The 142,804-nt window shown below is 39.2% G+C and overlaps 9 protein-coding genes, 6 long non-coding RNA genes and 1 pseudogene across 28 annotated transcripts; 9 read left to right on the top strand and 7 right to left on the bottom strand.

Annotated features, from left to right (window-relative positions):
- The first annotated feature begins 5,579 nt into the window (after window positions 1–5,579).
- LOC126613637 (uncharacterized) lies at window positions 5,580–5,917 on the top strand. Its single transcript, XR_007620151.1, has 2 exons — window positions 5,580–5,733; window positions 5,787–5,917. It is a non-coding gene; the product is annotated as an uncharacterized LOC126613637 (long non-coding RNA).
- Window positions 5,918–5,955: 38 nt separating this feature from the next.
- LOC126613620 (dynamin-related protein 4C-like) lies at window positions 5,956–15,715 on the top strand. Of its 4 annotated transcripts, none has more exons than XM_050281195.1 (4): window positions 5,956–6,100; window positions 6,152–6,191; window positions 6,293–7,805; window positions 14,989–15,715. In XM_050281195.1, exons 1-4 carry the CDS (start codon window positions 6,038–6,040, stop codon window positions 15,503–15,505), a joined length of 2,133 nt encoding a protein of 710 aa, XP_050137152.1. In that variant the 5' UTR covers window positions 5,956–6,037; the 3' UTR covers window positions 15,506–15,715. The 4 variants fall into 4 exon arrangements, with proteins under 4 accessions (XP_050137152.1, XP_050137151.1, XP_050137150.1 ...); XM_050281193.1 differs by having other exon boundaries at window positions 5,963–6,100; window positions 6,293–6,471; window positions 13,655–15,715; XM_050281194.1 differs by lacking the exon at window positions 14,989–15,715 and having other exon boundaries at window positions 6,293–8,502.
- A 12,720-nt stretch (window positions 15,716–28,435) lies between these two features.
- Window positions 28,436–31,011, top strand: LOC126613621 (dynamin-related protein 4C-like). The gene is made up of 2 exons (XM_050281197.1): window positions 28,436–28,685; window positions 28,783–31,011. The coding sequence occupies exons 1-2, from the start codon at window positions 28,583–28,585 to the stop codon at window positions 30,807–30,809; spliced, it is 2,130 nt and encodes a 709-aa protein (XP_050137154.1). The 5' UTR covers window positions 28,436–28,582; the 3' UTR covers window positions 30,810–31,011.
- A 3,135-nt stretch (window positions 31,012–34,146) lies between these two features.
- LOC126613627 (cation/calcium exchanger 2-like) lies at window positions 34,147–45,839 on the top strand. Its single transcript, XM_050281213.1, has 2 exons — window positions 34,147–34,361; window positions 44,655–45,839. Exons 1-2 carry the CDS (start codon window positions 34,276–34,278, stop codon window positions 45,121–45,123), a joined length of 555 nt encoding a protein of 184 aa, XP_050137170.1. The 5' UTR covers window positions 34,147–34,275; the 3' UTR covers window positions 45,124–45,839.
- A 7,044-nt stretch (window positions 45,840–52,883) lies between these two features.
- LOC126613632 (uncharacterized) lies at window positions 52,884–53,681 on the bottom strand. The gene is made up of 3 exons (XR_007620149.1): window positions 53,415–53,681; window positions 53,197–53,323; window positions 52,884–52,942 (listed from the first exon to the last, which is right to left on the bottom strand). It is a non-coding gene; the product is annotated as an uncharacterized LOC126613632 (long non-coding RNA).
- Window positions 53,682–54,559: 878 nt separating this feature from the next.
- LOC126613633 (uncharacterized) lies at window positions 54,560–55,723 on the top strand. The gene is made up of 3 exons (XR_007620150.1): window positions 54,560–55,280; window positions 55,412–55,471; window positions 55,568–55,723. It is a non-coding gene; the product is annotated as an uncharacterized LOC126613633 (long non-coding RNA).
- A 5,015-nt stretch (window positions 55,724–60,738) lies between these two features.
- Window positions 60,739–63,580, top strand: LOC126613629 (uncharacterized). Its single transcript, XR_007620146.1, has 3 exons — window positions 60,739–60,891; window positions 60,978–61,079; window positions 63,219–63,580. It is a non-coding gene; the product is annotated as an uncharacterized LOC126613629 (long non-coding RNA).
- Window positions 63,581–65,777: 2,197 nt separating this feature from the next.
- Window positions 65,778–68,330, bottom strand: LOC126613630 (uncharacterized). Its single transcript, XR_007620147.1, has 3 exons — window positions 68,178–68,330; window positions 67,990–68,091; window positions 65,778–65,851 (listed from the first exon to the last, which is right to left on the bottom strand). It is a non-coding gene; the product is annotated as an uncharacterized LOC126613630 (long non-coding RNA).
- Window positions 68,331–75,607: 7,277 nt separating this feature from the next.
- On the top strand, window positions 75,608–76,282 carry LOC126613631 (uncharacterized). Its single transcript, XR_007620148.1, has 3 exons — window positions 75,608–75,658; window positions 75,750–75,876; window positions 76,131–76,282. It is a non-coding gene; the product is annotated as an uncharacterized LOC126613631 (long non-coding RNA).
- Window positions 76,283–87,726: 11,444 nt separating this feature from the next.
- Window positions 87,727–91,266, top strand: LOC126613624 (uncharacterized). 2 transcript variants are annotated; one of them, XM_050281199.1, is made up of 2 exons: window positions 87,727–88,927; window positions 89,626–91,266. In XM_050281199.1, the coding sequence occupies exon 2, from the start codon at window positions 90,592–90,594 to the stop codon at window positions 91,264–91,266; it is 675 nt and encodes a 224-aa protein (XP_050137156.1). In that variant the 5' UTR covers window positions 87,727–88,927; window positions 89,626–90,591. The 2 variants fall into 2 exon arrangements, with proteins under 2 accessions (XP_050137156.1, XP_050137158.1); XM_050281201.1 differs by lacking the exon at window positions 87,727–88,927 and adding an exon at window positions 89,453–89,625 and having other exon boundaries at window positions 89,844–91,266.
- A 6,501-nt stretch (window positions 91,267–97,767) lies between these two features.
- LOC126613626 (uncharacterized) lies at window positions 97,768–104,352 on the bottom strand. Of its 10 annotated transcripts, none has more exons than XM_050281205.1 (12): window positions 104,247–104,352; window positions 104,052–104,151; window positions 103,898–103,960; window positions 102,899–102,988; window positions 101,147–101,263; window positions 100,947–101,007; window positions 99,997–100,055; window positions 99,707–99,792; window positions 99,521–99,590; window positions 99,033–99,155; window positions 98,773–98,887; window positions 97,768–97,868 (listed from the first exon to the last, which is right to left on the bottom strand). In XM_050281205.1, the coding sequence occupies exons 2-9, from the start codon at window positions 104,109–104,111 to the stop codon at window positions 99,527–99,529; spliced, it is 600 nt and encodes a 199-aa protein (XP_050137162.1). In that variant the 5' UTR covers window positions 104,112–104,151; window positions 104,247–104,352; the 3' UTR covers window positions 97,768–97,868; window positions 98,773–98,887; window positions 99,033–99,155; window positions 99,521–99,526. The 10 variants fall into 10 exon arrangements, with proteins under 10 accessions (XP_050137162.1, XP_050137161.1, XP_050137159.1 ...); XM_050281204.1 differs by having other exon boundaries at window positions 99,033–99,133; XM_050281202.1 differs by having other exon boundaries at window positions 99,521–99,583.
- LOC126613628 (general transcription and DNA repair factor IIH subunit TFB2-like) lies at window positions 104,346–106,153 on the bottom strand. Its single transcript, XM_050281214.1, has 5 exons — window positions 105,559–106,153; window positions 105,323–105,453; window positions 104,996–105,105; window positions 104,653–104,736; window positions 104,346–104,527 (listed from the first exon to the last, which is right to left on the bottom strand). Exons 2-5 carry the CDS (start codon window positions 105,414–105,416, stop codon window positions 104,420–104,422), a joined length of 396 nt encoding a protein of 131 aa, XP_050137171.1. The 5' UTR covers window positions 105,417–105,453; window positions 105,559–106,153; the 3' UTR covers window positions 104,346–104,419.
- Window positions 106,154–107,549: 1,396 nt separating this feature from the next.
- On the bottom strand, window positions 107,550–110,129 carry LOC126613622 (dynamin-related protein 4C-like). The gene is made up of 2 exons (XM_050281198.1): window positions 109,876–110,129; window positions 107,550–109,778 (listed from the first exon to the last, which is right to left on the bottom strand). The coding sequence occupies exons 1-2, from the start codon at window positions 109,976–109,978 to the stop codon at window positions 107,752–107,754; spliced, it is 2,130 nt and encodes a 709-aa protein (XP_050137155.1). The 5' UTR covers window positions 109,979–110,129; the 3' UTR covers window positions 107,550–107,751.
- Window positions 110,130–121,547: 11,418 nt separating this feature from the next.
- LOC126613636 (uncharacterized) lies at window positions 121,548–127,224 on the bottom strand. The gene is made up of 2 exons (XM_050281216.1): window positions 123,089–127,224; window positions 121,548–121,758 (listed from the first exon to the last, which is right to left on the bottom strand). The coding sequence occupies exons 1-2, from the start codon at window positions 127,222–127,224 to the stop codon at window positions 121,548–121,550; spliced, it is 4,347 nt and encodes a 1,448-aa protein (XP_050137173.1).
- A 3,398-nt stretch (window positions 127,225–130,622) lies between these two features.
- On the bottom strand, window positions 130,623–132,978 carry LOC126613623 (dynamin-related protein 4C-like; annotated as a pseudogene).
- A 2,932-nt stretch (window positions 132,979–135,910) lies between these two features.
- Window positions 135,911–141,589, top strand: LOC126613634 (uncharacterized). Its single transcript, XM_050281215.1, has 2 exons — window positions 135,911–140,046; window positions 141,379–141,589. The coding sequence occupies exons 1-2, from the start codon at window positions 135,911–135,913 to the stop codon at window positions 141,587–141,589; spliced, it is 4,347 nt and encodes a 1,448-aa protein (XP_050137172.1).
- The last annotated feature ends 1,215 nt before the right edge of the window (window positions 141,590–142,804 follow it).

Genomic DNA, 142,804 nt, shown 5'->3' with positions numbered 1-142,804 from the left:
TCTGGAATCGTATGCGATAAACCCCAAAACTGCCACCTTCTCTCCAGCGTACACCCACTGGAAGGCTGGAATCTCCTTATATCCCCACCTTTACGGCTGCTTCAAATCTACTCCCCAGCAATTGGAGAAAAGGGGGGGGGGTTCCGTCAGACCGTTTCACCCTTTTTCCCTTCTATGCCTTTTCCTCTAATCCACCTGCCGTGTTTCTCTCAAACCCAATTCTTTTTGGGAAAAACCCCCACCGCAAGCTTGCCCCGCCTAATTTTATTGGGCTTGCTTTAATGATCCAATTTCCCATATGATGTATTGTTTCATTCTTTGCTCCAGCCCATCAGTCACATCCCATTCGATAATTCTTTGAGTTTCTCTAATTTAAGCTTCCAATTCCCTGCTTTATTCACGAATTATGTTCTCTACAAAAATCGCACAAAAACACATCAAACTCACCAATTTACTATATAATCATGACTAAGTTATAGGTAAAAGAGTTAACAAATATATATAAAATATCACCCTAACAATATTTATCTCAATTGAAAAACTCATAATCTTACGGCCATTTTGAGATTGATGTGCTTTAAAAAAAAAGTGCTTCTGATGTGCTTTAAGAATAATTTGCTACAAAATAAAGCAGTTGAGTGTTAGATGAATTGTATTTTTAAAAGTGTTGAGTATGAAAAACGGCGTAAAAACGTTTGATAATTTATAATTGTATATAATGACAAAAATAGATGTAACAATGTTGGTGGTGACGACGACAACAGTGATAAGGGTAAGGGTTGGGATGGTGGTGGTGGTTGGGCTGCAGAGGCAACATTGGTCGTAGGGGTGGCAACAACATTGATGGTGGCAGTTGTGTTTATGGTGGTGGTGGCGGCGGCGGCGGTGGTGTGGTGGTAATGATGGCAAAGGTAGCGGTGGTGTGTATGGTTGTAGTGGTGGTGGCGCAATTGTAGTGTGGTGGTGGTGGCAACAATGGTGGTGATCATGGCAATGGTAGTGTAAGAGGTTAGGGTTTATAGTGGTGGTCACTTTGTTCTCCAATGATAAAATGTGCCTACAAGAATAAATAATGTTATTTTCTAAAATTATTGAGCATATTACAGGAATTAAAAATATTCATTGAAAGCTCAATTCTGCTTTTTATTAAAAACAGTTTTACTTACATGCTGCTTTTAAAAGTTGCTGTCTGGAGGACATGCATTACTTTTAATATAAGCAAAATAATTTATTTTTACCAAACACATTCTTACTGCTTAACTTTAAAGTGAAGCAACTTTTGATGAAAAAAATAAGGGTAAAAGACTGTTTACTACTCTAATGTTTCGTGGTTTTCAACATTTAGTACATCAAGTTTTTTTCGTCTCAGAGTCATACCTAAAGTGTAAATTTTGGGACAGTCTCATACATCCGTTAGTCAAACTGTTAAGTTTTTCGTTAACTGTGATGTGGCGCACTGACTGGGCGCCACGTGTCATCCACGTTTTTTTTTTCTTTTTTTTTTCTTTCTTTTCTTTTCTTCTTCTTCCTTCTTCTTCTTCTTCCTCCGACTGCAACTTTCTTTTTTTTTTTTTGCTTCTTCCTTTTGCTTCTTCCTTCCTTCCTCCTTCCTTTCCCTTTCTTCCCCTTCTTCATTCTTCTTCCTTCTTCTTCCTCCGAAATCTGGGGAATGTTTTTTTTTTTTTTTCTTTCTTTCTTTCTTCTTCTTCTTCTTCTTCTTCCTCAAAAAAAAAAAAAACACTTTCATCTTCCCCCAAATTCGGAGGAAGAAGAAGAAGAAGGAGAAGAAGGGGAAGGAAGAAGGAGAAGAAGGAGGAAGAAAAAAAAAATTGAATCTGGGCAGATTCGGAGGAAGAAGAAGAAGAAGAAGAAGAAGAAGAAGAAGGAAGGAGGAAAGAGAAAGAAGAAGAAGAAGAAGAGGAAGAAAAGATAAAAGTGTTTTTTTTTTTTTTTTTTGAGGAAGAAGAAGAAGAAGAAGGAGGAAGAAGAAGAAAGAAAGAAAAAAAAAACAAACTTCCCCAGATTTCGGAGGAAGAAGAAGAAGGAGAAGGAAGAAGAAGGAAGAAGGGGAAGGAAGAAGGAGGAAGAAGAAGAAAGAAAAAAAAAAAACATTCCCCAGATTTCGGAGGAAGAAGAAGGAAGAAGAAGGAAGAAGGGGAAGAAAGGGAAAGGAAGGAGGAAGGAAGGAAGAAGGAAAAGGAAGAAGCAAAAAAAAAAAAAGAAAGTTGCAGTCGGAGGAAGAAGAAAAGAAAAGAAAGAAAAAAGAAAAAGAAAAAAAAAACGTGGATGACACGTGGCGCCCAGTCAGTGCGCCACGTCACAGTTAACGAAAAACTTAACAGTTTGACTAACGGATGTATGAGACTGTCCCAAAATTTACACTTTAGGTATGACTCTGAGACGAAAAAAACATGATGTACTAAATGTTGAAAACCACGAAACATGAGGGTAGTAAACAGTCTTTTACCCAAAAAATAAAATACCAAACGGGGGTTTAATCTTGATAAGTGAGCATTTAGAAAACATTTTTGGTGAAATTATTACGTGAGGAGAATGTGGATAAATTCTTGAAGATAAATGCTAATGAGACTCAAAATTGAGACTCTCTATGGACTCTTTGTCAGCTCATATATTTGGCACAATACTTTATAATGCAGGTAATGCTATGGAGACTAAATTTGTAGACAAAATTTGAAAACTAAATGACTTGTTACCAATAGAAAATGAGCACGTTTATCAACGCTTAAATAATAATATAATCACCAACTTTCATGTCATTTAGTATACAAATTTTGTCTATAAATGTAGCCTTCCTAGCATTTGTGTTATAATGTTGGCACGTGAATGAATTGACATTAAATTAGCTATGAGGTGGCAGAGAGTCATTAGAAAGTCCTACTTTTGAAAGTCACCTTAGCATTCCTCATCCTTCAATAAAGGAAGTCATGTCACGTCCTCCCACGGGTATCAAGCGAAGGTCTTTTTTCATCTTACTAAAATTCATGCTTAGTAGTGTCATGGATTTTCACACACCATTTTTAGTTTTCCACGTACCTCTCTTTATTTATGGCCACCAGATTAAATAAATCAAATGGAATCAACATCTAAAATTAAACATGGGTGTGTAAAAGCTAAAAAATATGTGTGAAATCACTTCACAAAAATATTTGTAAAGTTGGTCATTTATTAAACAAATTGTATTATCCATCTAATAAATTCAAAATTTTAGTGTGGTAAACTGGTGATGTGAAATGATCTCTTCTTGAGACAAGCGAGTGACGTGATACAGACTAGTGAACCCAAAAGTTTCTAAAAAAATTCCCTAGGGCGTGCAACACACAATTGGCTTAATTACAGATTGTTCTTTTTATAAGCCTAAGGGGTCTATGTAACATAGTGTGAGAATTCAATAATCGCAAATAGAAATTAGAGAGAAAAGAAATAGGTTTTCCAATTTAGAGAATTGAAAAACAAAACACCATACCAAATCCCTTTATGGCAACACCTACCTGATGGATAAAGTTCTAGCAAATTGTCGTTTTTTTGCTTCACTAGCCAGAGATTTATTTGTGTAGACACTAGTTGAGGGCTAACACTTGGGAGCTTTAACAACATTGAATTTGTCCACCTATGAAATCTAAAGGTGAGAATCCTAAAACTTACACTAAGTTTATACATGTGTTTTTAATTTTATTATACCTGAACAAAACCAATACATAAATTAATTTAATATGATTAAACACAATCTAACATTTTGCTAACATGCATGTTAAAATGATTATTTATGCTTACGTCACCTGCCACACTTCTACACATATGTACTAAGGTAGTTCACAATCCAACATTATGGTCCATCAGTCAAACTACAACAAAAAAGTGTATGTAGACTTTTAATTTTAAATCTCGATTGAAAGAAATAATGTTTATGCGTGTTTTGATACAAACGAGTGACGTAGCACGCATACGACATCCAAGAGATTCTCAAAAAATATCATCCAGAAACAACTTATCAAGAAATAAAGAAAGCAAAATATAAAGAACATCGGCAAGGAAGAAAATGATTGATGTCAAAGCTATGAGTGTGAATGCTAAATCTTTATACTATAATGGGTTTTCTTTCCGCTTAGATGCCCCATGGGGACTGCTTTTTCTTTGATGGTGGGGGCCCAATGACACCATCATTCGACATCTGTCCAACCATGTCAACATCCATGATCTATGGCCTGACAATGGTAAAAGTGAAACAAAATCTCCCACAATGTGCAAACTCATAAAGGAATCTTCAAAGGCTCTTTCTCTTCCACATTTCTCCACAAAAAAACAGCAATCCTTAAGCTGTTGGATGTGTTGTTATTGTTGACTGAGAGTCAGTTAAGCTGCTTGAAGGCTAAGAATGACACATAGCAGTAGCTAAATGATGTAGTAATCAAGACTCTCATGCATGTATTGGAATCTACCAAGAGTTGGAACCATCAAATATATTTAATGGAGTTTTAGAGCAACACAACTAATTAAGTAGTCATTTAAGACCATTTTAAATATTTTGGGTAGAGCAAAAGTCCAATTCGGACTAGAGTTTCATTGTGTTGTATTCCTTATAAATATATGTACTAATTGTATTCCTTAAATGACTACTTAATTAGTTGTGTTGCTCTAAAACTCCATTAAATATATTTGATGGTTCCAACTCTTGGTAGATTCCAATACATGCATGAGAGTCTTGTACTGCATCACTATAAATAGGACATTTTACTCCACTAAGTCACAAACTCAATACAGAACATTTTGTTGGAAAATATTAGTATTTAGGTTTACTTTAATGTTTGGTTTTCTGGGCTTAGCCCGTTAGCATTAGGGTTTAGGGTTAGTTTATTATAAATAGAGTGTTTTGTTATTCATTAGAAATCAAGTCATTCACAATGTAGTCTCTTAGGGTTTTGTAGCCGTTTCGGCATTCTCGTTTGATATCAATAATATTTCTTTTACTTTGTTAGTATTGTTTGTTACGCACTCTGATATTCAACTTGGTATCAGAGCAGGTTTGATCCTTTGGGATTTAATCTGTTCTTGATTAGTGTCAATTTGTTTGTATCAGTTTTGTTTGTCAGTTTACTGGGTATTAGTTTCGTCCGTCGTCTTCCGCTCATCCGTAGTCGAAGCCGTTCTTGTCACCACCACCGCACTGCAATATGTCCAGATAACCCGCACCACCATCTCCGCTGCTACCACCTGTTCACGGTACCCGCACCGACTCCTACCAGTCGGATCTGTCACAACCCAATGAAGTCCCCTTCTGCAAGTTGACTTTGCACTAGAAGTTTTGAAGCTTGCTGCAATTGGTTTTGCAAGCCTTGTTTGCTGCAATCGGTTTCGCCCAGAAGAAAAGAGAAGAAAGAAAGAAATATGGTATATTTGGTTGAATTTTTTTGTTTGTTTGTTCGGCATCAGAATCGGCATTGGCATTAGCACTGGAATTTGTTGAATTGCATCCACCCGCTTCTTCAACGTTTGAAGAAGATGCCTGCGAGGATTGGAGTTGGTAGTATGGAAATTGCTTACTCGTTTGTTCGTTCGTTTGTTTGCTCGTTTGTTCGTTCGTTTGTTTGCTCGCTTGTTCGCTTTGTCTTGTCTTGTCCGCCTAATGGAGCTTGCATCCACATCTGCTTGTTTGCAAACTCATGTTGTATACCGCCATGAGTTTGACGGGGGGTGTTGGAAAATATTAGTATTTAGGTTTACTTTAATGTTTGGTTTTCTGGGCTTAGCCCGTTAGCATTAGGGTTTAGGGTTAGTTTATTATAAATAGAGTGTTTTGTTATTCATTAGAAATCAAGTCATTCACAATGTAGTCTCTTAGGGTTTTGTAGCCGTTTCGGCATTCTCGTTTGATATCAATAATATTTCTTTTACTTTGTTAGTATTGTTTGTTACGCACTCTGATATTCAACTCATTTTACTCCATCTTCGAATTGGTGCTGAGTTTTAAGGAGAGCGTAACTTGCCTTTTCGGGTATTAGAGTCTCTTGAGTTTGTGGAAATGCAGCGGTTGAAAGAAAGGCTCCGTTTCCTACTGGATCACGAAAGTGGTGTTTTCCCTTACCTGAAAAGGCTTCGTTTCCTACTGGATCACGAAAGTGGTGTTTTCCCTTACCTGAAAACATTCTTAGTAAAAAAATGTTATAAACTGGAGGGTAAACTGCCAGAGAACCTCAATTCTTTAGCTAATTAAGCTTGAAATTATCTCGGTTTCTCTCTAGAAATTTCACCATTATTTTCACTTGCTATAATTCAGAAACGGAAGGACCAAGGCAAATGGAATCGAGTTGCACAGATTTAAACGGTGAAGGCTCCCTCGCCATGGTTCAGGCAGAACTAGACGCAGTACCTCTCAAATGCGCACCCATTGTGTCATCCTACAACGACAAGATCCGCCCTCTTCTGGATGCGGTAGACAAGTTACGCAGCTTGATGGTGATGGATGAAGGCATTCAGCTGCCAACGATTGTGGTGGTCGGAGACCAGTCATCGGGGAAGTCCAGCGTGCTCGAATCCTTGGCCGGCATCAGCCTCCCTCGGGGCCAAGGCATCTGCACGAGAGTGCCTCTTATTATGAGGCTGGAACACCACTCGAGTCCTCAGCCTGAACTTTCCCTGGAGTACAATGGCAGAGTTGATCGTACTGATGAAGACAATATCGCCAAAGACATTGTGAAAGCTACTATTTCTATTGCGGGAGGAGGTAAGGGAATTTCGAACACGCCACTTACTTTGTTGGTGAAGAAGAATGGGGTTCCGGATCTGACTATGGTTGATCTTCCGGGAATCACAAGGGTTCCGGTCCATGGCCAACCTGAAAATATTTATGATCAGATCAAAGATATGATCATGGAGTATATTAAGCCGGAAGAAAGTATTATTCTGAATGTGTTGTCTGCTACGGTGGATTTTACTACGTGTGAGTCAATTCGGATGTCACAAAGTGTAGATAAAACTGGTGAGAGGACGCTCGCTGTGGTTACGAAAGTGGACAAGGCACCGGAAGGACTACTTGAGAAGGTCACTGGAGATGATGTAAACATTGGTCTTGGTTATGTCTGTGTAAGGAACAGGATTGGTGACGAAACTTATGAGGAGGCAGCGGCGATGGCTCATGAACTATTTCAAACCCATCCCCTGCTTTCGAAGATTGACAAGTCCATTGTCGGTATTCCAGTTTTAGCACAGAAGCTGGTCCAAATTCAAGCAAACAGCATAGCAAGAAATATACCCGATATAGTGAAGAAGATCAATGACAGGCTGAACTTCTGCATTATGGAGCTGAACAAAATGCCAAAGAGTCTTTCATCTGTTGCCGAGGCAATGACAGCCTTTATGCAAATCATTGGCTTGGCTAAGGAATCGCTTAGGAAGATTTTTTTGAGAGGAGAATTTGAGGACTATGCGGACGACAATCGCATGCACTGCACTGCTAGATTGGTTGAGATGCTCAAACAGTACTCGGATGAACTTCACATATGTGCTGAAACTGGTGCAAAGAGCAACTTCTTGATGGAGGAGATCAAGAGCTTGGAGGAGGCCAAAGGTATTTCACTTCCGAACTTCCTTCCACGCAATGCTTTCCTCATTATCTTGCAAGGAAAAGTGAATGAAATTTCGAGTATTCCGATGGCATTTGAGGAAAAAGTGTGGAGCTACATTGAAGAGGTGGTTATTTCTGTGTTGATGCATTATACGGAGAACTATCATCAGTTGCAGCTGTCAGCCAGGCGTGCCGGCCATAATCTAATGGCCAAGATGAAGGAAAGGTCAATCAAGTGGATGCTGGAGCTTGTAGAGATGGAAAAGCTAACGGATTATACATGTGATGATGATTATGTTTCCGAATGGAAGAAGTTGATGGCTAGTCAAAATCAATTCATTCATGAAGTCTTAACTGACGAGTATAAACCTTCTATCATAACTATAGAAGGCATCGGGGAAGTGGAAGTCGGTGTTCTGAGGATGTACACGCATGTGTTAGCTCAAGCTTATGACCTTAAAATGAGAATGATTGCTTATTGGAAGGTTGTTTTGAGGAAGCTTGTGGACTCCATGGCATTGCACTTGCAGCTGTCTGTTTTCAACCTTGTGAACAAAGAGATGGAGCCTGAGATTGTGAATGAGTTGATGGGACCTTACGGTGGGGGAATTGAGAGGATGTTGGAGGAGTCCCCGGCAGTGGCAGTAAAGCCTGAGAAGCTTAACAAAAGCATAAAAAAACTGAGGGATTCGAAGGAGGTGGTGGCCAAGATTATGGACAGCATTATCACTTATGGTGATTAACTAACTTGGCAATTAGCTTTCTGTTGTCTGATGTGGGTGGTTGTTTGTTAGTCAACTTTTGTTTTTAAGTTCTTTTGTTTCCCTTGTGTTCTTGTTGTGTAATAGTCCGTAGTCGTATGATTGTGGTAATCCTTGTCAAGTTTACTGTTATTAATGAAATTTAAGTGCGATTTCCTCTTACATACAGTTTAACTCCTATTTTTTGTCTCATGTTTTCTGCTTATAATACCGTTTATTAATATGACAGTGAGCTTTCATAACCAATCTGACAGACATAAAAACTTTAGGTAAAGAATGCGACACGCATTGTAAAAATCCTAATTAATAAGAAAACCATTTTCCTTAAATCTTCTTTTCGACGTCAAATTTGTAATTGCCTGAAAGTAAATATGTAAATAATGTTGCTTGTCTAAGATAATTAAACTTGTTTGCAGGTTGGATAATGTTAGGGAGACCAAATTTTTTAAATCAAATTTACAAACCAAATGATGTGCTTATTGATAATTGAATTATTACTTTAGCGTTGATTAACGTGCTTATTTTTTATTGGTAACACATTATTTTGTTTAAAACTTTGATCTCTCTAACATTACCTTTGCATGTTTATATGCTCAGTTCTATCCAAGAAAGGTTATCATTTTAATATATATATATGTGTGTGTGTGTGTGTGTGTGTGTGTGTATAGGAGGAGCTTAAGGGAAATGATCCATATTTTTCAAAAAAAAGGGACACGCTCTCCTAGGGATGGGCACTTAGAACCGAAAACCGAAACCAAAACACGAACCAAATCAAACCGCACCGAATGGTTTGGTTTTGCGGTTTTGAAACGGTTTCGGTTTTGAAACCGAACCGCAACATAGAAAACGGTTTGGTTTCGGTTTTGGCTTTTGAAAACTACACCGAAACCGAACCGCACCGTAAATATTAATAAACATTTAATTAAATGTCCATATTAGATTTCATGTTTTAATTGATCGTTTGTTAGAATCCATACACTTAGTATGGACTAAACCACACTAGGAATAGGATGACAGAGAATTGTACTCCGTTGAAAACACTCATAGACGAGTAATGCTACATTTACCATATATTTCTACTATATCTCTAATAGAGGTAAGGCTCGCCAACGCATGTGAGTCTCATCTTTATTAGTGGTACAAATTATAGTACAAATAGGTAGTAAGAGTTGGATTTTGCTCATAGACCTCTCCATAAAGTCCTTTTTTTGGTCAAAATGTTTTCATAAACACTTTTTATTTTATTATATTAAAACAATTTTAATCATTTTAAAGACACGTTCAAATATACCAACAAAAAAATTCATAAAATTTAATAAAACCCCTAAAAGGTAGTAACAAGGAATTTGAAACCCTCCATCCATGTTAAAAAGGGGCCAAAACGGATTTTGAAATTGACTTAACTCCTTACTTTTTTTTCTTTGTCAAACAATAGATTTTTTAATTAGATGTTAGATTAGGGAGCCGTCATGGTTCGAAGCCCTGTCGTAGTGTAAGGCCAATACTCCTCTCCACCACTGTGGTAGAGGGCCACTTTCTGGCATAACTCCTTACTTTAGTCCTTCAAATTTGAAATCGATAAAAGTAGTCTCTGATGCACCATCAATCATTTTGGTCATGCTGAGAAATTTTTTAGTTGTTACTATGAGTTAGAAAAATAGTATAAACTAATAGTGAAGCCACCAAAGAAATTTGTAGGTGTTGAAAAATATTTGGGATGTCCTAAATTAATTTTAGAAAACATGTGGTGCGACTAAAACGACTCAAATTTTGGCTTATAATGAATCTTGTAAAAGTTCTTAAAATCGATTGGAAAACGTGAGTTATAACTTACAGTTTTTGTGAAAAAAATTAAAAATGGCTGGTGAAATTGTTGGGGTACAACTACTCGGTCGAGTATAGGTCGGGTTCTCAAAACAGTGCTCCATATGCTATCTCCTGCCAACAAGAACTTTTGCTCTTAATAGGCCTCTCTACCCCTATATTTGATTGCATTCCTCAGTTGCAACAGTCTTATGCATAGGATCTAGAAGTGCAAAAGGTTTGGAATCTTTTAGTTCCAATACCCAACACTTCAATCAAAGGGTTCTCAATTATAAATGATGTGTTGCACTACAAGCAACAGATCTTTGTCCCACTACTCACATCCCAATGGCAACCTAAACTCTTGGATGAATTCCATGCATCTCTCTAAGATGGTCACTTGGGCTTCCTTTGAACATACAAAAGACTCTCCAAAAAAGTTTTATGGCCGGGAATTCGAAAGGAAACAAAAAAAAATTGTGGCTTAATGCATACAAAACACCCTCCTAGGTTACTGCAGCCCTTGCTCATCCCCACTGGCATATGACAGGACATCACTCTTGATTTTGTCAAAGGGCTCCCATTTTCCAACGCGTACACCGTGATCCTAGTTGTCATCAATCGCCTATCAAAGTATGGCCACTTTATCCCATTAAAGCACCCATACATAGTTGCCTTTGTAGCTGATACTTTCAGCAATGAGGTTTTCTGACTCCATGGTATGCCAAAATAGATCGTTTTGGATCGCGACCCAATTTTCTTAGTAACTTTTGGCAAGAGTTCTTTAAACTCCAAGGCAACAAACTTTGCCTAAGTTTAGGTTACCACCCTCAAACGAATAGGCAAATGAAAGTCCTTAACTGCACATTGGAACATTTTCTTCGATGTTTCTCAATAGACAAACCCACCAATTGGTCTTCTCTCATTCCCTGGGCTAGATGGTGGTATAATACAAGCTTCCAATCTTCCATCAAAATGTCTCTATATCAGGCTGTTTATGACATTGAACCACCTTTGCATGTATATGCTCGGCTTCACGACGGTACACTCAATTGATGCTGCAATACAGGATAAGGACAAATTAATCTGTCTTATGAGAACAAATTTGCAGCTTGCAGAGAACAAAATGAGACAAGTCTATGATAACAAGAGAACTGAGCGGGAATTTAATGTTGGTGACTGGGTTTACCTGAAGCTTTAACCATTCCGCTAACAATCAGTGGCTACTAGAACAACAAACAAGCTGGCACCCAAGTTCTATGGACCTTTTCAGATAACTAAGCGCATCAGTTCCGTAGCATATCAGCTTCGTTTGCCTTTAGACTCCAAAATCCACCCCGTCTTTCATGTGTCTCTCCTTAAACAAAAGATTGGTAGTATTTCTCCTCCACTGTCAGTTTTGCCTCCTATCAACTCCACTGGGGTTCTACACTGGCAACCAGAAAGAGTTTTAGACAAGGGCATATTCAAGAAAAAAAAATAAAGCTGCGACAAAATGGCTGATCAAGTGGGTTGGCCTACCCACTGAAGATGTCACCTAGGAGGAAGCTGACGACATCTTGGCCCGTTACCTCGATTTCTTGACCTAAGGTCAGGCCTATTCTCAAGGAGAGGGGGGAGTTATTAAGCCCATTTACTTGAGCCCACTACTTCTCCTCTTGCAACTTGCCTGTACTAGCCTTCTTTTTTTATGTCCAAGTAGCTAGGGTTTTTCTCTTAGGAAAACTAATGAAAAATGCTTTAAAACTTTGAATTTTAACGATAAGGACAAAATAAAGAGTAATATGAATAGTACCAGATTTGACTTTTTAGTGTAAAAATGTGGTTTTTCATTAAAGTGAACAGTACCGCGGACTTTTCGTTAAAACTCCATTTTCTCTTTTATGAGGAGCATAAATATGTAATAATGGAGAGCGTAAAGAACCTATGAAATGATGATTAAAGTTGCCTCTTTTTCCTCAAACTCTTATTTCCCCTTCCTCTTTTAAAGTCCTGCACTTTTTAGTTAAAGTTGCTATTTTCAGCAACCTAAACCGATTGGGCATACCACACCACTATTCGACATCTGTCCAACCATGTCAGCATCCATTATCTATGGTCTTACAATGGTAAAAGTGAAACAAAATCCCCCCAATGTGAAAACTCAGAAAGGAATCTTCAAAGGCTCTTTCTCTTCCACTTTTCTCCAAAAAAAAAAAAATATAATAATAATTTAACAGCAACCTTAATCCTTAAGCTTTACCAAATTCAAAAACCCTGCATCCTTCTCAATTTTTCTGGAGCACGATCATAAGGGTAGATTCAATATGAATTAAGTTCTCTACTTTTTTTTGTTAACTTTAATTTTGGTTGTTAGATTGAATTTTTCTAAGAGAAATACACTTTTGCACTAACTTTTGCATTTGAAAATTTTCATTTTAATGAATGACATAATAATGTATATTTTATATTTCTCATCGTTAATTCCTAGACAAAAGCTTTAAAATTCTTGCTTTTTTGTATAGAAAATGATACCTGTTAGTTGTTAAAGTGAAGAGGTCCAAACACAAATGTTAGGGCAAAGGCTGCTAGCACTTCCCTTTCTCCAATGGGTGCCTTTGTTTGTCTTACCAAATTACAAAAAATATTTAATTTTCTTCAACATCTCGTCTCTGTTGGGTTACAACTTACATTGGCTAGCTAGTCATCGATTATTTGAATGAATAATATATAAAGGTTGACTGAAGTCCAAGAGCATCAAGCACAAAAAATGGTTATCAGTTAACTGTCCATATTACATTTACACTGATTAGGGTTTAGAAGTTCAAAGGCTCGAAAGCGGTTTGGTTTGCTGAACGTTTGGAAGTCCAAATCACAACTCTCTCAGCATGCGGTTTTGAAAAGGCTGGTTGTCATTTACTTCGATAGGTTTTGCTGAACAATTATACATACAACTAGGAGCCTTTAAGCCTAAGGCACTTACTAAACCCAGCTTTCTCACTTCTTCCTGACTGATATCTTCGCTGACAAGTAATCTTCTTACTTTTAAGTCATGTGGCTGCCATGTCAGCTTATGAGTATGAGTCCGATTTATCAATGTAAGCAAATGATGGTACAAATATATCGGAAAAGTAGCATTTTTGTTAGATGTGTTGCTATTGTTGATTGAGAGTCAGTTAAGTTGCTTAAGGGCTAAGAATGATATATAGCAGTAGCTATAAATAGAACATTTTACTCCATTAAGTCATAAACCCAATACAGAACATTTTCCATCTTCGAATTCTCTCTCATCTCTCTACAATCTCGGTTTCCCTCTAGATTTTTCACCATTGTTTTGACTTGCTATAATTCAGAAAAGCAAGGACCAAGGAAAATGGAATCGAGTTGCACAGTTATAAACGGTGAAGGCTCCCTCGCAATGGTTCAGGCAGGACTAGACGCAGTACCCCTCAAATGCGCACCCATTGTGTCGTCCTATAACGACAAGATCCGCCCTCTTCTGGATGCGGTAGACAAGTTACGCAGCTTGAAGGTGATGGATGAAGGCATTCAGCTGCCAACGATTGTGGTGGTCGGAGACCAGTCATCCGGGAAGTCTAGCGTGCTCGAATCCTTGGCCGGCATCAGCCTACCTCGGGGCCAAGGCATCTGCACGAGAGTGCCTCTTATTATGAGGCTCGAACACCACTCGAGTCCTCAGCCTGAACTTTCCTTGGAGTACAATGGCAGAGTTGATCGTACTGATGAAGAAAATATCACCAAAGATATTGTGAAAGCTACTAATTCTATTGCGGGGGGAGGTAAGGGAATTTCGAACACGCCACTTACTTTGTTGGTGAAGAAGTATGGGGTTCCGGATCTGACTATGGTTGATCTTCCGGGAATCACAAGGGTTCCAGTCCATGGCCAACCTGAAAATATCTATGATCAGATCAAAGATATGATCATGGAGTATATTAAGCCGGAGGAAAGTATTATTCTGAATGTATTGTCTGCTACGGTGGATTTTACTACGTGTGAGTCAATCCGGATGTCACAAAGTGTAGATAAAACTGGTGAGAGGACGCTCGCTGTGGTTACGAAAGTGGACAAGGCACCGGAAGGACTACTTGAGAAGGTCACTGGAGATGATGTAAACATTGGTCTTGGTTATGTCTGTGTAAGGAACAGGATTGGTGACGAAACTGATGAGGAGGCAGCGGTGATGGCTCATGAACTATTTCAAACCCATCCTCTGCTTTCGAAGATTGACAAGTCCATTGTCGGCATTCCAGTTTTAGCACAGAAGCTGGTCCAAATTCAAGCAAACAGCATAGCAAGAAATATACCTGAGATAGTGAAGAAGATCAATGACAGGCTGAACTTCTGCATTATGGAGCTGAACAAAATGCCAAAGAGTCTTTCATCGGTTGCTGAGGCCATGACGGCTTTTATGCAAATCACTGGCTTGGCTAAGGAATCGCTTAGGAAGATTCTTTTGAGAGGAGAATTTCAGGAGTACGCGGAAGACAATCGCATGCACTGCACTGCTAGATTGGTTGAGATGCTCAACCAGTACTCGGATGAACTTCACAGATGTGCTGAAACTGATGCAAAGAGCAACTTCTTGATGGAGGAGATCAGGATCTTGGAGGAGGCCAAAGGTATTTCACTTCCGAACTTCCTTCCACGCAATGCTTTCCTCATTATCTTGCAGGCAAAAGTGAATGAAATTTCGAGTATTCCGATTGCATTTGAGGAAAAAGTGTGGAACTACATTGAAGAGGTGGTTATTTCTGTGTTGATGCATTATACGGATAACTATCATCAGCTGCAGCTGTCAGCAAGGCGTGCCGGCCATAGTCTAATGGCCAAGATGAAGGAGAGGTCAATCAAGTGGATGCTGGAGCTTGTAGAGATGGAAAAGCTGACAGATTATACATGTGATGGTGATTATGTTTCCGAATGGAACAAGCTGATGGCTAGTCAAAACGAATTCATTCATGGAGTCTTAACTGATGAGAAGAAGCCTTCTATCATAGATATAGAAGGCATCGGGGAAGTGGAAGTCGGTGTTCTGAGGAAGTACCCGCATGTGTTAGCTCAAGCTTATGACCTTAAAATGAGAATGATTGCTTATTGGAAGGTTGTTTTGAGGAGGCTTGTGGACTGCATGGCATTGCACTTGCAGCTGTCTGTTTTCAACCTTGTGAACAAAGAGATGGAAGCTGAGATTGTGAATGAGTTGTTGGGACCTTACGGTGGGGGAATTGAGAGGATGTTGGAGGAGTCCCCGGCAGTGGCAGTAAAGCGTGAGAAGCTTAACAAAAGCATAAAAAAACTGAGGGATTCTAAGGAGGTAGTGGCCAAGATTATGGACAGCATTGTCACTTATGGGGATTAACTAACTTGCCAATTAGTTTTGAGGGTACTAAAAAATGGTCTAAATAAAAGTATGCAGTCTGTTTTCTTATGTCGTTGGTTATTTGTTTGTGAACTTTTGTTTCAAGTTTTTTCGTTTCCTTTGTGTTCTTGTTATGTGGTAATTTTATGGTTCTGGTAATCCTTGTCAAGTTTAATGTTTTCGATGAAATTTAACTGCAAATTTATCCTACCAGCAGTCAACTACGATATTTTGTTTTCTGTTTTGTGCTTTCATTACTTTTCATTTAATTTGACAGTGAGCCGTCGTGATCTAACAGATAAAAACTTACTTAGATAAAGAATTCAACGCGCATTATAGAAACCCTAACTGATAAGAAAACCACCTTCCTTAAATTTTCTAATTTTCGACATCAAAGTTGTAATAACATGAAAGTGAATATGGAAATACTATTACTTTCCTAAGATAAATAAACTTGTTTGCCGGTTTATATATCTTCTCAGTTCTATCCAGGAAATGTAATCATCTTAAAAAAAACATGTGTGTGTGTGTGTCTTCTCCTTTGTATCCCTTTTTATCTTGCAATTCTGGGTAGAAATTAATTAAACAACCAAAAACCCATCTTCTTTACAGATAAAGAAAGCCAAGATCCTTAGAAGAAACCTTGCTAGATTACAACAGTAAACTTGTATCTCAAGAAGTAAAGTATCCCTTTACTCATATTAAATCTCTCTTGTTTTCGCTTGTATAACAGTAAAAGTGGAAGTTAAAAGAGCACGACAAACAAATTGAAGCTTTTGAGTTTCTTTCCTTTTGAGTTTCTAAAACACCCGTTATACAGCAGTGGTCTTTGTCTAGTGTTGCTTTGTTTCTTGTTTGGGCCTTTAAATTTAGAAAGGAAACAAAAGTAATGCCATCAAATTATTTAATTATTGATGAGGTGGAGCTTGGTTTCGGGATCGGAACATAATACATAAAGATTATAGATGAGGTGGAGCTTGGTGAAAATGATAAACCAACAAAAAAATATATGGGTGTTAAAACCCAAGAAAATCATTTGCTTTGGTTCAATTTCATGTGTCACATTTCCGTTCTTCTTTCGCGTCATCTTATGACAAATTATTTAAAATCGTTTTGGTCAAATACATAATATATTTACCTCAATTGAAAAACCCATAATCTTAAGGCCATTTTGAGATTGATGTGTTTTTTTAAAAACCTGCTTCTGATGTGCTTTAAGAATAATCTGGTACAAAATAAAGCTGTTTAGTGTTTGATGAACTATATTTTTAGAAGTGTTGTGAGTATAAAAAACAGTGTAAAAGCGTTTGATAATTTATAATTGTATATAATGACAAAAATAGACGTAACAATATTGGTGATGACGACGACAATGGTGATAAGGGCAAGGGTTGTGATGGTGTGGTGCTGGTGGTGGTGGTGCCAATAAAGGGGTGTGGTGGTTGGGCTGCAGAGGCAACATCGGTGGTAGGGGTGGCAATAACAGTGATGATGGCAGTTATGGTAGCAGTGGTGGCGGTTGTGTTTATGGTGGGGGTGATGGCATGGTGGTAACAATGGCAATGGTAGTGGTGGTGGTGGCAACAATGGTGGTGATTATGGCGGTGGTCACTTTTGTCATGCCCCGATCCCGACATACGTCCAAGATCGACACGTGATATCAGCACATCTTAGTTTATTCATCATGTCTCGTCTCCGAGACAAGACAAAAAATAATATGATTTAACCACGCAGTCATTTTCTTTTATTTCATGGTTGCATTTAACCTTTGCGTTAGACTGCCTATGTACCCAAAGACGGGATCAAGTCATTCGTAGTTCACCATTCACTACACTCTGAGTTTATCACAGTACGTTTAAGCATAAAAGCAGAGCATTCCTCAATCAATTATTAGAACTTGAAAAGCATGAAATTACCAGGTTCAGGGCTACAAAATAAACCCACATGACATTCAAGATTTCCATTCCATCGATCATATAAATCACTATGTTTTCAACATGATACTTCAATTCACAACATGTATCATATCAAAGAACCAATGAAGCACAATATTATTCTCAATCCACATTAATCAACTAATCTAATCATAGTAACACCAACCATAACCAATGTCATTCCACAATCATGTAAATTAATCAATTTCATGAATCAAGGATGCATAATAATAACATTTAACTACGTTAATCAATTAATGAGGTAACATATCATTTCATGAATTAATTTAAAGAACCCTACATAATTCCTTACTTGATTTATAAGTAATAACATGGTAAATCTAATTTATATTCATAAGGTCTACTGTGAGTAATCCCCATTCACTCGAATCTAGGGTTCGAGACTAATTATGTGGAAATAAGCAAGAGTAAGGATTTCGAACCACTCAACGAAATTCGACTAAAATATGGCTCCTATCGAAATGTACCAAGTACAACTAATCCTCATCACCCCTAAAATGTGTATGGTCTCCCATTGCGAATATACCAAGCAGAATCATAAGCATAATCCAACTGTGCAGGCAATGATCACCCATCACGGATATATCAAGTATAATCACTCATAGATTGCGTATGGTCCCCTATTGCAGATATACCAAGTAGAACCATAGGCATGTATCCGATAGTATGATCCTTTATTGCGGATTAACCAAGTGGGACCGCCCATAGTATGGTCCCTTAATGCAGATTAACCAAGCATGACCAACTATGGAAATAGAGAAATGGAATAGGCAGTGACCCCCTAATATGGATTAACCAAGCAGGGTCACCCCCATGATGCATATGGTCCCCTAATGCAGATTAACCAAGTAGGATCGTCCATAGTATGGTCCCCTAATGCGGATTAAACAAGTAAGACCAACTATGGAAATAAAGAAATGGCCTAGGCAGTGACTCCCTAATGCGGATTAACCAAGCAGGGTCACCCCTATGATGCGTATGGTCCCTTAATGTGTATTAACCAAACCGGACCATACCCCTGCATCACATGGCGTGGTCCCCTAATGCAGATTAACCAAGCAGGACCACCCACGTACCACATTATTACATGATGCATTCTTATCACCACACAACCTACTTACTCGTATATCTCAACCTCTATGATTTACAACGTAATCACCTGCACTATCAATTCCTCATGGCCACTAACTAACATGTCACATAAGCATACAAGTTCTACCGGGATACTTCTAATAGGTTTCTAGGCTCACATTGTCATAAAAATTATCATTCGTATCATTCGTATTATCAAGAAGTTAATTACACACACATATATATATCACCATAAAGCATCCCATACACGTATACCGAGGTATATATTACCTGTGATAGCTCACCAACCCATATAGGCCCACTAAGCCCTACTTAGTATCTAGTAATACTAATTTTATTATTTAAGATCAATTCGTAACATATTGACCAAAAGTCAACTCTCTGTCAACGGTGGGGTCCACAACCCTATATAATTCGATCTAGAACATCTGCCCATGGATCTCCGATGCATAACTTCCCAAGACTCTCAATAATCTCCTAGAACAATATCCTAAAATTTCAGAACAATCCGACTGTCAGATCTCCGCCAATCGCTAAAATTAAATGGTGGCCAATGTTTGATTTTACAAACTTAGAAATTCAATTCGGAAAGATCCGTACATCAGATTCCTGTTCGCTAAGTTACTAATGTCTCAAATATTACGTACTATAACGCACTAAAGTTTGGTGTCGATCCAACAGTTTGATCGTCAATTCATATAATGATCAAGTGGCAGCCTCTATCAAAACTATGTTCGAACGACGGGATTTCATCAATTACAAGTCACATATGGAATCGGGGTATTGAATTTAGCCAAGAAAGGTCAAGTGGTTCTTCGGGCCATGTGTCGCCTCGACTCACCAAAAAATTCACCTAACTCTAAAAATTACCAAATTTTACAGAATTGTAGACCACAACAAGGGAAACAACTTTCATACCTAGGCCAAAGTCCAATTTGACCGAGAAACGCCTGAAAACACCCTCGATCCATCGGAACCCTAGAAATGGGTGTTCCTCGATTTGTCGAATTCGCAGCTCTGCAACCCCCAAACTCATTTAGGCTATGTTCTTGGACTCAAAAGACGCCTAAGGGTGGCAGTGGTTGACGAAAAACCTTTTAGAAATGACGAAATTGACACCGTGCACCCACAAAGCCCTCGACGCAATTTTTTGTGAAATCCAGGCCAAAAACTCACGTATTTTTTGTGGAAATGAGAGAATGGAGGTCGGGGTGGAGTGTGCAAGTGACGGCTAAGTGGAATTCGTCGGAAAAACCGATGAAATTGACGAAATCACAAGTCGATGCAAAAATCCGGTATTGGGTGGTTTTTCTCTCCCTCATTTCCCCTCCTTGCTCTCTTTTCTGATTGGCTAGGTCCCCATCCATTCTCTCATTTCTCTCTCTTCTAATTGGTCTATCTCTCTCCCGCTGCCATCTGGCAGATTCTAGTTTTTTTTTCTTTTTGACTAATTATGAAAAACTAAAATTTGTAACTAAATAATTAAAATTCTAATATTAACAAAAATATAGTTAAATAAAATCAAATAGATATGAAATACGTAAATTAAATAATGAAATTTTGGGAACGAGATTTCACAACTTTATTCTTCAATGATAAAATGTGCCTACAAGAATAAATAATGTTATTTTTTAAAATTATTTAGCGTATTATAGGAATTAAAAATATTCATTAAAGGCTCAACTCTGCTTTGTATTAAAGCATTTGTATCTACAAGATGCTTTTAAAAGCTACTATCTAGAGGTCATTCATTACATTTAATATAAGCAAAATAATTTATTTTTACCAAACACACTTTTACTACTTAACTTTAAAGTGAAGCAACTTTTGATGAAAAAAAAATACTAAACAGGGGCTTAATTTTGATAAGTGAGCATTCAGAAACCATTTTTGGTGAAATTATTAAGTAGGGAGAATGTGGATAAATTCTTGAAGAGAAATGCTAATGATACTCTCTCAAAATTGAGGGAGTATCATTAGCATTCAGAAACCATTTTTGGTGAAATTATTAAGTAGGGAGAATGTGGATAAATTCTTGAAGAGAAATGCTAATGATACTCTCTCAAAATTGAGACTCTTTGTCACCTCATATATTTGGCACAATGTTTTATAATACAAGTACCGCTATGGAGACTAAATTTGTAGACAAAATTTACAAACTAAATGACGTGTCACCAATAGAAAATGAGCACGTTTATTAACGCTTAAGTAATAATCTAATAATCAACTTCCATGTCATTTAGTTTACAAATTTAGTCTACAAATTTAGTCTTCCTAGCATTAGTCTTATAATGCTGGCACATGAATGAATTGACGTTAAACTAACTATGAGGTGGCAAAGAGTTCTTGGAGAGTCCTACTCTTGATAGTCACCTTAGCATTCCTCATCCTTGAATAAAGGCAATCATGTCATGTCCTCCCACTTGTATCAGGCGTAAGGTTTTTTTTCATCGAACTAAAATTCATGCTCAGCAGTGTCATGGATTTTCACACACCATTTTTAGTTCCTCACATACCTCTCTTTATTTATGGCCATCAGATTGAATAAATCAAACAGAATCAACATCCAAAATTAAACATGGGTGTGTAAAAAGCTAAAAAATATGTGTGAAATCACTTCACAAAAATATTTGTAAAGTTGGTCATTTATTAAACAAAATGTATTATCCATCTAATAAATTCAAAATTGTAGCATGGTAAACTGGTGACGTGAAAGAATCTCTTTTTTAGACGAGCAAGTGGCGTGATACAGACTAGTGAACCCAAAAGTTTCTCAAAAATTTCCCTAGGGCGTGCAACACACATTTGTGGTTTATTATACCTGAAGATAATCAATACATAAATTAATTTAATATGATTAAACGGAATCCAACATTCCATTAACATGCATGTTAAAATGATTATTTATGTTTACGTCACCCGCCACACTTCTGCACATATGTACTAAGGTAGTTCACAATCCAAAATTCTGGTCCATCAGTCAAACAACACCAAGACGGTGTTACATTGCTTTAATGATAAAGTGTTGCCTTTGAGTACTCTCATGGCCACCCGTACACTTGATGCATGATAGGATTTTTAGTACCTATGTAAAGAGGTTATAATCACACAATATACTTGCAAGAGAATAAGGTAGTTGTAGTATAAACGGTTCAAGCAAGATCGTTTCCACAAGGATTATTTAAAACAATTTATGCAAAACCAAAATCTTAGTTAATTATCTAAAAACAAGGATTCGAAAATTTTGATTTTGAATTTAAATATAATAAAAACGAATTTAATAAAATTAATTTAGGAAAAACATGACACACCTCGACCTGAATCGAGGCATGTTGGTCGTCACGTGAGGGTGATGTAGCCATGTGCGCAATGCGGAAGTGATAGTGATATGAAATGTGGGTAATTAAAAACTAAAACTAACTAAGTTACACTAGAGTAGTATGTAAGTGTGTGAAAGTGTTTAAAGTGGGAAATACAATACTCAGAGCATAAGTAACCTAAGTGCAGTCTAGTAAGTTAAGTATTAATTATACAGAACATGAAAGAAAGTTCCTACATTATTGCAAGGCTGTCAGAACCGTCGTAGAGTCCTCATGAGCCACCAACAAAAACTTCTAGCTAGAACCTAGAGGGCACAAAACAGAAATTGTGAGTGGGCAAAAGCAAAGTTTTGAAAACACATTTCTCTTTTTAAACATAATAACCCCTCACCGTAAAACCCGTATAATTTCCTAGAAAATAATAATACATACATATATAGAAATCATACTCGAGATCGGTGAAAACCGAGTATATGCCATGTCAAGTATCTTAGTAATAAAATATATAAGCCAGGTGATGTGAAACAATGTAAAGTGATATGGCAGCCGGAGTCACCTAACGTGACCTGTATGGCTAAACCTATAGCTCATCTACCAATTCCTGCACACGATTCAGAACCACCTAATGTGGTATGTACGACAGGCTGGGTGTGAATAAGTACGTTCAAGTGCTACGATCACGTGAAGGCTGTGCGAAATATCGCAAGGCACCTACGAGTCGGAACCACCTAATGTGGTCTGTACAACAGGCTGGCACCTGCATTAGATCCAAGGTGAGCGTGTGGTAAGGGAGGCGAACAATCACGTGAACGCTAGGCCCTGGCCTCGAGTGGAGCACTAATACCGAGGTGCAAGATAATGAGCACTAAATATATCTAAACATAACCATACACGTTGCCATCTCTATCATCAATATGTACTCACCTAAAGCTTACCTGGGCGTCCGCAGTGTCATGCAACATTATGCATATCTATACTAATGCATATACTAAAATGTGATGCAATTGACATGGCATTTAAAAAACGTGAATCCATTTTAAAAAGTTTCTAAGAAAAAGTAAAGCATATATACGTATATATAGAAAACCAAAAGCCCACTCACTGGTATGTAGCAGGGTCGTAGCCCCTAAGTCCTACCTGGCTACACTCGTCCTCCGAAAACGTCTCACCCATATGTGAAACAACTGATTAAATGTTAATTTGAAAGTACATAACCAAAACCGTGTAATAATTTCTCATGCGTTGCTCAATTTGAGTGTTTGAATATACCATCGTGGGCTACTTAACACCACGAACATCCCCATATTTTTAGAACAATTTTCTGATGTCCCACGCGCAGGCACGTGTTTGATACAACTACGGAAACCCTAACAGCGTTAGGGAATATTTCGTTAAAATCCTAGAATATTCCGTTAAAGTTACCTGACGCCGTTAGAATATTCCGTTAAAGTTCACGGAATATTCTCTGTCTTCAACGGTGATTTTCGACGGAATCCGTTGTCCTCCGCCGCCGTCTGAACTCGCCGGAAACTGGGAAATTTTAAAATATTCATATCTTCTTCAAAACTCAACCAAAATTCTTAAAGTTTATATGGAATTGAAGCTCTCAACAAGGAGAACAAGTCCTTACCTATTTAGGAACCTAAAACCTTCGAGAAATGGACAGAAAATAGCTCGACACAACCAGCCAAAACTGCAACTCCGTGATCTCGAGGATTCTGACGTTCAAACCAGTCCAAAACTAGCCTAGGATCCTTATAGAGTTGATTAAGACCCTATTTAAGCCTCAAAATCTCATGAAATGTCCATAATCACATTAGAGTAATAGAGTACCTCGCCGAAGCTCTGGGTTCTCAGAGTTTCGCTCATGAGATCACTGGAAAGGTGATGGTGGTGTTCAAATACTTGATCCGTGAAGTTTTTGGTGGATTTGTGAATGGTGTTCGTACGGTGTACAGACGAATGAGAGAGTTCGAGAAGATAAAGGAGATGAGATGAGGTTGTGTGTGTGCGTGCGTCTGATTGGTCACCAAGGAGAGAAATGAGAGATTTTTAGTGTGTGTGTGTGTGTGTGTGTGTGTGCGCGCACACACACCTCCGGATTGGGCAAGAAGAGATAATGGGTTTTAGGGTCCAAAAAGAAATAAAGCTAACCCAAACAATTAATTGGGTCCAAGATTGTAGGAAGTAATATGATTGGTGGGTTAGGTATAAATCCAAACTTATTCATTTACACCTATTCGTTTGTAACATTTTCGTTACGAATCCGATTCAACCCTAATTCGCGTCGATGCGCTCGTGGCGTCGTGTATGATTTAATTATGACAGCGAGAAAAATAATTTAAAACTATCTATGTACATCCACGTCACTAAGCCTCGAGGGCATTTCCGTCATTTTACACACTCGGGGATTAAAATACATACAAATTCGGGACGGGTCGTCACAAAACTACTAGTAACCAATTAAGAAGAAATCAGATAAAAAAGAAAAGGTTTTAAGAAATAAATTTAGAAAAGCACTAAGATTCAGCCATCCCCTGAACAATCCTATGTAGATTTACTAATTACTTACGAATTACCCATGCAACTTTGAAGGTTAGGTTTTCCTAATGTATATTCTACTCGTGGTATTCAAGCTAGAATGTATATCAAACATGCAATCTGTCTGTGGTATTCAGATCAAATATAAACATGCATGACTCATTACGCTTTGTTAAAACCCCTTGAAAAAACCATGCAACCCCTAAGACATGGTATTTGCTCTAGGTGAAATTACAACTATCAATCACAAGAAGCAATACTCAATTCCCTGGTGGTATTCCGACCGAATTGCATCCAATTACTTATCTAATCATCCTAATGGTCATGAATCATTAAGACACAAAGACAGTTTAAAGTACAGTGATTGATAATTCAAAGTATGCATAATATCATAAGCAATTAAATTAACTACATATTCATGCTAAGGCTCAAGGCATCACCCGAACAAACGGAAATTAGTTACCAACAACCATAAAACAAAAGGAATTTTATTGAAATAGAAAAATGATATAAAACACCTTGAAATACAAATCGTCATAGCCTAGCTAAGTTCTCCAAATTGATGCCTTCCCCTCCTAATAGCTAAATAGGCTTATTTGTACTACGACAAAATAAAATCCTACTTAGAAAAGGTCTTCTAAAAACTAGGAAACATAATAGAATAAGATGACTAGGAAATAAAAGATTTCCTATTTGAACTGAAATTCGGACTTCTTAGAAAATCAAACTTTTGACTAATCAAATCAACTCCGATTTGGTCCCAAAAGGTTTTTTTTAAAAGTTTGAGACGTCCTTTACAAATCTTCAGATTGAATCTTCCTTAAAATATGCCATCTTAACCTTCAAAATACCCAAAACGTCCAGAAACGTCAATCTAGAAAAACTGCGCGCTGGGCATTCTTATCATGGCCACGGTCAAATGGCTTGGTAGAAAAATCTAGAATTTTGACATAATCATCTTGAAAGACTCACGAACATCCTTCAGTTGGAATTGCTCCAAAATTTGTCTGTTTGATCACTTTATGCTCAAGAGGAATTCAAATATTCTACATTAAAAATATAAACCAAAGTATCAAAACTTCACCAAAATAACCAAAAAATTGTAACTAAGATTAGGGTAAAATATATAGTACAATATGGACTCATCAATTCACAACGAGACTTATAATATCCAAAGATAGATGATGAAGAGGTTTTAGAACCCAAGGTTCCATACTTAAGTGCAATTGGTGCTTTGTTGTACTTATCTCAGTGTACAAGACCTAACATTTCCTACATTATGAATCACTTAGCACGACACAATCATGTGCCAACACGCAGACATTGAAAGGTGTTAAAGAAATTCTATGTTATCTTAATGGTACTGTTGACCTGGGCTTGTTCCATCCCTACTCAACTTCGAGTGCAACCATCCCACACCACCACCCCCCCCCCCCACCCCAGTTCTCGAGTTCCATTTGTTGGTTATGTTGATGATGGGTACTTATTCAATCTGCACACGGCAAGATCCCAAATGGGTGTTGTTGGTGGAACCACAATTTCTTGGAGGTCTGCTAAGCATGCTTTAGTTACTACGTCTTCGAATTATGTCAAGGATACTTGCCCTCTATAAGGCTGCTCGTGAGTGTACATAGTTGAGAGTCGTTGTCGAGCATATTCAAAGCACTTGTGGATTTTCTTCCGTCATTGATGTCCAACAATGATCTTTGAGGATAATTTCGCATGTAGACCATATTCATAAATGATACATCTTAGATTTCTTTGATTTCTTGAACACATATTAACCGTTAAATTTTGTAATTTATGTTATAAGTTGATGTACTCTAGAATTTTCGCTTGTAAAAAATTAAGACGAGTTACCACTAGACCAATAGTTGACAACATTTGGATTTAATAAATATTGATAGACTCAGGGCATGAGTTCTTTGAGTTTTGATCGTTATATTATCGCTTTGTTGCCAATAATTTGGTTCAGTTCTACAATTGAAATTTGAATTTTGATCGTTAGTATATGCATTGAAACATAAATTTTATAATAGAGGTGGATAGGATGAAATTAGATTTTTTTTTTCTCATTAGCATTTGATGTCTACAAACGCTAATTACTCATAGGCTTATCAGCTAGAGAGGTTATACTTTAGTAAATTACATTGTAAACCATTTAATACAAGTAGGTTTCATAATATAAGTAAATTCCACTTTTTTTTTTTAAGATGTGGTACAATATGTCCTAAATTGTAGTCTCAATTGTTTTGGTCCTGTTATCTTTCCCATGTTCTCTTTTTTCTTGCAAAACAATGTAATATTTAATGGTGTCATAATCTTAGTCTCCAAGTAACAATGATTTATATAAAATTCATTTATTGTCATGTGGCGTTCTAGTTCAGTTATATGTGCTTATAAATGTTTAAAAAAACAGCTTAAAATGTAGAGTAATTCTTGAATTTGTACCACGTAACTCATCCGCATAAAACTTAACACATAAAATGAGAATTCCTTAATTCAAGTTCACCCAAAAAGTGTCTGTAGACTTTTAATTTTAAATATCAATTGAAAGAAATAATGTTTATATATATTTTGACACAAACGAGTGATGTAGCACGCATACGACACCCAAGAGATTCTCAGAAAATGTCATCTACAAACAACTTATCAAGAAAGAAAGTAAAATATAAAGAACATCGGCAAGGAGGGGAAAAGGATTGATGTCAAAGCTATGAGTGTGATGCAAAATCTTTATACTATCGTGGGTTCTCTTTCCGCTCGGATGCCCATGGGGACTACTTTTTCTTTGACACAGTGGAGACCCCAAGGACACCATCATTTGACACCTATCCAACCATGTCAGCATCCATGATCTATGGTCTTACAATGGTAAAAGTGAAACAAAATTCCACAATGTGAAGGAATTGGATCCGCTCCAGACCTTAGTTTCTGGAGCATGTGCATCAACCAATTTGGGCCACACAAATTGAATCTAACGGCCTCCTTTAATTTATTTTCCTGACCCACCACACACAATGAACGACTTTGATTTCTTTTGCACACAAATTAGCAACCCAAATCGATTGATGGACATGCTCCGGACACTAAAATTGGGAGCATATCCAATTCCTAATGTGAAAACTCAAAAAGGAATCTTCAAAGGCTCTTTCTGTTTCATTTTTCTCCACACAAAAAATACCAAATTCAAAAACCCTCCATTCTTTTCAATTTCTCTGGAGCACGATCATAAAGGTAGATTCGATTCGATAAGAATTAAGTTCTCTATTTTTTTTTGTTAACTTTAATTTTGGTTGTTAGATTCAATTTCTCATCGTTAATTCCTAGACAAAATTCTTGCTTTTTTTTTTTTTTGTATAGAAAATAATGTGTTATTTGTTAAACTGAAAAGGTCCAAATACAAATATTAGTGCAAAGGCTGCTAGCACTTCTCTTTCTCTAATGGGTGCCTTAGTTTTCTTACCATAGTACAAAAAATATATAATTTTCTTCAACATCTCGTCTCTGTTGGGTTACAACTTACATTGGCTAGCTTGTGATCGATTATTTGAATGAATAATATATAAAGGTTGATTGAAGTCCAAGAGCATCAAGCACAAAAAATGGTCATCAGTTAACTGTCCATATTACATTTACACTGATTAGGGTTCAAAGGCTCGCATGAGGTGTGGTTTGCTAAACGTTTGGAAGTCCAAATCACAACTCTCTCAGCATGCGGTTTTGAAACGGCTGGTTGTCATTTACTTCGATAGGTTATGCTGAACAAGTATACGTACTACCAGAAGCCTTTAAGCCTAAGGCACTTACTAAAACCAGCTTTCTCACTTCTTCCTGACTGATATCTTCTCTGACAAGTAATCTTCTTACTTTAAGTGATGTGGCTGCCATGTCAGCTTATGAGTATGAGTGCTATTTATCAGTGTAAGCAAATGATGGTACAAATAAAGTAGCATTTTTATTAGATGTGTTGTTATTGTTGATTGAGAGTCAGTTAAGTTGCTTAAAGGCTAAGAATGATATATAGCAGTAGCTATAAATAGAACAGTTTACTCCATTAAGTCATAAACTCAATACAGAACATTTTACTCCATCTTCGAATTGGTGCTGAGTTTTATGGAGAGCGTAACTTGCCTTTTGGGGTATTAGAGTCTCTTGAGTTTGTGGAAATGCAGCATTGGAAGGAAAGGCTTCGTTTCCTACAGGGTCACGAAAGTGGTGTTTTCCCTTACCTGAAATCATTCTTAGTAAAAAAAGGTTCTCAACTGGAGGGTAAGCTGCCAGAGAACCTCAATTCTTTAGCTAAGCTTGAAATTATCTCGGTTTCTCTCTAGATTTTTCACCATTATTTTGACTTGCTATAATTCAGAAACGGAAGGACCAAGGCAAATGGAATCGAGTTGCACAGATTTAAACGGTGAAGGCTCCCTCGCCATGGTTCAGGCAGGACTAGACGCAGTACCTCTCAAATGCGCACCCATTGTGTCGTCCTACAACGACAAGATCCGCCCTCTTCTGGATGCGGTAGACAAGTTACGCAGCTTGATGGTGATGGATGAAGGCATTCAGCTGCCAACGATTGTGGTGGTCGGAGACCAGTCATCGGGGAAGTCCAGCGTGCTCGAATCCTTGGCCGGCATCAGCCTCCCTCGGGGCCAAGGCATCTGCACGAGAGTGCCTCTTATTATGAGGCTGGAACACCACTCGAGTCCTCAGCCTGAACTTTCCTTGGAGTACAATGGCAGAGTTGATCGTACTGATGAAGACAATATCGCCAAAGATATTGTGAAAGCTACTAATTCTATTGCGGGAGGAGGTAAGGGAATTTCGAACACGCCACTTACTTTGTTGGTGAAGAAGAATGGGGTTCCGGATCTGACTATGGTTGATCTTCCGGGAATCACAAGGGTTCCGGTCCATGGCCAACCTGAAAATATTTATGAGCAGATCAAAGATATGATCATGGAGTATATTAAGCCGGAAGAAAGTATTATTCTGAATGTATTGTCTGCTACGGTGGATTTTACTACGTGTGAGTCAATTCGGATGTCACAAAGTGTAGATAAAACTGGTGAGAGGACGCTCGCTGTGGTTACGAAAGTGGACAAGGCACCGGAAGGACTACTTGAGAAGGTCACCGGAGATGATGTAAACATTGGTCTTGGTTATGTCTGTGTAAGGAACAGGATTGGTGACGAAACTTATGAGGAGGCAGCGGCGATGGCTCATGAACTATTTCAAACCCATCCCCTGCTTTCGAAGATTGACAAGTCCATTGTCGGTATTCCAGTTTTAGCACAGAAGCTGGTCCAAATTCAAGAAAACAGCATAGCAAGAAATATACCCGATATAGTGAAGAAGATCAATGACAGGCTGAACTTCTGCATTGTGGAACTGAATAAAATGCCAAAGAGTCTTTCATCTCTTGCCGAGGCCATGACGGCCTTTATGCAAATCATTGGCTTGGCTAAGGAATCGCTTAGGAAGATTCTTTTGAGAGGAGAATTTGACGAGTACGCAGAAGACAGCATGCACTGCACTGCTAGATTGGTTGAGATGCTCAACCTGTACTCTGATGAACTTCACAGATGTGCTGAAACTGATGCAAAGAGCAACTTCTTGATGAAGGAGATCAAGATCTTGGAGGAGGCCAAAGGTATTTCACTTCCAAATTTTCTTCCACGCAATGCTTTCCTCAGTATCTTGCAGGGAAAAGTGGATGAAATTTCGAGTATTCCGATAGCATTTGTGGAAAAAGTGTGGAGCTACATTGAAGAGGTGGTTATTTCTGTGTTGATGCATTATACGGAGAACTATCATCAGCTGCAGCTGTCAGCAAGGCGTGCCGGCCATAATCTAATGGCCAAGATGAAGGAAAGGTCAATCAAGTGGATGCTGGAGCTTGTAGAGATGGAAAAGCTGACAGATTATACATGTGATGGTGATTATGTTTCCGAATGGAACAAGTTGATGGCTAATCAAAATGAATTCATTCATGGAGTCTTAGCTGATGAGAAGAAACCTTCTATCATAGATATAGAAGGCATCGGGGAAGTGGAAGTCGGTGTTCTGAGGATGTACCCGCTTGTGTTAGGTCAAGCTTATGACCTTAAAATGAGAATGATTGCCTATTGGAAGGTTGTTTTGAGGAGGCTTGTGGACTCCATGGCATTGCACTTGCAGCTGTCTGTCTTTAAGCTTGTGAACAAAGAGTTGGAAGCTGAGATTGTGAATGAGTTGATGGGACCATACGGCGGGGGAATCGAGAGGATGCTGGAGGAGTCGCCGGCAGTGGCAGTAAAGCGTGAGAAGCTTAACAAAAGCATAAAAAAGCTGAGGGATTCTAAGGAGGTGGTGGCCAAGATTATGGACAGCATTACCACTTATGGTGATTAACTATCTTGCCAATTAGCTTTGAGGGTACTACAAAAGTGGTCTAAAATAAAAGTATGCAGTCTGTTGTCTAATGTGGGTGTTTGTTTGTTTCTCAACTTTAGTTTTTATGTTCTTTTGTTTCCCTTGTGTTCTTGTTATGTGGTAGTCGTAGGATTGTGGTAATCCATGTCAAGTTTAATGTTAACTTCGACTTTTTGCCTCATGTTTTCTGCTTTTATTACCATTCATTTAATTTAACAGTGAGTTTTCATGACTAATCTGACAAGCATATAAACTTATTTAGGTAAAGAATGCGACACTCATTGTAAAAATCCTAACTAATAAGAAAACTATCTTCCCTAAATCTTCATTTATTTGTACAGCAGTTGTTTTTGTCTAGTGTTGCTTTGTTTCTTGTTTGGTCCTAGCATCAAATTGAAAAAGGAAACAAAGGCAGACAACGTTGTTGATGAAATGGTCAAGTGGGGGAGAAGAATGTGGATTGAATAAAAGCAATTATGTCACATCCTCCTACACTCCTACTTGTACGAGGATTGTAATTAAAATTCAGGCTCAGTAGCGTCATGGATTTTTTTTAGATTTTTACTCAATTATTTTTATTTATGACTATTAGATTGAATAAATTATACATAATTAGTGGTCAGAATCAAACATGAATGTGTAAAAAGTAAAAAAAAAACAAGTGTGTGAATGTTACTTTCCAAAAATATTTGTAAAGTTGGTCATGTATTAAACACATTGTGTATACATTTAATAAACGCAAAACTGAGCGCAGTGACGTTTAAGGTTATATAGTCAACCCCACTTATTAGAATAAGACTTTGTTGTTGTTGTTATTATCCATTCAATAAGTTCATGATTGTAGCGTAATAAACTGGTGATGCGATATAACCTCTATTCTCAGAGGAACGAGTGACTTAAGAGAGACTAATCCAAAAATATCTAAAGAATGTGATCTACAAACAAATAATGTAGATATGTAAAGCACTGATTGCAGTATTGAATTGTGCTGGACAGGGGTGGGAAATTTTGCTATAAATCAATTTACCGACCGAACCATACCGGTCAGTTCATAATGCTATAGTATAATTTTTGCATTTTTTTCATAATCTGTTGGCATTATTGTGACATCTCACATCGCCCAGGGAAGTGATCCTTAAATGTATATTCTCATCCCTACCTAGCACGAGGCCTTTTGGGAGCTCACTGGCTTTGAGTTCCGTAGGAACTCCAAAGTTAAGCGAGAAGGGGGCTAGAGCACTCCCATGATGGGTGACCCACTGGTAAGTTGCTCGTGAGTTCCCAGAAACAAAACCGTAAGGGTGTGGCCGAGACCTAAAGCGGACATTATCGTGCTACGATGGTAGAGCGGGCCCGGAAAGTGGTCCGCCCCGGCACGGGATGTGACAATTATACCAAACCGACAATTAATGGTATGGCTTTGGTATTGGATTTTGTATATTGGCGGAATGCCATACCTACCAATATATATATATATTCTACTTAGATGTTTTAGGTATTTTTTACATGCTTGACATGTGAAGAACTGGAAAATTGTAAGTATTGATATATTTTTTCTAATACTAATTATAGCACTTCAATCCAATGTTTATTGATATTTTTAATTTATTATTCAATATTACTTCTTATTCTAGCTAATCATATTTTTTTTATGTAACATTTGAACTGAAATAGTTAATGGTTCTACATTTCAAGCAGGAACATCAATTCTAAGTGCCTCAAAGAATTGATTCATGAAAGATTTCACATGCATTGATTGCTGCTACTTCAATGAATATGCATTATCAAAACAAGAAGTTATTTGTTTTGGGATTATAATAAGGAGATCTTATAACCATAACCATACTTTTGAGTTTTAAGTTTTTTGTTTATGCATTAGTTGCTACAATTGAATTTATAAAATTATATTAGTTAGACTTTTGAGTTTGTGAAACTTATAACTATTTGGATTATGTTTGCTGACATTGTTGTTGGCTTGAGTTTTGTTTTGATTTTCATTTTAATTTGTTAGGTCATGAATATGTTGGCTTATCATCAATTGAAAAATTGCAGCAACTTCTTTTTTTCTTTATGGGTTTGTTGTTTACGGGTCAATGCATGGTCTTCAATTGTTGTTTTTGTAGCTTATTTGCAAATCATTGGTTTTTCCATTTGTCAACCGAACTAACCAATAATTTCGGTTGAACTGATTTTTAGCAACTGCAAAAAGACGGTTGGCTAGCGGTAACTAATTTTCGGTAATTATATATATACGGCCGGCAAGTGGCACAAGAAATTGGCACGGTTTGCCAACCAAACCCAGCCCTAGTGCTGGAATCTATTCTCAGCTTTTTGTATTTTTGCTATCGCTTAAACCTTTTGTGACAAATATATGCCACAACTTATAAAAAATAAAAAAAAAGGTCAAATATTGAAGAAAGATAGAAAAATATGAATGAGAATTTATATTCATTTATCGTAAATCGTGCGACCAAACTCACTGACAGCCAACGTCCACCAAATTCCCACGAGGAGCATTTTTACTCACCATAAACTATGGTGTATGCTCACCATAAACTATGGTGTATCATTTGACACATGTCCTTTTAACTAACTATGATTAACTTTAATATTAAATGTTCCTTTTCTAATTTTGAAAAAAAATTAACTATGATTAAGTGAAATGACACATGTCAAATGATAAGATATATGGTGAGCATACACCATAGTTCATAATGATGAGCAAAAATGCATCCAATTCCCACGTGTAGTTTTTTCCACTTGAATGCCGTGTGAACTTTTTTTTCATGGACAGTAATGACCCCCAACTACACCATCATTTGACACGTGTCCTCAATCTTGTCAGCATCCATGATCTATGGCCTTACATTGGCTAAAGTGACAATATTCCTACAATGTGGAAACACAGAAGGGAAGCTCTGTGTCTTCCACTTCTCTCAATAAGAAAAGCGGCAAGCAACCTTAATCCTTAAGCTTTACCGAACTCCAAAACCCTCCATCCATTTCAATTTCTACCCTAATTTTTGGATTTTCATGATCTTCTCCAATTGCTCTGGAGCACGATCATAAAGGTAGATTCAATTTCAAATCAATTTCTGTACTTTTTTTATATTTTAAATTGGATTGAATTTCTCTAATGGGTACCTTAGTTTTCTTACCGAAGTACAAAAATTAGGTCATTTTCTTGAACATCTCGTTTCTGTTAGTGGGATGCGCTTTCTTGGTTGTACATTCCCATGCTTCAGACTTTTTGTTTCTAAGCACTTCTGGGGTTTCCAGATTTTCTGATTCACTAGATTGCAAGGGTTTTCTTAGTTTAGATGACTACAAAGCAAAGTGCTTTTACCTTAAATCCAACAACTCATGTGTCTCCCAAGGCTATATAAACTACCTTAACATTTTCTACTGCAATTTTGGAACTTTTTCTCAATTGGGTTATTGCTGTATGTTTCTTTGGCTTCTGGTTTTGTTCTATGTGTTGGGGAACACAGCTTCTGAGTACTTATGTTCTTCACTTGATAGTTTATCTAGGTTGTTAAAATTGTCCACCACATTTGCTGGGGTAACTCTGCTTTCTCTTGGCAATGGAGCCCCTAATGTAGATTCGGCTGTTTTGATTGATTTACGAAGAATTTCTTTTAGCATGGTCTAATATTATTCATTTAAAACGTGCAAGTCATGCGTAGCACGTTGTGATTCAAAGAGCGCGTGCATGAAAGCTAGCATATATATATATATATATATAGGAATCTCTTCCCAAGAGGGATCCCCATTTTTCAAAAAAAAAAGAGGATCCCCTCTTAACCGTTAGAGTTGGCTTTAATAAAATTCTGTGATTAAGATTTTGTGGCCTGTGATTTCATCTCAACCACAGAATTTCATTCAAGTCAAATCTAACGGTGAAGAAGGTATTCCCATTTTTTTTGAAAAATTAGAATCCCTTTTGAGAAGGGGCCTCTATATATATATATATATATATGTATGTATATATATATATATGTATGTATATATATATATGTATGTATATATGTTCTCCTTTGTATCCCTTTTATCTTACTTTTGTACGGCAGTTGTTTTTAGTCTAACATGAGCCTAGCATCAAATTGAAAAATGAAACAAAAGCATTTAGACAGCATTGTTGATGAAATGGTCAAGTGGGGGAGAATGTGGATTGAAAAATTGTATTATCCGTCTAATAAATTTGGCGTAAAACTGAGTCCAGTGACATTTTAAATTTAGCTAACTCCACTTATTGAAATGAGACTTTGTTGTTGTTATCTATTCAATAAATTTATGATTGTAGCATGATAAACTAGTGATGCAAGAAAATTTCTTTTTAAGATAAACGAGTGACTTGACAAAGACTAATGAACCCAAAAATTTCTCAAAGAATGTGATCTACAAACAAATAATGAAGAAAGTGAAAATGTAAAGCGCATTGCCCAAGGAGGGACAGACCGATTTTGAAGCTTTGATTGTGACGCAAGTCTTTTTCTTTGCTTTCACAGCTCAGATACTAAACTCACCCTGATAGCCGACGTCCACCAAATTCCCACACGTGTAGTTGTTTCCGCTTGAATACCGTGGTAACTGCTTTTACTCGAGAAATTTTCCCTTGGACGGTTGTGGGCCCCAACGGCACCATTTTTCGACACGTGTCCTCAACTTGTCAGCATCATGATCTATGGCCTTACATTGCATGAAGTGACAGTATTCCTACAATGTGGAAACTCAGAAGGAAAGCTTTAAATGCTCTGTCTCTTCCACTTCTCTCCCCAAGAAAAGCAGCAACCTTAATCCTCCAGCTTTACCAAATTAAAAAAACCCTCCATCCATTTCAATTTCTACCCCTTTATATTTTTGTAATTTTCCTCAATTTCTACCCTACATTTTTGGATTTTCATTATCTTCTCCAATTGTTCTGGAGCACAATCATAAAGGTAAATTCAATTTCAATCAATTTCTCTACTTTAAAAAAAATTAGATTAGATTGAATTTCTCTAATGGGTACCTTAGTTTTCTTACCAAAGTACAAAAACTACATAATTTTTTCTGATAGTGGGATGTGTGGATGCAAATTTCTTCCTCCTCGATCTTGGACGATTTTGCACCTACAAAACAATTAACACCTTAGGTTAAGGCCAAGAGCCTCACGCGCCCACGATGAATGGGGGGGCTTTGGCCGAAGAACCTCCGATGCCAAAGTTAGAATTTAGAGAGAAAGAGTGTTTAGAGAATTTTGGGATTTTTGCCAAAGTGTTGGAATTAGTGTTTGGTAGAAATGGGTGAATATTTATAGGACTAAGTTGGTCCATTTTTCCAAAGAAATGGCTGGCCACTTTGTCCATGTTTTTGGTGAATTTGTGGTTTAATTAGCCACTTTATTGGCTAATAAAATATGATAGAAATAAATGGGGGGTTATCAAATTGAATGATTAGCTTTATTTGGGTAATAAGATGGAGAAAGTCAAAAAGGTAAGGAACAAAAGGGAAGAAATGTGGCCGGCTACTAGGTGGGAATTTTAGGTTTAATTAGCCAATTAATTGGCTAATTAAATATGAAAGGAAATATTTTAGTATTTATGGTATTGATTGGCTAATAAAAGGGGAGAAATGATGGGAAAAAGTAGAAAAAATGTAATGGACTAGGTTTTGAATGGGATAGCCGGCCCTATAGTATTTTTTAGGTTTGAGTGGATGTTTCAAATTGATAATTAAGGGATTGATTGGGTAATTAATCCCTTAATTAATCAATTTTTTAGGAAACATGAAAGGATTATATTATTTAGCTAATTGATTAGCTAAATAATGGAATATAAAACATATAAAATAAATTAGGTTTTGGGAATTACATTATAGAAAGGATTTGATGAAATAGGCTTTAAATCGTTACCTATTTTGAGCACTTTTAACTTGGTTGAAAGATAATTTCCTACTGCTTGCGCGTAGGAATCCCGGTATGCCTCGATGGTATTTTTGTCCTCTTTTGTCCAAAAGTCCACGTGTCGCCTAGTGAATATTTTTGGCTCCACAAATGCCCCCACACCTGTTGGGCTGCTCGCAGAAAAGGGCAGCAGGTGTAGAGATCTTCTTGCTTTAGGAAACTTAAGAATGCTTCCTATTTTGATGTTGATTCTCTCTTTAATAGGAAATTAGATCCTTCTAGGAAAGGGAAATAAATTTCTCTCAAAGCCTATTTAAGTCCACCTTAAGTGGGTTATTAAATCAACTTTGGAGAGTGATTTATTCTACCCTACAAGAGAGAGATAGCTTAGAGGATATTTGTTCCCCCTCCTCTAGCAATCTTCTACATCTTGCCCGTGCAAAGGACCGTCTTTCGTTGCTTTCTTCGTCTTCTTCGTGCCGCACCGATGTAAGAAAAAATTAATTTTTCTTGCCTTATTCTTGGATAGTGCTATTGCGGGGCAGCCGTCGGGGTGGTGCGGCACATCGGCTGGCAGGGGCCAGGAGTTGGCTCGGCATGGGCCGAGGAGATGTCGTGGCAGGGACCACTGCTTGGGCAGCTTGGCTTGGCTTGAGCCAAAAGGCAGCCTGTGCAACTAGGGTCGCGGATTGTGGCGCTGGGGCGCAGTGCTAGGCGAGCCGCATGGCTCATGTCCTTTGGGCTCTTTGACCTGACTCGGGCCAGGCTGGCGATTGAGAGAAATAAAGAGATTGCGGGTCTAACGGGCTGCTGGAATGTTGGGCATGCAGGCCTCCTGCCTGCTGGAATACTGGGTTGAGTTCCCCTGCTGAGTACCATGAATGTTGTTGGCTGCTTAGTCCTCTTTGCTGAAAGAAATGTGGGCTGCTCCGGAAAGAGGAGGTAAAGAGGATCAAGGCGGATGCATTGGCTCGTCTGATCGCTGTCGTGGAACTTATTATGAATGAAGATGGAAAGAAGAGATCTTCCTCGCCTGCTCATGAGATGCCAGTTAAGAAAAAACTGAAGACTTCTTCTGCTGCTCATAAGGGTCCGCTTGCTACCGAGAGGTATGTGATTGACATGACTTCTTCCAATGGGAAGAAATGTAAGGCTGCTAGATCTGAGCATGTGGCGTCTTCCATGTTGAGAATGGCTAGTACAATTGTGGATAAGATTACTCAGCGTAAAGGTTTTATCATGCCCTCAGTGCCGAAGTCTGTACCAGGACGTTCTTTGGGAGCCAAGTCCGGTTCACCTTTGTAGAGACTTGCTATTATGAAGAGTGGTAAGGTGGACTCTGCTGCTAAAGTGGTGCCAAAGCCTGCTCCCTTTGCTGCTGAGATTGATTCGCCTCAGATTCAAGATCTTAAGCTTGCAATTTCTGATCTTCGTTTCGCTACTTATGCTAAGAAGAGAGTGGATGAGCTGTAGCGCGTCCGTGTTAGTCTGCTTAAGAAGAATGAGCAGCTGAAGGGTGAGAAGGATGGGCTTGAGGTTTTAAGACCTTCTCTATTTCTCCGGAAGACTTGTTTGCTTTTACTTTTAAGGCTTCCATTGGTGAAGTAGTTGGAGAAGTTAGTGCCCAGACTAGGGCAACCGGGGGTGAAGCGCCGGATGATGCCGCTGCTAAGAGCGTTACGGCTGTTGAAGGTGTGGCGACCGAGTAGTCGTGGGATGTCCAAGCTGCTGTAGTGTAGTATTTTAGGTAGCCTTTAGGATTTTCTTTGTTTTTCCTTGTAGCTCTTGTTTTGCTTGAACTCATTCGGCCTTTGCTAGTTGTTTATAAACATGTTTTCCTTCGTTTTTCTTCATCTTCACTTCTTTTGTTCATGCCCTAACCTTTAGACTTGATAGACCAGTGGCAGGCATGCTACTTTTTTATAAGCAGACAAACTTGCGTAGCCTATGCAGCCGTAGGTGTTGGTGTAGAACTTTGCAAAGTTGTTAGCCATAGGGTTGGCAGCCGGATGCCTTACTTACAGAAGCAGACAAGTCCGCGTAACCACTAGGCTGTTAACCTTGACTTTCTTCAATTCCGTAGGTTGCGTATCAAGTATCACAACACTTTAGGACTTGGTGTAGGTTGTTCCGCGCTTGGCAGAGGTGAAGCTTATCGACTACGTAACATGTCGGCAGTGGATAAAACTTCGTATATGCGCGCTAGCTTGTTTAACCTTTCACAAGAATGTGCAGTTGTATAAGTCTAGTGCGGCTTCACTGCTCGAAGGGCAAGCCGTAGGCAGTCTTCCGGAATCCGTAGGCTACCTTAGTGCACTCGGTAGCAGCTTTAGGATTCCAGGGCAGCCGTCCATCGGATGTACTGCGTAATGTGCCCTCTCCGTCTCTAGCTTGTTTAACCTTTCACAAGAATGTGCAGTTGTATAAGTCTAGTGCGGCTTCACTGCTCGAAGGGCAAGCCGTAGGCAGTCTTCCGGAATCCGTAGGCTACCTTAGTGCACTCGGTAGCAGCTTTAAGATTCCAGGGCAGCCGTCCATCGGATGTACTGCGTAATGTGCCCTCTCCGTCTCTAGGGCCCGGTTCCCCACGGATTAGGCCAAGAGACCCAAAATCCTTCAGTTAGCTAAGCCTTGAAAAAGACCATTGCGGCTACTTCTAGGAATCCCGGCGCAAGCCATCGTGCATCTAGTTATACTAGGGCAGCCAGGCTCATCCACGTCTGGATATTCGGAGTGTAAAGTTTATCCTCCCGTCTTGGAGAGCTGACCCATATGGGTGTCGGAGAATTGGTTTACCCTCTCGCACTGGAGAGCATGGTTGGTCCCTCGGGGGGCGCAATTCCTGCGATGAGTCCCTAAGAAGGGCGCAGTCTTCTTTTGAAGTGTAGGAGTGATTAGTTGTTGTAAGCATGCAGCCAAGCCAAGTTGTGATTACTTCTAAATTCCTCATTGAAAAATGAGTGAAACGAACGAGAACTTTAGCTGTAAGGTAGGAACTGCATAACAACTAGATAGTCCTCAGCTTATGAGGTGGTGCCCGTCGAGCTTATTGAGTCTTCGGGTTTTGATGTAGCGGGAGGTCACACATGGTACTTCTTCATATTGTAGGCCATCCATTTCTTTTCAATCTTTTTGCCGCTTCATGGTGGTGAGGGTGTAATTACTCTTGCCCCCTACTCTGCTGATCTTGTACGGACCTTCCCAGATAGGATCCATCTTTTTGGAGCCTTCTCTGCCGGCAGTGATGAAGGCTTTTCTGCGTCGTCGACATGCAAATGCCAGAAGTCTCCATCGGGTGGAATAGGCGCAGCTAGAGTGTGCTCGGCTATTTCTGAGGCATCGTTGGGCCGCTCTGTTGCGCCACCTAGGCTCGGCGTGAAGACGCAGTAGGGAGCTGTGGAGATGGGGCTATGTCATACGCAACAGGAGATGCTCAACTGCCGGTATTGGGCCACTCTAGAGTTGAATCATTGAGCAAGGGTCGGCTAGGGCCGTGTGATGCGCAGCAAGAAATGGTACTCAACTGCCGGTACATGTTACTCCTATGTAGAATCTTTTAGGGTGACGAGGACAAAACTTGCTTTCAAGTATGTCCTTCCAGTGTTGCGTTCGTCAGAAAACTTTACATCCGCCAGGGTCTACGCCTTTATCGTCGCGCGTCTGGATTGGGCAGAATAGTATGTCATTAGGATGATTGCATGCGTTTGAAAGTAAAACTTATGCTTATGGGTTGCAACAACTATCGCCAAAGTTAGCTTTTGAATTTTTAATAACATCGAGGCGAGCTTTTGAACTGTAGAATACAGGTAACTTTGGAATACAGGTAGTCGGGCCCCCATCTCTTCTCGCATGATGGTAGAGCTTATTGCTACTTTAGATACCGTCAAACATGTGAATAAGTCCTCCGCTGCTTCTAGGGAGGTGATGTCGGGTACTTCTTCAAGTCCTTGAATGTGCATTGGCGAGCCTCATCCCAAAGTGCATACTTCTCTGCCAAAGCAAAAGAGTCTGCCAGAGTTAGATCTTCTTTCATGATCAATTTTCTGAATAGCGGGTGGTCTGCTGGAAGTCCTTTTTGGAAGGCTGCTCTAGCTATCGAGTCGTTGCATCCGACTATTTTTGCCTTCTCTACTTTGAACCTCCTCACATAGTCGCGAAGTGACTCCTTTGGGTTCTTCTTGACGTTGAACAAATGATCAGATTTCTTTTTGATCGAGCGATAGGATGAATATTCTTTGGTGAAAACCAAAGAAAGTTCGTAGAAATTCCGGATGGATTGTGGCGGCAGGGTGTAGAACCAATCTTGCGCCTCGCCTTGTAGAGTGGTGGCGAATATCTTGCACATAAGCTCATCGTTGTTTCGATAAAGGATCATTACGCTTCGGTAGCGCTTTAAGTGTCTCTCCGGGTCTTCATCCCCTTTGAAAGATGTGAAATGTGGCATGCTGAACTCTCGTGGAGGCTCTGCCTGCTCGATCTCGTCCGTGAAGGGTGACCTGCTTATGTTGGTCATGTTCCGTCGTAATGCCTCGTCGGTGACCTCGTTGCGTTGGAAATCATGCAATCGTTTGGTCAAGAGTCTCTCTACTTCTTCCTGAATTTGCCTTTGTTGGGGTAGCGGAGCTCTCGGCTGCCCCCAGCCATGACTTACTGGTCAAGGCTGCTCTTCCATGTGTTTAGCTCGTTTACGCCGCAGATGCAGTGCATGTGGTGCGTTCCTAGCAGGCGAGCGAGTTCTTCGCAGGCTGCTGGTTAAACTTGAGCTGGATTGAGTGACTGCTTCTCTCCGTCCGTCGTGCTGCCTACTCTGATGTGAGGTGGAAGACGCTCCTTGTGGGCTTAGCTACGAATAGACACTTTGCCCGGAAGGTTGCTCATGTTGACTATCGGAGTATGACCCCAACCGTGAATGTATGCTCATCCGTGAGCCTGGTCGAGAGTGCATGCTCCCTCGCGCTCTAAAATGGGAATGTACACTGCCCAAAAGTTCGGCTCGTGGCTGGTCGAGTGGCTGCTTACCGGGACGCTGCTGGAAATGTTCGTCTGCCCTTGTCCTACTTCGGGATACCTCGTCCGGGGCACGTTGGATCCCGATACGTTGCAAAAGTTGATTCACCAAGGTTTTCTGTTGTGCAAGGGCGCTCGTCAACTCTATGACTTGTCGAGACAAGTGTTGTTCGCCATTTGGATTGGAAGAGCTTGGAAGGAATGCGCCTCCTTGGGCAGTGGAAAGGTGGTAGACTCCGGGCGCGAGATTTGAGTTCGGAAATGTCAAATCCGCGAAAAAATGTGGTGAGAATGCCCCCGGCTCGATGGTAGGTCCGGATGGTTGAGATAGTCTTGGGTCGACTTGGGCTGTTTGGAAAGCCACGGGAGCAGGCTGGGCCGTGAGAGTGGGCTGCTCGAAAGAAGCAGGCTGGACCACGGGAGTGGGTTGCTCGTCGGGAGCAGGCTGGGTCACGAGAGCAGGCTGCTTGGCAGGAGCAGGCTGGGCCACGGGAGTGGGCTGCTTGGCAGGAGCAGGCTGGGCCACCGGAATGGGCTGCTCGACGAAAGCAGGCTGGGCCACGGGAGTGGGTTGCTCGTCGGGAGCAGGCTGGGTCACGAGAGCAGGCTGCTTGGCAGGAGCAGGTTGGGCCACATGAGTGGGCTGCTTGGCAGGAGCAGGCTGGGCCACCGGAGTGGGCTGCTCGACGAAAGCAGGCTGGGCCACGGGAGTGGGCTGCTCGTCGGGAGCAGGCTGGGTCATGAGAGTAGGCTGCTCGGTAGGAGCAGGTTGGGCCGTGAGAGTGGGTTGCTTGACGGGAGCAGGCTGGATCACAGGAGCAGGCTGCTCAATGCGCGGTGCATATGAATGCGAGGCTTGAGCTTGGGTCCACGTAAACTTGGATGGCACGGCTTGGAACATGGTCTTGGTACCGTGAGCCTTGGATGGCACGGCTCGGGCCGTGGTGAAGGCTGCATGGACCTCGCCACGAGTGGCTACCGATGTAGCCACCGCGGTGGTTCCCATGGTGGCCGTGGTGAAGGCACCATGGACCTCGCCACGAGTGGCTACCGAAGTAGCCACCGCGGTGGTTCCCATGGTGGTCGTGGTGAAGGCACCATGGACCTCGCCGCGGGTGGCTACCGAGGTAGCCACCACGGTGGTTCCCATGGTGGAAACTCGTGGTGGTGGTGCCGCTCCCCTTATTGTCGCATTTTGCCTCACGGATCTCCGGGCCGTGGTGAAGGCTCCATGGACCTCGCCACGAGTGGCTACCGAAGTAGCCACCGCGGTGGTTCCCATGGTGGCCGTGGTGAAGGCACCATGGACCTCGCCGCGGGTGGCTACCGAGGTAGCCACCACGGTGGTTCCCATGGTGGAAGCTCGTGATGATGATGCCGCTCTCCTTATTGTCGCATTTAGCCTCACGGATCTCCGCAATCCCATTTCTTGAACATTAGAATTTTCACTTATGGAATTTTCTAAATTTCTAGCCATTATATTTTGCTTATACGTTTTATCAAAGAACCTTTGCAAATAAAAAATTCTAATAATAAGAACGTATGAAAAATATTCAAATGGACTAGAAAATTAAGAAAAAAACCTTTTTTGTGCGAGAGTCTTCTACGAGTATGGATTTCAACTCTCAATGAAAGCACCAATTTGTGGATGCAAATTTCTTCCTCCTCGATCTTGGACGATTTTGCACCTACAAAACAATTAACACCTTAGGTTAAGGCCAAGAGCCTCACGCGCCCACGATGAATGGGGGGGCTTTGGCCGAAGAACCTCCGATGTCAAAGTTAGAATTTAGAGAGAAAGAGTGTTTAGAGAATTTTGGGATTTTTGCCAAAGTGTTGGAATTAGTGTTTGGTAGAAATGGGTGAATATTTATAGGACTAAGTTGGTCCATTTTTCCAAAGAAATGGCCGGCCACTTTGTCCATGTTTTTGGTGAATTTGTGGTTTAATTAGCCACTTTATTGGCTAATAAAATATGATAGAAATAAATGGGGGGTTATCAAATTGAATGATTAGCTTTATTTGGGTAATAAGATGGAGAAAGTCAAAAAGGTAAGGAACAAAAGGGAAGAAATGTGGCCGGCTACTAGGTCGGAATTTTAGGTTTAATTAGCCAATTAATTGGCTAATTAAATATGAAAGGAAATATTTTAGTATTTATGGTATTGATTGGCTAATAAAAGGGGAGAAATGATGGGAAAAAGTAGAAAAAAGGTAATGGACTAGGTTTTGAATGGGATAGCCGGCCCTATAGTATTTTTTAGGTTTGAGTGGATGTTTCAAATTGATAATTAAGGGATTGATTGGGTAATTAATCCCTTAATTAATCAATTTTTTAGGAAACATGAAAGGATTATATTATTTAGCTAATTGATTAGCTAAATAATGGAATATAAAACATATAAAATAAATTAGGTTTTGGGAATTACATTATAGAAAGGATTTGATGAAATAGGCTTTAAATCGTTACCTATTTTGAGCACTTTTAACTTCGTTGAAAGATAATTTCCTACTGCTTGCGCGTAGGAATCCCGGTATGCCTCGAGGATATTTTTGTCCTCTTTTGTCCAAAAGTCCACGTGTCGCCTAGTGAATATTTTTGGCTCCACAGGATGCGCTTTCTTGGTTGTACATTCCTATGCTCCAGATTTTCTGGTTCTAAGCACTTCTGGGGTTTCCAGAATTTCTGGTTCACTAGATTGCAAGGGTTTTCTTAGTTTAGATGACTACAAAGCAAAGTGCTTTTACCTTAAATCCAACAACCCATGTGTCTCCCAAGGCTATATAAACTATCTAAACATTTTCTACTGCAATTTTGGAACTTTTCCTCAATTGGGTTATTGATGTATGTTTCTTTGGCTTCTGGTTTTGTTCTATGTGTTGGGGAACACAGCTTCTGAGTACTTCTGTTCTTCACTTGATAGTTTATCTAGGTTGTTAAAATTGTCCCCCACAATTGCTGGGGTAACTCTGCTTTCTCTTGGCAATGGAGCCCCTGATGTGTTTTCCAGTCTTGTTTCGTTTATGGGTGGCGGGACTGGCGAAATTGGTCTTAATACAGTTCTGGGGGGTGCTTCCTTTGTGTCTTGTGCTGTGGTTGGAATCTTAAGCATTTCAATGAGCAAAAGGCGCATTCGAGTTCACAAAGCGGACTTTGTGAGAGATATTTGCTTCTACCTTTTGGTCATTGTATGTTTGGGTGTTATCTTGATTCACAAGGAAATAGATGTGTGGGCTGCAATGGCTCTCTCTTCACTCTATATTGCTTATGTGATTGTGGTTTACGTCTCACACACACATTGGAAGAAAAGCGTTGAATTGAGCTGTAATTCGAGCAATGAGAGTGACTTGACTGTGCCAATTCTTATCAGCATTGAAGAGGAAGATCTCAGTGCTGCATAGGAATGAGCTGCACAAGGCAGTTCTGAAGTAGTAGAAGTCAAGAAATGCTGCTCCAATCTTAGATCATCGGCTTTTTTTCGCACGCTGATTTTCATACTTGAGCTGCCGCTTTATCTGCCTAGGAGATTGACTATTCCTGTTGTTTGTGAAGAAAGATGGTGTAAGCCATATGCAGTTGCTTCAGTGACACTAGCACCAGTGCTTTTGTCAACACTTTGGAACCATCAATTTGGAAATGTTGGCTTCAAGACAAAGCTTGCAATCTATATTATCGGTTTGATTTTTGGAATCACTTTTGGGATTGTTGCTTTTTTCTGTCCGCGGGGTTGCGGAGCTTGTTTGTCCGCGTTGCAGGGCTTGTTTGTCCGCGTTGCAGAGCTTGCCTGTCTGTTCGCGTTGAGGAGCCTGCCTGTATGCCCGCCTAACAGAGCCAGTCCGCAACTGCTTGTTTGCAAACTCATGTCGTATACCGCCATGAGTTTGACGGAAGGTGTTGGAAAACATTAATATTTAAGTTTACTTTAATGTTTGGTTTTCTGGGTTTAGCCCATTAGCATTAAGGTTTTGGTTTATTACCTTTTAGAGTTAGGACTAGTTTATTATAAATAGCATGTTTTTTATTCAATCGTGAATAAGTTAGTCACAATGTAGCTTCTTAGTGTTATGTAGTCGTTTCAGTGTTCTTGTTTATTTAATAATATTTTTATTATTGTGTAGTCTTGTTCATTGTGCACTATGATATTCAACTAATTCATCATACCAGCAATCAACTCCGATAATTTGTTTTCTGTTTTCTACTTTCATTACCTTTCATTTAATTTGACAGTGAACCTTCGTGACTAATCTGACAAATAAAAACTTAGGTATTAGGTAAAGAATCTGACAAGAATTGTAGAAACCCTAATTGATAAGAGACAAAAAAACATATATATATATATATATATACACACATATACATATGTCACTTCTCCTTTGTATCCCTTTTTATCTTGCAATTCTGGTAGAAAATAATTAAACAACCAAAACCCCAACTTTTTTACAGATAAAGAAAGCCAAGATCCTTAGAAGAAACCTTGCTAAATTATAACAATAAACTTGTATCTCAAGAAGTAAAGTATCCCTTTACTCATATTAAATCTCTCTCGTTTTCGCTTGTATAACAGTAAAAGAGGAAGTTAAAATTGGTGACACATCATTTAATTTAAAATTTTTAGTCTCCCAAGCATTATTCCAAACAAATGGATTCTCAAAACAAATTGAAGCTTTTGAGTTTCTAAAACACCCATTAAACGGTAATTGTCTTTGTCTTGTGTTGCTTTGTTTCTTGTTTGGGCCTTCAAAAGGAAACAAAAGTAATGCATGATGCATCAAATTATTCAAGTATTGATGAGGCGGAGCTTGGTTTCTGGATCAGAACATAATACATTTCTTTAAGTATTGATGAGGTGAAGCTTGGTGAAAATGATAAACCAACAAAAAATATAGGGTAAATTACATTTTACCTTCTCAAGTTTAAGGTCGATTTCAATTCCTTACAAAATCTTTAAAACATTTCAATTTCATACATTTATTTATCATTTTATTTTAATTTCATACCTCCGTTAGAAAATCTGTTAAGTAAACCATTAAGTGATGACGTGGCAAATATGGTGTCCCCATTTGTGCTGACATGGCTGCCACATTTGTACCACATGTAAAAAAAACTTAATAAAATATTTAAAATATTAAAATAGTTATATAAAGAAAGGTTAAAAACAAAAAACGAAAAGAAAAAAAACATATCCCCTTCTTCCCCGGAATCCCCACCCGTGCCCACCCCTCCCACCCTTCATCACCCACCCCTTTCCCCATCCCCCACCCTTTCTCTCACCCCGAACACTATTTCTCTCGCACCACTATCTTCCCCAACTATCTCATTCTCTCTCGACATTCTCCCTCACTCGAAGAAAACCTCGATCGATCGGGTCGATAAAGACCACCACCATCTCTGACGAATTTCAGACCACCAACACCGCCATTAAAGTTTCTTTCCCTTTGCCATTAAAGTCTCTTTCCCTTTGAACTCATCTATGACGTCAGTTTGGAGAAAAATGAACCACAAACGTCGATTCGACAAGCTCCGACACGGAGCTACTTTGCCGACGAGTTTTACTGGTGTACTGGGGGAAGAGCTCGGCAGGAAGGCTCTCGTCGGAGATGGAGGCGCAGTGGGGAGGTAAGTGGTTGTTGGTGATGTGGGATGGAGGAAGGGGTGGCCCGGGTGGGTGCTGGGGGTTGGGAGGGTGGGCATGGGTGGGGATTCGGGGGAAGAAGGGGGATCTGTGTTTTTTTTTTTTTATAACTTTTTTTAAATAATTATTTTTAAAAAAAATTATTCAGTTTTTAGCTACATGGCACAAATGTGGCAGCCACATCAACACAAATGGGGACCTTATATTTGCCACGTCATCACTTAACGGTTTACTTAACATATTTTCTAACGGATGTATGAAATTGAAATAAAATGATAAGTAAAGGTATGAAATTGAAATGTTTTAAAAATGTTGTAAGGAATGAAAATCAACCTCAAATCTCTTTGCTTTGGTTTTATTTCATGTGTTGCATTTCTGCTCTTTTTTCGCCTCATCTTATTACAAATTATTTAAAATCGTTTTGGTCAAATACATAATATATTTGCCTCAATTAAAAAAACTCATAATATTACGGCCATTTTGAGATTGATGTGCTTTTTAAAAAACTGCTTCTGATGTGCTTTAAGAATAATTTGCTACAAAATAAAGCAGTTGAGTGCTTGATGAACTGTATTTTTAAAAGTGTTGTGAATATGAAAAATAGTGTAAAAGCGTTTGATATTTTATAATTGTATATAATGACAAAAATAGACATAACAATGTTGGTGGTGACGATGACAATAATGATAAGGGCAAGGGGTTGTGATGGTAGGGTTGTGGTGATGGTCGTGGTCGTGGTCATGGTGCCAATAAAGAGGTGTGGTGGTTGGGCTACAGAGGCAACATTGGTGGTAGGGGTGGTGATAACAACGATGGTGGTGGTTGTGGTAGCAGTGGTAGCGGTTGTATTTATGGTGGTGGTGGTGGCGGTAGTGGCATGGTGGTAACAATAGCAATGGTAGTGGTGGTGCGTATGGTTGTGGTGGTCGTGGCGCAATTGTAGTGTGGTGGTGGTAATAGTGGTGGTGATCATGGCAATGGTAGTGTAAGAGGTTAGGGTTTATAGTGGTGGTCGTGGTGCAATTGTAGTGTGGTGGTCATGGCAACAATGGTGGTGATCATGGCAATGGTAATGTAAGAGGTTAGGGTTTATAGTGGTGGTCACTTTGTTCTCCAATGATAAAATGTGCCTACAAGAATAAATAATGTTATTTTTTAAAAGAAAAAATTATTGAGCGTATTACAAGAAGTAAAAATATTCATTAAAGGCTCAACTCAGCTTTTTATTAAAGCAGTTTTACCTGCATGCTGCTTTTAAAAGCTGTTGTCTGGAGGCCATGCATTACTTTTAATATAAGCAAAATAATTTATTTTTACCAAACACATTTTTATTGCTTAACTTTAAAGTGAAGCAACTTTTGATGAAAAAAAACAATACCAAATAGAGGCTTAATCCTGATAAGCGAGCATTTAGAAAACATTTTTGGTGAAATTATTAAGTGGGGAGAATGAGGTTAAATTCTTGAAGAGAAATACTAATGAGACTCTCTATGAACTCTCAGTCACCTCATATGTTTACCACAATACCTTATAATGCGGGTAATGCTAGATAGACTAAATTTGTGGAAAAAAATTTCAAACTAAATGGCGTGTCACCAATATGAAATGAGCACATTTATCAACGCTTAAGTAATAATCTACTCATCTGCTTCCATGTCATTTAGTTTATAAATTTTGTCTACAAATGTAGTCTTCCTAACATTAGTCTTATAATGCTGGCACATGAATGAATTGACGTTAAACTAGCTATGAGGTGACAGAGATTCCTACTTTTGAGAGTCACCTTAGCATTCATCATCCTTGAATAAAGGCACTCATGTCACGTCCTCCCACTTGTGTCAGGCGTAAGGTCTTTTTTCATCTAACTAAAATTCATGCTCAGTAGTGTCATGGATTTTCACGCACCATTTTTAGTTTCTCACATACCTCTCTTTATTTATGGCCACCAGAATGAATAAATCAAACGGAATCAACATCCAAAATTAAACATGGGTCTGTAAAAAAGCTAAAAAAATGTGTGAAATCACTTCACAAAAATATTTGTAAAGTTGGTCATTTATTAAACAAATTGTATTATTCATCTAATAAATTCAAAATTGTAGTGTGGTAAATTTGTGACATGAAAGAATCTCTTCTTGAGACGAGCGAGTGACGTGATACAGACTAGTGAACCCCAAAGTTTCTCAAAAATTTTCCCAAGGCGTGCGACACACATTTGTGGTAGAGAATTAATCTGTAATCCTATTGGCTTAATTAGAAATTGTTCTCTTTTTAAGCCTAAGGGCTCTATGTAACATAGTGTGAGAATTCACAAAGCGGAAATAGAAATTAGAGAGAAAAGAATTAGGTTTTCCAATTTAAAGAATTGAAAAACAAAACACCATACCAAATCCCCTTGTTGCAACACCTACCTAATGGATAAAGTTCTAGCAGATTGTCGTCTTCTTGCTTCACTAGTTGGAGATATATTCGTGTAGATACTGGTAGAGGGGTAACACTTTGGAGCCTTAACAATATTGAATGCATCCGCCTATGAAATCTAAAGGTTAGAATTCTAAAACTCAGAAGTTTATACATGTGTTCTTAATTTTATTATACCTGAACATAACCAATACATAAATTAAACGGAATCCAACATTCCGCTAACATGCATGTTAAAATGATTATGTACGCTTACGCCACCCGCCACACTTCTACAAATATGTACTAAGATAGTTCACAATCCAACATTCTTGTCCATTAGTCAAACTACACCAAGATGGTGTTACATTGCTTTAATGATAAAGCATTACCTTTGAGTACACTCATGGTCATCCGTACGCTTGATGCACAACGAGACCTATACCATCCAAAGATAGATGATGAAGAGGTTTAAGAACCCGAGGTTCCATACTTAATTGCAATTGGTACTTTGCTGTACTTATCTCAGTGTAGAAGACCTAACATCTCCTGCATTATAAATCTCAATCATGTGCCAACACGCAAACATTGAAAGGTGTTACATAAATTCTATGTTATCTTAATGGTACTGTGAGACTTGGACTTGTCATATCCCTACTCAAATTCGAGTGCAACCGTCCCTTTCTCACCCCCTCCACCCAGTTCTCGAGTTTCCTTTGTTGGTTATGTTGATGCTGGGTACTTATTTGATCCCCGCATGGCAATATCCTAAACGGGTATTGTTGGTGAAACCACAATTTCTTGGAGGCCTACTAAGCAGACTTTAGTTACTACTGGAAAGCATGACCCGTGCGTTGCTGCGGGAAGTGTGACCTGCGCGTTGTTGCGGGATCGAAAATTTTATGACATTATGATTAAAACATATAAAAGATAATGCATCCAATGATTGTGAACCTAATAATCATGTAAATGTCATCAAACCGAAGTAAACTTTCATTTAACTAAGTTCTAAGCACTTTAGTTAAATCTCAAGTTTTAAAGAGTAGTTCAATTTGACTAAAATTATACAGAGTGAGGGAGAAAGACAGAACAAATAGTTGCAAAAATGTATACATTGACACTAATCCTGCAAGTCAAATATGAAAAATGTTAAGAATGTAGAAGCTTAAATTATCCCTAGCATCAGTAAATTAACAATGAAGAAACAAAATTCATATAAGTTTATATTGATTGTCGCTTGACAATTCAGCATGGGAAAAAATGCAAGAAAAAAATATTGTTAAATATCAAGTGAATAAGTGAATAACAGTGACCATTACATATAGTATAACATGAATATGCATGTGCATAGTAAATACTACGCAAGAATATGCATAGGCAAACAGTAACTATCAATTAATCATTTTAATTAACACTTAAAAAAAGTTGTTTAAGTATAAAAAGATCTAATACAAAGAATAGAACACTTAATATTATATATATATATAATCCATATACTATACAGACACAGTGATTATGAAAATATATATCATTTGACAATACAAAATCAAGCAATGTCTAAAGATGACAAACAGATCCCAAATAGTGTTTTTGACCAAAAAAATAAAGATCCTAAATAGTGTTTATTACAGAAAGCAGAAATGTTAGATCATATGCATTGAAACAATTAATAAATTTTCAATGAGCAATACTAAGTAGTTATTACTTAAGATCATTAAGTAATGATTGCTCACCTTTTCATCAACCAGTATACAGTGCAGAACTGTATATTTATCAGTTGTCATCAGAACAGGCAGACTTTAATTTTTACTGCCCTTTTATACGGTTATCAGTTCTGATCCAGGTAAACTAAAAAAACCAATTATAATTAAAGATTTATCAGTTATAGGCTAAATCAAACAATGACTGTATCTCAAGAAGTGAAAGATAATTAGTTGTGCCTAGTTTTATCTCAACACTTCATATTACATCCAATTTAACTATTACAACAATATAGTGACACACTTAACATAAAAATCTGTAAACCATATAACAATAGTAAATCAAGTAATTTGCAAAAATTAGAAATGTATCATAAAAAGTAAATATCTTATATAATACATGTTAAAATGATTAACAAATTCTTAGTCAATTGCGTGACATCCCACATCGTCCAGAGGAGTGATCCTTAAATGTATATTCTCATCCCTACCTAGCACGAGGCCTTTTGGGAGCTCACTGGCTTCGGGTTCTGTAGAAACTTCGAAGTTAAGCGAGAAGGGGGCTAGAGCACTCACATGATGGGTGACCCATTGGGAAGTTGCTCGTGAGTTCCCAGAAACAAAACCGTGAAGGTGTGGTTGGGGCCCAAAGCGGACAATATCGTGCTACGATGGTGGAGCGGGCCCAGGTTGTGGTGGGGGCCCGAGCCGGGATGTGACAATTGGTAGCAGAGCCTATCCCTGGCCGGAAGTGTGCCGACGAGGACATCGGGTCCCTAAAGGGGGTGGATTGTGACATCCCACATCGCCCAGGTGAGTGATCCTTAAATGTATATTCTCATTCCTACCTAGCACGAGGCCTTTTAGGAGCTCACTGGCTTCAGATTCCGTAGGAACTCCGAAGTTAAGCGAGAAAGGGGCTAGAGCACTCCCATGATGGGTGATCCATTGGGAAGTTGATCGTGAGTTCCCAGAAACAAAACCGTGAAGGCATGGTTGGGGCCCAAAGCGGACAATATCGTGCTACGGTGGTAGAGCGGGCCCAGGTTGTGGTGGGGGCCCTGGCCGGGAACCACGCCCTCACGGTTTTGTTTCTGGGAACTCACGAACAACTTCCCAGTGGGTCACCCATCATGGGAGTGCTCTAGCCCCCTTCTCGCTTAACTTCGGAGTTCCGATGGAACCCGAAGCCAGTGAGCTCCCAAAAAGCCTCGTGCTAGGTAGAGATGGGAATATACATATAAGTATGTGGGATCTTACACAAAATCTCCAAAGTAAGCATACAATCAAATAGATACCTCTCTATTTTTCATCTCTCTCCCTGTTATTTAGTATTGTGATAAGGTTATGATAAGCAATTATTTTTTTTCAAAATTTAATAATAATAAACATCACAATATAAGTTTAACATGAGAGAAAAAATCGATGTCTACCTTTGATATGTTGATCCTACCATTCCCTTGCATACTTTATCCTTTTTAAGTCCACCTCTTGGGAAAAAAAATAAAGACAAAATTGTAACACTATTTAAACAAAAAGAGATTTCTCAATCAGAGAAAGCTTCAATCTCAATTAATTTATTTTGTCATCAATGCAATATTGGAACTTGCATTTGGTTAAAAAAGGAATGTAAATTGATCAAGCAAAAGAAACTAAAAATAGAATCTATACCGATTGGTTTAAAAGCATTAATTAGTATGACAATGAAAAATTCATACTGAAATCTCACCTTGTGACATTACCTTATATGTGTTCATTTCCTATTTTTCATCAAACCATTCTCATTCTCTAGTTGTTGAGTTTAATTTTTCTTTCGACTCACTATGTAGATAGGCTCAACCTCCTTTTATTTTTCCTACAATTTTTTCACTGAAATACAAACCTGTGTAAGTGTTTGAAAACCTGTATTGGTTATGGATATTAACAAACTGATAGAGAACTTGTTACATAATATACATACCTGCAGCATTAGAACAGATGAGAAATAGTGGGTATCATCAATAGTACTTGTCATCAACATCAACTTATCATCCAAAGCGACATTTAATTTCTTTTATTCTTCATCATCTATGATATATATGAATAATAGATCTCAAAAGAAGGAAAAAAAACAAACAAAATATGATCGACATTGCTTTATAATTTCGTATCAATATGGCATGAAAACTTGGTTGATTCATTTGTGAACTAAATTAAAAACAAACTTAAACGTTAATTTAGTGATGAGAGGTTGATTATTCGATGATAAACTACATATGCACGCCGCTGTCTATTTAAGGTGAGCAATTTCAAGATTTTATACCTCAAGCTTCTGGAATAATATATATAAAAGCGGTAAAAAACGATGGCCACTGCTTCCTCAAAATAAAAAAACCAAATCATATACCCACACCAAAAATCCATATACAACACAACCTCAAAATCAATTATCACCAATTTTTTTTATAGAAAATAGATCCGCAAACTAAACACAACAACAACAACAACAACAAAGCCTTTTCCCACTAAGTGGGGTCGGCTATATGAATCCTAGAACGCCATTGCGCTCAGTTTTGTGTCATGTTCTCCGTTAGATCCAAGTACTCAAGTCTTTTCTTAGGGTCTCTTCCAAAGTTTTCCTAGGTCTTCCTCTACCCCTTCGGCCCTGAACCTCTGTCCCGTAGTCACATTTTCGAACCGGAGCGTCAGTAGGCCTTCTTTGCACATGTCCAAACCACCGGAACCGATTTTCTCTCATATTTCCTTCAATTTCGACTACTCCTACTTTACCTCGGATATCCTCATTCCCAATCTTATCCTTTCTCGTGTGCCCACACATCCCACGAAGCATCCTCATCTCCGCTACACCCATTTTGTGTATGTGTTGATGCTTCACCGCCCAATATTTTGTGCCATACAACATCGCTGCCCTTATTGTCGTCCTATAAAATTTTCCCTTGAGCTTCAGTGGCCTACGACGGTCACACAACACGCCGGATGCACTCTTACACTTCATCCATCCAGTTTGTAATCTATGGTTGAGATCTCCATCTAATTCTCCGTTCTCTTGCAAGATAGAACCTAGGTAGCGAAAACGGTCGCTTTTTGTGATCTTCGCTAGATTGCTCCGGTCATTAGTGTGGATAAGTATATAAATGGATAGAGATAGGAAAGCAAACACAAGATGTACGTGGTTCACCCAGATTGGCTACGTCCACGGAATAGAGAAGTTCTCATTAATTGTGAAGGGTTTACACAAGTACATAGGTTCAAGCTCTCCTTTAGTGAGTACAAGTGAATGATTTAGTACAAATGACATTAGGAAATATTGTGGGAGAATGATCTCGTAATCACGAAACTTCTAAGTACCGGAGTCTGGTATCGTCTTGACTTGCCTTATCTGTCTCATAGGTAGATGTGACATCTTCTCTGGAAGTACTCTTCCTCCATCCAGGGGTGGTATCTTTAACTGGTGGAGATGCACAAGGTAATGTATCAATTTCACTTGAAGCTTACTTGTAGTTTCAGGCTTGGTCAAGCACGATACAAACCATGTAGTAGGAGTCCCCCAAGTCGCCGGGCTAGGGGATCTGCTGAAAGAGGTGACAGACAAGGTAAGCAATCAGAGCTCCGGCTGATTGTTCACATTCTCCCTATCTTGCAGGCAGCATGAAGGATAAAGAGAAGAAAAATGAGAAGAGATGATATGGGATACTTTTGCTTTTGAAGAAGTAACTTTCCACAGGCTTATTCTTGAACTGGGCTTGAGGGTTTTCTGGTTTCCTCCAGAGTATAAGGCCGACTGAAGAATTTGAGGGTCAAAACAAGTCCATCAAATCTAGAGTACGTTCGACCCTGCTGATATGGGATACTTTTGCTTTTGACAGAGTAATGGATGTATCGGCACGTGTGCTGTTACGCTTGTCTCCACATGCTTCTTTGTATCCTTCTCACTTGGCCTATCTGTTCCTTAGGCAGATGCGGTATCTTCCCTGGAAGCATAAGATGTTGAAGATGAGTACTCGAGAGCAATGCCAGGTAAGTACTCAGGTAAGGGGTTCTAGGCAATCAGTTCCTGGTTGGAAGCTTGATTCCAAGTGCTGACTGATTGCTCTCTTTCTCCTTATCTTGCAGGTAAGAACAAGGCCAAAGGAAAAGACAGGGAAAAAGCATGATATGGGATACTCTTGCTTTTAACCCTGATGATATGAGATATTCTTGCTCTAGTATAGCTTGTTTGCAGAGGTATTATCGGGGGGAAAGAAAGCTGAATATTTCGAAAGGCTTCGTTGGGAGTGCCCTCTCATATAAGAGGAAGGGTTGAGCATTTTTGCAGGTCTGCCTGTCCGTTGGGGATGGAGGTCGACATATATAGGAGTCTCACTAACATCAAGTAATAATGCTATTCCTTTACCCTGCTTGGTCATAGCACGGTAGTGGGAGCTGCCAGCTTCACATGTTTTAACTTTGTCGGAGCACTTTGAAAAAGTGGTCTGTGGTATCTGGAAAGCTGATGTTGCGTGTGAAGATTACAGACAAGCTTTATCCAAGGAGATCCAGCTCTTGAAGTTGGGAAAGTGGTGCCTCTTCGGTTTTCGAACAAGCAATCCTGTCAGGGATCTGGCTCTCGAGATTCGGGGAACGATGCCTCTTCGATTTTTGAGAAAGCAATCCTGTTGGGGGTCTGGCTCTCGAGATTCGGAGAGCGGTGTCTCTTCGATTTTTTGAGAAAGTAATCATGTTGGGAGTCTGGCTCTCGAGATTCGGAGGGCGGTGCCTCTTCGATTTTGGAGCAAGCAATCTTGTTGGGAGTGTTTTCTCGAATGTGAGTAAAGGTTGGGCATGTTTGCTAGTCTACATTGCCATGAAGCACAGAGATTGACACACAGGGACTTTCCAATTATCCAGCAGTGGTACTGTTCCTTTACCCTCTCTTCGATTTTTGAGAAAGTAATCATGTTGGGAGTCTGGCTCTCGAGATTCGGAGGGCGGTGCCTCTTCGATTTTGGAGCAAGCAATCTTGTTGTGAGTGTTTTCTCGAATGTGAGTAAAGGTTGGGCATGTTTGCTAGTCTACCTTGCCACGAAGCACATAGGTTAACACACAGGGACTTTCCAATTATCCAGCAGTGTTACTGTTTATTTACCCTCTCTTCGATTTTTTAGAAAGTAATCATGTTGGGAGTCTGGCTCTCAAGATTCGGAAGGCGGTGCCTCTTCGATTTTGGAGCAAGCAATCTTGTTGGGAGTGTTTTCTCGAATGTGAGTAAAGGTTGGGCATGTTTGCTAGTCTACCTTGCCACGAAGTACAGAGGTTGACACACCGGGACCTTCCAATTATCCAGCAGTGGTACTGTTCCTTTACCCTTATGGGTAATAATATGGTAGCTAGACCTTCAAAATTTATGTGTCTAAACTTTGTTAGTGTTGTTTCTTTGCTATTCTTTTACCCTTCTTGGTCAGAGCGATGTAGTGAGAGCTGCAAGCTTCACGTGTCTCAACTTTGTCAGATAACTTTGGCAAAGTTATCTGTGGTACCCATGAGCTACTGTTGCGTGTGGGAAGTGGGTGATTGAACAGTACGATTCATGTGTTTTCTACTTCACCAGAAATCTTCGACAGAATGCCCATAATTTCCGCAAAGATGAGTGTGCGTGTGGCAGGTGCTGACAAGGCTGGAAAAGTATGTGCCTCTTCGATTTCTGAAATCGGCCCTCGTGGTTTCTGAGCAGCCCAGCTTTTGAGAAAGCAAGCCTCTTCGATTTCTGAGATCGGCCTTCGTGGTCTTTGAGCAGCCCAGCTTTTGAGAAAGCAAACGCCTCTTCGATTTCTGAGATCGACCCTCGTGGTCTCTGAGCAGCCCAGCTTTTGAGAAAGCAAACGCCTCTTCGATTTCTGAGCAGACGCCTCTTCGATTTCTGAAGCTTCGTCGAGTGCGGATTTTTATAGGGGCTGGCATTAAGTTCCAAAGCACACTTGAATCTCCACCAGTAGAAGCTTCATTCTTGCACTTCTAAGATCTTGATTTGTCCGACCTCTTCTCTCTTCAACACCTTTGAAAATGTCTGGCCCCTCCGACCTTCGTTTTGACTTGAACCTTGTTGAAGAGACAGCCCCACTTTCTCCAGACAACATATGGCGCCCATCATTCGTCTCCCCTATTGGTTCTCTTACCGTTAGGGATTCCGTGATGAAGAATGATATGACCGCTGCGGTAGTGGCCAGGAACCTTCTCACTCCCAAAGATAACAGACTACTTTCCAAACGGTCTGATGAGTTGGCTGTTAAGGATTCTCTGGCTCTCAGTGTTCAGTGTGCAGGTTCTGTGTCTAATATGGCCCAACGCCTATTTGCTCGAACCCGCCAAGTTGAATCATTGGCGGCTGAAGTGATGAGTCTCAAACAGGAGATTAGAGGGCTCAAGCATGAGAATAAACAGTTGCACCGGCTCGCACATGACTATGCTACAAACATGAAGAGAAAGCTTGACCAGATGAAGGAATCTGATGGTCAGGTTTTACTTGATCATCAGAGATTTGTGGGTTTGTTCCAAAGGCATTTATTGCCTTCGTCTTCTGGGGTTGTACCGCGTAATGAAGCTCTAAATGATCAACCTCTGATGCCTCCTCCTTCTAGGGTTCTGTCCAGTACTGAGGCTCCGAATGATCCCCGTCCGGTGCCTTCTCTTTCTGGGGCTCTACCGACTGCTGAGACTTCTCCTAAACAACCTTTGTGAAGGCTCCCTCTTGTTTGTTTATTTTGACTCATGTATATGTACATATTTGTAACTTATCAGGGATATCAATAAATAAGTTTTCCTTCATTTCAACGTATTGTGCTAAATACACCAAAGCCTTCTTCGCTAAGTTCTTTGAATTTTCTTTTGTTGAAGTTTGTATGTTGAAGCTTTGTGAGTGGAGCATGTAGGTTGAGGTAGTGTTCCCTTAATTTCCCGAGTGAGGAAAACTTCTCGGTTGGAGACTTGGAAAATCCAAGTCACTGAGTGGGATCGGCTATATGAATCTTAGAACGCCATTGTGTTCTGTCCTGTGTCATGTCCTCCGTTAGATCCAAGTACTCTAAGTCTTTTCTTAGGGTCTCTTCCAAAGTTTTCCTAGGTCTTCCTCTACCCCTTCGGCCCTGAACCTCTGTCCCATAGTCGCATCTTCTAATCGGAGCGTCAGTAGGCCTTCTTTGCACATGTCCAAACCATCGTAACCGATTTTCTCTCATCTTTCCTTCAATTTCGGCTACTCCTACTTTACCCCGGATATCATCATTCCTAATCGTATCCTTTCTCGTATGCCCACACATCCAACGAAGCATCATCATCTCCACTACACCCATTTTGTGTACGTGTTGATGCTTCACCGCCCAATAATTAATCATCACACCAAAAACAAAACAGGACCAAAAAAACAATTAAAATTCTATTGGAAAAAGATTTAAGAACAAAAACAAAAATTATATACCTCACCCAGAAAGGGCTTGCAAGCTTGTACAATAAACCTTTAAAATTCGAAGGCCAACGTTTCTTGAAACAAAAAAATGAAATCAGATCAAACATCCGCACACAAAGTACGAAAAAAATTAAGAAAACGCTCAAAATGGAAGACATTTCCAGCAGCTTCACAAAGCAGGGTGGATATAGATGGAAGACCAAACCTCACAATGACCGACACGTGGGTTGAGAAACAGCCGCTTAAACTCTGAGGAACTGAAATAAGGAAGATAGCACCCAGCAAAGGGCATAATTGACTTTTCAATGCATAAATGTGCAAACAAAAAGGGAACTAAGCTGAAACGGAAATGGTGCGTTTGGTACGTTGGATAGGACAGAACGGAGTGGGGTGGACGTGTTCCGTCCCATGTTTAGTGCCCTAAATTATGTGGAACACGCTGTCCCACGGAACGAAAATGGGTTAAATTTTGGTGCCACCTCCCCTCTCCCCCGGGAACGGGTTGTTCCATCCCGTGGAACACAAAAATCATAAAATTTTAAGGCAAAAATACCCCTTAGCTTTTTCAATATTTACACCATCTATATCATACGACAAACCCTAACTATCATTTCTCTTCTCTCTGTCGCTGTGAACTTATTCATCCTCCTGCATCTCCCCTTCGCAACCTTCCTCCTCATCCTTTTCCATGTAGCTTCTCTGTGAACTTTCAGCTCTGCATCTCCGTTCCAGGTTCAATCTGATAGTGATTGTGTAGTCTCTCGATCTCTCTTTCTTTGTATTTTGTAGTACTTTCTCTCTTGGTTTGGTGTTTGCTGTTGCTTGAAGTGGCATTATTATTCTTTTCTGATTTGCTTGCTTCGATTTCATTAACACCCAGTTCCTAATTCTGCTGAATTTCTTTGTATTTTTTAGTGCTTCGATTTCTTTGTATTCTTTTCTGATTTGCTTTTTTTTTTATTTCTTTGTATTTTGTAGTGCTTCGATCTACCCAATACTGCATCTGAAACCAAAGATCCGCCTCTGTTTATCTCATTCCACTCCTCCTATTGAGCAGTACTACATTCAAAGGTATCTCTCTATCTGGTTTTCTAGTGTTCAAGTTTCATTTTTTATGTGCAAAAATCTATAAATCTGATGTCTTTGGGTTCTGTTGGATTGGATTGGGTTACATGTTTAGGATTTTCCTCTGTTGGATTGGATTCTATGTTGGAAGAATCAAGTAATTTGAGGGTTTTTCTTAGGGACGAGTAACTTGTTTGCCTCGAATATTTTTTGTTCTTTCTTTACATTAATATTTCTGCAAAGTTCTACATCTTGCAACATATTTTATTTGATTGTATTCACCGTACCTATTACTTATCATCGTGAGTTTTGTTATAGTTGATCAGTATGTCTAGTGAAGAACAACATTCTTTGGTTGTTCAGTTAGTGGAAGGAGCATGTTTGAATTGTTTTAATGACCTTAGATGCGTTTTTATAACAAAGGTTAAAGAGAGACCAATGTTGTACCGTGTATGTGTGATGTGGCCCCAAGTTGATAGTTATTCTACCACTGGCTTTTAGAAATAAATGAAGTTTTTTTATAGCAAGGAAAGATATTATCTTCCTATCTTGAAATTTCTTCTCCCACAGATTGATCGGACGAATACGTAGGATTTTTGTATTTAACCTCAAACTGTTGATAATAATGGCCTGGCCCTGTCTTGAGTGGGGGATAATAAGCTAAATTGTTACAGCCCACCCTCCTTCTTTTTATAAAATATTGTTTTGGGCCTTAAATGGTAAGCCCAAGGGGCCCACCCTGATTATGTCCTCCATTTCCCACATCACCTATCCCTATCATCTCTCTTTCTCTCTGTATTCCCTCAGTCTTTCTCGAAACTAAATCTCTCATCTCTCTCCCGTATCCCTCGCATCCCTCCCGTGAACACGCACGCGCGCACGAAGGAAAAACAACACAGGAAACCTCCGGCGAATCTTCTTTTTTTCCGGCTAGGTAAGCCTCCGATCGTTCTCACTCAGGGTTAAATTGTGTTTGATTGAGAAATTGGAAGTGACTTTCATGATTTTTCTGAGGTTTAGGTCGAGATCGACACACGGGGTGAGCACACCCATTTCTCCGACGAACCTGTGAGCGCCGTGGACTTTTCTGAGCAAATCCGGTCAATTCAATTCGATTTGAAGGTACCAAAGTACTCCCCTCTTCTTGTACTCCATTTTGGTAGCTAGATTGGAGCACTAGACCTCCGTTTGTAGTCAGCCAGAGCTGTAGCAGCTTCGGTGTTCCTCTGGTTTTTCCCCCGGCGCACCCAGGCCTTCGGACCGACCCAAACCCCCTCAGGCCTTAGGCCCGTTGCAAACCCAGCCCATTTTCTTTTATTTATATTTTAATTATTTTGCTTGTTAATTCACAAGGCCTTTGGGCCATTTTATTTTGGGCATTAGGCCCATTGCTAGCAGACCCAGTTCCCTAGCTCGTTACATTTTTTTATTTTAGTTGGGGCCTTCGGCCCGTTCAATTCGAAACCCAAAAGCCCTTAGGGCCTTGGCAGCTAAAACCCAAACCCTAGGCTTAAAGCCTTGGGCCGAGAAGACCAGGGCCTTTGGCCCGTGTAACCCAAACCCAGGGAACCCTTTTGGGTTCCTTCAATTAGGGCCTCTGGCCCGTGACCCAAAAACCCAAACCCTATACCCAGATCCAAATCCAATCCAAAACTCGGTTGACCCGACCCGTTGACTTTGACCCGTTGATCGTTTGACTTTTCTGAGTTGACTTTTTGGATTTCGTTCAGGACCCCTCGTAGGCTAATTTCGACGTCTTAGATCCGTTTTTTTAAGTCTGTTTTCCTAAATTAAATCATCTGAATAGAGTTTGACTGTGCTGAACCCTTTATGTGCTTAAGTGCATATATTGTGGCACTGTTTCTTCGCTAGCAGCGCGGCTTTCGACGGCGAAGTACTGTGAGTGACCCCTTTCTAAAAATGCATGTTTTATTAGTAGAAATGCATACATGAGAAGCATGAGTTTATGAGAATGTTTATGAGATGTATGTGCAATGGTTCTATATTACCTAGTGGTCCCAATTTCCGCTACGGGATGAGAGATAGATTCCGGTCCATCCCAAGCGACGGAGGAGTTGGCATAGGGCCTGGAGTGTGTTTCCTCTGGCTATTTAGCACATGGACAGGGAGCTGGCATAGGGCCTGAAGCGATATTTTCCTCTGACTGTATGCTCAGGGACGGGGAGATGGCATAGGGCCAGGAGGGATATAAGTGAACATTTGACACTAGTGATTATTATATGCAAATCATGAATTGAGATATTGTACGACGAGTTATGAATTGAGACATTGCATGGCGAGTTATGAATTGAAATATTGCACGACATTCTAGGTTTCGATAAACCTATGTTTATCATGATATATATGAGTTTTCATAAAACCTGCGGGATAGTATGTTGATAATTGTTTCTTATATGTATATCAAATTGGTCCACTCACCTTTGTTTTGCGCCCCCTTTAGGGCTTAGATTCGAGGCATACAATCCCGGCGTTAAGACACTTCTGCATTGGCATCTTTGAGTCCTCTCACTGTAGGATCCACTCCTTTTGTTATTCAATTTATATTCTTTCTTTTGTAATCTATATTAGACGTATGCTCTGGACAGGGTTTGTTGTATCTTGTTTTGTTTTATGTTGGCAGTTGAATATTATTTTAATGTAATTATGTTTCTGCTGCTTTACGTTTAATTGCTATGGTTTGAGCTATATTATTCATGCTTGTGAGCATTTTATGGGTTTTTACTTTAATCGAATGGCTTACGTCACCCCTCGGGTGTCGGCCAACACGTGACCATCTCGATGTCTACAGGACATCGGGATCGGGGCGTGTCATAAATGATCGTTAATAGTATGGCTCACTATTTATTGCAGTACTGCTGGTATGTTTTAATAATGTAGTCACCTATTTATGTAAGGTCTTATAGTGTATTGAGTTCAGACTGCCATATTTGATGCTTGAATATTCTTAACTTCAGCATATGCAAAACTTAGAAGTCATTGTTAAAGCTGGTACATTCTTGTTGTTCGGACTGCCATCTTTTAATAATGTAGACTGAACTGCATTTGGGTCATATAGCATTACTCGAATCCTCATATGGTATCACTCAGATTTTCAGTGCATGACAAAGTTGATGCTCCACTTTAAGAATTGCAATTAGGATATGAAGCTCCACTTTGTTTTAACATTTAATCATATGCTTGTAATTGAATCCCACGTATGTTGATGCTCCATTCATTCATGTGTTTTTTTTTCATGTGAAGGTATAGATGAATATGAGACTAAATTCTTTGTATCGAGTTCAGGCCATGGGTCTCCCATATGATAAGTGCTGAAAATTTCAATAAAGTTAGTGAAAAATACTGATATGTTGAGTATTTGGTGTACCCTGGATGACTCTCACAAGACAGATTTCATTAAAATATTTATGGATGACATCTGAGCATTAGGGGGTTTAGTATGATATGAACTATATCAACTTCTGGGGTTTAGTAAGACATTATCTTTCTTTTCTTTTTTCTTTAAGTCAAGATGAATGTTTAATTTGGGATTTCATGTTTAAGCTCTGGATATTTCATGTTTATTGCTTTAGCAAGATAATATCATTAAACTTCTATATTTTTCATCCTTGCATGACAACCATTGCCATAGACATCCAATTGACTCACATCTCAACTTATAATATACATATTGTTTGACACAATTTGCATTTCAATGTGATGATGAAGAGATGAAAGCAGATTGTGTCAAAGATTCCAACATAGCCATTGCATCAACAGTTGTTCTACCACACCAACCTTTTCATATGTAATTCATCACATATACATATTGTGGCTACACTGCCATGTTCCAAAGTGCCAAGCCAATGGCATGCTCTCACCATATTATTTTTGTAAATCACATAAAATTAATTGACGTATTATCCCACTAAATTAATTATATGAGCAACATAAAGTACAAATACATGTCTTGTTTTCTGTTATACACGGTATGAAATATGAACACATCCAAGTATAGTGTACAAAATATATCATAGATAAGCAGCAGCAAGAAGGTGAAAAAATAATGAAATTGTTCCGTCCCATCCCAAGCCTAAATATTGTACCAAACAACAGACGAAACAGGGGTAAGTTAGTCATTTTATTCTTTTGGTTCCGTTCCGTCTTGCGCTTACCAAACCCACAACGGAACAACTTTCCCGTTCTGTCCTGTACATACCAAATATAACATGGAACCACTGTTCCGTCCCGTCTCATCCCGTCTTGTTCCCTTTCGTCCCGTCTGCGTACCAAACGGTACTAAAATGAACCAATATAGGAGGCAGATTTTCTACCCTCCCAATTTCAGTGCTCTCCCGTGCCCTCCTGTTTGTGTGGTCACGGTTAAGTCAGATCAACATTATATATTACTATTCTTTTTTGTCTTATTATCTCTATTAAAAAATAATATAAAATGTTGAAATGATTTAACCGTGACCACACAAAACAGGAGGACACCGAAATTAAGAAGGCAGAGAATGTGCCTCCACCAATATAAACCCCAAAAAGTAAACAACATGATCACCAACACGTGGCACAACCAATTCTCACCTTCTCCCTGCAACAGGCGACATGGCAAGAATGCAGGGAAGCAGGGGAAGTCAGGAGAGAAAAAGGGGACAAATATCTCAATTTTTAATAATTGTTTTGTCCATGTAATCTTTTTTTTTTTGGGCAAATAATTTTTTTTATATGTGTTGTTAGGGGTGGGTTCGGTTTTTTGCCAAAACCGAAACCGAACCGAAATTTTGGTTCAGTTTTTTTTTTTTTCGGTTCGGTTTTTTTTCGGTTTGGTTTTTTCGGGTACAGTTTCGGTTTTTTTCACATCATGGTTGGGTTTTAAAAAAAAAACAAAGTATACACAGGGTTAATCTTTGTTTGGTTCTTGAGAAATTGGGTTTAAAAAGTAATGATATTTTAAATTCTCTTTTTCTCAGTATTATTTATTTAATTATTTGTTTTGGATATTTTTTTTCACATCAAGCAAACAAACAAAGTATACATAGGGTTAATCCTTGTTTGGTTTCTTAAAAAATATCAAGGAAAGTCCTAAAACTTTTGAGCAAAATAGATCACTCAAACATTACATGATTATTAATAAAGGGCAAACAAAGCAGTAAAACCCAAATCACAAACAACCATCAAATCCAATAGTATGTTTAGTTTTCTAAGAGAATGCAGTGAAAGTTTCAGTCTTTTACAAAGTCAAGCAACAAAAAATAAAATTTAAAATGTTTAACTCTCTCTCTCCCCCTCAATTTTTACTCAGCAGAGATATGAAAGTAAATGGACTGGAGTGCAAAGAGAGAGAAGTTGTACAAGTAAATTTGATTACCCTATGATTATTACTCCAAATCACTCATAATTTCAGTTCAAACAATAAAAAGACAAACAAAGAAGAACATGATTGATCAAGAGACAAATGGAAGGCAACTGGTTTAGTGATGAAACAAACAAACCATAAATAATTAGAAGTAAAATTGGAGTGTGAGAAAAATGAGAAAAGGGTAGTAAGTATTTGGTAACACATTGGGCTTACAACTTGGGTTTAAAAAATAATATCCAAAACAAATAAAATTGGGTTTAAAAATATTACAAATTGGGTTTAAAAAACAATACCCAAAACAAATAATTAAATAAATAAAATTTAAAAAAACATTAATTTAATTAATTCGGTTCGGTTCGGTTTTTTCAATTCGGTTCGGTTTTTTTGTTCGGTTCGATTTCGGTTCGGTTTGATTTTCGGTTTTTTTCGATTTTCGGTTTTTTGAACCCACCCCTAATTTTCAGCACTTATCATATGGGAGACCCATGGCCTGAACTCGATACAAAGAATTTAGTCTCATATTCATCTATACCTTCACATGAAAAAAAAACACATGAATGAATGGAGCATCAACATACGTGGGATTCAATTACAAGCATATGATTAAATGTTAAAACAAAGTGGAGCTTCATATCCTAATTGCAATTCTTAAAGTGGAGCATCAACTTTGTCATGCACTGAAAATCTGAGTGATACCATATGAGGATTCGAGTAATGCTATATGACCCAAATGCAGTTCAGTCTACATTATTAAAAGATGGCAGTCCGAACAACAAGAATGTACCAGCTTTAACAATGACTTCTAAGTTTTGCATATGCTGAAGTTAAGAATATTCAAGCATCAAATATGGCAGTCTGAACTCAATACACTATAAGACCTTACATAAATAGGTGACTACATTATTAAAACATACCAGCAGTACTGCAATAAATAGTGAGCCATACTATTAACGATCATTTATGACACGCCCCGATCCCGATGTCCTGTAGACATCGAGATGGTCACGTGTTGGCCGACACCCGAGGGGTGACGTAAGCCATTCGATTAAAGTAAAAACCCATAAAATGCTCACAAGCATGAATAATATAGCTCAAACCATAGCAATTAAACGTAAAGCAGCAGAAACATAATTACATTAAAATAATATTCAACTGCCAACATAAAACAAAACAAGATACAACAAACCCTGTCCAGAGCATACGTCTAATATAGATTACAAAAGAAAGAATATAAATTGAATAACAAAAGGAGTGGATCCTACAGTGAGAGGACTCAAAGATGCCAATGCAGAAGTGTCTTAACGCCGGGATTGTATGCCTCGAATCTAAGCCCTAAAGGGGGCGCAAAACAAAGGTGAGTGGACCAATTTGATATACATATAAGAAACAATTATCAACATACTATCCCGCAGGTTTTATGAAAACTCATATATATCATGATAAACATAGGTTTATCGAAACCTAGAATGTCGTGCAATATTTCAATTCATAACTCGCCATGCAATGTCTCAATTCATAACTCGTCGTACAATATCTCAATTCATGATTTGCATATAATAATCACTAGTGTCAAATGTTCACTTATATCCCTCCTGGCCCTATGCCATCTCCCCGTCCCTGAGCATACAGTCAGAGGAAAATATCGCTTCAGGCCCTATGCCAGCTCCCTGTCCATGTGCTAAATAGCCAGAGGAAACACACTCCAGGCCCTATGCCAACTCCTCCGTCGCTTGGGATGGACCGGAATCTATCTCTCATCCCGTAGCGGAAATTGGGACCACTAGGTAATATAGAACCATTGCACATACATCTCATAAACATTCTCATAAACTCATGCTTCTCATGTATGCATTTCTACTAATAAAACATGCATTTTTAGAAAGGGGTCACTCACGGTACTTCGCCGTCGAAAGCCGCGCTGCTAGCGAAGAAACAGTGCCACAATATATGCACTTAAGCACATAAAGGGTTCAACACAGTCAAACTCTATTCAGATGATTTAATTTAGGAAAACAGACTTAAAAAAACGGATCTAAGACGTCGAAATTAACCTACGAGGGGTCCTGAACGAAATCCAAAAAGTCAACTCAGAAAAGTCAACGATCAACGGGTCAAAGTCAACGGGTCGGGTCAACCGAGTTTTGGATTAGATTTGGATCTGGGTATAGGGTTTGGGTTTTTGGGTCACGGGCCAGAGGCCCTAATTGAAGGAACCCAAAAGGGTTCCCTGGGTTTGGGTTACACGGGCCAAAGGCCCTGGTCTTCTCGGCCCAAGGCTTTAAGCCTAGGGTTTGGGTTTTAGCTGCCAAGGCCCTAAGGGCTTTTGGGTTTCGAATTGAACGGGCCGAAGGCCCCAACTAAAATAAAAAAATGTAACGAGCTAGGGAACTGGGTCTGCTAGCAATGGGCCTAATGCCCAAAATAAAATGGCCCAAAGGCCTTGTGAATTAACAAGCAAAATAATTAAAATATAAATAAAAGAAAATGGGCTGGGTTTGCAACGGGCCTAAGGCCTGAGGGGGTTTGGGTCGGTCCGAAGGCCTGGGTGCGCCGGGGGAAAAACCAGAGGAACACCGAAGCTGCTACAGCTCTGGCTGACTACAAACGGAGGTCTAGTGCTCCAATCTAGCTACCAAAATGGAGTACAAGAAGAGGGGAGTACTTTGGTACCTTCAAATCGAATTGAATTGACCGGATTTGCTCAGAAAAGTCCACGGCGCTCACAGGTTCGTCGGAGAAATGGGTGTGCTCACCCCGTGTGTCGATCTCGACCTAAACCTCAGAAAAATCATGAAAGTCACTTCCAATTTCTCAATCAAACACAATTTAACCCTGAGTGAGAACGATCGGAGGCTTACCTAGCCGGAAAAAAAGAAGATTCGCCGGAGGTTTCCTGTGTTGTTTTTCCTTCGTGCGCGCGTGCGTGTTCACGGGAGGGATGCGAGGGATACGGGAGAGAGATGAGAGATTTAGTTTCGAGAAAGACTGAGGGAATACAGAGAGAAAGAGAGATGATAGGGATAGGTGATGTGGGAAATGGAGGACATAATCAGGGTGGGCCCCTTGGGCTTACCATTTAAGGCCCAAAACAATATTTTATAAAAAGAAGGAGGGTGGGCTGTAACAATTTAGCTTATTATCCCCCACTCAAGACAGGGCCAGGCCATTATTATCAACAGTTTGAGGTTAAATACAAAAATCCTACGTATTCGTCCGATCAATCTGTGGGAGAAGAAATTTCAAGATAGGAAGATAATATCTTTCCTTGCTATAAAAAAACTTCATTTATTTCTAAAAGCCAGTGGTAGAATAACTATCAACTTGGGGCCACATCACACATACACGGTACAACATTGGTCTCTCTTTAACCTTTGTTATAAAAACGCATCTAAGGTCATTAAAACAATTCAAACATGCTCCTTCCACTAACTGAACAACCAAAGAATGCTGTTCTTCACTAGACATACTGATCAACTATAACAAAACTCACGATGATAAGTAATAGGTACGGTGAATACAATCAAATAAAATATGTTGCAAGATGTAGAACTTTGCAGAAATATTAATGTAAAGAAAGAACAAAAAATATTCGAGGCAAACAAGTTACTCGTCCCTAAGAAAAACCCTCAAATTACTTGATTCTTCCAACATAGAATCCAATCCAACAGAGGAAAATCCTAAACATGTAACCCAATCCAATCCAACAGAACCCAAAGACATCAGATTTATAGATTTTTGCACATAAAAAATGAAACTTGAACACTAGAAAACCAGATAGAGAGATACCTTTGAATGTAGTACTGCTCAATAGGAGGAGTGGAATGAGATAAACAGAGGCGGATCTTTGGTTTCAGATGCAGTATTGGGTAGATCGAAGCACTACAAAATACAAAGAAATAAAAAAAAAAGCAAATCAGAAAAGAATACAAAGAAATCGAAGCACTAAAAAATACAAAGAAATTCAGCAGAATTAGGAACTGGGTGTTAATGAAATCGAAGCAAGCAAATCAGAAAAGAATAATAATGCCACTTCAAGCAACAGCAAACACCAAACCAAGAGAGAAAGTACTACAAAATACAAAGAAAGAGAGATCGAGAGACTACACAATCACTATCAGATTGAACCTGGAACGGAGATGCAGAGCTGAAAGTTCACAGAGAAGCTACATGGAAAAGGATGAGGAGGAAGGTTGCGAAGGGGAGATGCAGGAGGATGAATAAGTTCACAGCGACAGAGAGAAGAGAAATGATAGTTAGGGTTTGTCGTATGATATAGATGGTGTAAATATTGAAAAAGCTAAGGGGTATTTTTGCCTTAAAATTTTATGATTTTTGTGTTCCACGGGATGGAACAACCCGTTCCCGGGGGAGAGGGGAGGTGGCACCAAAATTTAACCCATTTTCGTTCCGTGGGACAGCGTGTTCCACATAATTTAGGGCACTAAACATGGGACGGAACACGTCCACCCCACTCCGTTCTGTCCCATCCAACGTACCAAACGCACCATTTCCGTTTCAGCTTAGTTCCCTTTTTGTTTGCACATTTGTGCATTGAAAAGTCGATTATGCCCTTTGCTGGGTGCTATCTTCCTTATTTCAGTTCCTCAGAGTTTAAGCGGCTGTTTCTCAACCCACGTGTCGGTCATCGTGAGGTTTGGTCTTCCATCTATATCCACCCTGCTTTGTGAAGCTGCTGGAAATGTCTTCCATTTTTAGCGTTTTCTTAATTTTCTTCGTACTTTGTGTGCGGATGTTTGATCTGATTTCATTTTTTTGTTTCAAGAAACGTTGGCCTTCAAATTTTAAAGGTTTATTGTACAAGCTTGCAAGCCCTTTCTGGGTGAGGTATATAATTTTTGTTTTTGTTCTTAAATCTTTTTCCAATAGAATTTTAATTGTTTTTTTGGTCCTGTTTTGTTTTTGGTGTGATGATTAATTATTGGGCGGTGAAGCATCAACACGTACACAAAATGGGTGTAGCGGAGATGAGGATGCTTCGTTGGATGTGTGGGCACACGAGAAAGGATAAGATTAGGAATGAGGATATCCGAGGTAAAGTAGGAATAGCCGAAATTGAAGGAAAGATGAGAGAAAATCGGTTACGATGGTTTGGACATGTGCAAAGAAGGCCTACTGACGCTCCGATTAGAAGATGCGACTATGGGACAGAGGTTCAGGGCCGAAGGGGTAGAGGAAGACCTAGGAAAACTTTGGAAGAGACCCTAAGAAAAGACTTAGAGTACTTGGATCTAACGGAGGACATGACACAGGACAGAACACAATGGCGTTCTAAGATTCATATAGCCGATCCCACTCAGTGACTTGGATTTTCCAAGTCTCCAACCGAAAAGTTTTCCTCACTCGGGAAATTAAGGGAACACTACCTCAACCTACATGCTCCATTCACAAAGCTTCAACATACAAATTTCAACAAAAGAAAATTCAAAGAACTTAGCGAAGAAGGCTTTGGTGTATTTAACACAATACGTTGAAATGAAGGAAAACTTATTTATTGATATCCCTGATAAGTTACAAATATGTACATATACATGAGTCAAAATAAACAAACAAGAGGGAGCCTTCACAAAGGTTGTTTAGGAGAAGTCTCAGCAGTCGGTAGAGCCCCAGAAAGAGAAGGCACCGGACGGGGATCATTCGGAGCCTCAGTACTGGACAGAACCCTAGAAGGAGGAGGCATCAGAGGTTGATCATTTGGAGCTTCATTACGCGGTACAACCCCAGAAGACGAAGGCAATAAATGCCTTTGGAACAAACCCACAAATCTCTGATGATCAAGTAAAACCTGACCATCAGATTCCTTCATCTGGTTAAGCTTCCTCTTCATGTTTGTAGCATAGTCATGTGCGAGCCGGTGCAACTGTTTATTCTCATGCTTGAGCCCTCTAATCTCCTGTTTGAGACTCATCACTTCAGCCGCCAATGATTCAACTTGGCGGGTTCGAGCAAATAGGCGTTGGGCCATATTAGACACAGAACCTGCACACTGAACACTGAGAGCCAGAGAATCTTTAACAGCCAACTCATCAGACCGTTTGGAAAGTAGTCTGTTATCTTTGGGAGTGAGAAGGTTCCTGGCCACTACCGCAGCGGTCATATCATTCTTCATCACGGAATCCCCAACGGTAAGAGAACCAGTAGGGGAGACGAATGATGAGCGCCATATGTTGTCTGGAGAAGGCGGGGCTGTCTCTTCAACAAGGTTCAAGTCAAAACGACGGTCGGAGGGGCCAGACATTTTCAAAGGTGTTGAAGAGAGAAGAGGTCGGACAAATCAAGATCTTAGAAGTGCAAGAATGAAGCTTCTACTGGTGGAGATTCAAGTGTGCTTTGGAACTTAATGCCAGCCCCTATAAAAATCTGCACTCGACGAAGCTTCAGAAATCGAAGAGGCGCCTGCTCAGAAATCGAAGAGGCGTTTGCTTTCTCAAAAGCTGGGCTGCTTAGATACCACGAGGGTCGATCTCAGAAATCGAAGAGGCGTTTGCTTTCTCAAAAGCTGGGCTGCTCAAAGACCACGAAGGCCGATCTCAGAAATCGAAGAGGCTTGCTTTCTCAAAAGCTGGGCTGCTCAGAGACCACGAGGGCCGATTTCAGAAATGGAAGAGGCACATACTTTTCCAGCCTTGTCAGCACCTGCCACACGCACACTCAGCTTTGCGGAAATTATGGGCATTCTGTCGAAGATTTCTGGTGAAGTAGAAAGCACATGAATCGTACTGTTCAATCACCCACTTCCCACACGCAACAGTAGCTCATGGGTACCACAGATAACTTTGCCAAAGTTATCTGACAAAGTTGAGACACGTGAAGCTTGCAGCTCTCACTACATCGCTCTGACCAAGAAGGGTAAAAGAATAGCAAAGAAACAACACTAACAAAGTTTAGACACATAAATTTTGAAGGTCTAGCTACCATATTATTACCCACAAGGGTAAAGGAACAGTACCACTGCTGGATAATTGGAAGGTCCCGGTGTGTCAACCTCTGTACTTCGTGGCAAGGTAGACTAGCAAACATGCTCAACCTTTACTCACATTCGAGAAAACACTCCCAACAAGATTGCTTGCTCCAAAATCGAAGAGGCACCGCCTTCCGAATCTTGAGAGCCAGACTCCCAACATGATTACTTTTTAAAAAATAGAAGAGAGGGTAAAGGAACAGTAACACTGCTGGATAATTGGAAAGTCCCTGTGTGTCAACCTATGTGCTTCGTGGCAAGGTAGACTAGCAAACATGCCCAACCTTTACTCACATTCGAGAAAACACTCACAACAAGATTGCTTGCTCCAAAATCGAAGAGGCACCGCCCTTCGAATCTCGAGAGCCAGACTCCCAACATGATTACTTTCTCAAAAATCGAAGAGAGGGTAAAGGAACAGTACCACTGCTGGATAATTGGAAAGTCCCTGTGTGTCAACCTCTGTGCTTCGTGGCAATGTAGACTAGCAAACATGCCCAACCTTTACTCACATTCGAGAAAACACTCCCAACAAGATTGCTTGCTCCAAAATCGAAGAGGCACCGCCCTCCGAATCTCGAGAGCCAGACTCCCAACATGATTACTTTCTCAAAAATCGAAGAGACACCGCTCTCCGAATCTCGAGAGCCAGACCCCCAACATGATTTCTTTCTCAAAAATCGAAGAGGCATCGTTCCCCGAATCTCGAGAGCCAGATCCCTGCCAGGATTGCTTGTTCGAAAATCGAAGAGGCACCACTATCCCAACTTCAAGAGCTGGATCTCCTTGGATAAAGCTTGTCTGTAATCTTCACACGCAACATCAGCTTTCCAGATACCACATACCACTTTTTCAAAGTGCTCCGACAAAGTTAAAACATGTGAAGCTGGCAGCTCCCACTACCGTGCTATGACCAAGCAGGGTAAAGGAATAACATTATTACTTGATGTTAGTGAGACTCCTATATATGTCGACCTCCATCCCCAACGGACAGGCAGACCTGCAAAAATGCTCAACCCTTGCTCTTATCTGAAAGGGCACTCCCAACGAAGCCTTTCGAAATATTCAGCTTTCTTTCCCCCAATAATACCTTTGCAAACAAGCTATACTAGAGCAAGAATATCTCATATCATCAGGGTTAAAAGCAAGAGTATCCTATATCATGCTTTTTCCCTGTCTTTTCCTTTGGCCTTGTTCTTACCTGTAAGACAAGGAGAAAGAGAGCAATCAGTCAGCACTTGGAATCAAGCTTCCAACCAGAAACTGACTGCCTAGAACCCCTTACCTGAGTACTTACCTGACATTGCTCTCGAGTACTCATCTTCAACATCTTATGCTTCCAGGGAAGATACCGCATCTGCCTAAGGAACAGATAGGCCAAGTGAGAATGATACAAAGAAGCATGTGGAGACAAGCGTAACAGCACACGTGCCGATACATCCACTACTCTGTCAAAAGCAAAAGTATCCCATATCAGCAGGGTCGAACGTACTCTAGATTTGATGGACTTGTTTTGACCCTCAAATTCTTCAGTCGGCCTTATACTCTGGAGGAAACCAGAAAACCCTCAAGCCCAGTTCAAGAATAAGCCTGTGGAAAGTTACTTCTTCAAAAGCAAAAGTATCCCATATCATATCTTCTCATTTTTCTTCTCTTTATCCTTCATGCTGCCTGCAAGATAGGGAGAATGTGAACAATCAGCCGGAGCTCTGATTGCTTACCTTGTCTGTCACCTCTTTCAGCAGATCCCCTAGCCCGGCGACTTGGGGGACTCCTACTACATGGTTTGTATCGTGCTTGACCAAGCCTGAAACTACAAGTAAGCTTCAAGTGAAATTGATACATTACCTTGTGCATCTCCACCAGTTAAAGATACCACCCCTGGATGGAGGAAGAGTACTTCCAGAGAAGATGTCACATCTACCTATGAGACAGATAAGGCAAGTCAAGACGATACCACACTCCGGTACTTAGAAGTTTCGTGATTACGAGATCATTCTCCCACAATATTTCCTAATGTCATTTGTACTAAATCATTCACTTGTACTCACTAAAGGAGAGCTTGAACCTATGTACTTGTGTAAACCCTTCACAATTAATGAGAACTCCTCTATTCCGTGGACGTAGCCAATCTGGGTGAACCACGTACATCTTGTGTTTGCTTTCCTATCTCTATCCATTTATATACTTATCCACACTAATGACCGGAGCAATCTAGCGAAGATCACAAAAAGCGACCGTTTTCGCTACCTAGGATCTATCTTGCAAGAGAACGGAGAATTAGATGGAGATCTCAACCATAGATTACAAGCTGGATGGATGAAGTGTAAGAGTGCATCCGGCGTGTTGTGTGACCGTCGTAGGCCACTGAAGTTCAAGGGAAAATTTTATAGGACGACAATAAGGCCAGCGATGTTGTATGGCATAAAATGTTGGGCGATGAAGCATCAACACATACACAAAATGGGTGTAGCGGAGATGAGGATGCTTCGTGGGATGTGTGGGCACACGAGAAAGGATAAGATTGAGAATGAGGATATCCGAGGTAAAGTAGGAGTAGTCGAAATTGAAGGAAATATGAGAGAAAATCGGTTCCGGTGGTTTGGACATGTGCAAAGAAGGCCTACTGACGCTCCGGTTCGAAAATGTGACTACGGGACAGAGGTTCAGGGCCGAAGGGGTAGAGGAAGACCTAGGAAAACTTTGGAAGAGACCCTAAGAAAAGACTTGAGTACTTGGATCTAACGGAGGACATGACACAAAACCGAGCGCAATGACGTTCTAGGATTCATATAGCCGACCCCACTTAGTGGGAAAAGGCTTTGTTGTTGTTGTTGTTGTTGTGTTTAGTTTGCGGATCTATTTTCTATAAAAAAAAATTGGTGATAATTGATTTTGAGGTTGTGTTGTATATGGATTTTTAGTGTGGGTATATGATTTGGTTTTTTTATTTTGAGGAAGCAGTGGCCATCGTTTTTTGCCGCTTTTATATATATTATTCCAGAAGCTTGAGGTATAAAATCTTGAAATTGCTCACCTTAAATAGACAGCGGCGTGCATATGTAGTTTATCATCGAATAATCAACCTCTCATCACTAAATTAACGTTTAAGTTTGTTTTTAATTTAGTTCACAAATGAATCAACCAAGTTTTCATGCCATATTGATACGAAATTATAAAGAAATGTCGATCATATTTTGTTTGTTTTTTTTCCTTCTTTTGAGATCTATTATTCATATATATATCATAGATGATGAAGAATAAAAGAAATTAAATGCCGCTTTGGATGATAAGTTGATGTTGATGACAAGTACTATTGATGATGATACCCACTATTTCTCATCTGTTCTAATGCTGCAGGTATGTATATTATGTAACAAGTTCTCTATCAGTTTGTTAATATCCATAACCAATACAGGTTTTCAAACACTTACACAGGTTTGTATTTCAGTGAAAAAATTGTAGGAAAAACAAAAGGAGGTTGAGCCTATCTACATAGTGAGTCGAAAGAAAAATTAAACTCAACAACTAGAGAATGAGAATGGTTTGATGAAAAATAGGAAATGAACACATATAAGGTAATGTCACAAGGTGAGATTTCAGTATGAATTTTTCATTGTCATACTAATTAATGCTTTTAAACCAATCGGTATAGATTCTATTTTTAGTTTCTTTTGCTTGATCAATTTACATTCCTTTTTTAACCAAATGCAAGTTCCAATATTGCATTGATGACAAAATAAATTAATTGAGATTGAAGCTTTCTCTGATTGAGAAATCTCTTTTTGTTTAAATAGTGTTACAATTTTGTCTTTATTTTTTTTCCCAAGAGGTGGACTTAAAAAGGATAAAGTATGCAAGGGAATGGTAGGATCAACATATCAAAGGTAGACATCGATTTTTTCTCTCATGTTAAACTTATATTGTGATGTTTATTATTATTAAATTTTGAAAAAAAATAATTGCTTATCATAACCTTATCACAATACTAAATAACAGGGAGAGAGATGAAAAATAGAGAGGTATCTATTTGATTGTATGCTTACTTTGGAGATTTTGTGTAAGATCCCACATACTTATATGTATATTCTCATCTCTACCTAGCACGAGGCCTTTTGGGAGCTCACTGGCTTCGGGTTCCATCGGAACTCCGAAGTTAAGCGAGAAGAGGGCTAGAGCACTCCCATGATGGGTGACCCACTGGGAAGTTGTTCGTGAGTTCCCAGAAACAAAACCGTGAGGGCGTGGTTCCCGGCCAGGGCCCCCACCACAACTTGGGCCCGCTCTACCACCGTAGCACGATATTGTCCGCTTTGGGCCCCAACCATGCCTTCAAGGTTTTGTTTCTGGGAACTCACGATCAACTTCCCAATAGATCACCCATCATGGGAGTGCTCTAGCCCATTTCTCGCTTAACTTCGGAGTTCCTACGGAATCTGAAGCCAGTGAGCTCCTAAAAGGCCTCGTGCTAGGTAGGAATGAGAATATACATTTAAGGATCACTCACCTGGGCGATGTGGGATGTCACAATCCACCCCCTTTAGGGGCCCGATGTCCTCGTCGGCACACTTCCGGCCAGGGATAGGCTCTGCTACCAATTGTCACATCCCGGCTCGGGCCCCCACCACAACCTGGGCCCGCTCCACCATCGTAGCACGATATTGTCCGCTTTTGGCCCCAACCACACCTTCACGGTTTTGTTTCTGGGAACTCACGAGCAACTTCCCAGTGGGTCACCCATCATGTGAGTGCTCTAGCCCCCTTCTCGCTTAACTTCAAAGTTTCTACAGAACCCGAAACCAGTGAGCTCCCAAAAAGCCTCATGCTAGGTAGGGATGAGAATATACATTTAAGGATCACTCCTCTGGACGATGTGGGATGTCATGCAATTGACTAAGAATTTGTTAATCATTTTAACATGTATTATATAAGATATTTACTTTTTATGATACATTTCTAATTTTTGCAAATTACTTGATTTACTATTGTTATATGCTTTACAGATTTTTATGTTAAGTGTGTCACTATATTGTTGTAATAGTTAAATTGGATGTAATATGAAGTGTTGAGATAAAACTAGGCACAACTAATTATCTTTCACTTCTTGAGATACAGTCATTGTTTGATTTAGCCTATAACTGATAAATCTTTAATTATAATTGGGTTTTTTAGTTTACCTGGATCAGAACTGATAACCGTATAAAAGGGCAGTAAAAATTAAAGTCTGCCTGTTCTGATGACAACTGATAAATATACAGTTCTGCACTGTATACTGGTTGATGAAAAGGTGAGCAATCATTACTTAATGATCTTAAGTAATAACTACTTAGTATTGCTCATTGAAAATTTATTAATTGTTTCAATGCATATGATCTAACATTTCTGCTTTCTGTAATAAACACTATTTAGGATCTTTATTTTTTTGGTCAAAAACACTATTTGGGATCTGTTTGTCATCTTTAGACATTGCTTGATTTTGTATTGTCAAATGATATATATTTTCATAATCACTGTGTCTGTATAGTATATGGATTATATATATATAATATTAAGTGTTCTATTCTTTGTATTAGATCTTTTTATACTTAAACAACTTTTTTAAGTGTTAATTAAAATGATTAATTGATAGTTACTGTTTGCCTATGCATATTCTTGCGTAGTATTTACTATGCACATGCATATTCATGTTATACTATATGTAATGGTCACTGTTATTCACTTATTCACTTGATATTTAACAATATTTTTTTCTTGCATTTTTTCCCATGCTGAATTGTCAAGCGACAATCAATATAAACTTATATGAATTTTGTTTCTTCATTGTTAATTTACTGATGCTAGGGATAATTTAAGCTTCTACATTCTTAACATTTTTCATATTTGACTTGCAGGATTAGTGTCAATGTACACATTTTTGCAACTATTTGTTCTGTCTTTCTCCCTCACTCTGTATAATTTTAGTCAAATTGAACTACTCTTTAAAACTTGAGATTTAACTAAAGTGCTTAGAACTTAGTTAAATGAAAGTTTACTTCGGTTTGATGACATTTACATGATTATTAGGTTCACAATCATTGGATGCATTATCTTTTATATGTTTTAATCATAATGTCATAAAATTTTCGATCCCGCAACAACGCGCAGGTCACACTTCCCGCAGCAACGCACGGGTCATGCTTTCCAGTAGTAACTAAAGTCTGCTTAGTAGGCCTCCAAGAAATTGTGGTTTCACCAACAATACCCGTTTAGGATATTGCCATGCGGGGATCAAATAAGTACCCAGCATCAACATAACCAACAAAGGAAACTCGAGAACTGGGTGGAGGGGGTGAGGAAGGGACGGTTGCACTCGAATTTGAGTAGGGATATGACAAGTCCAAGTCTCACAGTACCATTAAGATAACATAGAATTTATGTAACACCTTTCAATGTCTGCGTGTTGGCACATGATTGAGATTTATAATGCAGGAGATGTTAGGTCTTCTACACTGAGATAAGTACAGCAAAGTACCAATTGCAATTAAGTATGGAACCTCGGGTTCTTAAACCTCTTCATCATCTATCTTTGGATGGTATAGGTCTCGTTGTGCATCAAGCGTACGGATGACCATGAGTGTACTCAAAGGTAATGCTTTATCATTAAAGCAATGTAACACCATCTTGGTGTAGTTTGACTAATGGACAAGAATGTTGGATTGTGAACTATCTTAGTACATATTTGTAGAAGTGTGGCGGGTGGCGTAAGCGTACATAATCATTTTAACATGCATGTTAGCGGAATGTTGGATTCCGTTTAATTTATGTATTGGTTATGTTCAGGTATAATAAAATTAAGAACACATGTATAAACTTCTGAGTTTTAGAATTCTAACCTTTAGATTTCATAGGCGGATGCATTCAATATTGTTAAGGCTCCAAAGTGTTACCCCTCTACCAGTATCTACACGAATATATCTCCAACTAGTGAAGCAAGAAGACGACAATCTGCTAGAACTTTATCCATTAGGTAGGTGTTGCAACAAGGGGATTTGGTATGGTGTTTTGTTTTTCAATTCTTTAAATTGGAAAACCTAATTCTTTTCTCTCTAATTTCTATTTCCGCTTTGTGAATTCTCACACTATGTTACATAGAGCCCTTAGGCTTAAAAAGAGAACAATTTCTAATTAAGCCAATAGGATTACAGATTAATTCTCTACCACAAATGTGTGTCGCACGCCTTGGGGAAAATTTTGAGAAACTTTGGGGTTCACTAGTCTGTATCACGTCACTCGTTCGTCTCAAGAAGAGATTCTTTCACGTCACCAATTTACCACATGGGTTGTTGGATTTAAGGTAAAATCACTTTGCTTTGTAGTCATCTAAACTAAGAAAACCCTTGCAATCTAGTGAACCAGAAATTCTGGAAACCCCAGAAGTGCTTAGAACCAGAAAATCTGGAGCATAGGAATGTACAACCAAGAAAGCGCATCCCACTATCAGAAACGAGATGTTCAGGAAAATTATGTAGTTTTTGTACTTTGGTAAGAAAACTAAGGTACCCATTAGAGAAATTCAATCTAATCTAATTTTTTTTAAAGTAGAGAAATTGATTGAAATTGAATTTACCTTTATGATTGTGCTCCAGAGCAATTGGAGAAGATAATGAAAATCCAAAAATGTAGGGTAGAAATTGAGGAAAATTACAAAAATATAAAGGGGTAGAAATTGAAATGGATGGAGGGTTTTTTTAATTTGGTAAAGCTGGAGGATTAAGGTTGCTGCTTTTCTTGGGGAGAGAAGTGGAAGAGACAGAGCATTTAAAGCTTTCCTTCTGAGTTTCCACATTGTAGGAATACTGTCACTTCATGCAATGTAAGGCCATAGATCATGATGCTGACAAGTTGAGGACACGTGTCGAAAGATGGTGCCGTTGGGGCCCACAACCGTCCCAGGGAAAATTTCTCGAGTAAAAGCAGTTACCACGGTATTCAAGCGGAAACAACTACACGTGTGGGAATTTGGTGGACGTCGGCTATCAGGGTGAGTTTAGTATCTGAGCTGTGAAAGCAAAGAAAAAGACTTGCGTCACAATCAAAGCTTCAAAATCGGTCTGTCCCTCCTTGGGCAATGCGCTTTACATTTTTCTTACTTTCTTCATTATTTGTTTGTAGATCACATTCTTTGAGAAATTTTTGGGTTCATTAGTCTTTGTCAAGTCACTCGTTTATCTTAAAAAGAAATTTTCTTGCATCACTAGTTTATCATGCTACAATCATAAATTTATTGAATAGATAACAACAACAAAGTCTCATTTCAATAAGTGGAGTTAGCTAAATTTAAAATGTCACTGGACTCAGTTTTACGCCAAGTTTATTAGACGGATAATACAATTTTTCAATCCACATTCTCCCCCACTTGACCATTTCATCAACAATGTTGTCTAAATGCTTTTGTTTCATTTTTCAATTTGATGCTAGGCCCATGTTAGACTAAAAACAACTGCCGTACAAAAGTAAGATAAAAGGGATACAAAGGAGAACATATATACATATATATATATATATATAGAAGCCCCTTCTCAAGAGGGATTCTAATTTTTCAAAAAAAATGGGAATACCTTCTTCACCATTAGATTTGACTTGAATGGAATTCTGTGGTTGAGATTAAATCACAGGCCACAAAATCTTAATCACAGAATTTTATTAAAGCCAACTCTAACGGTTAAGAGGGGATCCTCTTTTTTTTTTTGAAAAATAGGGATCCCTCTTGGGAAGAGATTCCTATATATATATATATATGCTAGCTTTCATGCACGCGCTCTTTGAACCACAACGTGCTACGCATGACTTACACGTTTTAAATGAATAATATTAGATCATGCTAAAAGAAATTCTTCGTAAATCAATCAAAACAGCCGAATCTACATTAGGGGCTCGGCTCCATTGCCAAGAGAAAGCAGAGTTACCCCAGCAAATGTGGTGGACAATTTTAACAACCTAGATAAACTATCAAGTGAAGAACATAAGTACTCAGAAGCTGTGTTCCCCAACACATAGAACAAAACCAGAAGCCAAAGAAACATACAGCAATAACCCAATTGAGAAAAAGTTCCAAAATTGCAGTAGAAAATGTTAAGGTAGTTTATATAGCCTTGGGAGACACATGAGTTGTTGGATTTAAGGTAAAAGCACTTTGCTTTGTAGTCATCTAAACTAAGAAAACCCTTGCAATCTAGTGAATCAGAAAATCTGGAAACCCCAGAAGTGCTTAGAAACAAAAAGTCTGAAGCATGGGAATGTACAACCAAGAAAGCGCATCCCACTAACAGAAACGAGATGTTCAAGAAAATGACCTAATTTTTGTACTTCGGTAAGAAAACTAAGGTACCCATTAGAGAAATTCAATCCAATTTAAAATATATAAAAAGTACAGAAATTGATATGAAATTGAATCTACCTTTATGATCGTGCTCCAGAGCAATTGGAGAAGATCATGAAAATCCAAAAATTAGGGTAGAAATTGAAATGGATGGAGGGTTTTGGAGTTCGGTAAAGCTTAAGGATTAAGGTTGCTTGCCGCTTTTCTTATTGAGAGAAGTGGAAGACACAGAACTTCCCTTCTGTGTTTCCACATTGTAGGAATATTGTCACTTTAGCCAATGTAAGGCCATAGATCATGGATGCTGACAAGATTGAGGACACGTGTCAAATGATGGTGTAGTTGGGGGTCATTACTGTCCATGAAAAAAAAGTTCACACGGCATTCAAGTGGAAAAAACTACACGTGGGAATTGGATGCATTTTTGCTCATCATTATGAACTATGGTGTATGCTCACCATATATCTTATCATTTGACATGTGTCATTTCACTTAATCATAGTTAATTTTTTTTCAAAATTAGAAAAGGAACATTTAATATTAAAGTTAATCATAGTTAGTTAAAAGGACACGTGTCAAATGATACACCATAGTTTATGGTGAGCATACACCATAGTTTATGGTGAGTAAAAATGCTCCTCGTGGGAATTTGGTGGACGTTGGCTATCAGTGAGTTTGGTCGCACGATTTACGATAAATGAATAAAAAAGGTCAAAAAGGTCGTACCCAGTGCACAAGGCTCCCGCTTTACGCAGGGTCTGGGAGAGGTGAATGTCGGCTAGCCTTACCCCCATTTATGAAGAGGCTGCTCCCAAGTCTCGAACCCGAGACCTACCGCTCATGGGCGAAGGCACTTGCCATCGCACCAAGTACGATAAATGAATATAATTAGAAAATTCTTGAACTCTTCACAAAGAGGATTCTCATTCATATTTTTCTATCTTTCTTCAATATTTGACCTTTTTTTTATTTTTTATAAGTTGTGGCATATATTTGTCACAAAAGGTTTAAGCGATAGCAAAAATACAAAAAGCTGAGAATAGATTCCAGCACTAGGGCTGGGTTTGGTTGGCAAACCGTGCCAATTTCTTGTGCCATTTGCCGGCCGTATATATATAATTACCGAAAATTAGTTACCGCTAGCCAACCGTCTTTTTGCAGTTGCTAAAAATCAGTTCAACCGAAATTATTGGTTAGTTCGGTTGACAAATGGCACAACCAATGGTTTGCAAATAAGCTACAAAAACAACAATTGAAGACCATGCATTGACCCGTAAACAACAAACCCAAAAAGAAAAAAAGAAGTTGCTGCAATTTTTCAATTGATGATAAGCCAACATATTCATGACCTAACAAATTAAAATGAAAATCAAAACAAAACTCAAGCCAACAACAATGTCAGCAAACATAATCCAAATAGTTATAAGTTTCACAAACTCAAAAGTCTAACTAATATAATTTTATAAATTCAATTGTAGCAACTAATGCATAAACAAAAAACTTGAAACTCAAAAGTATGGTTATGGTTATAAGATCTCCTTATTATAATCCCAAAACAAATAACTTCTTGTTTTGATAATGCATATTCATTGAAGTAGCAGCAATCAATGCATGTGAAATCTTTCATGAATCAATTCTTTGAGGCACTTAGAATTGATGTTCCTGCTTGAAATGTAGAACCATTAACTATTTCAGTTCAAATGTTACATAAAAAAATATGATTAGCTAGAATAAGAAGTAATATTGAATAATAAATTAAAAATATCAATAAACATTGGATTGAAGTGCTATAATTAGAATTAGAAAAAATATATCAATACTTACAATTTTCCAGTTCTTCACATGTCAAGCATGTAAAAAATACCTAAAACATCTAAATAGAATATATATATATATATATATATATATATTGGTAGGTATGGCATTCCGCCAATATACAAAATCCAATTCCAAAGCCATACCATTAATTGTCGGTTTGGTATAATTGTCACATCCCGGGCCGGGGCGGACCACTTTTCGGGCCCGCTCTACCATCGTAGCACGATAATGTCCGCTTTAGGTCTCGGCCACACCCTTACGGTTTTGTTTCTGGGAACTCACGAGCAACTTACCAGTGGGTCACCCATCATGGGAGTGCTCTAGCCCCCTTCTCGCTTAACTTTGGAGTTCCTACGGAACTCAAAGCCAGTGAGCTCCCAAAAGGCCTCGTGCTAGGTAGGGATGAGAATATACATTTAAGGATCACTTCCCTGGGCGATGTGGGATGTCACAATAATGCCAACAGATTATGAAAAAAATGCAAAAATTATACTATAGCATTATGAACTGACCGGTATGGTTCGGTCGGTAAATTGATTTATAGCAAAATTTCCCACCCTTGTCCAGCACAATTCAATACTGCAATCAGTGCTTTACATATCTACATTATTTGTTTGTAGATCACATTCTTTAGATATTTTTGGATTAGTCTCTGTTAAGTCACTCGTTCCTCTGAGAATAGAGGTTACTAGCAAAAATGCTCGCGCGTTGCTGCGGGACTTGAATGCACCAGCCTTAACCACATGAATGAGACATTTAACCTAAAAAAATAAATTCAACATAATCATAAACGAATAAAAGAGATAGATGAGTAAAAGGTGTCGGTAAGATGAGCAATTCGGGTTTTATATACATTCAACTGAGCTGTTTACAAAAGAAACAGTTGCAAAAAATGCTCTGTTTCTTGAGAAACATAAGCAACATGCATTTAACACTTATATTGCCCTTCAAGTTAAGATAGCAAAATATACGTCCAGCAGGCCAGACACGTGTTTTAACAGCTAAACAAAAAAGCAAAAAATGTGTGCTGTTCTTGTTTCAACAACTAATCTTTCAAGCACTAATGTAAGGATTAATGTATAATATCTGAGATCCTATTTGTTTTTTATTGACTGATGCTTCAACATCATCCACCTAATTCATATCACACATCCATAGATACCTGAGAACGCTTATTCTCACCACCATTGCGTTGTTATTTTAGTATGTTTTTTCACTAAGAAGAAAAGGAAAGAGCATCACGAAAAACACTAACAATTTCAACTCTAAAACGTCACCTTATTCCTATAACCCACCTCAATCAACAACAAAAGAAGAAAAATAATTGATCCCTCCAAGCTTTTCATCTTTTATATCAACAAACACTAAAACTGGGCAGCTTGGTATATCAACAGAAGGTTTACCATCCAGATCATGTTTAAGCAATTCATCAGGTATATACATCTACTTCAAAACACGTTTGGACCTACAATTTGATCCGCAGTATTCTTATTGCATGTAAAACTAATTTTGGGGAACCAAATCTTAGCAAACCAAACAAAACAAAACCCCAAATCAATTAAAAAAAAAATTAGGCCAAAAGAACCCACACCTAACAAAACCCCAGATTCGCTCAAAAAGAGATTTATCTTATTTTAGCTAAATGAATTCCAACTGGCCACAAACCAAAGCCTTGACCAAAATGAATTGCACTTAAGTGTCAACCAAATTTGCAAACATTTAAAAGTTCTTCGATTTTCACACACCAAAAAAACATATCAAATTAAAAAACCAATGCAATGTTAGTGAAATAAACTCGCACGGTATTTTAAGCTGTAAAACAATCACCTTGCAAATGAATAGGCATATCTGATTCTTCCAAATCCTTTCACCTCGATCCTAGAATTCGTCCCTCGTGTCATCACAAAAACATGTAGAAAATCCGGGAAAATCAAATGCTATAAACACCAAATTCCAAATTTGCAGTCAAAACCAAATTCCAAACGATGATTGTATGCATATCTGAGCCATAAGGGAACCAAATTTAAAAAATTATTTGGAGATGAAAAGCCTAATGTAAACCCTAATAAAGTTTATAAATTTTATAATAATCCTCCGATGTGGGACAACATGAAGACCCTATTGTCGAGTTGTGTTTGTATTCCGTTCCAAGGACTGTGTAACTAACAAATCAGGGCTCAAAAATTCAGATTTATCTTTCAGAGGAAGAGAGAGAGTGTTACAGTGACAATGGCAGTGAGAGCTAAGAAATAGGAATCCATGACTCTTCCCATGGAAATTGTTCTGGATTGTTGCTCTTGAATAAAAAACTCTCTGCTTTGCTTGTAGCTGCTGAGTTATCAAAAGTGGAAAGGAAGCCCTTCGAAAATTCAATACAACAGGAAAAATTTATTTGCTGCAGTTTAGCACCGTCAGATTCCAAGTAAATCATACTATTTTAAAAATTCTCAATTTTAACACTGTAATGTGGATTTGGCAAAGTAATTCTGCGCAAAAATAATATTTCGAGGATTCATAAGAATGCGGGATTGAAAGAAGAGTGCAGTGTCTTGAAATAAAAGTAACTGCAAAGGAAATTAACAGTTTGCATCCTTGAATCGAACTAAAAACATAGTAATGCCATTAAATCTCTCCTCTTAGAATTACATATCATTGTTTATATGGTTTGCTGTAAATAGTAGAATTCAACTAATACTTTCAATAAGAACAACTGAAGGCATCTAAATGGTAATATTGTTAATTACCAGTTAATTTCTATTAACTAAAAACACTACACAGATCAACATTAAATAAAAAGCAATTTATTTGGAAGCTAAATTTTCCACTTACAACTGATGTCAGTGTCCAATTTGCCATTGCAAAACCTTCCAGTAGGCTGATGGTTCACAAAGTTCCTTCCATAAGGAGGGTAATCAAGCTTTCAGTGTCTGCCAACCACCGCCTTACATCCAAAGCCCCCATCTGCAGCAACCTACAACAACAACAACAACAACAAAGCCTTTTCCCACTAAGTGGGGTCGGCTATATGAATCCTAGAACGCCATTGCGCTCGGTTTTGTGTCATGTCCTCCGTTAGATCCCAGTACTCTAAGTCTTTTCTTAGAGTCTCTTCCAAAGTTTTCCTAGGTCTTCCTCTACCCCTTCGGCCCTGAACCTCTGTCCCGTAGTCACATCTTCGAACCGGAGCGTCATTCGGCCTTCTTTGCACATGTCCAAATCACCGGAGCCGATTTTCTCTCATCTTTCCTACAATTTCGGCTACTCCTACTTTACCTCGGATATCCTCATTCCCAATCTTATCCTTTCTCGTGTGCCCACACATCCCACGAAGCATCCTCATCTCCGCTACACCCATTTTGTGTACGTGTTGATGCTTCACCGCCCAACATTCTGTGCCATACAACATCGCTGGCCTTATTGCCGTCCTATAAAATTTTCCCTTGAGCTTCAGTGGCCTACGACGGTCACACAACACGCCGGATGCATTCTTACACTTCATCCATCCAGCTCGTATTCTATGGTTGAGATCTCCATCTAATTCTCCGTTCTCTTGCAAGATAGATCCTAGGTAGCGAAAACGGTCGCTTTTTGTGATCTTCGCTAGATTGCTCCGGTCATTAGCGTGGATAAGTATATAAATGGATAGAGATAGGAAAGCAAACACAAGATGTACGTGGTTCACCCAGATTGGCTACGTCCACGGAATAGAAGAGTTCTCATTAATTGTGAAGGGTTTACACAAGTACATAGGTTCAAGCTCTCCTTTAGTGAGTACAAGTGAATGATTTAGTACAAATGACATTAGGAAATATTGTGGGAGAATGATCTCGTAATCATGAAACTTCTAAGTATCGGAGTGTGGTGTCGTCTTGACTTGCCTTATCTGTCTCATAGGTAGATGTGGCATCTTCTCTGGAAGTACTCTTCCTCCATCCAGGGGTGGTATCTTTAACTGGTGGAGATGCACAAGGTAATGTATCAATTTCACTTGAAGCTTACTTGTAGTTTCAGGCTTGGTCAAGCGCGATACAAACCATGTAGTAGGAGTCCCCCAAGTCGCCGAGCTAGGGGGTCTGCTGAAAGAGGTGACAGACAAGGTAAGCAATCAGAGCTCCGACTGATTGTTCACCTTCTCCCCATCTTGCAGCAGCATGAAGGATAAAGAGAAGAAAAATGAGAAGAGATGATATGAGATACTTTTGCTTTTGAAGAAGTAACTTTCCACAGGCTTATTCTTGAACTGAGCTGGAGGGTTTTCTGGTTTCCTCCAGAGTATAAGGCCGACTGAAGAATTTGAGGGTCAAAACAAGTCCATCAAATCTAGAGTACGTTCCACCCTGCTGATATGGGATACTTTTGCTTTTGACAGAGTAATGGATGTATCGGCACGTGTGCTGTTACGCTTGTCTCCACATGCTTCCTTGTATCCTTCGCACTTGCCCTATCTGTTCCTCAAGCAGATGCGGAATCTTCCCTGGAAATATAAGATGTTGAAGATGAGTACTCGAGAGCAATGCTAGGTAAGTAATCAGGTAAGGGGTTCCAGGCAGTCAGTTCCTGGCTGGAAGCTTGATTCCAAGTGCTGACTGATTGCTCTCTTTCTCCTTGTCTTGCAGGTAAAAACAAGGCCAAAGGAAAAGACAGGGAAAAAGCATGATATGGGATACTCTTGCTTTTAACCCTGATGATATGAGATATTCTTGCTCTAGTATAGCTTGTTTGCAGAGGTATTATCGGGGGGAAGGAAAGCTGAATATTTCGAAAGGCTTCGTTGGGAGTGCCCTCTCAGATATGATGAAGGGTTGAGCATTTTTGCAGGTCTGCCTGTCTGTTGGGGATGGAGGTCGACATATATAGGAGTCTCCCTAAGAAGTAGTAATGCTATTCCTTTACCCTGCTTGGTCATAGCACGGTAGTGGGAGCTGCCAGTTTCACATGTTTTAACTCTGTCAGAGCACTTTGAAAAAGTGGTCTGTGCTATCTGGCTCTCGAGATTCGGAGAACGATGCCTTTTCGATTTTTGAGAAAGCAATCATGCTGGGGGTCTGGCTCTCGAGATTCGGAGAGCAGTGTCTCTTCGATTTTTGAGAAAGTAATCATGTTGGGAGTTTGGCTCTCGAGATTCGGAGGGCGGTGCCTCTTCGATTTTGGAGCAAGCAATCTGTTGGGAGTGTTGTCTCGAATGTGAGTAAAGGTTGGGCATGTTTGCTAGTCTACCTTGCCACGAAGCACAAAGGTTGACACACAGGGACTTTCCAATTATCCAGCAATGGTACTGTTCCTTTACCCTCTCTTCGATTTTGAGAAAGTAGTCATGTTGGGAGTCTGGCTCTCGAGATTCGGAGGACGGTGTCTCTTCGATTTTGGAGCAAGCAATCTTGTTGGGAGTGTTTTCTCGAATGTGAGTAAAGGTTGGGCATGTTTGCTAGTCTACCTTGCCACGAAGCACATAGGTTGACAAACAGGGACTTTCCAATTATCCAGCAGTGGTACTGTTCCTTTACCCTTGTGGGTAATAATATGGTAGCTAGACCTTCAAAATTTATGTGTCTAAACTTTGTTAGTGCTGTTTCTTTGCTATTCTTTTACCTTTCTTGGTCAGAGCGATGTAGTGGGAGTTGCAAGCTTCACGTGCTCAACTTTGGCAGAGAACTTTGGCAAAGTTATCTGTGGTACCCATGAGCTATTGTTGCGTGTGGGAAGTGGGTGATTGAACAGTAAGATTCATGTGCTTTCTACTTCACCAGAAGTCTTCGACAGAATGCCCATAATTTCTGCAAAGCTGAGTGTGCGTGTGACAGGTGCTGACAAGGCTAGAAAAGTAGGTGCCTCTTCGATTTCTGAGATCGGCCCTCGTGGTCTCTAAGCAGCCCAGCTTTTGAGAAAAGCGAGCGCCTCTTCGATTGATTCGGAGAACGATGCCTCATCGATTTTTGAGAAAGCAATCATGCTGGGGGTCTGGCTCTCGAAGATTCGGGGAGCAGTGTCTCTTCGATTTTTGAGAAAGTAATCATGTTGGGAGTCTGGCTCTCGAGATTCGGAGGGCGGTGCCTCTTCGATTTTGGAGCAAGCAATCTTGTTGGGAGTATTTTCTCGAATGTGAGTAAAGGTTGGGCATGTTTGCTAGTCTACCTTGCCACGAAGCACAGAGGTTGACACACAGGGACTTTCCAATTATCCAGCAATGGTACTGTTCCTTTACCCTCTCTTCGATTTTTAAGAAAGAAGTCATGTTGGGAGTCTGGCTCTCGAGATTCGGAGGACGGTGCCTCTTCGATTTTGGAGCAAGCAATCTTATTGGGAGTGTTTTCTCGAATGTGAGTAAAGGTTGGGCATGTTTGCTAGTCTACCTTGCCACGAAGCACATAGGTTGACACACAGGGACTTTCCAATTATCCAGCAGTGGTACTATTCCTTTACCCTTGTGGGTAATAATATGGTAGCTAGACCTTCAAAATTTATGGGTCTAAACTTTGTTAGTGCTGTTTCTTTGCTATTCTTTTACCCTTCTTGGTCAGAGCGATGTAGTGGAAGCTGCAAGCTTCACGTGCTCAACTTTGGCAGAGAACTTTGGCAAAGTTATCTGTGGTACCCATGAGCTATTGTTGCGTGTGGGAAGTGGGTGATTGAACAGTAAGATTCATGTGTTTTCTACTTCCCCAGAAGTCTTCGACAGAATGCCCATAATTTCCGCAAAGCTGAGTGTGCGTGTGACAGGTGCTGACAAGGCTGGAAAAGTAGGTGCCTCTTCGATTTCTGAGATTGGCCCTCGTGGTCTCTGGGGAGCCCAGCTTTTGAGAAAGCGAGCGCCTCTTCGATTTCTGAGATCAGCCTTCGAGGTCTTTGAGCAGCCCAACTTTTGAGAAAGCAAACGCCTCTTCGATTTCTGAGATCAACCCTCGTGATCTCTAAGCAGCCCAGCTTTTGAGAAAGCAAACGCCTCTTCGATTTCTGAGCAGGCGCCTCTTCGATTTCTGAAGCTCCGTCGAGTGCAGATTTTTATAGGGGCTGGCATTAAGTTCCAAAGCACACTTGAATCTCCACCAGTAGAAGCTTCATTCTTGCACTTCTAAGATCTTGATTTGTCCGACCTCTTCTCTCTTCAACACCTTTGAAAATGTCTGGCCCCTCCGACCGTCGTTTTGACTTGAACCTTGTTGAAGAGGCAGCCCCGCCTTCTCCAGACAACATATGGCGCCCATCCTTCGTCTCCCCTACTGGTCCTCTTACCGTTGGGGATTCCGTGATGAAGAATGATATGACCGCTGCGGTGGTGGCCAGGAACCTTCTCACTCCCAAAGATAACAGACTACTTTCCAAACGGTCTGATGAGTTAGCTGTTAAGGATTCGCTGGCTCTCAGTGTTCAATGTGCAGGTTCTGTGTCTAATATGGCCCAACGCCTATTTGCTCGAACCCGCCAAGTTGAATCATTGGCGGCTGAAGTGATGAGTCTCAAACAGGAGATTAGAGGGCTCAAGCATGAGAATAAACAGTTGCACCGGCTCGCACATGACTATGCTACAAACATGAAGAGGAAGCTTGACCAGATGAAGGAAACTGATGGTCAGGTTTTACTTGATCATCAGAGATTTGTGGGTTTGTTCCAAAGGCATTTATTGCCTTCGTCTTCTGGGGCTGTACCGCGTAATGAAGCTCCAAATGATCAACCTCTGATGCCTCCTCCTTCTAGGGTTCTGTCCAATACTGAGGCTCCAAATGATCCCCCTCCGGTGCCTTCTCTTTCTGGGGCTCTACGGACTGCTGAGACTTCTCCTAAGCAACCTTTGTGAAGGCTCCCTCTTGTGTGTTTATTTTGACTCATGTATATGTACATATTTGTAGCTTATCGGGGATATCAATAAATAAGCTTTCCTTCATTTCAACGTATTGTGTTAAATACACCAAAGCCTTCTTCGCTAAGTTCTTTGAATTTTCTTTTGTTGAAGCTTGTATGTTGAAGCTTTCTGAGTGGAGCATGTAGGTTGGGGTAGTGTTCCCTTAATTTTCCGAGTGAGGAAAACTTCTCGGTTGGAGACTTGGAAAATCCAAGTCACTGAGTGGGATCGGCTATATGAATCTTAGAACGCCATTGTGCTCGATCCTGTGTCATGTCCTTCGTTAGATCCAAGTACTCTAAGTCTTTTCTTAGAGTCTCTTCCAAAGTTTTCCTAGGTCTTCCTCTACCCCTTCGGCCTTGAACCTCTGTCCCATAGTCGCATCTTCTAATCGGAGCGTCAGTAGGCATTCTTTGCACATGTCCAAACCACCGTAACCGATTTTCTCTCATCTTTCCTTCAATTTCGGCTACTCCTACTTTACCCCGGATATCCTCATTCCTAATCTTATCCTTTCTCGTGTGCCCACACATCCAACGAAGCATCCTCATCTCCGCTACACCCATTTTGTGTACGTGTTGATGTTTCACCGCCCAACATTCTGTGCCATATAGCATCGCCGGCCTTATTGCCGTCCTATAAAATTTTCCCTTGAGCTTCAGTGGCATACGGCGGTCACATAACACGCCGGATGCACTCTTCCACTTCATCCATCCAGCTTGTATTCTATGGTTGAGATCTCCATCTAATTCTCCATTCTTTTGCAAGATAGATCCTAGGTAACGAAAACGGTCGCTCTTTGGTATTTCTTGATCTCCGATCCTCACCCCTAACTCGTTTTGGCCTCCATTTGCACTGAACTTGCACTCCATATATTCTGTCTTTGATCGGCTTAGGCGAAGACCTTTAGATTCCAACACTTCTCTCCAAAGGTTAAGCTTTGCATTTACCCCTTCCTGAGTTTCATCTATCAACACTATATCGTCTGCGAACAGCATACACCAAGGAATATCATCTTGAATATGTCCTGTTAACTCATCCATTACCAACGCAAAAAGGTAAGGACTTAAGGATGAGCCTTGATGTAATCCTACAGTTATGGGAAAGCTTTCGGTTTGTCCTTCATGAGTTCTTACGGCAGTCTTTGCTCCTTCATACATATCCTTTATAGCTTGGATATATGCTACTCGTACTCCTTTCTTCTCTAAAATCCTCCAAAGAATGTCTCTTGGGACCCTATCATACGCTTTTTCCAAATCTATAAAGACCATGTGTAAATCCTTTTTCTCATCTCTATATCTTTCCATCAATCTTCGTAAGAGATAGATTGCCTCCATGGTTGAGCGCCCTGGCATGAACCCGAATTGGTTGTCCGAAACCCGTGTCTCTTGCCTCAATCTATGCTCAATGACTCTCTCCCAGAGCTTCATTGTATGACTCATTAGCTTAATACCCCTATAGTTCATGCAATTTTGTACGTCGCCCTTATTCTTGTAGATAGGCACCAAAGTGCTCGTTCGCCACTCATTTGGCATCTTCTTCGTTTTCAAAATCCTATTGAAAAGGTCAGTGAGCCATGTTATACCTGTCTCTCCCAAAAGTTTCCACACTTCGATTGGTATATCGTCTGGGCCTATTGCTTTTTTATGCTTCATCTTCTTCAAAGCTACAACCACTTCTTCCTTCCGGATTCGACGATAAAAAGAGTAGTTTCTACACTCTTCTGAGTTACTCAACTCCCCTAAAGAAGCACTCATTTCATGTCCTTCATTGAAGAGATTATGAAAATAACCTCTCCATCTGTCTTTAACCGCGTTCTCTGTAGCAAGAACCTTTCCATCCTCATCCTTGATGCACCTCACTTGGTTTAGGTCCGTTGTCTTCTTTTCCCTTGCTCTAGATAGTTTATAGATATCCAACTCTCCTTCTTTGGTATCTAGTCGTTTATACATATCGTCGTAAGCCGCTAACTTAGCTTCTCTGACAGCTTTCTTCGCCTCTTGCTTCGCTTTTCTATACCTTTCACCATTTTCATCGGTCCTCTCCTTGTATAAGGCTTTACAACATTCCTTCTTAGCCTTCACCTTTGTTTGTACCTCCTCATTCCACCACCAAGATTCCTTTTGGTGTGGGGCAAAGCCCTTGGACTCTCCTAATACCTCTTTTGCTACTTTTCGGATACAACTAGCCATGGAATCCCACATTTGGCTAGCTTCCCCCTCTCTATCCCACACACATTGGGTGATTACCTTCTCTTTGAAAATGGCTTGTTTTTCTTCTTTTAGATTCCACCATCTAGTCCTTGGGCACTTCCAAGTCTTGTTCTTTTGTCTTACTCTTTTGATATGTACATCCATCACCAACAAGCGATGTTGATTAGCCATGCTCTCTCCTAGTATAACTTTGCAATCCTTACAAGTTATACGATCCCCTTTCCTCATTAGAAGAAAATCTATTTGTGTTTTTGACGACCCACTCTTGTAGGTGATCACATGTTCTTCTCTCTTCTTAAAGAAGGTGTTGGCTAAGAAGAGATCATATGCCATTGCAAAATCCAAGATAGCTTCCCCATCCTCGTTTCTCTCCCCAAAACCATGGCCACCATGAAAACCTCCATAGTTGCCTGTCTTCCTGCCCACGTGTCCATTTAAATCTCCTCCTATAAATAACTTCTCCGTCTGAGCAATTCCTTGCACCAAGTCTCCAAGATCTTCCCAAAATTTCTCCTTCGAACTCGTATCCAACCCTACTTGAGGTGCGTACGCACTAATCACATTGATAAGTTCTTGTCCTATTACAATCTTGATTGCCATGATTCTATCTCCTACCCTCTTGACATCTACAACATCTTGTACCAAGGTCTTGTCCACGATGATGCCAACACCGTTTCTCGTTCTATTTGTGCCCGAATACCAAAGTTTAAACCCTGAGTTTTCTAGATCCTTTGCCTTACTACCAACCCACTTAGTTTCTTGTAGGCACATAATATTTATCCTTCTCCTCACCATAACTTCCACTACTTCCATAGATTTTCCCGTTAAGGTTCCTATATTCCACGTTCCTAAACGCATTTTGCTCTCTTGAACTCTACCCTTCTGTCCTAGCTTCTTCACCCTCCCCCGTCTAATAGGATCAAAGTACTTCTTTTGTGTGTCCCGGGTAAAGTTGATAGGAGCATATGCTCCCAAACAACTTTGAGTGGAGTCGTTCGAAAAGAAGTTTCTATGGCCCCCTTGCTCATTTAACACTGCATCCGGGTGCCGATGGAGATACAGCGACCCTTGCTCACTTATCACTGTGCTCGGGCCACACAGCGCGCCACTTACGGGTGACGCCCTAGCTTTAGCGCGATTTTGTTCTGGATTCATTTTCATAAGGATTCGACGTGATCATGGAGTGCCGGCTGTCGACTACCTGACGCCCTCCCCCTCCTCCTTTATCCGGGCTTGGGACCGGCCATGTAAGACATAGGCGGAGTTCATCTGCAGCAACCTAAACCGACCAAAATCCAAAATCCTGAAATTCCCAAACACAATAAATCCAATAGCAATTCTGAGACTTTCAAATATAAGGAGATGGACCAACACAGAGAGAAAAGACTTAAATTTACAGCAAGATGAAAGCTTTTTCAAATTTGAGGGCCAAATCTAATGAAATTTAGCAAAATGACCAAACAGATGTGGAATCTTTTGCATCCCTGGGAATTCTGGATTAGGGTCTTACGGAGATGAAGATATAAGCAATGTCTATAGGGATTTTAATTTGGTAATTGTTCTTTTATTCTTGAAGAGATGCTAGAGTAAAAATTTCAAAGACTAATTCTAAAGTTTTCTCAAATAAATAAATGTAGGCTGAATGGTTCATTGCTATTGAGAAAAGAAAACACCTTAACAAAGTGGAAGCACTCTTATCGTGTGTTAAGATTTTTTTATTATTGGAAGCCCATGATATACAATCATGAGCTCTACGTAAAGAAACATTGGAATCATCATGAGAAAAAATCAATAACCAACCACATGACCACAATTTAAGCCTCGCCTTGCTTGCTAATTGTGGGGTTTTAAAGCTAGAAGCCCATTAAACATTGACAGACACCAGACTCCCCAATGACGCAAATTTCTATTGCATATCTGACCAAAACAACCTTCACACAGAATGTCCACTTAGAAGCGTACTTCCTACAACCAATTTTAAAACATGCATAGAAATTTTGCATGTTTGATTTCTGAAAAACAACCAGTATCTAAGCTAGTAGAACTTTGGAAATGCTTGACAAAAGAATACGTATAGGGTGGACTAATATATATATATATATCTGTGTGTGTCCAACTGTCCATAAATTCCTTACCACATCAACCTTGGCCCATTTGAATCTATAAATTTGAATTTGTTTAAATTCCCATGGCTACACTTCTTTACAAACACTTATTAGCTGCTAATAATTAAACTGACCAACTATGATTACTGTGATGAGCTATAGGATACAAAATGTGTGATATAATTCTGTTTGTTTAGTAAAACTATTACACAGCTAATGTTTCTCTCGCCTCTGTTTTCCTTCCAATAATGATTGATACAAAACAGACATTCTTCATTGGGAATCAAGGATTGCAACATTAATATTATCAATGATTGACAATGTAAATTGACCCAAATAAAAGGATAGTCCACATTAAAATATGTTAGACTTAAAACATTCTTCTACATCCACCAAAACTTTTTAAATCCTCTAAAATTATATCGTGGTCAAATACATTTGAATTTTCATAAGCTTTATGCTGTTAAAAGTTTAAAATCAGATAATAAAAAATAAGCAAGCACATGATAGGAAGTCAATGAAACCTGCAATGTCAAATCCCGAGTCAGCAGCACATTTCTTGCAATGGTTCACGTGGCTACCTCAAAACAGGTTGACATTTAAGCTTCATTATGAATGGAAAGATTAATAGATGATAATTAAGAAGGATCAGGAGAAACAAAAAAGCCAGTGAACTGATGAAAGAGCGAAAAAGAGAAACAAAAAACCTCAATTAAGCAATTAAATGGAGTATTACTTGTTAGAGCTAGATAAGTACCTAGTTCCTCAGAGAGTGAACTGATGAGAGTGCAGAGAAACGAATGATTGAGAAATTCAAGCTCTGAGCTCAAAGTTGGGGCTTCCACTTTCCAACTGGGGAAGAAATAACAGACGAAACAAACAGAGCCAATCCACCTAAAATATTAATCAAATGGGTTTTCTTCTAATTCAAAATTTGGACCACCCAAATTCCAATGAAGCAATAACCATTCAAAATTCCAACAGATTGAAGCCCTCACAGACTACAAATCATCAATACCCAGCAGTAAAAATATTGAAAACAGTAATAATGAAGGAAACAGAAATTAAAGATGCGAGCCATTCTCTAAATCTCAGACACCAATCCAAATTACCAGTAACCAATAGATAGAAAAGATTGAGTTTTTTTGTATCATTCAATAAGGATCCTATATCTACCAAGCGCAATGGTGCTCTAGGATTCATATACCCGATCACCATGATCAATCAACACACAGGAGTACCAATTAAGAAAGAAACTGCCATAGTAGCTATCATAATCACCTCCGTCACGGAAAAACCGTCTCATGTGGTTGGGAATTATAAGAACCTGCACTATCTGGTACTCTGGCCCAGAAGGAGTGGCCCCTTGCTTTTGCAGCCTGCGTCAGATTCTTCATCAAGTATCGGTCATAACACTGCACCAAACCAGGTTGAATCAGAGAACTACTTCAAAGTTCAAATAGAAGTACAAAATCAAATGAGCTACATGCTTAAGGTCATAACCACAGATGAATGAAGGGCTATTAACTTAACATTTAGAAATAACCGTCAGTCCCTAGCTATTATGCATGCCACTAATGAAAGGAGGGATCACCATTTATTAAGGTACCTGGAATTCACCAATACCAGGATATTTCCAACCATGCCGTTCAGGATAAGGATACCGTAGCTCTCCACACGGACCTAATACAACTTCAATTTCTGCTTTTATTCCTTCCTAAAAAAACTCATGAAATTCAACTCCGAAGCTCCTCATGTAGTCGAAGTAAACATGCATTGGTTCCATTATAATATAACAAAATAGAAACTCTCAGCATTAAACAGTAAGAATGCATAGAGTCTAATTCTTAGAGCATAGAAAAGGAAAATTCTTCCATTTTCTTCCAAGTCTCACTGATTAAAACTTTCACCCAAAAAAACACTCTATCTCTCTGATCAAACGAAAACTCCAAAACCAATTCAATGGTTGATTCAAAAGGTTTATACTATAAAGAAAATAACCATACAGTATGGATACCTAGTCTTTTTTTGATGGAAAAGAATCTTGTAACAATGCTTTTGTTTGATTAATACAATCTGGTCTCGGTTAAAATCTAGTATCATTTATAGAAAGGGGAAAAAAAGTTGTAGTAATATTCCCATAATACGCTGCAACATGCTTGCATTTCTCCGCACCAAGTTCCCAAGGAACACCAACCGGTGGTTAATCATGTCAGCATCCAGAATCACAACCCTGGGACTGATAAATAAAGCCAACCAGATACTCGAGATAAAAAAAGGTGAAACTACATGCATAGAGAACTATAAATAAGACAAAAGTCAGTTCTTTGCAAAACCAACAATTGCATTTACCAAAAAATGAAATAAAAATAAAACCCAACAACCAAAAATAGGAGCATGTGCAGTAGTAGTCATGTAAGAGTTCAGTTCGGAAATTTAGATTAACCCATTACATCATTTCTATAAAAAATATTCAATCATTGAGCAAAATTAATATGTTGGCAGAAAAACAAATCTTATGAAAATGGTGTGTGGATTTATAGTTAACCAAAGCATTGATTATAAAAACTGTGACATCTAACTGATCAAAAGAATAATCTTTACATTGATAACATACAAATGCAAAGGTGATATCAAGTTTTTCAATTGCTTCCCCACCCACCCCCCCCCCCCCCCCCCGGGGAAAAAAATACATTTATAACTTGTAAGTGGTCTTGCTAACTATAGCTTACGTTAAGTCCCAAACTTACGATATTTGGATATATGATAGTGAAACTGTAACATTGTTCTTTGCATCCAACATTAATTCCTTGAAATATATGTTTTAATCCTTGGATCATCTACTTTTATCTCAAGGATTACCACAACTGTCTTTCAAATTTTATCTTCTCCATTACTTCCAGCCAAAAGAAGAAAAAAAATAGGAAACTACACACATTTGATAACAGAAACAGAGATCACTTCCAGAACCTGTTCCTGTTTGGATAAAAATGGCATCACACTGCCGGATAAAACACAAATGCTTGTGGCTACCCATACAATATGTGGAAATATATATACCAGCCCAAGCATCCTTACAGTATATAAGCACATAACTAATAGATACATATAAAGAGTCGTTTGGGATATAGATATGGGTGTACCTGGAAGAATAGAGATGCAATGAGTCAAAGAGAGTAAAGAGAGATGGTGGAATTTCGGAGGAATACTGGACGACGACAAACTGCGCAGCCATAGCTGTTGGTGGCGGTGATTCCGCTGCGAGAGACAATTTGAAAAAAAGTATTCAATAAATCTTGCAGAAATATAATAATTCAGTCATGAGCTTCGAATCATTGGCATTTCAATTTTAAGATAGTATTAACTGTTTACAAAATTAGAAGCAGCTGATGGCATAGCATACCGGCTTCAAAAGGCTTCAAGTATGCTAAAGTAGACATAATCTTCAGTATGTAGAGATGTTTTCCTTTCTGAATCTTTCCTGCAACAGATCACAACTGGTTTCTACAAATTTTGAAAACCGAAGCTGTTAGTATGAATGTCTGTTAAATTTAATCTTTTAACAGTAGGACGTATAAGAAAACAAAATGAAGGTGCATACATAATCCATGTTTCCCTTTTTTTTCATCTACTCAATCAGATAAACGTGAGTGTTAAATGAGTGCATTTAAATTAAAAACTCTTAGATTTCACTTTCACTTAATCATAGGCATCCACTCATCCGTAACAAATGGAGAAATAAGCATAAATCACCTTGAGACAACACAGAGTCGACTGTCTAAATAGATCTTAATCTGTTAATTCCCTATAATAATTGGGATTACTAATATAGTGTCAAGAAATGATTGGAAATAAAAATATGGGTAAACCTGTGACAGAAGACAGACTTACAATAATTCAGCCTTCAATCCTAAGGTCCTTTGAATCAAAGAGTTGAATCTTAATGCAAGTTTTCTGCAATCTTCCAGAAATACAAATAAAAAGTTAAAATCCAAGACTAAAAATTAACTGATATCCCAACTTTTTAATAAATTGTGATGAAAAAATCAACAAAATAGAATGAAAAACATGACTTACACATTTAAGGCATAGTTCAATCTTGATCTAAAGTTGATGGTGAGTTGATTGGTAGTCACCAACTCTAAATGAGAATTCATCAGAACCTAGAAATTTAAACACAGAATTTTATAAAATCAATATTTACTAAAACCCAATTATTTTATTTATCATATATGATGGCTTGCCAAAGACTAAATAAAAAAATGCGCATGGAGAGTCAAAACTCTGTCAAAAATCCATCTTCAAAGTACTATTAAATGCCAGCATTTACCCAATTTTAAGAAATTGAATTGTTAAAACTTAAATACCATGATCAATTCACCTTCCTTAATCTTTTCTAAAGTTTCCTCCCACTCTTCTTTAACCGCTGCACACAAAAAAAAAAAAATAACGCATTACTTCTTAAATACTAAAGTTGAAGATCTTAAGTTCATAAATTATCCAAGACTTAATAAGCTCGTCAAAATAAGCATCCATCCAAATAATAGCACTCAAATTGAGTTCCTCTGTTTCCCAACATTTTCTCAACAACCAAGCAGAGGAAAGTTGTGTTAAACTAAACAGGTAGCAGTTGTGAGTTGGGTTTCACCTTTTTAAATTCATAATATTTTTAACATGCATGCCCATCATTATTTCTTTAATTTGCTTTCGAAATGGGGTAAGATCATATTGGTTTAAAACTACTGTTAACATGTTATCATTCAGCCCATCCACAGCTTTCAAAAGATGGTAAAGGTAGCCAAGAATTAATCAATAGCAGGTAAACACGCCAACTGTGTCTTTCAAATTTTATCTTCTCCATCACTTTCCAGCCAAAAGAAGAAAAAAAAAAAAGGAAACTACACAACATTTGATAACAGAAACAGAGATCACTTCCAGAATCTGTTGGGATAAAAATGGCATCACACTGCCGGATAAAACACAAATGTTTGTGGCTACCAATACAATATGTGGAAATATATATACCAGCCCAAGCATATTTACAGTATATAAGCACATAACTAACATTTTTCTCTGACTTGACCATATGTTTTTCAAAACTGATGCTCCAAAGCACTAAGCAAAATAATTTCTCCGGCACAATTTGCACCCACACCAAACAACAATCCAATACTTTATCTTTGTACAATTGTCTCACAATCACATAATTGTTAATTCACAACACGAACCAATCGATGTTACTGGTACAAAATATAATCACCTACACCTAATCATCTTATATTAAGAAGACATCATACAATAACAATGAATGTTTTACACTGTGCAAGTGAAGCAGCTTTCATTTGCCAATTTCTCAAGCGATAATGCAAGCTCCATTGCTGGATAAAAAAAATAAGGACTGAGAAGACATCAAATCCAATGCAGACAACAGATAAAATTGAACCCAAAAGGCAAAATCCTTATCTAACAAATAGATACATATAAAGAGTCATTTGGGATATAGATATGGGTGTGTACCTGGAAGAATAGAGACGCACTGAGTCGGAGAGAGAGTAAAGAGAGATAGTGGAATTTCGGAGGAATACTGGACAACGACGAACTGTGCAGCCATAGCTGTTGGTGGCAGTGATTCCGCTGCGAGAAACAGTTTGAAAAAAAGTATTCAATAAATCTTACATAACTATAATAATTCAATCATGAGCTTTGAATCATTGGCATTTCAATTATAAGGATTCATAATTTCGATTTTAAGATAGTATTAACTGTTTACAAAATTAGAAGCAACTGATGGCATAGCATACCGGCTTCAAGTATGCTAAAGTTAGACATAATCTTCGGTATGTAGAGGTATTTTCTTTTCTGAACTTTCCTTCAACAGATCACAGCTGGTTTTCACAAATTTTGAAAACAGAAGCTGTTAGTATGGATGTTTGTTAAATTTAATCCCGTAACAGTAGGGCGTATAAGAAAACAAAGTACAAATCAAATTAAGTGCATTTCACTTTCATGTATTTTTTATTGCATCTAATGATGTGATTTATCAATTGCAGGAAGTAGTTATCAAGTTAAGTGAACAATTGAGTCATTTGAAAAGTTTGGTAAGTGTCTTATGCCCTGGTTTATGTTCAAGCCTGAGTTCTTTAGTTAGCCTATAGTGACTATATTTCTATTCATATATTTGGGTGTGGTGGTACTGTTGGCGCCATAACTTTGAATCCCAAGATTTTTCAACTATGGCACTTAGATTTAATCTGATGATCAATTATGACACATTTAAAAGTTTAGATGTCTTTGATATAATGTTCTTCAGATGTTAAAGAAAAACAACAACCTAATGACCAATTAGGGGAGCAAAATTTCTGTGATTATTTTTATTTTATAACATACATAGTTTTTGATAAGCATTCTTGTAAGGTCCATTACATTTGTAAGTATAACTGAACCTCAAATTGTCGGTCATGAAGAAACTGAAATTCAAGAATCAAAATCTAAAAGAATCTACAAAACTGGAGACTCTAACTGTCCTACTATAGATCAATGGCTGAAAACACAGGACAAAACTTTGCGCTAAACTTTTCTCTGTTGTGTTTACTAATTTCGTTCAAATTCAAATCACACAACAAAAACTTGTTAATAATAATTAACAAACAATGCCAGCAACCTAACAACAAAACCAACAGCACACTAAACAGAAGCTAACAATTGAAACAGAATAAGAAGAGCTTAAAGCTCTATTAAAAAGTTCCTGCGCAAAAAAATTCAAGCGGCTTCAGATGGTCTCCTAAGCACAAAATTATAGTGTAATAAAGGAAAATCCCATTTAAAATCTCGAATAGATCCAAGAACTCAAAAACTCCAGAAAACCCAATTCGATGAACAAATTCCAAATTCGTCAACCATTGGAAGTTAATAGTACAGGCCTTGATGTCATGCATAACATGATTACTGAGTATGATTACTGTGCTAATCCCTCATGTTCAGATCATGATATTAATAAAACAGCCTAACATACACATGGGATTCTGTGCTAACACCACCTATCTAATATGGTAATGCTTTGAAAATAATGACATGAAGAAAGAATGGTAATTAAGCATGATGAGATTACCATTAGCATAATGTGTCCAAAAGATGGGATTACATTAAAGACACCATTAGCATAATGTGTCCAAATTCAGAATACTTCCTCAATATGTTTTGTAAATGCTAACACCAGTAGCAAAGCAATCGTCTAGCATCTAACAAATTTAAGAATGGATAGAAAAATACCTTAGTAGTGATCTCTTTTGTGCCTGCCTGGACTATACTTGCAGCCAACTGAGCCGCCAATGCCGCAACCAAAGATAATTTTCCAAAACCCTATCCAAATTAAATAAACGGAAAACCAAAAACAGACAGATAATGTGTATCAATATCAACCATCTTCATCTACAATCATGAATCAAGAATATACATAATAACAAAAATAATGCAACCTGAAATTAAATATGCAGCATATTGCCAATTAGAATTGAAAGGCAAAAATATCATTCCACATATTTCTATTGTGCTACAAATTCACTATTAAGTAGCAAAAAATTCAAACTTGGGCTCTCAAGTTGTCTTTTTGATTCCGCAAGGTTCAAAAGAAATCCTCAGCAAAAAAGATGACAGAGGAACAGTACTACACTGTTTATGAAACCTAACGCGCGTTGGGCACACATGTTTATATTTTATGTTTTTTTCTTTTTGTCCTTGTCATTACATAAAGTTATTAGATGGTTTTTTTATTAAAATGCAAAGTTTTGGAGCCCTTTCCATTAATTTTCCTTAAAATGAAAATTGTTGCTGGTAAGGTGTGTGGCTATGAGTTCCTCTGACCTAAACTAACAACATGCCAAATGTTTGGATACAGAGACAAACATAATTCCAAGTAGTGAGATAAAACAATTAGTGTCTTAAACTGTTCATCCATTTGCTAATAAAGAATTAGAGTACACAATAGACGGAATTAGCTGAATGACCTTCGTTGGCCAACGTTGAATAACATTCACATCCAAAAATATCTCAAATTTTGATAACGGAATTCGTGGAGATGATAAAAGAGAGAATCAGAAACTAATGAGATATTAAAATACATGCAACTTGAAAACCATACTACAATTCTGGCTCGCACACACAGAATGCACAACCTATTTGAAACCCCGGTCACCCATGTGAAAGAAAATAAAGAAATTGTAACCGAGTATGTACTAAACTTAAAGGAGAAAGCAAATGAGAGAACTATACCACTCTTTCTGGAATTAAGCAGAGACAAAGGCTGAAGTCAGGAGACAGCATTGCCTTCAGTGCCTGCACATCAATACAACACTCATAAACATTTAACACACTTCTTATTTACAATTAAAAGAAATGTTCCAAAGCAGCAAGATTCAGTACAGACCTTAACCAAGATGCGGGAAACAATTTGGGTGCTCTCCCTAGCCAACTTTCCGGCGTCCATGTGGTCAACTGACCAACTTTGTCCCAACGTCGATCCGCCCCTGCGTGGGTGTAGGTCTTATGTTCAATATATTGCAAAAGGGGAAGATTCCATTGCAAGAGCTCCCTAAAATCAAACTAAAACATGCAATTGTACCTAAAAGGGGAGAGCAGCTAGGAAAATACAAAATTTCACAATGTAGTTTAGATGTTGAGTAGGCATAGAGCCTGAAGTTTGTTTCCACTAAAACATGCAATTGTACCTAAAAGGGGAGATCAGTTTTCTTGATGATTAGGAATTAGTTGTGGAATAAACAATTAGAGACAAAGCTAGAATGAGTACAAATAACCAACTTGTTTCCTCAATGATGAGTCTGTCAAGCTAACTAAAAGATTAGTAGCTAAGTTAGTAGGTATAAACCAACTGTCTTTCCTTCCCTGGATAAGTACACAAAAAGATAGAAATTTAAAACTTGAGGTCAGGAAATGGTTAAAACTGTCATCTGGGAAATTATTACCAATTTAGTGCATGTTATACCAAGAATAAATCACAAAAGTATAACCTGCTGAAGTTTGATCGGTCCCAAATCTGCAAGATCCTTGACTATATTATTTTGCCTCTCATTGAATGTATTTATGTTATATGCCTGACACACAAAAAAGAGAATAGAATCAAGAGGTGAGAGATTAATTCCAGGTAGAAACTTTCCATGTGGAAGAAAACACTTTTCTACAAAAGAAATAAAAAAATGAATACTATGAGAAGTTCTTATGGCAACATTTACTGCAGCACTATTCATATTTTAGTTGGAAATAACTATAAGCCAAAAACAAATATGGAGGAATTCAATAAAGCATATGCTACGGCAAAGGAATAGTCATGTATAAAGAGCATATAACTAATACCTCGCCGTTAACATGAAAACTAAGTTCTACCAGGAATGAAATCAAATATGCAGAATCTAATCCACGCTCCTGCGCCAAAAAGGAGAGGTGAGGAGAGACCAACATAGCTACTGTGAAGGAAAAAAAAAACACAAAATATCAGAACAACATCAAAAGTTAGACTTGCAGAATCCCAAATTACACTTTCCCAAATTCATCGAGACAATTTCTTAACTAATGTAACTTCTCTAGTTTTCATAAAAATATTAACGTGGGTAAAATCATATTCCACAAAATTAGAAATTGGAGAGTGAAATTAAACACCAAAACTTCACAGGGGAGGTTTACCATTATATATGCAGGCATTGAAATCAAAACCTTCTTCCGCCATGGAAGTCAAATGTGATGTTTGAATTGAAAAGCTATAAGTTGGCATCCCCATCTTCAATACATCCCTTGGGAACAATACGAAGTTGTATCTGCACCAAAATCAGCAAACACACATCATCAAATCACATTCTATACATACATACATATAAAAAATAAATAGATTTAAATTCCAAATTGGGCATGAAATTACTTGCCTTGAGTGGGGAGGGTTTTACAAAACGTCGCCTTTGGAGACCCAAGCCTTTGAGCGGCTGCGGCGCCTGGTGTGGCGGTGCGAGACAGAGAGAGTTTGAGAAGCAGCGATTAATTTTTTGGATGAGAGAAACGGAATGAAGCAGAAGACTCGAGAAGAGGCATCCTCAACGATGAAGTTCACGCAAATATTTTTAGGTCTCAATGCACCTATACTGCAAACCAACGAAAATGCAAATGCATTAATACAATTGCCAATACCAATTTCTAAGATTTTAGCATTCTCTTTACCCTTGCAACCGAAAACCAAAAATCCCGGAAAAATGAGCAAGAAGCTTAAGCAGAAAAACATCATATTTTAAACCACCAAAACCCAATACCCATTTAACCTGAGATTTTAGTGTTCTCTTTACCCTTGTGCAAGCGAAAACCAAAAATCCCAGGAAAATGAGCAAGAAGCTTAAGCAGAAAAAAAAAACATATTTTCAACCACCAAAACCCAATACCCATTTAATCATTCACGAACGAAAAATCTAAATACAGAGTGAAAGATCAACAAACTGAAAATCCCAAAAAAAAAGTCACAAAAAAGAAGAAGAAAACTGACCTTAAAACAGAAGACAATGCACAGAACAGAGAGATGCATCCCCAAAATGAGAGAAAATGAGAGAAAATGAGAGAAAACGAAACAAAGGAACCCCCAAAACCTAACCCAACAGTTCACATCTATGGTAACAGCAAAGAATGGAATAAAAAATGGAACTTAGCTTTCGAAATCCAGCCATTGATCCGACATGCAAAAGGGAACGGACGATCCAGAGTGATTCATGAACTGAGGGGACCTTACTCGGCTCTGTTCATCATCCAACCCCTCCCTCTCTCTTTCTCTCACTGTTTCCCTTCCACTCACCCATGCCAGGATCCCTCTCCCTCTCTCTCTCGCTGTCTCTCCCTCTCTATCTATCGGAGGCATGGCCTCCCATCCCCGAAACCCTCACTGAATGACAGCATACCCAAACCCACCCCAATCCGTCTCAAGCGTACAGGACAAAATTACCCTCCTAACTTGTAATAACTACGTTCCAACCCAGCCCCAAATGCCATGGTTTTTTTGTAAATAAAGCAAAATCGAGGGGGGACGAATTGACCTCAAAGGACAAAATCACCCTCTGAAATTTTGAGAATCACCCTCCCAACCCATGCAATTCGGCCGGTATTGTTGTAAATAGGGTGAAATCGAGTGGCAATGAATGAGGCAGCTACAGTGCCGTCCCCCCTTCAATTTTAGAATAGATAATATCGCATCACCAGTTTATTACGCTACAATCATGAACTTATTGAATGGATAATAACAACAACAACAAAGTCTTATTCTAATAAGTGGGGTTGACTATATAAACTTAAACGTCACTGCGCTCAGTTTTGCGTTTATTAAATGTATACACAATGTGTTTAATACATGACCAACTTTACAAATATTTTTGGAAAGTAACATTCACACACTTGTTTTTTTAACTTTTTACACATTCATGTTTGATTCTGACCACTAATTATGTATAATTTATTCAATCTAATAGTCATAAATAAAAATAATTGAGTAAAAAACTAAAAAAAAGTGAAAAAAAAATCCATGACGCTACTGAGCCTGAATTTTAATTACAATCCTCGTACAAGTAGGAGTGTAGGAGGATGTGACATAATTGCTTTTATTCAATCCACATTCTTCTCCCCCACTTGACCATTTCATCAACAACGTTGTCTGCCTTTGTTTCCTTTTTCAATTTGATGCTAGGACCAAACAAGAAACAAAGCAACACTAGACAAAAACAACTGCTGTACAAATAAATGAAGATTTAGGGAAGATAGTTTTCTTATTAGTTAGGATTTTTACAATGAGTGTCGCATTCTTTACCTAAATAAGTTTATATGCTTGTCAGATTAGTCATGAAAACTCACGGTTAAATTAAATGAATGATAATAAAAGCAGAAAACATGAGGCAAAAAGTCGAAGTTAACATTAAACTTGACATGGATTACCACAATCCTACGACTACCACATAACAAGAACACAAGGGAAACAAAAGAACATAAAAACTAAAGTTGAGAAACAAACAAACACCCACATTAGACAACAGACTGCATACTTTTATTTTAGACCACTTTTGTAGTACCCTCAAAGCTAATTGGCAAGATAGTCAATCACCATAAGTGGTAATGCTGTCCATAATCTTGGCCACCACCTCCTTAGAATCCCTCAGCTTTTTTATGCTTTTGTTAAGCTTCTCACGCTTTACTGCCACTGCCGGCGACTCCTCCAGCATCCTCTCGATTCCCCCGCCGTATGGTCCCATCAACTCATTCACAATCTCAGCTTCCCACTCTTTGTTCACAAGCTTAAAGACAGACAGCTGCAAGTGCAATGCCATGGAGTCCACAAGCCTCCTCAAAACAATCTTCCAATAGGCAATCATTCTCATTTTAAGGTCATAAGCTTGACCTAACACAAGCGGGTACATCCTCAGAACACCGACTTCCACTTCCCCGATGCCTTCTATATCTATGATACAAGGTTTCTTCTCATCAGCTAAGACTCCATGAATGAATTCATTTTGATTAGCCATCAACTTGTTCCATTCGGAAACATAATCACCATCACATGTATAATCTGTCAGCTTTTCCATCTCTACAAGCTCCAGCATCCACTTGATTGACCTTTCCTTCATCTTGGCCATTAGATTATGGCCGGCACGCCTTGCTGACAGCTGCAGCTGATGATAGTTCTCCGTATAATGCATCAACACAGAAATAACCACCTCTTCAATGTAGCTCCACACTTTTTCCACAAATGCTATCGGAATACTCGAAATTTCATCCACTTTTCCCTGCAAGATACTGAGGAAAGCATTGCGTGGAAGAAAATTTGGAAGTGAAATACCTTTGGCCTCCTCCAAGATCTTGATCTCCTTCATCAAGAAGTTGCTCTTTGCATCAGTTTCAGCACATCTGTGAAGTTCATCAGAGTACAGGTTGAGCATCTCAACCAATCTAGCAGTGCAGTGCATGCTGTCTTCTGCGTACTCGTCAAATTCTCCTCTCAAAAGAATCTTCCTAAGCGATTCCTTAGCCAAGCCAATGATTTGCATAAAGGCCGTCATGGCCTCGGCAACAGATGAAAGACTCTTTGGCATTTTATTCAGTTCCACAATGCAGAAGTTCAGCCTGTCATTGATCTTCTTCACTATATCGGGTATATTTCTTGCTATGCTGTTTTCTTGAATTTGGACCAGCTTCTGTGCTAAAACTGGAATACCGACAATGGACTTGTCAATCTTCGAAAGCAGGGGATGGGTTTGAAATAGTTCATGAGCCATCGCCGCTGCCTCCTCATAAGTTTCGTCACCAATCCTGTTCCTTACACAGACATAACCAAGACCAATGTTTACATCATCTCCGGTGACCTTCTCAAGTAGTCCTTCCGGTGCCTTGTCCACTTTCGTAACCACAGCGAGCGTCCTCTCACCAGTTTTATCTACACTTTGTGACATCCGAATTGACTCACACGTAGTAAAATCCACCGTAGCAGACAATACATTCAGAATAATACTTTCTTCCGGCTTAATATACTCCATGATCATATCTTTGATCTGCTCATAAATATTTTCAGGTTGGCCATGGACCGGAACCCTTGTGATTCCCGGAAGATCAACCATAGTCAGATCCGGAACCCCATTCTTCTTCACCAACAAAGTAAGTGGCGTGTTCGAAATTCCCTTACCTCCTCCCGCAATAGAATTAGTAGCTTTCACAATATCTTTGGCGATATTGTCTTCATCAGTACGATCAACTCTGCCATTGTACTCCAAGGAAAGTTCAGGCTGAGGACTCGAGTGGTGTTCCAGCCTCATAATAAGAGGCACTCTCGTGCAGATGCCTTGGCCCCGAGGGAGGCTGATGCCGGCCAAGGATTCGAGCACGCTGGACTTCCCCGATGACTGGTCTCCGACCACCACAATCGTTGGCAGCTGAATGCCTTCATCCATCACCATCAAGCTGCGTAACTTGTCTACCGCATCCAGAAGAGGGCGGATCTTGTCGTTGTAGGACGACACAATGGGTGCGCATTTGAGAGGTACTGCGTCTAGTTCTGCCTGAACCATGGCGAGGGAGCCTTCACCGTTTAAATCTGTGCAACTCGATTCCATTTGCCTTGGTCCTTCCGTTTCTGAATTATAGCAAGTCAAAATAATGGTGAAAAATCTAGAGAGAAACCGAGATAATTTCAAGCTTAGCTAAAGAATTGAGGTTCTCTGGCAGCTTACCCTCCAGTTGAGAACCTTTTTTTACTAAGAATGATTTCAGGTAAGGGAAAACACCACTTTCGTGACCCTGTAGGAAACGAAGCCTTTCCTTCCAATGCTGCATTTCCACAAACTCAAGAGACTCTAATACCCCAAAAGGCAAGTTACGCTCTCCATAAAACTCAGCACCAATTCGAAGATGGAGTAAAATGTTCTGTATTGAGTTTATGACTTAATGGAGTAAACTGTTCTATTTATAGCTACTGCTATATATCATTCTTAGCCTTTAAGCAACTTAACTGACTCTCAATCAACAATAACAACACATCTAATAAAAATGCTACTTTATTTGTACCATCATTTGCTTACACTGATAAATAGCACTCATACTCATAAGCTGACATGGCAGCCACATCACTTAAAGTAAGAAGATTACTTGTCAGAGAAGATATCAGTCAGGAAGAAGTGAGAAAGCTGGTTTTAGTAAGTGCCTTAGGCTTAAAGGCTTCTGGTAGTACGTATACTTGTTCAGCATAACCTATCGAAGTAAATGACAACCAGCCGTTTCAAAACCGCATGCTGAGAGAGTTGTGATTTGGACTTCCAAACGTTTAGCAAACCACACCTCATGCGAGCCTTTGAACCCTAATCAGTGTAAATGTAATATGGACAGTTAACTGATGACCATTTTTTGTGCTTGATGCTCTTGGACTTCAATCAACCTTTATATATTATTCATTCAAATAATCGATCACAAGCTAGCCAATGTAAGTTGTAACCCAACAGAGACGAGATGTTGAAGAAAATTATATATTTTTTGTACTATGGTAAGAAAACTAAGGCACCCATTAGAGAAAGAGAAGTGCTAGCAGCCTTTGCACTAATATTTGTATTTGGACCTTTTCAGTTTAACAAATAACACATTATTTTCTATACAAAAAAAAAAAAAAGCAAGAATTTTGTCTAGGAATTAACGATGAGAAATTGAATCTAACAACCAAAATTAAAGTTAACAAAAAAAAATAGAGAACTTAATTCTTATCGAATCGAATCTACCTTTATGATCGTGCTCCAGAGAAATTGAAAAGAATGGAGGGTTTTTGAATTTGGTATTTTTTGTGTGGAGAAAAATGAAACAGAAAGAGCCTTTGAAGATTCCTTTTTGAGTTTTCACATTAGGAATTGGATATGCTCCCAATTTTAGTGTCCGGAGCATGTCCATCAATCGATTTGGGTTGCTAATTTGTGTGCAAAAGAAATCAAAGTCGTTCATTGTGTGTGGTGGGTCAGGAAAATAAATTAAAGGAGGCCGTTAAATTCAATTTGTGTGGCCCAAATTGGTTGATGCACATGCTCCAGAAACTAAGGTCCGGAGCGGATCCAATTCCTTGACATTGTGGAATTTTGTTTCACTTTTACCATTGTAAGACCATAGATCATGGATGCTGACATGGTTGGATAGGTGTCAAATGATGGTGTCCTTGGGGTCTCCACTGTGTCAAAGAAAAAGTAGTCCCCATGGGCATCCGAGCGGAAAGAGAACCCACGATAGTATAAAGATTTTGCATCACACTCATAGCTTTGACATCAATCAATTTCCCCTCCTTGCCGATGTTCTTTATATTTTACTTTCTTTCTTGATAAGTTGTTTGTAGATGACATTTTCTGAGAATCTCTTGGGTGTCGTATGCGTGCTACATCACTCGTTTGTGTCAAAATATATATAAACATTATTTCTTTCAATTGATATTTAAAATTAAAAGTCTACAGACACTTTTTGGGTGAACTTGAATTAAGGAATTCTCATTTTATGTGTTAAGTTTTATGCGGATGAGTTACGTGGTACAAATTCAAGAATTACTCTACATTTTAAGCTGTTTTTTTTAACATTTATAAGCACATATAACTGAACTAGAACGCCACATGACAATAAATGAATTTTATATAAATCATTGTTACTTGGAGACTAAGATTATGACACCATTAAATATTACATTGTTTTGCAAGAAAAAAGAGAACATGGGAAAGATAACAGGACCAAAACAATTGAGACTACAATTTAGGACATATTGTACCACATCTTAAAAAAAAAGTGGAATTTACTTATATTATGAAACCTACTTGTATTAAATGGTTTACAATGTAATTTACTAAAGTATAACCTCTCTAGCTGATAAGCCTATGAGTAATTAGCGTTTGTAGACATCAAATGCTAATGAGACAAAAAAAAATCTAATTTCATCCTATCCACCTCTATTATAAAATTCATGTTTCAATGCATATACTAACGATCAAAATTCAAATTTCAATTGTAGAACTGAACCAAATTATTGGTAACAAAGCGATAATATAACGATCAAAACTCAAAGAACTCATGCCCTGAGTCTATCAATATTTATTAAATCCAAATGTTGTCAACTATTGGTCTAGTGGTAACTCGTCTTAATTTTTTACAAGCGAAAATTCTAGAGTACATCAACTTATAACATAAATTACAAAATTTAACAGTTAATATGTGTTCAAGAAATCAAAGAAATCTAAGATGTATCATTTATGAATATGGTCTACATGCGAAATTATCCTTAAAGATCATTGTTGGACATCAATGACGGAAGAAAATCCACAAGTGCTTTGAATATGCTCGACAACGACTCTCAACTATGTACACTCACGAGCAACCTTATAGAGGGCAAGTATCCTTGACATAATTCGAAGACGTAGTAACTAAAGCATGCTTAGCAGACCTCCAAGAAATTGTGGTTCCACCAACAACACCCATTTGGGATCTTGCCGTGTGCGGATTGAATAAGTACCCATCATCAACATAACCAACAAATGGAACTCAAGAACTGGGGTGGGGGGGGGGGGGTGGTGGTGTGGGATGGTTGCACTCGAAGTTGAGTAGGGATGGAACAAGCCCAGGTCAACAGTACCATTAAGATAACATAGAATTTCTTTAACACCTTTCAATGTCTGCGTGTTGGCACATGATTGTGTCGTGCTAAGTGATTCATAATGTAGGAAATGTTAGGTCTTGTACACTGAGATAAGTACAACAAAGCACCAATTGCACTTAAGTATGGAACCTTGGGTTCTAAAACCTCTTCATCATCTATCTTTGGATATTATAAGTCTCGTTGTGCATTGATGAGTCCATATTGTACTATATATTTTACCCTAATCTTAGTTACAATTTTTTGGTTATTTTGGTGAAGTTTTGATACTTTGGTTTATATTTTTAATGTAGAACATTTGAATTCCTCTTGAGCATAAAGTGATCAAACAGACAAATTTTGGAGCAATTCCAACTGAAGGATGTTCGTGAGTCTTTCAAGATGATTGTGTCAAAATTCTAGATTTTTCTATCAAGCCATTTGACCGTGGCCATGATAAGAATGCCCAGCGTGCAGTTTTTCTAGATTGACGTTTCTGGACGTTTTGGGTATTTTGAAGGTTAAGATGGCATATTTTAAGGAAGATTCAATCTGAAGATTTGTAAAGGACGTCTCAAACTTTAAAAAAAAACCTTTTGGGACCAAATCGGAGTTGATTTGATTAGTCAAAAGTTTGATTTTCTAAGAATTCCGAATTTCAGTTCAAATAGGAAATCTTTTATTTCCTAGTCATCTTATTCTATTATGTTTCCTAGTTTTTAGAAGACCTTTTCTAAGTAGGATTTTATTTTGTCGTAGTACAAATAAGGCTATTTAGCTATTAGGAGGGGAAGGCATCAATTTGGAGAACTTAGCTAGGCTTTGACGATTTGTATTTCAAGGTGTTTTATATCATTTTTCTATTTCAATAAAATTCCTTTTGTTTTATGGTTGTTGGTAACTAATTTCCGTTTGTTCGGGTGATGCCTTGAGCCTTAGCATGAATATGTAGTTAATTTAATTGCTTATGATATTATGCATACTTTGAATTATCAATCACTGTACTTTAAACTATCTTTGTGTCTTAATGATTCATGACCATTAGGATGATTAGATAAGTAATTGGATGCAATTCGGTAGGAATACCACCAGGGAATTGAGTATTGCTTCTTGTGATTGATAGTTGTAATTTCACCTAGAGCAAATACCATGTCTTAGGGGTTGCATGGTTTTTTCAAGGGGTTTTAACAAAGCGTAATGAGTCATGCATGTTTATATTTGATTTGAATACCACAGACAGATTGCATGTTTGATATACATTCTAGCTTGAATACCACGAGTAGAATATATATTAGGAAAACCTAACATTCAAAGTTGCATGGGTAATTCGTAAGTAATTAGTAAATCTACATAGGATTGTTCAGGGGATGGCTGAATCTTAGTGCTTTTCTAAATTTATTTCTTAAAACCTTTTCTTTTTTATCTGATTTCTTCTTAATTGGTTACTAGTAGTTTTGTGACGACCCGTCCCGAATTTGTATGTATTTTAATCCCCGAGTGTGTAAAATGATGGAAATGCCCTCGAGGCTTAGTGACGTGGATGTACATAGATAGTTTTAAATTATTTTTCTCGCTGTCATAATTAAATCATACACGACGCCACGAACGCATCGACGCGAATTAGGGTTGAATCGGATTCGTAACGAAAATGTTACAAACGAATAGGTGTAAATGAATAAGTTTGGATTTATACCTAACCCACCAATCATATTACTTCCTACAATCTTGGACCCAATTAATTGTTTGGGTTAGCTTTATTTCTTTTTGGACCCTAAAACCCATTATCTCTTCTTGCCCAATCCGGAGGTGCGCGCGCGCGCGCACACACACACACACACTAAAAATCTCTCATTTCTCTCCTTGGTGACCAATCACACACACACACTAAAAATCTCTCATTTCTCTCCTTGGTGACCAATCAGACGCACGCACACACACAACCTCATCTCATCTCCTTCATCTTCTCGAACTCTCTCATTCGTCTGTACACCGTATGAACACCATTCACAAATCCACCAAAAACTTCACGGATCAAGTATTTGAACACCACCATCACCTTTCCAGTGATCTCATGAGCGAAACTCTGAGAACCCAGAGCTTCGGCGAGGTACTATATTACTCTGATGTGATTATGGACATTTCATGAGATTTTGAGGCTTAAATAGGGTCTTAATCAACTCTATAAGGATCCTAGGCTAGTTTTGGACTGGTTTGAACGTCAGAATCCTCGAGATCACGGAGTTGCAGTTTTGGCTGGTTGTGTCGAGCTATTTTCTGTCCATTTCTCGAAGGTTTTAGGTTCCTAAATAGGTAAGGACTTGTTCTCCTTGTTGAGAGCTTCAATTCCATATAAACTTTAAGAATTTTGGTTGAGTTTTGAAGAAGATATGAATATTTTAAAATTTCCCAGTTTCCGGCGAGTTCAGACGGCGGCGGAGGACAACGGATTCCGTCGAAGTTCACCGTTGAAGACAGAGAATATTCCGTGAACTTTAACGGAATATTCTAACGGCGTCAGGTAACTTTAACAGAATATTCTAGGATTTTAACGAAATATTCCTTAACGCTGTTAGGGTTTCCGTAGTTGTATCAAACACGTGCCTGCGCGTGGGACATCAGAAAATTGTTCTAAAAATATGGGGATGTTCGTGGTGTTAAGTAGCCCACGATGGTATATTCAAACACTCAAATTGAGCAACGCATGAGAAATTATTACACGGTTTTGGTTATGTACTTTCAAATTAACATTTAATCAGTTGTTTCACATATGGGTGAGACGTTTTCGGAGGACGAGTGTAGCCAGGTAGGACTTGGGGGCTACGACCCTGCTACATACCAGTGAGTGGGCTTTTGGTTTTCTATATATACGTATATATGCTTTACTTTTTCTTAGAAACTTTTTAAAATAGATTCACGTTTTTTAAATGCCATGTCAATTGCATCACATTTTAGTATATGCATTAGTATAGATATGCATAATGTTGCATGACACTGCGGACGCCCAGGTAAGCTTCAGGTGAGTACATATTGATGATAGAGATGGCAACGTGTATGGTTATGTTTAGATATATTTAGTGCTCATTATCTTGCACCTCGGTATTAGTGCTCCACTCGAGGCCAGGGCCTAGCGTTCACGTGATTGTTCGCCTCCCTTACCACACGCTCACCTTGGATCTAATGCAGGTGTCAGCCTGTTGTACAGACCACATTAGGTGGTTCCGACTCGTAGGTGCCTTGCGATATTTCGCACAGCCTTCACGTGATCGTAGCACTTGAACGTACTTATTCACACCCAGCCTGTCATACATACCACATTAGGTGGTTCTGAATCGTGTGCAGGAATTGGTAGATGAGCTATAGGTTTAGCCATACAGGTCACGTTAGGTGACTCCGGCTGCCATATCACTTTACATTGTTTCACATCACCTGGCTTATATATTTTATTACTAAGATACTTGACATGGCATATACTCGGTTTTCACCGATCTCGAGTATGATTTCTATATATGTATGTATTATTATTTTCTAGGAAATTATACGGGTTTTACGGTGAGGGGTTATTATGTTTAAAAAGAGAAATGTGTTTTCAAAACTTTGCTTTTGCCCACTCACAATTTCTGTTTTGTGCCCTCTAGGTTCTAGCTAGAAGTTTTTGTTGGTGGCTCATGAGGACTCTACGACGGTTCTGACAGCCTTGCAATAATGTAGGAACTTTCTTTCATGTTCTGTATAATTAATACTTAACTTACTAGACTGCACTTAGGTTACCTATGCTCTGAGTATTGTATTTCCCACTTTAAACACTTTCACACACTTACATACTACTCTAGTGTAACTTAGTTAGTTTTAGTTTTTAATTACCCACATTTCATATCACTATCACTTCCGCATTGCGCACATGGCTACATCACCCTCACGTGATGACCAACATGCCTCGATTCAGGTCGAGGTGTGTCATGTTTTTCCTAAATTAATTTTATTAAATTCGTTTTTATTATATTTAAATTCAAAATCAAAATTTTCGAATCCTTGTTTTTAGATAATTAACTAAGATTTTGGTTTTGCATAAATTGTTTTAAATAATCCTTGTGGAAACGATCTTGCTTGAACCGTTTATACTACAACTACCTTATTCTCTTGCAAGTATTTTGTGTGATTATAACCTCTTTACATAGGTACTAAAAATCCTATCATGCATCAAGTGTACGGGTGGCCATGAGAGTACTCAAAGGCAACACTTTATCATTAAAGCAATGTAACACCGTCTTGGTGTTGTTTGACTGGACCAGAATTTTGGATTGTGAACTACCTTAGTACATATGTGCAGAAGTGTGGCGGGTGACGTAAACATAAATAATCATTTTAACATGCATGTTAACGGAATGTTGGATTCCGTTTAATCATATTAAATTAATTTATGTATTGATTATCTTCATGTATAATAAACCACAAATGTGTGTTGCACGCCCTAGGGAAATTTTTGAGAAACTTTTGGGTTCACTAGTATGTATCACGCCACTTGCTCGTCTAAAAAAGAGATTCTTTCACGTCACCAGTTTACCATGCTACAATTTTGAATTTATTAGATGGATAATACATTTTGTTTAATAAATGACCAACTTTACAAATATTTTTGTGAAGTGATTTCACACATATTTTTTAGCTTTTTACACACCCATGTTTAATTTTGGATGTTGATTCTGTTTGATTTATTCAATCTGATGGCCATAAATAAAGAGAGGTATGCGAACTAAAAATGGTGTGTGAAAATCCATGACACTGCTGAGCATGAATTTTAGTTAGATGAAAAAAAACCTTACGCCTGATACAAGTGGGAGGACATGACATGATTGCCTTTATTCAAGGATGAGGAATGCTAAGGTGACTATCAAGAGTAGGACTCTCCAAGAACTCTCTGCCACCTCATAGTTAGTTTAACGTCAATTCATTCATGTGCCAGCATTATAAGACTAATGTTAGGAAGACTAAATTTGTAAACTAAATGACATGGAAGTTGATTATTAGATTATTACTTAAGCGTTAATAAACGTGCTCATTTTCTATTGGTGACACGTCATTTAGTTTGTAAATTTTGTCTACAAATTTAGTCTCCATAGCGGTACTTGTATTATAAAACATTGTGCCAAATATATGAGGTGACAAAGAGTCTCAATTTTGAGAGAGTATCATTAGCATTTCTCTTCAAGAATTTATCCACATTCTCCCTACTTAATAATTTCACCAAAAATGGTTTCTGAATGCTAATGATACTCCCTCAATTTTGAGAGAGTATCATTAGCATTTCTCTTCAAGAATTTATCCACAATCTCCCTACTTAATAATTTCACCAAAAATGGTTTCTGAATGCTCACTTATCAAAATTAAGCCCCTGTTTAGTATATTTTTTTTTCATCAAAAGTTGCTTCACTTTAAAGTTAAGTAGTAAAAGTGTGTTTGGTAAAAATAAATTATTTTGCTTATATTAAACGTAATGAATGACCTCTAGATAGCAGCTTTTAAAAGCATCTTGTAGATACAAATGCTTTAATACAAAGCAGAGTTGAGCCTTTAATGAATATTTTTAATTCCTATAATACGCTAAATAATTTTAAAAAATAACATTATTTATTCTTGTAGGCACATTTTATCATTGAACAATAAAGTTGTGAAATCTCGTTCCCAAAATTTCATTATTTAATTTACGTATTTCATATCTATTTGATTTTATTTAACTATATTTTTGTTAATATTAGAATTTTAATTATTTAGTTACAAATTTTAGTTTTTCATAATTAGTCAAAAAGAAAAAAAAACTAGAATCTGCCAGATGGCAGCGGGAGAGAGATAGACCAATTAGAAGAGAGAGAAATGAGAGAAAGGATGGGGACCTAGCCAATCAGAAAAGAGAGCAAGGAGGGGAAATGAGGGAGAGAAAAACCACCCAATACCGGATTTTTGCATCGACTTGTGATTTCGTCGATTTCATCGGTTTTTCCGACGAATTCCACTTAGCCGTCACTTGCACACTCCACCCCGACCTCCATTCTCTCATTTCCACAAAAAATACGTGAGTTTTTGGCCTGGATTTCACAAAAAATTGCGTCGAGGGCTTTGTGGGTGCACAGTGTCAATTTCGTCATTTCTAAAAGGTTTTTCGTCAACCACTGCCACCCTTAGGCGTCTTTTGAGTCCAAGAACATAGCCTAAATGAGTTTGGGGGTTGCAGAGCTGCGAATTCGACAAATCGAGGAACACCAATTTCTAGGGTTCCGATGGATCGAGGGTGTTTTCAGGCGTTTCTCGGTCAAATTGGACTTTGGCCTAGGTATGAAAGTTGTTTCCCTTGTTGTGATCTACAATTCTGTAAAATTTGGTAATTTTTAGAGTTAGGTGAATTTTTTGGTGAGTCGAGGCGACACATGGCCCAAGGAACCACTTGACCTTTCTTGGCTAAATTCAATACCCCGATTCCATATGTGACTTGTAATTGATGAAATCCCGCGTTCGAACATAGTTTTGATAGAGGCTGCCACTTGATCATTATATGAATTGACGATCCAACCGTTGGATTGACACCAAACTTTAGTGCGTTATAGTACGTAATATTTGAGACATTAGTAACTTAGCGATCATGAATCTGATGTACGGATCTTTCCGAATTGAATTTCTAAGTTTGTAAAATCAAACATTGGCCACCATTTAATTTTAGCGATTGGCGGAGATCTGACAGTCAGATTGTTCTGAAATTTTAGGATATTGTTCTAGGAGATTATTGAGAGTCTTGGGAAGTTATGCATCAGAGATCCATGGGCAGATGTTCTAGATCGAATTATATAGGGTTGTGGACACCACCGTTGACAGAGAGTTGACTTTTGGTCAATATGTTACGAATTGATCTTAAATAATAAAATTAGTATTACTAGATACTAAGTAGGGCTTAGTGGGCCTATATGGGTTGGTGAGCTATCACAGGTAACATATACCTCAGTATACGTGTATGGGATGCTTTATGGTGATATATATATGTGTGTGTAATTAACTTCTTGATAATACGAATGATACGAATGATAATTTTTATGACAATGTGAGCCTAGAAACCTATTAGAAGTATCCCGGTAGAACTTGTATGCTTATGTGACATGTTAGTTAGTGGCCATGAGGAATTGATAGTGCAGGTGATTACGTTGTAAATCATAGAGGTTGAGATATACGAGTAAGTAGGTTGTGTGGTGATAAGAATGCATCATGTAATAATGTGGTACGTGGGTGGTCCTGCTTGGTTAATCTGCATTAGGGGACCACGCCATGTGATGCAGGGGTATGGTCCGGTTTGGTTAATACACATTAAGGGACCATACGCATCATAGGGGTGACCCTGCTCGGTTAATCCACATTAGGGAGTCACTGCCTAGGCCATTTCTTTATTTCCATAGTTGGTCTTACTTGGTTAATCCGCATTAGGGGACCATACTATGGACGATCCTACTTGGTTAATCTGCATTAGGGGACCATATGCATCATGGGGGTGACCCTGCTTGGTTAATCCATATTAGGGGGTCACTGCCTATTCCATTTCTCTATTTCCATAGTTGGTCATGCTTGGTTAATCTGCATTAAGGGACCATACTATGGGCGGTCCCACTTGGTTAATCCGCAATAAAGGATCATACTATCGGATACATGCCTATGGTTCTACTTGGTATATCTGCAATAGGGGACCATACGCAATCTATGAGTGATTATACTTGATATATCCGCGATGGGTGATCATTGCCTGCACAGTTGGATTATGCTTATGATTCTGCTTGGTATATTCGCAATGGGAGACCATACACATTTTAGGGGTGATGAGGATTAGTTGTACTTGGTACATTTCGATAGGAGCCATATTTTAGTCGAATTTCGTTGAGTGGTTCGAAATCCTTACTCTTGCTTATTTCCACATAATTAGTCTCGAACCCTAGATTCAAGTGAATGGGGATTACTCACAGTAGACCTTATGAATATAAATTAGATTTACCATGTTATTACTTATAAATCAAGTAAGGAATTATGTAGGGTTCTTTAAATTAATTCATGAAATGATATGTTACCTCATTAATTGATTAACGTAGTTAAATGTTATTATTATGCATCCTTGATTCATGAAATTGATTAATTTACATGATTGTGGAATGACATTGGTTATGGTTGGTGTTACTATGATTAGATTAGTTGATTAATGTGGATTGAGAATAATATTGTGCTTCATTGGTTCTTTGATATGATACATGTTGTGAATTGAGGTATCATGTTGAAAACGTAGTGATTTATATGATCGATGGAATGGAAATCTTGAATGTCATGTGGGTTTATTTTGTAGCCCTGAACCTGGTAATTTCATGCTTTTCAAGTTCTAATAATTGATTGAGGAATGCTCTGCTTTTATGCTTAAACGTACTGTGATAAACTCAGAGTGTAGTGAATGGTGAACTACGAATGACTTGATCCCATCTTTGGGTACATAGGCAGTCTAACGCAAAGGTTAGATGCAGCCATGAAATAAAAGAAAATGACCGCGTGGTTAAATCATATTATTTTTTGTCTTGTCTCGGAGACGAGACATGATGAATAAACTAAGATGTGCTGATATCACGTGTCGATCTTAGACGTATGTCGGGATCGGAGCATGACAAAAGTGACCACCGCCATAATCACCACCATTGTTGCCACCACCACCACACTACAATTGTGCCACCACCACCACTACCATTGCCATTGTTACCACCATGCCATCACCCCCACCATAAACACAACCGCCACCACTGCTACCACAACTGCCATCATCACTGTTATTGCCACCCCTACCACCGATGTTGCCTCTGCAGCCCAACCACCACACCCCTTTATTGGCACCACCACCACCAGCACCACACCATCACAACCCTTGCCCTTATCACCATTGTCGTCGTCATCACCAATATTGTTACGTCTATTTTTGTCATTATATACAATTATAAATTATCAAACGCTTTTACACTGTTTTTTATACTCACAACACTTCTAAAAATATAGTTCATCAAACACTAAACAGCTTTATTTTGTACCAGATTATTCTTAAAGCACATCAGAAGCAGGTTTTTAAAAAAACACATCAATCTCAAAATGGCCTTAAGATTATGGGTCTTTCAATTGAGGTAAATATATTATGTATTTGACCAAAACGATTTTAAATAATTTGTCATAAGATGACGCGAAAGAAGAACGGAAATGTGACACATGAAATTGAACCAAAGCAAATGATTTTCTTGGGTTTTAACACCCATATATTTTTTTGTTGGTTTATCATTTTCACCAAGCTCCACCTCATCTATAATCTTTATGTATTATGTTCCGATCCCGAAACCAAGCTCCACCTCATCAATAATTAAATAATTTGATGGCATTACTTTTGTTTCCTTTCTCAATTTAAAGGCCCAAACAAGAAACAAAGCAACACTAGAAAAAGACCACTGCTGTATAATGGGTGTTTTAGAAACTCAAAAGGAAAGAAACTCAAAAGCTTCAATTTGTTTGTCGTGCTCTTTTAACTTCCACTTTTACTGTTATACAAGCGAAAACAAGAGAGATTTAATATGAGTAAAGGGATACTTTACTTCTTGAGATACAAGTTTACTGTTGTAATCTAGCAAGGTTTCTTCTAAGGATCTTGGCTTTCTTTATCTGTAAAGAAGATGGGTTTTTGGTTGTTTAATTAATTTCTACCCAGAATTGCAAGATAAAAAGGGATACAAAGGAGAAGACACACACACACACATGTTTTTTTTAAGATGATTACATTTCCTGGATAGAACTGAGAAGATATATAAACTGGCAAACAAGTTTATTTATCTTAGGAAAGTAACAGTATTTCCATATTCACTTTCATGTTATTACAACTTTGATGTCGAAAATTAGAAAATTTAAGGAAGGTGGTTTTCTTATCAGTTAGGGTTTTTTTTTTTTTTTTTTTTTTTTTTTTTTTTTTTGGAGAACCTCGGCGGTACGAGGGAAATACCCCTCATAGAACAAGAGAAAAGAAATACAAAAAAGGGGGGGACATGCACCTTACCCCTTTTGAGAAAGGAAATACAAAAGAGGGGGAGACATAGACCGTACCCCTCTTGGAAAAGAAAATACAAGGAAAAGACTGGGCGGACATAAGCCCAAACCCCTCTATAAACCTAAAAGGTAATAACATGCAAGACAAGCTGCAAAACAAAAGGGAATCCAAAAAGGTTAGGAAAAGAAAGGAGAACACACATCAAGAAGAGGAGACAAACCTGTAGGTTGGCATGCCCAAGAAATCTGAGTGCAGAGGAGGAAGGATCTCTATAAGGGGAGTGGAATGCCAAACAAGTGAAGATGATAGAAGCCCTAAATTGGCTAATTTGTCAGCAACAACATTCCTTTCTCGAAAAATATGAGAGCAACGAAAAACCATGTTCTGCAAATGGAGAGTACAATTGTTCCATCGTGTCTGGAGAGACCAAGGGGGAGAGAAAGATCCAGAAGCAAAATATGATATTACATTAGAAGAGTCGCTTTCAAGCCATAAATTTTGCCAGCCCCGCGCGTGGGCCAATTCGACAGCAAGGATGACAGCATGGAGCTCCGCATAGAAAGAAGTACGATGGCCCAAGCTTAGGGAGAAACCACCAAGAAAATAACCTGCAGAGTCACGAAAAACCCCGCCACATGCCGCAGGACCCGGATTACCTTTAGCAAGGCCATCAGTATTCACTTTAACCCAAGAAAAAGGAGGGGGGTGCCAACGAACAGGGACAATAGAATGAGCTTTACAGGAGTTAGGCGATATTCCAAGAGAAACTAAAAGTTGCCTATCCAAAATGCCTCGTACATGGCCAGGGGTGAGAGCTCCAACCTGCCTAATCCAGGCCGAGGTGGAGCGGCAGAGACGTGAGAAGGAGGGAGGTTTGCCTTCAAACTTCACTTTATTACGCATCTTCCAAATAGCCATTAGTAAGAAAAACCCTGAAGCTATCCAGACATTGCGAAGATGTGGAGAAAACCGCTTTGACAGAAAAACAAGCCATAGATCAGAGAGGGAGCCCGTAGGTGGAATAATAGTGCCAAATTGGGTAGCTAGCCAACGCCAAGCACATTGTGCAAATTCACAACTAGAAAATAAGTGGTCGATAGATTCAGAATTCTTGTGACATAGTTGGCATATTGGAGCCAGCGGGATGCCTCGGCGCTGAAGTTGATCCTCCGTTGGGAGCTTGTTGAATAGAATCTTCCAAACTAAAATAGAGTAACGAGGTGGGATGAAAGGACGCCAGATAATGGAAGCCCAACTCTTAACAGGAAACCGATGACGAACAATTTCATAGCCATCGGAGAACGAAAAAACACCAGAAGTAGAAACTTCCCAAATTAAAACGTCCTTATCCTCATCAATTGGAAGAGGCATTTCTAAAATCTCTTTAGTTAGGTCTGGGAAAGTAGAAGAAAAAATAGAAGGAATAACCCATTTTCCCATACGAATAATATTTGAGACCTTAGTACGAGATAAAGAATGAGCAATCTCTGTTGCACCAACGACGTCCACAATAGGCTTATCCAGCCATTTATCAACCCAAAGGGAAGTAGTAGAACCATTTCCAATCACCCAACGACAATTCTGAAACAAGATATGAAGAATGGATTTAATACCAGGCCATATAGAGGATCGCTTATAACTACAAGAATATAGGCGACCATGTAGCTTGAAACGTTCCCGAAGATAAATACTCCAAGGGGAATCAGTAGTAATAATAAGCCATCCAAGCTTTAAGAGAGCAGTAGTGTTAAGAGAGCCAAGGTCACGCAAACCCAAACCACCTTCATTCTTCGGAGCACATATCTGACGCCAAGAAACGGTAACAGACTTCTTGGAGGTTACGTCACCAGACCATATAAAATTGCGAGCACATCTTGAAAGAGGCCTTAGCAAGGAAGAAGGCCACTTATAAACAGAAAAGCTATGCAAGAGCATACTTTGAAAAACTGATTGAGTGAGTTGAACTCTTCCTGCCATAGATAAAAGTTTCCCCTTCCAACCAGTTAACTTAGCTTTAGCTTTATCTGCCAAGGCTTGAAGATAACTCATTTTAGGCTTGCCACAGAAGATTGGAACTCCTAAGTAGACAAAAGGTGCTTTGCCTTCTTTGAAACCCAAGTAACTCTCAACCACAGCTTTGCGATGCCTTGAGGTAGAGCCCAAGTAGAAAGTATTTTTTGCCTTATTGATAAATTGACCAGAGGCTCTACTATATCTATCGAAGAAACCTTGCAAATTACGCAGAGTGACACCATCACTTCTACAGAAAATGAATAAGTCATCAGCATAGAGAACGTGAGAATGAGAGATACAACCTCTTGGAGCAAAAGTTGGCTTAGTAAGCCCATCAAGTTGAAGACGACTCAGGCCCCTTGATAAAGCCTCCTCAGCTAGACAGAAAAGTAACGGAGAGAGAGGATCCCTTTGGCGCACTCCTCGGGAACAAGAGAAAAAACCATGCGGGGAACCATTAATTAGGATGGACAATTTAGCAGATCTTAAGATGGTAGAAACCCAGTCTATAAAACAAGTGGAGAACCCAAAGTTAGTAAGCACCCGCAAAAGAAATGACCAATCTAAAGTATCAAAAGCCTTAGCTATATCAACTTTGACTCCCATATTGCCACCACGAGTTTTTTTGTCAAGCACATTGAAACATTCTGAAACAAGGCCAATACAATCTGTGATACGACGACCAGGTATAAAAGCAGCTTGATGCGGAGAAATAATGCGTTGAACAACATGAGAAAGACGAACTGCCAAAATTTTGGGAATAATCTTAAAGAGAAAGTTTGCCAAAGCAATAGGTCTAAAATGAGTCATGGAAATAGCGTCTTCCACCTTCGGAATCAAAACTAAGAAATTACTATTGGCATTGGGGTATAACCAATTTGATTGAAAGAATTGCTTCACAAATTGAATAACATCAAAGCTGACAATATCCCAACAATGGTGATAGAAAAAACCTGGAAAACCATCAGGCCCTGGCGCACTGGAAGCACTTAATGAGAAAACTGCCTCCTTAATTTCCTCATCAGTAGGTAATGCAGATAAGAGATCATTTTCAGAGTCTGTGACCATCGGCTGGATGACTTCACAAACCTCATCAATACCTGAAGGGGTGAAAGAAGAGCCAAACAAAGTCTGATAGAAATTAACAATATGGTTCTCAATTGCCAGCGGGTCAGTAAGAAGATTGTTTCCATCAAGAATACAACTGATATGAGAGCTGGATGATTTAATACGAGCATAGGCATGAAAGAAAGAAGAATTTCTATCCCCTTTAGTTAACCACTTAACACGAGCTCTATCTTTCCAAAATGCCTCATGCATTTGGAGAGACTCCATTACTGTAGTCTTGGCGACAATCTCCTCCTCGAAAAGATCATTATTTATACCCTCAGTTGAAATTCTTTGTTGAATCATAGAAAGATTATGCCGAGCATTAGCCACTCTATTATGGACGTCACCAAAGACCGAAAAATTCCATTGGCGCAAGCAGGTTTTTAGAGCTTTCAATTTTTGCAGAATGATAAACATAGGACAACCATAGACAACTGTATTTCTCCAGCAATGAGTTACAGTTTCTCGAAAAGATGGATGTTGAACCCACATTGATTGAAAACGGAAAGGACGATGACCACTGCTCAAAACTCTAGAACCAGAGAAAATAAGGGGGTTGTGATCTGAGACTACCTTTGGCAATGCTATGCAGTTAGAATGGGGCCAAGAATCAAACCAGCTAATATCACACAAGGAGCGATCTAACCTTCTTTCAGTGCGACCACGTGACCTCCAGCCATTAGACCATGTAAAGGCTGCCCCAGATATGTTCAAGTGGGTAAAGTTACAAGTCTCAGACATATTACTAAATTGAGCGCATGAAGCTTGGGACGGTCTGCCTCCTCCCATCTGCTCGTGGGCGCCCAGGATAGCATTGAAATCGCCAATAGCCATCCATCGAACTTGTGTTTGTGGGCGCAGAGAGATAAAATCAGCCCACAAGTCTCTTCTTTTGATAGGTGAAGTGCTTGCATAAACAAATGTGAACTGGCTTGGGATATGGTCAAAAGTACAGCGAACCGTAACCTGTTGATCCGAGATAGAAATAATTAAAGGGTATGCACAAGCCGAAGATGTTAGTAACCAAAGGTTGGGAGCAAGAGTTCCTCTAGAATTAAAAGTAAGAGCAGATAGATTTAAAGAATCCCAATAAGCAGCTGAAATAGAATTAAAAGTCACCATAGGCTCCGCAATGCAAACCAAATCCGGGTGATGCAACCGACAGATGTTAGAGAGCTCCATCCGAGAGTCATCGTTACCAATGCCACGGATATTCCAGAAGAGAACCTTCATTTATAACGAGCTGGTATTCCTCGGACCCTACTTGGATATGGTTTATCAGAGGGTTGATTAAGATTGGCAAGCTGTTTTTGTTTTTTCCGTTGACTATTAGATAACACAGGAGTAAAACCATCCATATCACAGCCTTCTATGTGATTGACAATATCGATGACATCCTTAGCTAATGTCGCAACATGTTCAAAACCAGGGGGAATGCTATGGTTGTCATGAGGATCTTGCATGCCAAAATTATTTGGGACATCTGTGTTGCCCAACTGCTGACTATTCTGAGCTACCGTCTCGACCTGCTCAAAGCCAGAAGGAGTGCTAGAGTCGTCACAGAGATCATGTGGGCCAAGATTGTTTGGGACAATGGTGTTGCCCAAATGCTGACCATAAGAAAGACCATTCTGAGGATGTGATCCATCTGGAGACAGCGATCCGGTCATAGAATTGCTAATATGCGAAATCCCAGGAGATTGAATACTAATATGCGTATCAGCGGTGTCAGTCTCTGGTATGACATTGCCAGAAACAGTTGGCGTTATTCCAAGAGGAGACTGAAGAATGGGCTCAGCATTACCATCATCCGCTGCCTCAATACCTGCATGCAACAATTGATCAACCTGTTGAAGAGGTTCAGAAGCATGTGACCCAGAAAAGACATTAACCGGTATTGTTGTATCTTTTATGGGACGATATTCCATGTGCAGTTGACTGCGAGAGTGATCTCTGGTTTTGTTGTCCCCCATGTTACCACCCTTTCGCGTCCGGCTACGAGAACGACCTCTCGACATCTGTTGAAGTTGTCTGCAACTATTAGCCAAGTGCCCTATCAAACCACAGTGACTACATTTGGGCGGTAAATTTTCATAAACCACCTCAACCGGGAAGCCATGACTTTCTCTTTCAACCATAAGAGATGTAGGTAAATCATCTGCAAGATTGACATCAACTAATATACGTGCATAATAACCATATTGCCTTTCCCTTGTAGCTGAATCTAGTTGCAAGGGAGTGCCGACCCCTCTCGCAATTTCCATCAAGTGTCTAGGATGCCAATATTCCTGACTCAAACCAAAAATTTTGATCCATACCTGAGCATGAGTTTGAGGGAGAACATCACCTGGTTTAAAATCTGGCGTCCATTTTTATAACCTGAATAAACCAGTAGCAAGAGTACACGTGCCGCCACCCCATGCCCGTCGCATATCATCTTCCTTATTGAAATGGATATCAAAATAACCTTTACCTATAGGAACCAGGTTCCATGGTGCAGTAGGGCGCCATGCATCTTCTAAGCAAGATTTTAGAGCACCGGTCTTCATTGGCGTAGAACCCTTTTTTAGGAGCAAACGCCCAAGGAGATTATTTTGAAACAACTTCAACTGTTCTTGGTATAGATCCTCGCTAATTTTGACATATGTTTTGTCCCCACGCACAACCGGAGTTGGAAGTTGGCTGAGATGGACGTCTTCAATTGGGATGGAAACCACAGAAGCAAAAGTCCTTGCCTTCAGAATTGGTTGAGCGGGGGGCATATTGGTTGTCGGCATAACCATCTCTGCAAGAAAACCCCATGGACATACGATATTTGTGCCCATGATAATTCAGTTTAGAGTTGTCAACACCATAAAGCAAGGTTGAACGTAGAATAACCTTGGGCGGTTGAACGCAGAATAACCTTGGGCACCCTGAAAAAGAAAAGAAAAAAAAAAAAAAAACGCAGATTCTCTGGAGCAATTCGTCGAGCAGGTACAAGGCACCACAACCAAGCAACCAAAGGCAACCAAGAAAACCCCATGGACATACGATATTTGTGCCCATGATAATTCAGTTTAGAGTTGTCAACACCATAAAGCAAGGTTGAACGTAGAATAACCTTGGGCGGTTGAACGCAGAATAACCTTGGGCGGTTGAACGCAGAATAACCTTGGGCACCCTGAAAAAGAAAAGAAAAAAAAAAAAAAACGCAGATTCTCTGGAGCAATTCGTCGAGCAGGTACAAGGCACCACAACCAAGCAACCAAAGGCAGATCAAGCTTCCGGCAGGAGGAGGTGCTAGTACCGAAGAGAGCTTTCAGATTGACTGGGGCAATTCGTCGAACAGGTACAAGGCACCTTACTGAGTTCCAAGACTGAGTAGTGAGAGTGAGGCGGAGGTATCATGCGGATGGATTGTATGTCTTTTGTTTTAGTTTCTCACAGATTGCATCCAAAACCGGGTCTTCTAGCAGGGTAAAAATCCGAACCTCAGATTGACTACTCTGTTAGAATATATGATAGAGATCTTACTTTTTTCACGAACTGTAGAATTATCATGTAATGCTGAAACGATTAGGAGAGAATCGCACTAAAAAGAAATTCTGGAGACCCCTTTCCACCTCAAAAGTTGCACCTTCCCCTTGCTCTTCGATCTCAACAACTCCTTGCTCGCCCGGAATAATCTCGGGCTTTTCATCTAAATCAGCCAAGGCCTCTTTAAGTTCATTAACTAATGACTCATTTCTAACAGCAACAAGTTGGGGCTTGAATCTCCTCACCTGATCCACAAGAAGAGTTACATTTGAACCAGCTGCCAGCGCCACAATTCTGAATTTATCTGGGTTCTCCGCCACTATGTCTAATGTCTGTATAAACAACAGAATCCGATCATAATCAACCAAGGTTCTAAAAAACGCTAGGCGCTAGTCGGGCGGCGGGCTAGCGCCTAGCGCCTAGGCGGCTAGGCGGCCCCTAGGCGGGCGCCTAGGCGGATTTAGGTAAATTTCTTGTATATCTTGTAAATAAATGCATATTGACACCTAAAAAAAACTATACTTGTATGGATAATAAAATAATGATAAAATGCAAATTAGGTACACTATTTCCATAAGTATTGGATGAACTTGTATTAAATTCATCATTTGCAAATTAGATACACCATTTCCATAAGTATACCACCATGAAACCAAAAAAGAAAAAAGCACGCAATTAATAAAAAATAAAAAATAAAAAAAACCTCCTAGGACCGCCTAGGACCGCCTAGGGCCGCCTAGGACCGCCTAGGACCGCCTAGCCCACCTAACCCGCCTAGCCGCCCAGCCCGCCTAGGCGGCCGCCTAGGCCCAACCCGATTTTTCCTCCCGATTTGCCCAAAAACGCCTCGGTTGCTAGGCGCCCAGCGCCTAGGCGGCCGCCTAGGCCGTTTTTTAGAACACTGTAATCAACTAATGCGATTCCCAGAATTTGTTCCTTTAAGAAAGAAAAACAGCTTCTTTTCCACCACTAAAATAGGGTTTCTATAATGCGCGTTGAATTCTTTATCTAAGTAAGTTTTTATCTGTTAGATCACGACGGCTCACTGTCAAATTAAATGAAAAGTAATGAAAGCACAAAGCAGAAAACAAAATATCGTAGTTGACTGCTGGTAGGATAAATTTGCAGTTAAATTTCATCGAAAACATTAAACTTGACAAGGATTACCAGAACCATAAAATTACCACATAACAAGAACACAAAGGAAACGAAAAAACTTGAAACAAAAGTTCACAAACAAATAACCAACGACATAAGAAAACAGACTGCATACTTTTATTTAGACCATTTTTTAGTACCCTCAAAACTAATTGGCAAGTTAGTTAATCCCCATAAGTGACAATGCTGTCCATAATCTTGGCCACTACCTCCTTAGAATCCCTCAGTTTTTTTATGCTTTTGTTAAGCTTCTCACGCTTTACTGCCACTGCCGGGGACTCCTCCAACATCCTCTCAATTCCCCCACCGTAAGGTCCCAACAACTCATTCACAATCTCAGCTTCCATCTCTTTGTTCACAAGGTTGAAAACAGACAGCTGCAAGTGCAATGCCATGCAGTCCACAAGCCTCCTCAAAACAACCTTCCAATAAGCAATCATTCTCATTTTAAGGTCATAAGCTTGAGCTAACACATGCGGGTACTTCCTCAGAACACCGACTTCCACTTCCCCGATGCCTTCTATATCTATGATAGAAGGCTTCTTCTCATCAGTTAAGACTCCATGAATGAATTCGTTTTGACTAGCCATCAGCTTGTTCCATTCGGAAACATAATCACCATCACATGTATAATCTGTCAGCTTTTCCATCTCTACAAGCTCCAGCATCCACTTGATTGACCTCTCCTTCATCTTGGCCATTAGACTATGGCCGGCACGCCTTGCTGACAGCTGCAGCTGATGATAGTTATCCGTATAATGCATCAACACAGAAATAACCACCTCTTCAATGTAGTTCCACACTTTTTCCTCAAATGCAATCGGAATACTCGAAATTTCATTCACTTTTGCCTGCAAGATAATGAGGAAAGCATTGCGTGGAAGGAAGTTCGGAAGTGAAATACCTTTGGCCTCCTCCAAGATCCTGATCTCCTCCATCAAGAAGTTGCTCTTTGCATCAGTTTCAGCACATCTGTGAAGTTCATCCGAGTACTGGTTGAGCATCTCAACCAATCTAGCAGTGCAGTGCATGCGATTGTCTTCCGCGTACTCCTGAAATTCTCCTCTCAAAAGAATCTTCCTAAGCGATTCCTTAGCCAAGCCAGTGATTTGCATAAAAGCCGTCATGGCCTCAGCAACCGATGAAAGACTCTTTGGCATTTTGTTCAGCTCCATAATGCAGAAGTTCAGCCTGTCATTGATCTTCTTCACTATCTCAGGTATATTTCTTGCTATGCTGTTTGCTTGAATTTGGACCAGCTTCTGTGCTAAAACTGGAATGCCGACAATGGACTTGTCAATCTTCGAAAGTAGAGGATGGGTTTGAAATAGTTCATGAGCCATCACCGCTGCCTCCTCATCAGTTCGTCACCAATCCTGTTCCTTACACAGACATAACCAAGACCAATGTTTACATCATCTCCAGTGACCTTCTCAAGTAGTCCTTCCGGTGCCTTGTCCACTTTCGTAACCACAGCGAGCGTCCTCTCACCAGTTTTATCTACACTTTGTGACATCCGGATTGACTCACAAGTAGTAAAATCCACCGTAGCAGACAATACATTCAGAATAATACTTTCCTCCGGCTTAATATACTCCATGATCATATCTTTGATCTGATCATAGATATTTTCAGGTTGGCCATGGACTGGAACCCTTGTGATTCCCGGAAGATCAACCATAGTGAGATCCGGAACCCCATTCTTCTTCACCAACAAAGTAAGTGGCATGTTTGAAATTCCCTTACCTCCCCCCGCAATAGAATTAGTCGCTTTCACAATATCTTTGGCGATATTTTCTTCATCAGTACGATCAACTCTGCCATTGTACTCCAAGGAAAGTTCAGGCTGAGGACTCGAGTGGTGTTCCAGCCTCATAATAAGAGGCACTCTCGTGCAGATGCCTTGGCCCCGAGGTAGGCTGATGCCGGCCAAGGATTCGAGCACGCTAGACTTCCCGGATGACTGGTCTCCGACCACCACAATCGTTGGCAGCTGAATGCCTTCATCCATCACCTTCAAGCTGCGTAAGTTGTCTACCGCATCCAGAAGAGGGCGGATCTTGTCGTTATAGGACGACACAATGGGTGCGCATTTGAGAGGTACTACGTCTAGTCCTGCCTGAACCATTGCGAGTGAGCCTTCACCGTTTAAGACTGTGTAACTCGATTCCATTTGCCTTCGTCCTTCCGTTTCTGAATTATAGGATGTCGAAACAATGGTGAAAATCCAAAGGGAAACCGAGATTACTTGTCAGAGAAGATATCAGTCAGGAAGAAGTGAGAAAGCTGGTTTTAGTAAGTGCCTTAAGGTTAAAGGCTCCTAGTTGTATGTATAATTGTTCAGCAAAACCTATCGAAGTAAATGACAACCAGCCGTTTCAAAGGCTCCTAGTAGTATGTATAATCGTTTAGCATTTTGAAGATGCTACATGAAAACGACATTTCATGTAGCATCTTCAAAATGCTAAACGATTATACATACTACTAGGAGCCTTTGAAACGGCTGGTTGTCATTTACCTAAATCCGCCTAGGCGCCCGCCTAGGGGCCGCCTAGCCGCATAGGCGCTAGGCGCTAGCCCGCCGCCCGACTAGCGCCTAGCGTTTTTTAGAACCTTGGTTGATTATGATCGGATTCTGTTGTTTATACAGACATTAGACATAGTGGCGGAGAACCCAGATAAATTCAGAATTGTGGCGCTGGCAGCTGGTTCAAATGTAACTCTTCTTGTGGATCAGGTGAGGAGATTCAAGCCCCAACTTGTTGTTGTTAGAAATGAGTCATTAGTTAATGAACTTAAAGAGGCCTTGGCTGATTTAGATGAAAAGCCCGAGATTATTCCGGGCGAGCAAGGAGTTGTTGAGATCGAAGAGCAAGGGGAAGGTGCAACTTTTGAGGTGGAAAGGGGTCTCCAGAATTTCTTTTTAGTGCGACTCTCTCCGAATCGTTTCAGCATTACATGATAATTCTACAGTTCGTGAAAAAAGTAAGATCTCTATCATATATTCTAACAGAGTAGTCAATCTGAGGTTCGGATTTTTACCCTGCTAGAAGACCCGGTTTTGGATGCAATCTGTGAGAAACTAAAACAAAAGACATACAATCCATCCGCATGATACCTCCGCCTCACTCTCACTACTCAGTCTTGGAACTCAGTAAGGTGCCTTGTACCTGTTCGACGAATTGCCCCAGTCAATCTGAAAGCTCTCTTCGGTACTAGCACCTCCTCCTGCCGGAAGCTTGATCTGCCTTTGGTTGCTTGGTTGTGGTGCCTTGTACCTGCTCGACGAATTGCTCCAGAGAATCTGCGTTTTTTTTTTTTCTTTTCTTTTTCAGGGTGCCCAAGGTTATTCTGCGTTCAACCGCCCAAGGTTATTCTACGTTCAACCTTGCTTTATGGTGTTGACAACTCTAAACTGAATTATCATGGGCACAAATATCGTATGTCCATGGGGTTTTCTTGGTTGCCTTTGGTTGCTTGGTTGTGGTGCCTTGTACCTGCTCGACGAATTGCTCCAGAGAATCTGCGTTTTTTTTTTTTTTTTTTCTTTTCTTTTTCAGGGTGCCCAAGGTTATTCTGCGTTCAACCGCCCAAGGTTATTCTACGTTCAACCTTGCTTTATGGTGTTGACAACTCTAAACTGAATTATCATGGGCACAAATATCGTATGTCCATGGGGTTTTCTTGCAGAGATGGTTATGCCGACAACCAATATGCCCCCCGCTCAACCAATTTTGAAAGCAAGGACTTTTGCTTCTGTGGTTTCCATCCCAATTGAAGACGTCCATCTCAGCCAACTTCCAACTCCGGTTGTGCGTGGGGACAAAACATATGTCAAAATTAGCGAGGATCTATACCAAGAACAGTTGAAGTTGTTTCAAAATAATCTCCTTGGGCGTTTGCTCCTAAAAAAGGGTTCTACGCCAATGAAGACCGGTGCTCTAAAATCTTGCTTAGAAGATGCATGGCGCCCTACTGCACCATGGAACCTGGTTCCTATAGGTAAAGGTTATTTTGATATCCATTTCAATAAGGAAGATGATATGCGACGGGCATGGGGTGGCGGCACGTGTACTCTTGCTACTGGTTTATTCAGGTTATAAAAATGGACGCCAGATTTTAAACCAGGTGATGTTCTCCCTCAAACTCATGCTCAGGTATGGATCAAAATTTTTGGTTTGAGTCAGGAATATTGGCATCCTAGACACTTGATGGAAATTGCGAGAGGGGTCGGCACTCCCTTGCAACTAGATTCAGCTACAAGGGAAAGGCAATATGGTTATTATGCACGTATATTAGTTGATGTCAATCTTGCAGATGATTTACCTACATCTCTTATGGTTGAAAGAGAAAGTCATGGCTTCCCGGTTGAGGTGGTTTATGAAAATTTACCGCCCAAATGTAGTCACTGTGGTTTGATAGGGCACTTGGCTAATAGTTGCAGACAACTTCAACAGATGTCGAGAGGTCGTTCTCGTAGCCGGACGCGAAAGGGTGGTAACATGGGGGACAACAAAACCAGAGATCACTCTCGCAGTCAACTGCACATGGAATATCGTCCCATAAAAGATACAACAATACCGGTTAATGTCTTTTCTGGGTCACATGCTTCTGAACCTCTTCAACAGGTTGATCAATTGTTGCATGCAGGTATTGAGGCAGCGGATGATGGTAATGCTGAGCCCATTCTTCAGTCTCCTCTTGGAATAACGCCAACTGTTTCTGGCAATGTCATACCAGAGACTGACACCGCTGATACGCATATTAGTATTCAATCTCCTGGGATTTCGCATATTAGCAATTCTATGACCGGATCGCTGTCTCCAGATGGATCACATCCTCAGAATGGTCTTTCTTATGGTCAGCATTTGGGCAACACCATTGTCCCAAACAATCTTGGCCCACATGATCTCTGTGACGACTCTAGCACTCCTTCTGGCTTTGAGCAGGTCGAGACGGTAGCTCAGAATAGTCAGCAGTTGGGCAACACAGATGTCCCAAATAATTTTGGCATGCAAGATCCTCATGACAACCATAGCATTCCCCCTGGTTTTGAACATGTTGCGACATTAGCTAAGGATGTCATCGATATTGTCAATCACATAGAAGGCTGTGATATGGATGGTTTTACTCCTGTGTTATCTAATAGTCAACGGAAAAAACAAAAACAGCTTGCCAATCTTAATCAACCCTCTGATAAACCATATCCAAGTAGGGTCCGAGGAATACCAGCTCGTTATAAATGAAGGTTCTCTTCTGGAATATCCGTGGCATTGGTAACGATGACTCTCGGATGGAGCTCTCTAACATCTGTCGGTTGCATCACCCGGATTTGGTTTGCATTGCGGAGCCTATGGTGACTTTTAATTCTATTTCAGCTGCTTATTGGGATTCTTTAAATCTATCTGCTCTTACTTTTAATTCTAGAGGAACTCTTGCTCCCAACCTTTGGTTACTAACATCTTCGGCTTGTGCATACCCTTTAATTATTTCTATCTCGGATCAACAGGTTACGGTTCGCTGTACTTTTGACCATATCCCAAGCCAGTTCACATTTGTTTATGCAAGCACTTCACCTATCAAAAGAAGAGACTTGTGGGCTGATTTTATCTCTCTGCGCCCACAAACACAAGTTCGATGGATGGCTATTGGCGATTTCAATGCTATCCTGGGCGCCTACGAGCAGATGGGAGGAGGCAGACCGTCCCAAGCTTCATGCGCTCAATTTAGTAATATGTCTGAGACTTGTAACTTTACCCACTTGAACATATCTGGGGCAGCCTTTACATGGTCTAATGGCTGGAGGTCACGTGGTCGCACTGAAAGAAGGTTAGATCGCTCCTTGTGTGATATTAGCTGGTTTGATTCTTGGCCCCATTCTAACTGCATAGCATTGCCAAAGGTAGTCTCAGATCACAACCCCCTTATTTTCTCTGGTTCTAGAGTTTTGAGCAGTGGTCATCGTCCTTTCCGTTTTCAATCAATGTGGGTTCAACATCCATCTTTTCGAGAAACTGTAACTCATTGCTGGAGAAATACAGTTGTCTATGGTTGTCCTATGTTTATCATTCTGCAAAAATTGAAAGCTCTAAAAACCTGCTTGCGCCAATGGAATTTTTCGGTCTTTGGTGACGTCCATAATAGAGTGGCTAATGCTCGGCATAATCTTTCTATGATTCAACAAAGAATTTCAACTGAGGGTATAAATAATGATCTTTTCGAGGAGGAGATTGTCGCCAAGACTACAGTAATGGAGTCTCTCCAAATGCATGAGGCATTTTGGAAAGATAGAGCTCGTGTTAAGTGGTTAACTAAAGGGGATAGAAATTCTTCTTTCTTTCATGCCTATGCTCGTATTAAATCATCCAGCTCTCATATCAGTTGTATTCTTGATGGAAACAATCTTCTTACTGACCCGCTGGCAATTGAGAACCATATTGTTAATTTCTATCAGACTTTGTTTGGCTCTTCTTTCACCCCTTCAGGTATTGATGAGGTTTGTGAAGTCATCCAGCCGATGGTCACAGACTCTGAAAATGATCTCTTATCTGCATTACCTACTGATGAGGAAATTAAGGAGGCAGTTTTCTCATTAAGTGCTTCCAGTGCGCCAGGGCCTGATGGTTTTCCAGGTTTTTTCTATCACCATTGTTGGGATATTGTCAGCTTTGATGTTATTCAATTTGTGAAGCAATTCTTTCAATCAAATTGGTTATACCCCAATGCCAATAGTAATTTCTTAGTTTTGATTCCGAAGGTGGAAGACGCTATTTCCATGACTCATTTTAGACCTATTGCTTTGGCAAACTTTCTCTTTAAGATTATTCCCAAAATTTTGGCAGTTCGTCTTTCTCATGTTGTTCAACGCATTATTTCTCCGCATCAAGCTGCTTTTATACCTGGTCGTCGTATCACAGATTGTATTGGCCTTGTTTCAGAATGTTTCAATGTGCTTGACAAAAAAACTCGTGGTGGCAATATGGGAGTCAAAGTTGATATAGCTAAGGCTTTTGATACTTTAGATTGGTCATTTCTTTTGCGGGTGCTTACTAACTTTGGGTTCTCCACTTGTTTTATAGACTGGGTTTCTACCATCTTAAGATCTGCTAAATTGTCCATCCTAATTAATGGTTCCCCGCATGGTTTTTTCTCTTGTTCCCGAGGAGTGCGCCAAAGGGATCCTCTCTCTCCGTTACTTTTCTGTCTAGCTGAGGAGGCTTTATCAAGGGGCCTGAGTCGTCTTCAACTTGATGGGCTTACTAAGCCAACTTTTGCTCCAAGAGGTTGTATCTCTCATTCTCACGTTCTCTATGCTGATGACTTATTCATTTTCTGTAGAAGTGATGGTGTCACTCTGCGTAATTTGCAAGGTTTCTTCGATAGATATAGTAGAGCCTCAGGTCAATTTATCAATAAGGCAAAAAATACTTTCTACTTGGGCTCTACCTCAAGGCATCGCAAAGCTGTGGTTGAGAGTTACTTGGGTTTCAAAGAAGGCAAAGCACCTTTTGTCTACTTAGGAGTTCCAATCTTCTGTGGCAAGCCTAAAATGAGTTATCTTCAAGCCTTGGCAGATAAAGCTAAAGCTAAGTTAACTGGTTGGAAGGGGAAACTTTTATCTATGGCAGGAAGAGTTCAACTCACTCAATCAGTTTTTCAAAGTATGCTCTTGCATAGCTTTTCTGTTTATAAGTGGCCTTCTTCCTTGCTAAGGCCTCTTTCAAGATGTGCTCGCAATTTTATATGGTCTGGTGACGTAACCTCCAAGAAGTCTGTTACCGTTTCTTGGCGTCAGATATGTGCTCCGAAGAATGAAGGTGGTTTGGGTTTGCGTGACCTTGGCTCTCTTAACACTACTGCTCTCTTAAAGCTTGGATGGCTTATTATTACTACTGATTCCCCTTGGAGTATTTATCTTCGGGAACGTTTCAAGCTACATGGTCGCCTATATTCTTGTAGTTATAAGCGATCCTCTATATGGCCTGGTATTAAATCCATTCTTCATATCTTGTTTCAGAATTGTCGTTGGGTGATTGGAAATGGTTCTACTACTTCCCTTTGGGTTGATAAATGGCTGGATAAGCCTATTGTGGACGTCGTTGGTGCAACAGAGATTGCTCATTCTTTATCTCGTACTAAGGTCTCAAATATTATTCGTATGGGAAAATGGGTTATTCCTTCTATTTTTTCTTCTACTTTCCCAGACCTAACTAAAGAGATTTTAGAAATGCCTCTTCCAATTGATGAGGATAAGGACGTTTTAATTTGGGAAGTTTCTACTTCTGGTGTTTTTTCGTTCTCCGATGGCTATGAAATTGTTCGTCATCGGTTTCCTGTTAAGAGTTGGGCTTCCATTATCTGGCGTCCTTTCATCCCACCTCGTTACTCTATTTTAGTTTGGAAGATTCTATTCAACAAGCTCCCAACGGAGGATCAACTTCAGCGCCGAGGCATCCCGCTGGCTCCAATATGCCAACTATGTCACAAGAATTCTGAATCTATCGACCACTTATTTTCTAGTTGTGAATTTGCACAATGTGCTTGGCGTTGGCTAGCTACCCAATTTGGCACTATTATTCCACCTACGGGCTCCCTCTCTGATCTATGGCTTGTTTTTCTGTCAAAGCGGTTTTCTCCACATCTTCGCAATGTCTGGATAGCTTCAGGGTTTTTCTTACTAATGGCTATTTGGAAGATGCGTAATAAAGTGAAGTTTGAAGGCAAACCTCCCTCCTTCTCACGTCTCTGCCGCTCCACCTCGGCCTGGATTAGGCAGGTTGGAGCTCTCACCCCTGGCCATGTACGAGGCATTTTGGATAGGCAACTTTTAGTTTCTCTTGGAATATCGCCTAACTCCTGTAAAGCTCATTCTATTGTCCCTGTTCGTTGGCACCCCCCTCCTTTTTCTTGGGTTAAAGTGAATACTGATGGCCTTGCTAAAGGTAATCCGGGTCCTGCGGCATGTGGCGGGGTTTTTCGTGACTCTGCAGGTTATTTTCTTGGTGGTTTCTCCCTAAGCTTGGGCCATCGTACTTCTTTCTATGCGGAGCTCCATGCTGTCATCCTTGCTGTCGAATTGGCCCACGCGCGGGGCTGGCAAAATTTATGGCTTGAAAGCGACTCTTCTAGTGTAATATCATATTTTGCTTCTGGATCTTTCTCTCCCCCTTGGTCTCTCCAGACACGATGGAACAATTGTACTCTCCATTTGCAGAACATGGTTTTTCGTTGCTCTCATATTTTTCGAGAAAGGAATGTTGTTGCTGACAAATTAGCCAATTTAGGGCTTCTATCATCTTCACTTGTTTGGCATTCCACTCCCCTTATAGAGATCCTTCCTCCTCTGCACTCAGATTTCTTGGGCATGCCAACCTACAGGTTTGTCTCCTCTTCTTGATGTGTGTTCTCCTTTCTTTTCCTAACCTTTTTGGATTCCCTTTTGTTTTGCAGCTTGTCTTGCATGTTATTACCTTTTAGGTTTATAGAGGGGTTTGGGCTTATGTCCGCCCAGTCTTTTCCTTGTATTTTCTTTTCCAAGAGGGGTACGGTCTATGTCTCCCCCTCTTTTGTATTTCCTTTCTCAAAAGGGGTAAGGTGCATGTCCCCCCCTTTTTTGTATTTCTTTTCTCTTGTTCTATGAGGGGTATTTCCCTCGTACCGCCGAGGTTCTCCAAAAAAAAAAAAAAAAAAAAAAAAAAAAAAAAAAAAACCCTAACTGATAAGAAAACCACCTTCCTTAAATTTTCTAATTTTCGACATCAAAGTTGTAATAACATGAAAGTGAATATGGAAATACTGTTACTTTCCTAAGATAAATAAACTTGTTTGCCAGTTTATATATCTTCTCAGTTCTATCCAGGAAATGTAATCATCTTAAAAAAAACATGTGTGTGTGTGTGTCTTCTCCTTTGTATCCCTTTTTATCTTGCAATTCTGGGTAGAAATTAATTAAACAACCAAAAACCCATCTTCTTTACAGATAAAGAAAGCCAAGATCCTTAGAAGAAACCTTGCTAGATTACAACAGTAAACTTGTATCTCAAGAAGTAAAGTATCCCTTTACTCATATTAAATCTCTCTTGTTTTCGCTTGTATAACAGTAAAAGTGGAAGTTAAAAGAGCACGACAAACAAATTGAAGCTTTTGAGTTTCTTTCCTTTTGAGTTTCTAAAACACCCATTATACAGCAGTGGTCTTTTTCTAGTGTTGCTTTGTTTCTTGTTTGGGCCTTTAAATTGAGAAAGGAAACAAAAGTAATGCCATCAAATTATTTAATTATTGATGAGGTGGAGCTTGGTTTCGGGATCGGAACATAATAAATAAAGATTATAGATGAGGTGGAGCTTGGTGAAAATGATAAACCAACAAAAAAATATATGGGTGTTAAAACCCAAGAAAATCATTTGCTTTGGTTCAATTTCATGTGTCACATTTCCGTTCTTCTTTCGCGTCATCTTATGACAAATTATTTAAAATCGTTTTGGTCAAATACATAATATATTTACCTCAATTGAAAGACCCATAATCTTAAGGCCATTTTGAGATTGATGTGTTTTTTTAAAAACCTGCTTCTGATGTGCTTTAAGAATAATCTGGTACAAAATAAAGCTGTTTAGTGTTTGATGAACTATATTTTTAGAAGTGTTGTGAGTATAAAAAACAGTGTAAAAGCGTTTGATAATTTATAATTGTATATAATGACAAAAATAGACGTAACAATATTGGTGATGACGACGACAATGGTGATAAGGGCAAGGGTTGTGATGGTGTGGTGCTGGTGGTGGTGGTGCCAATAAAGGGGTGTGGTGGTTGGGCTGCAGAGGCAACATCGGTGGTAGGGGTGGCAATAACAGTGATGATGGCAGTTGTGGTAGCAGTGGTGGCGGTTGTGTTTATGGTGGGGGTGATGGCATGGTGGTAACAATGGCAATGGTAGTGGTGGTGGTGGCACAATTGTAGTGTGGTGGTGGTGGCAACAATGGTGGTGATTATGGCGGTGGTCACTTTTGTCATGCCCCGATCCCGACATACGTCTAAGATCGACACGTGATATCAGCACATCTTAGTTTATTCATCATGTCTCGTCTCCGAGACAAGACAAAAAATAATATGATTTAACCACGCGGTCATTTTCTTTTATTTCATGGCTGCATCTAACCTTTGCGTTAGACTGCCTATGTACCCAAAGATGGGATCAAGTCATTCGTAGTTCACCATTCACTACACTCTGAGTTTATCACAGTACGTTTAAGCATAAAAGCAGAGCATTCCTCAATCAATTATTAGAACTTGAAAAGCATGAAATTACCAGGTTCAGGGCTACAAAATAAACCCACATGACATTCAAGATTTCCATTCCATCGATCATATAAATCACTACGTTTTCAACATGATACCTCAATTCACAACATGTATCATATCAAAGAACCAATGAAGCACAATATTATTCTCAATCCACATTAATCAACTAATCTAATCATAGTAACACCAACCATAACCAATGTCATTCCACAATCATGTAAATTAATCAATTTCATGAATCAAGGATGCATAATAATAACATTTAACTACGTTAATCAATTAATGAGGTAACATATCATTTCATGAATTAATTTAAAGAACCCTACATAATTCCTTACTTGATTTATAAGTAATAACATGGTAAATCTAATTTATATTCATAAGGTCTACTGTGAGTAATCCCCATTCACTCGAATCTAGGGTTCGAGACTAATTATGTGGAAATAAGCAAGAGTAAGGATTTCGAACCACTCAACGAAATTCGACTAAAATATGGCTCCTATCGAAATGTACCAAGTACAACTAATCCTCATCACCCCTAAAATGTGTATGGTCTCCCATTGCGAATATACCAAGCAGAATCATAAGCATAATCCAACTGTGCAGGCAATGATCACCCATCGCGGATATATCAAGTATAATCACTCATAGATTGCGTATGGTCCCCTATTGCAGATATACCAAGTAGAACCATAGGCATGTATCCGATAGTATGATCCTTTATTGCGGATTAACCAAGTGGGACCGCCCATAGTATGGTCCCTTAATGCAGATTAACCAAGCATGACCAACTATGGAAATAGAGAAATGGAATAGGCAGTGACCCCCTAATATG

This window comes from Malus sylvestris, assembly GCF_916048215.2.
Source record: "Malus sylvestris chromosome 14 unlocalized genomic scaffold, drMalSylv7.2 SUPER_14_unloc_1, whole genome shotgun sequence".
Classification (NCBI taxonomy): Eukaryota; Viridiplantae; Streptophyta; class Magnoliopsida; order Rosales; family Rosaceae; genus Malus; species Malus sylvestris.
This window is presented reverse-complemented; position numbering and strand designations above follow the sequence as displayed.

What these genes read in the sequence shown, in the direction of transcription:
- LOC126613620 (XM_050281195.1), top strand. Translation starts at nt 6,038, where the DNA reads ATGCAGCGGTTGAAAGAAAGGCTCCGTTTCCTACTGGATCACGAAAGT. An exon ending in AAAGTGGTGTTTTCCCTTAC is followed by an intron (nt 6,101 to 6,151) that starts CTGAAAAGGCTT and finishes GTTTTCCCTTAC; the next exon opens with CTGAAAACATTCTTAGTAAA. An exon ending in AAAATGTTATAAACTGGAGG is followed by an intron (nt 6,192 to 6,292) that starts GTAAACTGCCAG and finishes GCTATAATTCAG; the next exon opens with AAACGGAAGGACCAAGGCAA.
- LOC126613621 (XM_050281197.1), top strand. Translation starts at nt 28,583, where the DNA reads ATGCAGCATTGGAAGGAAAGGCTTCGTTTCCTACAGGGTCACGAAAGT. An exon ending in AAAAGGTTCTCAACTGGAGG is followed by an intron (nt 28,686 to 28,782) that starts GTAAGCTGCCAG and finishes GCTATAATTCAG; the next exon opens with AAACGGAAGGACCAAGGCAA.
- LOC126613627 (XM_050281213.1), top strand. Translation starts at nt 34,276, where the DNA reads ATGTTTCTTTGGCTTCTGGTTTTGTTCTATGTGTTGGGGAACACAGCT. An exon ending in TCACTTGATAGTTTATCTAG is followed by an intron (nt 34,362 to 44,654) that starts GTTGTTAAAATT and finishes TAGTTTATCTAG; the next exon opens with GTTGTTAAAATTGTCCCCCA.
- LOC126613624 (XM_050281199.1), top strand. Translation starts at nt 90,592, where the DNA reads ATGTCTGGCCCCTCCGACCGTCGTTTTGACTTGAACCTTGTTGAAGAG.
- LOC126613626 (XM_050281202.1), bottom strand. Translation starts at nt 104,111, where the DNA reads ATGGACGCCGGAAAGTTGGCTAGGGAGAGCACCCAAATTGTTTCCCGC. An exon ending in AGCTGCTTCACTTGCACAGT is followed by an intron (nt 100,056 to 100,946) that starts GTAAAACATTCA and finishes TTTTGTGTGCAG; the next exon opens with CGGTTAAAGAAGAGTGGGAG. An exon ending in TTGAACTATGCCTTAAATGT is followed by an intron (nt 99,584 to 99,706) that starts GTAAGTCATGTT and finishes GGAAGATTGCAG; the next exon opens with AAAACTTGCATTAAGATTCA.
- LOC126613628 (XM_050281214.1), bottom strand. Translation starts at nt 105,416, where the DNA reads ATGGGGATGCCAACTTATAGCTTTTCAATTCAAACATCACATTTGACT. An exon ending in CAATGCCTGCATATATAATG is followed by an intron (nt 105,106 to 105,322) that starts GTAAACCTCCCC and finishes TTTCCTTCACAG; the next exon opens with TAGCTATGTTGGTCTCTCCT. An exon ending in GTTTTCATGTTAACGGCGAG is followed by an intron (nt 104,737 to 104,995) that starts GTATTAGTTATA and finishes TTTGTGTGTCAG; the next exon opens with GCATATAACATAAATACATT.
- LOC126613622 (XM_050281198.1), bottom strand. Translation starts at nt 109,978, where the DNA reads ATGCAGCATTGGAAGGAAAGGCTTCGTTTCCTACAGGGTCACGAAAGT. An exon ending in AAAAGGTTCTCAACTGGAGG is followed by an intron (nt 109,779 to 109,875) that starts GTAAGCTGCCAG and finishes GCTATAATTCAG; the next exon opens with AAACGGAAGGACCAAGGCAA.
- LOC126613636 (XM_050281216.1), bottom strand. Translation starts at nt 127,224, where the DNA reads ATGAAGGTTCTCTTCTGGAATATCCGTGGCATTGGTAACGATGACTCT. An exon ending in TTGGGCATGCCAACCTACAG is followed by an intron (nt 121,759 to 123,088) that starts GTTTGTCTCCTC and finishes TGACAAAAATAG; the next exon opens with ACGTAACAATATTGGTGATG.
- LOC126613634 (XM_050281215.1), top strand. Translation starts at nt 135,911, where the DNA reads ATGAAGGTTCTCTTCTGGAATATCCGTGGCATTGGTAACGATGACTCT. An exon ending in TTGGGCATGCCAACCTACAG is followed by an intron (nt 140,047 to 141,378) that starts GTTTGTCTCCTC and finishes TGACAAAAATAG; the next exon opens with ACGTAACAATATTGGTGATG.